Genomic DNA, 139027 nt, shown 5'->3' with positions numbered 1-139027 from the left:
AACATTTGATAGGCTGTGATCTTCTCAGATGAAGACAGAAAATTCTAGCACTCCAAAATGTTCTGTCATGCCCCTTTGCAGATGGTACCACTTTCTCAAATACCACTATTCTCATTTAATCATCTTTTTGCCTCTTCATGAACTTCTTAAAAATAGATCTTAACATCGGAAATCTTGTATGTGCTTTCTTGCTTTTGAAATTACAGGTAGGCTAGTGTTGTATGATTAGAATTTTTGGGTTGTTTTCAGATTTTTTTTTCAGAGTTTGAACATTAAGAATAATGCAGTTATAAGAGCTGGGCATGGTGGTGCACACCTGTAATCCCAGCACTTGGGAGGCTGAGGCAGGAGAATTGCCACAAGTTCCAGGCCAGTCTGGTCTACACAGTGAGTTCAAGGCAGCCTGAACTTCATAGTGAGACCCTGTCTCAAAAAAAAAAAAAGAATAAAGCAGTTATGGACATTCTTGTAGGTATCTTTTAATGGCCATATGCACTCATTTCTCTTTAATATATACGTAGGATGTGAACTGGTGCATTGTAGGGTGGTTATGTACTTAGCCTTGTAGATTCTACAAAAAAACTTTTCTAGAGTGTATTGTTAATAAACATGAGACTTTTAATTTGTCTCAACTTGATATTGTGAATATTTTACATTTGAACCATTTTTTGAGAGTCACGGTAACCTGTACTTTCAATTTATATTTTTCTGTTTTTTAAATTTATTTTATTGGTACGTTTTAGGTGTACAATATAATTACATTCATCATTGGAAATTTGCACCTTTACATAATCTCTCTTGGTTCTTATTTTTCCCCCTTCCTCTGCCCTCCCTTCAACCCTTCCATCCCTCCCTATTTACAAAGACTTTGTTTCCATTTTTTTCATTTTCTCATATTAATTCCATTCCCTTCTTTCCTTTCCCCTCCCCCTCCCACTTCCTTTCCCCCCTTTGCCCCTTTTCTTCCTATTTCACATTATCTATTATACGTTTTAGTCCTTATTTACACTTTCAGTTTCTCACACTAGAGAAACTATTTGGTATTCACACATGTGTGTCCTATTTATTTCACTTAAGAGTATCGCCTCAGTGTGCATCCATTTAGCTGTAAATGTCTTTAATTTCTCATTTTTTATGGCTGAGTAGTACTCCATTTTATTAAAACCCCACATTTTCTTGATCCAATCTCCAGTTGATGGGCATTTGGGCTGCTTCCAAGTTTTACCTATTACAAATTGTGCCGCTATGAACATGGGTGCACATATATCACTGTGGTATGATTCTTTTAGTTCTTTTGGGAAGATACCCAGCAGGGGAATAGCTAGGTCAAATGGGACTTCCACTCCTAATTCTTTGAGGTATCTCAATACTGATTTCCACAGTGGTTGCACCAGTCTACACTCGGACCAGCAGTGGAGCATTGTTCTTTCCCCACAGCCCCGCCAGCATTTGTTATTGGTTGATTTCATGATAGCAGTCATTCTTTCTGGGCTGAGGTACAATCTCAGTGTTGTTTTCTTTTTGGTACCAGGGATCGAACTCGGGTCCTTGCACTTGCACAGCAGGCATTGAAACCACTAAGCTAAATCCCCCTCGCAGTGTTGTTTTCATTTGCATCTCTTGAATGACCAGTGATGTTGAACTTTTTTTCATATGTTTATGTGCTATTTCTGCTTCTTTTTCTGAGAAATGTCGTTCATTTCAGATGCCCATTTTTGGATTGGGTCTTTAAATTTGGGAGGTCTGATTTTTTCAAGTGCTTTATAGATTCTCAATAGTAGACCTTTGAGGGACAGCTGGTGAAAATATTTCCCGACATTGTGGGTTGTTTCTTCACACTGCTGGTGGTTTCTCTTGCTGTGCAGAAGCTTTTTAATAAGAAGAGATCCCACATGCTGATTGTGCAAGTTCACAGGCAACTGAGGTTGTGTTCATAAAATCTTTTCCTATACCATTGTCTTCAAGAGTTCTACTTAACCTCTGTTCCAGCTGACTCAGCGTTTCTAATTTACTATTTAGATCTTTAATCCATTTCCATTTTAGTTTAGTGCATGGTGAGAGATATAGGTCTAGTTTTAATCTTTGATAAGTTGAAACCCAATTTTTCCAGCACCATTTATTAAAGAGGCTACCTTTCCTCCAGTGAGGGTATTTGGTTCTTTTATCGAAGATGAGGTGGCTGAGTGTGTCTGGAGTTGTTTCTGCATCTTCTAATCTGTTTCACTGGTCCTCAGGTCTGTTTCTTTGCCAGTACCATGCTGTTTTTATCACAATAGCTTTGTAGTATAGTTTCAAGTTGGGGGTTGTAATAGCCCCTGCCATGTCTCTGTTACCTAGAATTGCTTTTGCTATTCTAGGTCTCTTCTTGTTCCAAATGAATTTTTGGATTGTTTTCTTAAGGTCTGTGATGTATGGTGCTGGGATTTCATTGGGATTGCATTGAATCTATATAGCAGTTTTGGAAGTATGGCCATTTTCACTATGTTGATCCTTCCTATCCAAAAGCAAGGGATGTCTTTCCATTTTCTGATATCATCTTCAATCTCCCTTTTCAGAGTGTTATAGTTTTCAGAGAAGAGGTCTTTGATTTCTTTTGTTAGGTTGATTCCTAGGTATTGCAGTTCTTGTAGGCTATTGTGAAAGGAATTGTTTGCCCTATTTCTGTCTCAGTGAGTATGTTGTTCATGTAGAGGAAAGCTATTGATTTTTGTGTGTTGACTCTGTATCCAGCTACTCTAGTGAATTAGGTTATTAAGTCTAGAAGACTTTTGGTGGATTTCTTGGGGTGTTCTATATAGAGTATCATGTCATGTGCAAATAATGACAATTTGACTTCTTCGTTTCCTATCTTTATTCCTTTTATTTCTTTCTCTTGTCTAATTGCTGTGGCTAATGTTTCCAAAACTATATTGAACAGAAGTGGTGATAGTAGACATCCTTGTCTTGTTCCTGATTTTAGTGTGAAGGATTTCTGGTTTTGACCGTTTAGTATGATATTGGCTGTTGGTTTTTCATAGATGGCTTTTATCAGATTGAGGTAGAGACCATCTATTCCAATTTTTTTGTAGGGTTTTTGTCATAAATGCATGTTGAATTTTTTCAAATGCTTTTTCTGCATCTATTGAGATGATCATATGGTTTTTGTCCTTAGCTCTTTTGATATAGTGTATTACATTGATTGATTTGCATATGTTGAACCATCCCTGCATCCCTGGGATGAATCCCACTTGGGCAGGGTGTATGATCTTCTTGATGATCTTCTGCATTCTATTTGCCAGTATCTTATTAAAGATTTTTGCATCTATGTTAATTAGGGAGATTGGCCTGTAGTTCTCTTTTTGGGTTGGGTCTTTCCCTGGTTTGGGAATCAAAGTAACACTTGCTTCCAGGAATGAATTTGGAAGTATTGCTTCCCTTTCAATTTCCTTGATGAGTTTAAAGAGTAGTGGCGATAGTTCTTCTTTAAATATCTTGTAAAATTCAGCAGTGAAGCCATCCGGACCTGGGCTTTTCATTGTTGGTAAATATTTTATTACATTTTCAATTTCACTCATTGTAATTGGGGTGTTTAGAATTTCTATATCTTCTTCATTTAACTTTGGCAATTTGTATGTATCTAGGAATCTCCATTTTTTCTGTGTTTTCCATTTTATTAGAGTACAGGTTCTCATAATAGATATTGATGATCCTCTGGATTTCTGCTGGGTCTGTTGTGACTTTACCTTTTTCATTCTTAATTGCATGGATTTGAGCATTTTCTTTCCTTTTTTTGATAAGATTAGCTAAAGGTTTATCGATTTTATTTATTCTTTCAAAAAACCAACTCTTTGATTCATTAATTTTTTGTATTGTTCTCTTAGTCTCCATTGCATTGATTTCTGCTCTGATCTTTATAAATTCCTTTCTTGTAGGAGCTTTGGGTTTGTTATCCTCTTCTTTTTCTAGGACCTTGAAGTTCTGCTTTAGCTTATTTATCTGAGTTCTCTCTGTTTTCCTAATATGGGGATTCACTGTATGAATTTCCCACATAGAACTGCTTTCATTGTGTCCCATAGATTCCTATATGTTGTACTGGCATTATCATTTACTTGTAGAAACTATCTGATTTCTTCTTTAATTTCCTCTGTGACCCATTGGTTGTTCAGGAGGGTGTTATTCAATTTCCATGTGTTGTGGGAATTTTGTGGTTTCTTATGTTACTGCCCTCTAATTTTATTTCACTATGGTCTGATAATATACAGGGGGTAACTTCAATTCTTTTACATTTACTTAAGACATGTCTTATGAGCTAGCATGTGGTCTGTTTTGGAGACTGACCCGTTTGCAGGTGCAAGGAATGTGTATTCTAATTTTGTGGGGTGGAACACTCTATAAACATCTATTAAATCCGTTTGTTCAATAGCTTGGTTCACTTTTAGAATTTTGTTGTTAATTTCTTCTCTAGATGATCTGTCTATTTGTGATAGTGGGGTATTGAAGTCCCTCACTATAATTGTATTAGTGCTTACTTGATTTTTCATATCCATTAATATTTGTTTTGTATAGTTGGGGGCATCCGTATTTGGTGCATATATATTTAGCATTGTCATCTCTTCCTCTTGGATTGTTCCCTTCACAAGGCTGTATTGACCATCTTTGTCTCTCTTAATTAGTTTTGGTTTGAAATCTACTTTGTCTGCAAGTAAGATTGCTACCCCTGCTTTTTTCTGTGTTCCTGTCACATGGAGAACTGTTTTCTATCCTTTCACTTTCAGTCTATGAATTTCTTTTTGAGTTAGGTGTGTTTATTGTATACAGCATATTGTTGGATTTTGCTTCTTAATCCATTCTGCCAGTATATTTCTTTTGATTAGTGAATTGAGGCCATTAACATTGATGGTTATAATTGATAGATATTGACTCATCCTTGTCATGATGTTTTGCTATTGTTGGCTCTTTTATTTCTTATTTTTCCCCCTTTCCCTTTAGTTTCTTACCTTGCCTGGTGGCTTCCCTCTGTTGGGCCTCATGGAGTTGTGACCTTCATTGTCTTTTTCTAAGATATTGTTTAGAATTGTTTCAAGGGCTGGTTTGATGTTCATGAAATTTCTCAGGTGTTCTTTTCCATGGACATATCTAATTTCCCCATCGATTTTGAAAGATAATTTTTCAGGATACAACAGTCTAGGTTGGAAATTATTTTCTTTTAGGGCTTGAAATACTTCACTCCAGGCTCTCCTTAACTTGAGGGTTTGTGTTGAGAAGTCTGCTGTGATTCTGATGGGTTTTCCTTTGTAGGTGATTTGTTTCTTTTCTCTAACTGCTTGTAGGATTTTGTTCTTCTGTTGGGTTTCTGGGATCTTGACTATTATTATATGTCTAGGTGTTGGGAGCAATGCTACATAATTCTAGAGAAAAATCATTTGAGTAGGCCTAGTTCTCCTGCCTACAGGCCAGCTACAACATTCCAGACATAATTGCATTTTGGCCTTGAGTCACAACTGAGACCTCAGTGATCCCTGGATGCTGTAATGCTCCAGGACAAGACCACACCTGCCAGAGAAGCCAGGGAGGAACCAAATCTTCATCTGCATAGTTCCTCATTGTTCTTAGATTTCCACTGCCCCCCAGTCGTTTGTTACACCTTTTTTATCCCAATGTAAAGTATTGAAAACTGCATTTTCACTTGTTACATCTGTTTCCCCATGTACTGAATAAAAGGTGCTGCAAGCTAGGGGGGCTTTTGTCTTTGCTGCCCAGAGCAGCACTGATCAGACTCAAAGCTCAGCTTCTTCTCATTTGTCTACCTTTCCTGTAATTCGCCCTGTGCTGCCATGGCTCGCAGGAGACTAGGACTTACTGCAGAGGTTCTGGTAACATCCCCTTCTCCTGTTCCCTACATGTAGGTATAGATTTTTTTTTTTTGATTGTGGCTAGTTGGAGTTCTATATGCCTCTTTTATCTATATGTCCAATTCTCCACCTTTGTCTGGGAAGTTTTCTACTATTACTTCTGTGAACGTTTTTTTTTTTTTTGGTACCAGAGATGGAACTAGGGTCCTTGCGCTTGTGCTTCTGCAGCAGGCAGCAAAACCACTGAGCTAAATTCCCGGCCCTGTGAACAGTTATTTTATGTAAATTGTACTTTCTCCTGTTTTTTCGTGGACTCCTATCAGTCTTATGTTATTCTTCCTTGCATCATCTAGCAGCTGTTGGATTGATTTCTCATGGTCCCTTGTAATTGTGAATCGATTTTTCTTTTTCTCTTCACTAAGTGTAATCTTTTCTTCTATATCTGAAATTCTGTCCTCACATTGGCTCATTCTGCTGTGTAGACTTTCAGTGGAGCTTTTAATCTCCTGGAAATCTGTTTGCATCTGTTTTATGGATTCCATTTGTTTCCTATGTTGGAATTCCATCATGTTCCTCAGCTCCTCTCTAGATTTATCAATCATGTCTTGCACTATGAGCACAATCTCTGGTGTTATCTGAGAAACTATTTCTGATTTCATTTTTTACAGATCCTCTTTTGTTACCAGTTCAGGGAGTCCAGGTGGTTGAGTATTAGAGTATTCTATCTCATTTTCCTTTGGGGTTGCTGTATGTGTCTTCTCATTTCGACCAGCATGGGGGGTGCTGTTGGCACCCGTGCGGCTCACCTCCTCTGTGCTGGGATTGGTGGAATGGCGGCTGGGAGGCCCCTTCCTCTGCACTGGGAGCCTCAATTTATTTTCTCAATTTTTTTTCTGATCACTCAGATTACTGATCTTTTCACATTTTCTTTTTTTTTTTTTTTTCAGTTTTGAACCCAGGGCCTTTACAATAAGCTACGTCTCCAGCCATTTTTTCATTTTTTTGTTTTGAGACAGTCTTTCTAAGTAGCTCAGGCTGGGTTCAAACTTTCAATCCTCTTGCCTCAGACTGCCAGAGTGTTGGAATTACAGGCGTGCTTTAAAACACCCACCTGCTTTTTCTTAGAGACCAAATTTTAAATAGAAAAGAACACTGTGAGAAACAAAGTGTACCCAGGCATTACAACCTCACTGAAATCATTTTATAAACTGCTTCTGCAATTTAGCTCAGAATAGTTATCTTGGGATTTCAGTTCATAGTCTCAGTCTTCATATCACTGGAAATGCATGCTCCTTGAATCTCTTAATTTTTTTTCTTAGCTAATGAATTTTAGATATGCTGTTATCTACATTTGTAAAGTCCTCCTCACTTATTTGTATTTTCCTCACATTATTTAATAATTTTTACAGTTGGAGATTTCAGATTCCATGTTCTTGAAAAGTTACAGAATTTTTGTAAATATTTGTTTTTAAATATTTTCAAATTTTAGTTGCATCCTGTCTCAGATACTGAGGCCACAGAAATATTTACTAATATAAAGTTTTATTACATTAGTAATCTATGAAATTGTCACTTTGTCTGTTGTGTATTATTTTACTTTTATATTCAAACCTTTTAGATATTTTTTGTTTGTTTGTTTTATGGTACCAGGGATCGAACTTGGGTCCTTGTACTTGTGAGGCAGGCGGTGAAACCTCTGAGCTAAATCCCCTGCCCTAGAAATTTTTAAATAGGGCTATTTATTAAAAGCATCATAGATCTCATCATGTCTTAATAAACCTCTGGTAAAAAGTAGGGAAAGGGCTGGGGATTTAGCTCAGTGGTTCCGTCGCTTGCCTTATAAGCGCAAGGACCCAAGTTCAATCCCTTTGCTTTCAGCAGGGAGAGATGAATGAGGCACATTTGAATTACCAAGATCTTTGGTACCATTTCTACTGGGTTTCATTTCTGCACAGAGTGGACTGTCCATTGTATCCAAACAATGAGCATTCAAAATTATGAGTTCTGTTGGAACTGATAGTCTGCCAGAATTGGAATAAAATCTATCCTGCCTTTGTAGAGGAAGAATTGAATCAGGATATGGTTGGCTTGGTGAAGAAACTGTCTTACAGTGCTGTTCTGTTGGAGGTGATAGGAGCCGAGTGTCAGAAGGTGCTCTCTGAGTTAACTCATCACACAGCTTGAGTCTCCTTTTTCATTGCTAATGTTACAGTCCAGGGGGTTCACTGCACCTCTGGAGTCTCTTCTTCCTCCCTCTGAAGGCAAAGGTGAGTCTGAGTGGCTCTTTGCACAAGGTTGAAAGACAGCCAAAAGGTTTCCTTGCAGATGATGGCGATCTAGGAAATACCCTCTTCCAAATGTGGTATTTGAAGCACCAAGTGAATAAGGATAAGGATCTTTCAAATTCATATTTAAAGTCTTGTTTCAGTTAGTTTTTGTCTGTTGTGAGCATTTTCTGTCTTAAATCATGAAGGTTCCTTTCAGCAGTCCAAGGTGCCACCCAGTTAGCATGTGCTTCTCTGATGGGAGATCATTCTGCCTTTGATAGAAATGAATGGGTCCTTTTCTTTTTCAGTATCTTTGGCTTGATTTCTATAGGTTTCTAGCTCTTTCGCTGTGTGGCTGATATTTTCTTCTAGTTTGGAAAGTTTCCCCTTTTAACCAGTAACTTCCCTCTACTGTCAATTTCCTTTAGAGTTTGATTACATTTTCTTGATACAGTTCAATCATTACTTTCAGTTTCTGCTGAAGCTTCTGTTTCTCATTTTCAAACTGTATTTTCTGGCTGCAAACATGCTCATGTGGAGTGGAGATTTTTAATATATTCTGTAAGATCTTCGTTTTATCTGCTTCAGATAACTGAATATGATTTTGGTTTCTTTCTCTTTCTAAAGTTGTAAAGAAGCGTTTAACTTAGCAACATAAACCAGTTTCTCCAAAGCCCCTTTTGGCTGATGGTCTAAATGAGGACCATTTCCTGATTCATGCTTCATTTCCAGTTCCAAGTTACCATCCTCTGTGAAATCTTCTCCCATGCAGCAGTCCAGTCTTTCATCTTGAGCAAATATTTACAGACTTAATGTGGTTTTTTTTTTCTCATGTAGAACTTGTACCACATGTACTTTATAGTCTTCCAATGTTATTTTCTGTTAACATTCATTCACTTGCTCTTTCCATGCTGCAGCTTCTTGTAAAAGCTGTTTCTGGCTTTCCTAAAGTTTGGAATTTTCATCCAAAACATCTGTTTCTGCTCCCTTAAGTCATTCTTCACTGATTTCAAATATCCTCAAGATGGGTTTGCCTTTAGCTACTTGTAATGTGAGGGATTTTGCTTCATCTATTAGGGACTGTATTCATTTGGAAATATCTGCCATCAATTCATGTTGTCCCGAATGTCTAGTTAAGTTTCTTTTAGCTTTTACCAGAACGAGTGTTTCCCCTTGAAGTTTAGATCTGACCCTCCCTGCTTTCTCAGGCTGCCTCCAAACTGTTTCTGTTGACTCCTCAAAGTGAGCATCTTTAAAGACACTAAATGACACATCCATTAAATGACACTAAACCTTTGAATAAGGCTTTCTCAAGTAGTTTACATGTTTGCTCAGTTCAAAAAGCTGTAGAACAAGTTTTTTTCTCTTCTCACATCAAGCTGTCTTCTGACTGAAATCTTCTCCATAAAATTTGAGACCAGCAAAAAAACCAACAGCTGTACATATCTCCAATTCCCATGATAAACCACAGGGATCAGGCCCTGGTAGACACTTCAGGCAGTACTAACAACCCTGGGTAGTCCTTCTGGGACTGGCCCCCAGGGCTGCCCCATGGCTCATGCCTGGTTTGGCAATTGCCATGGCCACCAAGCCCTGGCCTGAAACTCTAGTTTGGTTTAGAACCTGTTGCACCTGGCAACCAGAGAAGACTACTGCTGAGCCAACTTGTGGAGAAAGCAACCCCAGGGGACTAGACACTGGCAGGCATCATGTGCTCTTGCTACCCACTGTGGAAGCCTCAGACTCCCTTGTGTTTTACATCCTGGTTCAGCACAGATTTTGAGCCAAGTCCATGAGCCAAAGTATGTGCAGTCCCCATGCCACCAACCTCCCTAGTTTTGTCTAGGCTGCTACAGGAAGGCCAAAATGCTTTTTGTGACACTGTAGATTCAAACTATAATAAATCTGTTAAAAAAAAAAAAAGGGCTACTTTTAGACCAAATACTTTATTATAAATAATCCTGCAAAGAAGAAAAATTGTTTCCTTACAAAATGACATGGTTACTGATACCACAAGGAGACACGGATTTTAATCTGAAAGTTGAGAATATCTGTGTATCCATCTGTCTCCCTGTCTGATGTTCCCGATACGTTTCAGAAGTATTGGTCAAGAAAATGCTAAAGAAAATTGATAAACTCTAAAATACAAAAGCTGAGGAATGTGTTCAATTATGCTTAGAAATGTATTAAAGTAGAAAAATTTCTATAGAGATCTGAAAATGAGTAGACGAGTGAAAGTAAACAACTTAAAGGTACCCAAAATTCTGCTCATCACTAATCTTAGAAGGAAATGCTTAAGATTGGCTTCGATGAGCAAGGCTATTTCTCTATCGCCCTCTGGTGGAATCTGGCAGACTTCAGGGCTTTTCCAATAAGCAAACCTGGACGCGTGCGCCCTCTGGTGGATGCGTTTGGGGTTTGTCTAACAGTGCTGTTGAGCCACCTACTTGCTGAAGACTAGGCGGGAGTTTGACGAGCCAGAGGGTGAACTGAATCATTTATCTCCACCAAATGTCTGTAGGGGACCTGACAGGGTTTGAAGGCCTGGGACGACCAATCCTGGCTCTGCGCACTGGGCTAGGTCTGCCGGAGATGGGGCTAGGGAAGGGGTTGGTGGCTCAGACAGGAGCTGTCACACAGGGCACTGACCTTGGGCAACTTTACAAGTCATTTCAATTCCAAAATCGTCTGTTGTGTCATTTTCCTAGGGAGACATGAGTAATGGACAGGAAACAATCAGAGATAACATAAAATGTAATAAGGTATCAAATTTTGGGTTGCAGATGTCAGAGTGCTCCAGGAATGGGTGGTGATATAATGTGAAGTTGGCGTGGAAGACTAATATAACCTGAGTGTGCTTTCTGCACAGTGTGTGGGGGGGGGGGGGGGGCGTGTCTTGAGACTGGCTGCTGTAGCGAAGGTTCCTTCTCCTGCCTTTTCCAGTTTCTCTCAGTTGGATAATTCTCCCCTTTCTATCCTCCATCTCTGGGTAATCTGTTTTTAAAATTTTATTTTATTGGTACATTTTAGGTATACAATAAAATGACATTCATCATTGGAAATCTGCACCTTTACATAATCTCACTTGGTTCTTATTTTTTCCCCATTCCCCTGCCCTCCCTTCGACCCCTCCATCCCTGCCTATGTAAAGACTTTGTTTCCATTTTTTCATTTTCCCATATTAATTACATTCCCTTCTTTCCTTTACCCTAGCCCTTCCACTTCCCCTCCCCTTTGCCCCTTTTCTTCCTATTTCACATTATCTATTATACGTTTTAGTCCTTATTTACACTTTCAGTTTCTCACACTAGAGAAACTATTTGGTACTTACTCATGTCTGTCCTATTTATTTCACCTAAGAGTATCACCTCAATATGCATCCATTTAGCTGTAAATGTCTCTAATTTCTCATTTTTTATGGCTGAGTAGTACTCCATTTTATTAAAAAACCACATTTTCTTTTTTTTAATTATTTTTTTTGGTACCAGGGATCAAATTCAGGTCCTTGCACTTTCGAGGCAGGCAGTGGAACCACTGAGCTAAATCCCCAGCCCTAAAACCACATTTTCTTTATCCAGTCTCCTGTTGATGAGCATTTGGGCTGCTTCCAAGTTGTAGCTATTACAAACTGTGCTGCTATGAACATGGGCACACATATATCACTGTGGTATGATTCTTTTGATTCTTTTGGGAAGATACCCAGCAGGGGAATAGCTGGATCAAATGGGACTTCCATTCCTAATTCTTTGAGGTAGCTCCATACTGATTTCCTCAGTGGTTGCACCAGTCTACACTCTGACCAGCAGTGGAGTAGTGTTCCTCTTTCCCCACAGCCCCACCAGCATTTGTTATTGGTTGATTTCATGATAGCAGTCATTCTTTCTGGAGTGAGATGGAATCTCAGCGTTGTTTTCATTTGTATCTCTCTAATGACCAGTGATGTTGAACATTTTTTCATATGTTTATTTGCTATTTCTACTTCTTTGTCTGAGAAAAGCCTGTTCACTTCAGATGCCCTTTTTTGGACTGGGTCTTTAAATTTGGGAGGTCTGATTTTTTTAAGTGCTTTATAGATTCGAGATAGTAGACCTTTGTCTGAAGGACTCCTGATGCAAAAATTTTTTCCCACATTGTGGGTTGTCTCTTCACACTGCTAGTAGTTTCTCTTGCTGTGCAGAAGCTTTTTAGTAAGAAGAAATCCCACTTGTTGATAGTTTGTGCTAGTTCACCAGCAACTGAGGTTTTGTTCATAAAATCTTTTCCTACACCAGTGTCTTCAAGAGTCCTACCTAACCTCTGTTCCAACCAGTTCAGCATTTCTATTTTAATATTTAGATCTTTAATCCATTTCCATTTTAGTTTAGTGCATGGTGAGAGATATAAGTCTAGTTTAATCTTTGGCAAATTGAATCCCAATTTTTCCAGTACCATTTATTAAAGAGGCTATCTTTCCTCCAGTGAGGGCATTTGGCTACTTTGTCAAATATGAGGTGGCTGAGTGTGTCTGGAGTTGTTTCTGTATCTTCTAATCTGTTTCACTGGTCCTCAGGTCTGTTTCTTTACCAGTACCATGCCGTTTTTATCACAGTAGCATTGTAGTGTAGTTTCAAGTTGGGGGTTGTGATATGCCATGCCATGTCTCTGTTACCTAGAATTGCTTTTGCTATTCTGGCTCTCTTCTTCTTCCAAATGAATTTTTGGATTGTTTTCTTAAGGTCCGTGATGTATGGTGCTGGGATTTCAATTGGGATTGCATTGAATCTATATAACAGTTTTGGAAGTAAGGCCATTTTCACTATGTTGATCCTTCCTATCCAGAAGCAAGGGATGTCTTTCCATTTTCTGATATCATCTTCAATGTCTCTATTCAGAGTGCTATAGTTTTCAGAGAAGAGGTCTTTGATTTCTTTTGTTAGGTTGATTCCTAGGTATTTCAGGTTTTTTGGATGCTATTGTGAAAGGAATTGTTTGCCCTATTTCTGTCTCAGTGAGTATGTTGTTCATGTAGAGGAAAGCTATTGATTTTTGTGTGTTAACCTGGTATTCAGCTACTCTACTGAATTTGGTTATTAAGTCTAGATGACTTTTGGTGGCATTCTTGGGGTCTTCTATATAGAGTATTATGTCATCTGCAAATAATGACAATTTGACCTCTTCAATTCCTATCTTTATTCCTTTTCTTTCTCTTGTCTAATTGCTGTGGCTAATGTTTCCAAAACTATATTGAACAGAAGTGGTGATAGTGGACATCCTTGTCTTGTTCCTGATTTTAGTGTAAAGGATTTCAGTTATTGACCATTTAGTATGATATTGGCTGTTGGTTTTTCTTAGATGGCTTTTATCAGATTGAGGTAGAGACCGTCTATTCCAGCTTTTTGTAGGGTTTTTATCATAAATGCATGCTGGATTTTGTCAAATGCTTTTTCTGCATCTATTGAGATGATCATATGGTTTCTGTCCTTAGCTATATTGATATAGTGTATTATATTGATTGATTTGAGTATGTTGAACCATCCCTACATCCCTGGGATGAATCCCACTTGGGCAGGGTGTATGATCTTCTTGATGATCTTCTGCATTCTATTTGCCAGTATCTTATTAAGGATTTTTGCATCTATGTTCATTAGGGAGATTGACCTATAGTTCTCTTTTTCAGTTGGGTCTTTCTCTGCTTTGGGGATCAAGGTGATGCTTGCTTCCAGGAATGAATTTGGGAGTATTGCTTCCCTTTCAACTTCATTGAAGAGTTTAAACAGTAGTGGCAGCAGTTCCTCTCTAAATGTTTTGTGTAATTCAGTGGTGAAGCCATCAGGACCCGGGCTTTTCTTAGTTGGTAAGTTTTTAATGACATTTTCAATTTCATTGATTGATATTGGGTTGTTTAGAATTTTAGGTCTTCTTCATTCAACTTTGGTAATTCATATGTGTCTAGGAATCTGTCCATTTCTTCTGTGTTGTCCATCTTATTGGTGTATAGGTTCTGGAAGTAGGTATTGATGATCCTCTGGATTTCTGCTGGGTCTCTTGTCATTTCACCCTTTTCATTCCTAATTGCATGGATTTGGGCCTTTTCTTTCCTTTTTCTGATGAGGTTGGCTAAGGGTTTGTCAATTTTGTTGATTCTTTCGAAGAACCAATTCTTGGCTTCATTGATTTTTTGTATCGTTCTCTTAGTCTCCACTGCATTGATTTCTGCTCTGATCTTTATAATTTCCTCCCTTGTATGAGCTTTGGGTTTGTCCTGCTGTTCTCTTACTGGAAACTTGAGGTTCAGCATCAGATTGTTTAATTGGGCTTGTTCTGTTTTCCTAATATGCATATTCACTGCTATGAATTTCCCTCGTAAGACTGCTTTCATTGTGTCCCATAGATTCCAATATGTTCTATTGTCATTGTCATTTAATTGGAGTAGCTGTCTGACTTCTTCTTTAATTTCCTCTGTGACCCATTGGTTATTCAGAAGTGTGTTGTTCGATTTCCACGTGTTTATGAAATTTTTGTGGTTTCTTTTGCTATTGATCAATTACATCACACTATGGTCTGATAATATACAGAGGATAACTTCATTTCCTTTGCACTTATTTAAATATGTCTATGAGTGAGTATGTGGTCTATTTTGGAGAAAAACCTGTGTACAGCTGAAAAGAATGTGTATTCTGATTTTGCGGGGTGGAAGACTCTGTAAACATCTGTTAAGTTCATTTGTTCAAGAGTTTGATTGAGTTCTAGTATTTCATTACTAATTTTTTGTCTAGTTGATCTATCTATTTGTAACAATGGGGTATTGAGGTCCCCCACTACAATTGTATTAGTGCATATATACCTTTTCATGTCTGTTGGTATTTGTTTTATATAGTTGGGTGCACTAGTGTTTGGTGCATAGATATTTATGATTGTCATCTCTTCCTCTTGGATTGTTCCCTTTACAAGGATGTAGTGTCCTTCTTCGTCTCTCTTAATCAGTGTTGGTTTGAAATCTACTTGATCTGCAAAGAGGATAGCTACTCCTGCTTTTTTTCGGGTTCCCGTCGCATGGAATATTGTTTCCCACCCTTTAACTTTTAGTCTATGAGTTTCTTTTTGAATTAAATGTGTTCCTTGTATGCAGCATATTATTGGATCTTGATTCTTGACCCTTTCTGCCAGTCTATTTCTTTTGATTGGTGAGTTGAGACCATCAACATTGATGGTTATAACTGATATGCATTGACTTATCATTGTCATGACTTTTTCTTTTTATTGGATTCTCCCCCTTTGCATTTAATTTCTTGTCATGCCTGATGGATTCATTCTGGTGGGCTTCCTGGTGTGGTGATCCTCATTGTCTGTTCCTAGGATATTGTCTAAAATTTCTTGGAGTGCTGATTTGGTATTCATGAAGTTCCTAAGGTGCTCTTTGTCATGAAAGTATCTTATTTCTCCATCAATTTTGAAAGATAGTTTTGCAGGGTACATCAATCTGGGTTGGAGGATGCTTTCTTTCAGGGCTTGTAATACATCACTCCAAGCTCTTCTTGCCTTGAAGGTTTGCTTTGACAAGTCTGCTGTGATTCTGATGGGCTTTCTTTGTATGTGATTTGTTTCTTTTCTCTAACTGCTTGTAGAACTTTGTTCTTCTTTGTTTCTGGAATCTTAACAATTATATGCCTATGTGTAGATTTTTTTTTGATCAAGGCTAGTTGGAGTCCTGTATGCCTCACTTATCTGTATATCAAGTTCTTTTCCCCTGCTTGGGAAGGTTTCTGCCATTACTTCTGTGAACAGTTTTTTAAATGTTGTTGGCACTCTCTCCTGTTTCTTCATAGACTACGATCAGTCTTGTTATTCTTCTTTGCATCATCTAACAGCTGCTGGATTGATTTCTTGTGGTCTCTTACAATTTTGAAGCAATTTTTCTTTTCCTGGTCACTAATTGCAATCTTATCTTCTATATCTGAAATTCTGTCCTCACAGTGGCTCATTCTGCTGTGTAGACTTTCCATGGCGTTTTTAATCTCCTGGAAATTTGTTTGCATCTGTTTTATGGATTTGATTTTCTTATGTTGGGATTCCATCATGTTCCTCAGTTGCTCTCTAGATTTATTAATCATGTCTTGCACTGTGAGCACAATCTCTGCTGTTATCTGAGAAATTATTTCTGATTTCATTTTTTCTCTTTTTTTTTTTTTTTTTTTTTTTTTTTTTTTGGTACTGGGGATCAAACTCAGGTCCTTGCCGCTTACACAGCAGATGGCAAAACCACTGAGCTAAATCCCCGGCCCTCATTTTTTCTAGATCCCCTTTTGTTATCAGTTGAGGGAGTCCAGGTGCTTGAGTATCAAATTGTTCCATCTCGTTTCCCTTTGAGGTTGCTGTAGGTGGTCTGGAAGTCTTGTTTTGACACTTGTTTACATGTCTTCTCATTTCACGGGGGGGGGGGGTGCTGCTGAAGCCCACATGGCTCACCTCCTCTGCTCTGGGAGTGGTGCCATGGCAGCCTGGGGGCTGCACTGGGGGCTCCCAGAAGCCTCCTCCTCTGCGTTAGGAGCAGTGGCATATTCTGGGTAATTTTTTTAAAAGAAATTGTTTCTTACGATTAAACCCTTTCTATTCTCCAGCACAGGGCAGCCCATTTCGTTGGGGTGTTGACAGATAAAGGAAGGAAATCTTAGCATCACTTAATAATCTAGCCTCTATTCCCACTACTGAAACCCTGACATTTGAATACTGGTGCACTGAAGTTTAGGAAATTTTTGCATGGTCTGTGCTTGTTCCTGCTACCTGTAATGCTTCTCCTTCCTTCTATTCCTCCTCTTGTCCATTTTTCAAACTTTAAGACAAATGCAGGCTTCATTTCCTCCAAAAAATTATCTGTCAATGACCTCCTGCATTTTCCCAAATATCCTACATTTCTCCTGTATCCCTTAATTATTTAATTTTTAAAGGCCCCAAACCCTTGCCTCTTTATGCTTGTTTCACCTACAGTGCATACCTGTCTTTTAAAGTATTAGAGTTTTAAAGGCTGAGATGAATTCTTGGGAGAAAGAGAGCAGACAGTTAGGGGTGTGACTTGACTAGGGATGGTGTGGAAATGGAGAAAAACTCAATAGGCCAGGAGATACCATGACATGGAGCCCATTAGAAGTCCATTCCTTAATTATTTCTCCACCTTCTCTTTGAAAGCCTCTGGTTGGGGCATACAAAAGATGCTTCTTACTGGAGGCCTGATATTCAAGGCTTTCATTTAAGTAAATAATATGCAGCAGTTCAGCATAAGCTTCTGGAACCAGATTGCTCAGGTAGACAAACCTTGCCTCTCTCTTCATAAGATGGCTGACTTCAAGCAAGTTGCTAACCTCCATATAACTGTTCCTCAGCTCTAAGTGGAAATATAGCTGCTCATAGGGATGCATGCCTGTAATCCCAGGACTGTGAGAAACTGAGTCAGGAAATTGAATGTTCAAGGCCACCTTGGGCAACTTTGCAATTTAGGGAGACTTTGTGTTAAAATAAAAACCACAGGGCCAGCTCAGTGCAAAGGCCCTGAGTTAAGCACCAGTACCAACACACACACACACACACACACACACACACACACACACACACACACACAGCATAAAGGAAATGCAAATGCTGTTCTCACTAATTATAATGTAGATTAAATAGTATACAATTTTTCCATATCAAATTTTAAAGCATTTTTAAAAGAGTATGTTTTAAAACTTCATATAAAAATTATCTTAATTTGAGATAAGAATATTCATCAATGCAGCTTTTTCTAGAAAGTGGTTTGACAGCACATGATAGCTTTAAAGGTAACATCCTGCCATCCAGTAACCTCCTTTCCTGGGATTTTCTCCTAAAGATAATTCAGTGATTTTTCTATACCAAAGATATCAGTAGGGCTTTGTATAATGGCAGGAAAATAACTTTTAACCCATTTTAATAGAATAACTTACAGATGCCTTAAGTAGCATACTTGAACAACAAACACATTTGGAACATGTTTGCACATATATAAAATATAAAATACATAATGTAAGATATTATGTAACATACCGTATGTTTCCATTCACAAACAAAATGTAAAATTATATATAAGCATTGCAGTGTCCAACGTGTCAGAAGCTAGTCACATGTAGCTTTTGAACATTTGAAATATGTCTAGTCAGAATTTTTATACTTTATATTTTATAATTAGGGTTATAGATATATACATACCCACATACATGCCCATACTGCTTTTAGTTTCATATTTAATTTTTTGTCTCGGCTTTTACACACCTGTTAAAACCCGGGCCCAGAAATCCCCTCCGCCCCCACCCCTTCCTGAGGGCGGGAACTCTGCGCCCAGGGTGCGGCCATGCCCACATGGGCCGGGCTGAGGCCGGGTCCAACCACTGCCTGCTCTCGGGGTTGGGGGTCCAGTGGCCCAGCAGCACCCTGGTCTCAGCGCGGGCCCTGCTTCCCTTTCTGCGGGTCTTGCCTCCAGCCTGACCCTCCCTCGTCCTGCCGCCTTTCCCAGACTAGCGCCGGCGCTTTTTTCCTCCCTGTCTCCTCCTCCCCACCACCACCCCACCCCGCGTCTCGCAGGCTGGGGTCTGGTTGCTGGGTCCTTAGGTGGCCGGGTGGGCCTCTGCCCCGCCCAGGCCAAGCCTCTGCGGGGGTCTGTGGGAGCCGTCCTGGCTGCTGGAAGGATGCTGGGCCAAAGTCCCCTCACCTTCGCCCTTGGGGCGTGGCTGTCGCCTGAGGAGAGGCGCTGAGGGGCGCGTGCGGGCCTGGGCGCGGGTGGGGAGCGCGGGCGCTAGGAGCCTGGTCTCCGGGCATCCTCCCTCGGGTCTGGAGCACCTAGCGAGGGTGTGGGTTCAAACCCAGACCGCTGGTGAGCCCCACAATGCCGCTGTGAACGTTTGCGTACAAGTTTGCGTGGATATGTTTTCCTGTCTCTGAGGGATATACAGTGGACCCTCAAGTTACCCCGGGCCTGACATACGACCAACTTGGGTCGATTAGGTTAATGGAAGATTCATCTGCCTCTTGTTATCTATAGCATGTACCCAGGTAAACATCCAGATCTCAGCTGTATTGACTTACAACCAGTCCTTGCTCAGGGACCATAAGTCAAGGGTCCACTGCGTTAGTTCTAATAAGTTTTTTTTTAATTAGATTCCCTAGGGTTTTCTGCATATAATGGTGTGTACTTCTTGTCCAGTTTAGATGCTTTTTATTTCATTTTCTTGCTTATTTGTCTTGGTTAGGACCTCCATATATCATTATCCCTCTACTGTATTTTCTTACTCTCTTCAGTTCTAGGCACTTTTACTCTTGCTTAGTGTTGATAACATATCTGTAACTCAGTTTTCTGTGCTTTGTGTATGTTTATCCTATGAAAATAGTAAATGGTATTTTGGTTATTGTTTAGTGGTCTGTGGTTATGTTTATTTTCCTGTAATTCTAAAGCCCAAACTCAATGGCTCTTAAAAATATTTATCCAGAGTTATGTAATGTTTTAGTTTCCTTCATATTTATATCATGTCTTGTACAGATATGTCCCTTGAAGTTCCTAACTGCTTTTTCTTATTAGAAGGAAAAGCCAAACCTATGCTGTCATCACTGTGTCCTACATATTTTCTGGCTACTGATATATTCTTCAAACATTTATCCATTCTTCCGGAAACCTACTGAATTCCTGTTAGGGTTGGCACCATTTTGTTATTTGCACCGTACATTTCCCGGTACCATTTTAAGTGTCATATGTACCAGTGTACCGTGACATTTTATCTTTAAAAAATTACCAATGCAAAAGAAAAAAAAAGCAAGGGGTACTTCAGATGTTGTGCTTTTTAGACAAAGTGGTGTGTGGATTATTTTGAAATTGAATTAGATGCCAAATCATTGTCTTTATTATAGAATGGTACTGGAGTTGTGTTAAAAGAATACATGTGGAGGGCCGGGGATTTAGCTCAGTGGTTCCGGAGCCTGCCTTGCAAGTGCAAGGTCCCTGGTACCAAAAAAAAAAAAAAAATGTGTGGACATCACTAGATTAAGCACTCATCACAGTATTTCTGAATCAGGAAAGCAATGGTCAGAAAAACAATAAAATGTAAAACACAGTGTCCCATGACAGTAGAATATATTTACACATTTTAAAAAGTAAAATGAGGCCAGGTGTGGTAGCCCATGCCTATAATTCTAGCTTCTTGGGATGCAGGAGGATCACAAGTTCAAGTCCAGCAGGAGCAAGTTAGCAATACCCTATCTCAAAAATAAGAAAAGGCTGGGGCTGTAGCTGTGGCATGTAGCTCATACATGAGACCTGCATCCAATCCCTAATACCACTGCCAAAAAAAAAAAGTAAAATGATGCTACAACCAAAGTAAGTCTCCAAGTGCCTTATATTTTAGCAATTGAGGAAAGTCATTTACCAATGGAGATTTAACTAAATGGTTGATTGTAGCAGCACAAGAAATAAGTCCAGAGAAAATTGTTTGACATGTCTTTAAGTGGAACAGCTGTCCAGAACTTTGGAAGCAACATAACAAGGCAAATGGTTTTAAGTGGTTTTCCTTGCTCCCAATTAAAGAACAAGGCAAATGATGTTGAATGGTTTTACTTGGCTTTTGTAGTTATTGATACTAGTCATTTGTTGTTTATTAGCAATCAATGCCAAATGTGAAATGACTGAAGAATTAGCATCTATAAAGTCTGTGTGTTCAAAGAAGTTGAGAAAATAATTCAGTGTAAAGTTATAATTTGGTAAGATATATAACAATTGACAGTGGTAAAAAATATCTGTGAACAAAAAAAAACTAAGTTGAGCAAATTTACTAAACTTGAGAAAATGCAAGATATTTAAAGCATATTAGTTGTTTATTGCCAGAAACGTTGTAGAAAATACAATCTGATGTGTTGTTGAGATAGGAATGTAAACCATGAACTTCTTTTGCATGTGGGCTGAAACATTATCAATTCTGTGAGTTTTTGTTAGAAATAGATGCTGAATTCCTGACTTTCCCATATGATATAACCATTAGTAGGCTTGGTATCAGTAAACTTTTGCCTAATTTTTGAGCTCAAATTTGAGATTGAATTTTTTAACAAGACGTTCCTCAGCCACTATTACTGAATGTGAATGGCTTTAGAAATCAGCTTTTGCTATATACTTGATACTGTTTAATTCAGCTCCACATCACAAGGCAAACCTTTCCTTAAATGAGACACTTACATTATGCTATGATCATTTTAAAAGCAGTTAATATTTGAATCACAGGTGATGTCAAATTACTGTATATACTCCCTGTGCTATTGAAAGTTAAAACAAGATCTGAGGTTTCCATTCCTACACAGATATACAGCAGATATATTTTGGAGCTTAAGCTATAATTCCGATACTTTTCCTTCTTCCTACTCTCCCTTCTCTTGTAGATTTATATGTATATACATGTGCTATTTTCCAGTACGGGGATTGAACACAGAGCTTTCACATTGAGCTACATCCCCAGCTCTTTCTGCTTTTTTTTTGTTTTTTTTTTTTTTTGGTACCAGAGATCGAACTCGGGTCCTTTCGCTTTCGAGGCAGGCGGCAGAACCACTGAGCTAAATCCCCAGCCCCTTTTTCCCAGCTGTTTCTACTTTTTTATTTTTCAAACAGGGTCTCAAGTCACTAAGTTGCCCAGGCTGGCCTGGGACTTACAACCCTTCACCACCAGACCCCCAGAGTGCTGAGATTACAGGCATGCATCACCACACCTACCTTGATTTATCTTTTTTAAATGACAATTATTTTGCTCAATATGGTAATCCCAGCTACTATGGGACACTGAGGCAGAAAGACTGAAAGTTCTAGGCCAGCCCAAACAACGTAGAGAGATCCTGTGTCAAAATAATAAAACCTGCTGGGATGTAGCTCAGTATTCCTTTGATTCATTCCCTAGTACTACAAAAAAAAATTTTTGTTGTTGTTGTTTTACTTCTGCAGTACTGGGTCTCTAGAGGAAAGGAAGAAAACATACTTGCCAGCTTGAACCAACAGTGAAACAGTCACAATCTGTGTCAACTTTTTTGGATAATTTTATCGTAGGAGAAAATTCAATTTTGCCCTTAAGCCTGAACAACTCTCCCTGTATCATCGTCATTCATTCATTGTCTACAGTAGTAACCTGTGTTGGGGCTGCGCTCACATCCTCCCGGAGAGTGTGTCAGTAAAGAGAGACACAATGATAATGGTAATGGAGATTTGTACAAAGGTTGTAGGAGTATAGAGGGGATGACTTTTTTTTTTTTTGGTACCGGGGATCGAACTCAGGACCTTGCACTTGCAAGGCAGGTGCCGGAACCACTGAGCTAAAGCCCCAGCCTGGGATGACTATTTTCGTATGGGAAGTAGAAGAAGACTGCAAAAATGACAATATTTGAAGTGGATATTAGAAGTTAAAACTAGAAATTCCCCAGGTTAGGGAAAGGGCATCCCAGGAAGAGGGCATAGCATGACCTGGGCATGGAAGGGTGAGAGGTCACTGGAGGTGTCTGCATTAGGAGAAGTGTCAGAGATGAGGCCGGGATGATAAACTATGGGCAGATTATGAAGGACCCGGTGCACTATGCCCTGAAAATCCAGTTTGGGATGCAAATGCCAGGACAAGTACAAGACTTGGCTTAGAAATTTAGGTGATATCACATCCTATCAAGTCATTTTCTTGGGTGATAAGTTAGCTTTTCTAATAGAAACACTTTCCATCTACATTCTTGTTTACTCAATATATTTGTAATATAAAAGCTAAAATATAACAAGTGACACTTCTACAAATTAAATTGAGACCTTAATACTTGAAGATTTTAGAAGTTATCTTGAGAGGACACAGATTTTTTTTAACTCCCTTTATGTGTACTTTATATGTATCTGAATTGATTACCCTGAAAACTATAAACCTTCCCTGAATAGGAACTTAATTGATTCTGCATTGCTCTGTGTGTGTACATGCATATGTACATGCATGCATGCACACACATATACACACATACTGTACACACCTAAATTCACTCACCTTTAAGCATGTACAAACTGTACATGTATGTTTCTTTCCTTGGGATTTCTGCCGGATTTCTTCCTGACTGGCTTGGTTTCCTACACCAGAATCCTCAGCTCTGCTCTAATCCTTTTCTTCTCTGAACTATAAATGGATCTGGAGATCTGGGAGAGAAAAATGGCATGTGTGTGCATTTGAATGACAGTCCTGTTCCTGTAGGTCATCCTTTTCAGTCAAGTGCATAGATTTTTGTGGCATGCATGGGCATCTGTGAGGGAGGAAGGAGATTCCTGTTCGCCCAGCCTGGCCAGTCACTTCGGTGCAGGTATCCAGGAACCATGGTCTCATCACCCTTGTGTCCCGCTGAATCCACTGAGCATTTCTTTTCTGCTGCTCCCTGGGTGCTCAGTCTCTGGTCTTCTGCTTGCACATGTGTGGGTTCTGTCACCTGAACTAGATTCCATGCCACCTGGTGAGCCATGCAGGTTTGAGCATATGATTGATATTATGATGACCTGGACACAGAAAATTATAAGTCTCAAAATGATTAAGTGATATTGTTTGCAATAAGTAGGAAAACATATTATGGTAATTACTATTGATTGAGCGCTGGTGCTACTAAGTATTTTTTTCTTGTAGTTCATGTAGTCCTCACTACCTTCATAAGGTAGATACTTTTCTGTAGAAAATGGAGGTGCAGGTGTTAAATACTGAGAAATTTTTTAAAAATATTTAATGAGAGGCAAAATGGGGGATCATGTGAAACTAGTTGTTTAAAAAATTTTGTTGATCAGATTAACCAGTTCTCCCAAAACATTAGCGGGGGTTTTATTATAAACGTTTTTGAAGTCTCACTAGTCCCACAAAATTGTAATCCCCTACTGTAGTGAGCTCATTTTCTCTCCATTTTCTTTCTGAAATCCTTGACCCTATTCAAGACTACAGATCAAAAAATAGGAATTTGCAGCATATGTAAGGGCATGATTTGGGTTTTGTTGGATGTTATGAAGGAAGAATCAACTAATTGATGTTATACATAGAACACCTCTTATGACAGTGCAACCAACATGTGCAGTCCAGTGGGCCACTGATTTGTCATGCCATTAGACACGGACATACATATGTCTGCCCATAGTAAAAGTAACAGGTTACTGTGCTGTGGGACAGAATTTTGTATTTGAAATTATGATCAGTCAGAAATGAAATTTGTTGTGATGGAAAGTTGTTTTCTAGGATTTAACTATTAGAATATTTCACATAGATATCAGCTCCTAAGGAATTGGGGAACTTGAAAATGCCTTGAGAAGAACAAAATTCAATCATTTGGTTTTGTTAAGTTGTGTCTCCAAAACTGAGTGCACTTCTCTTTTCTAAATCACAACATGAAGGGCTGGTGCTTAACAGTTTCATAAAACCTTATACATACACCAGGGCCCAAGCTGAACAGCATTATTTAGAGAATCAAATACTCATGACAATAAATGTATACTTAGAAGCATAGTAAATGACTTTTAGGAAATAACATAAGTCTAGGTAACACTTTCAGAGCCTGGTAGCATGGAAGCATGCACCAGAGTGCACCCTACCCTTCTCTGGAACACATCAGTAGTGGATCCAGTGATGGCTATTTTTAAGCATAGCTTTAAGCTGATGAGTCACTGAATGGAACACCTCTAACACCTGTTCCAGCTTGGAAAAAAGTGCCAGAAAATGGTGTTCCTATTGTGACAGAGGTGGTTGTAGAATCCCATCAGAAATGTGGCCTAGCTCCATTGATGAGGGAGTGGACATTGCTATATTCTCATAGTAGAAATTGCTGTATGCAAGTTAAAGAGTAGGAATTGGGGGTTGGAGGTGATAGAGGAATGCTTGGGTGTGGACTTGGTACAGAAAAATCAGAAGAGAGGAAATATAACATAGGGAAGATTACTTTGACTGGGAGAATCTTGAAACTTCTTTAAGCCTGTCATACAAAGCTAATATGTGCTGCCACTCTGAGACTTAAGAGGTGACTCCACTGAAGCAAGAAAACAAGGAAGACAATAATGTGGTCATAGACTAAGAATTCTTGAGAGTGGAGACTAGAAAACCAATTGGAGAAGTGCATAGACCTAGACTAAATCTTTGCAGGTGTTTAGGAAGGAAAAACAGGTATTTTCCATTGGTGCTATTAGATTGTAGCTCTTGAGCCACAGTTGATTCTTTCCCATATTATCATGTCACATTAAACTTTCAGGATGTATAATCCTATCCCAAGATTTCTTTTTCTTTTGTACCAGGGATCGAACTCTGATCCTTGCACTTTCAAAGCAGGAGGCAGAACCACTGAGCTAAATCCCTGGCCCATATGCCAAGATGTCTAAGATTACTTAACTTGTCTGAGCAACAAGCCACAGAAACACTGAGTGGAAACTGAACTTTATCTGCAAATTTTGGTTTGTGTAACCAACTTCCATACTAAGAATGTGTGTCTAATATAACCATATAGATTTACATATCTAATCACCCAGAAAACCACTTTTCAAGATGATCCATCTTTTGTTACAGCTATAGAAGACCAGCTCCTTGCCATGCCATAAATCTTGATTTAGCATTCTCCAAAAGATAGCATGAATGGCTGACAAGAGACCAATGATATGATGGTATGATTCTTCAATGTTATGATTCTTCAATCTTGTTGACTTTACTGAATATAATTGTATTTTTTGTATTAAATTCTTTTATTGGTACATTGTAGGTATACAACACAATTACATTTCTCATTGGGAATTGTACCTTTACATAATGCATCTTGGTTCTTATTTTTTCCCCATTCCTAGACCTTCCTTCACCCCCTCCACCCTTCCCTATTTACAAAGACTTTATTTCCATTTTTTCCATTTCTCAGCATTTTTCCTTTCCCTTCTTTCCTTTCCCCTGCCCCTCCCACTACCCCTACCCCTTTGGACCTTTTCTTCCTATTTTACATTATCGATTATTCATTCTAATCATTGGCACATTTTAGGTATACAACATAATGACATTCATCATTGGAAATTTGCACCTTTACATAGTCTCTCTTGGTTCTTATTTTTCACCTTTGCCCAGCCCTCCCTTCAACCCCTCCAGTCCTCCCTATTTACAAAGATTTTGTTCCTATTTTTCCATTTTCTCATATTAATCCCATTCCCTTCTATCCTTTCCCCTAGCCCTCCCACTTCCTTCCCCTTTGCCCGTTTTCTTCCTATTTCACATTACCTATTATACATTTAGTCCTTATTTACACTTTCAGTTTCTCACACCAGAGAAACTATTCTGTATTTACACATGTGTGTCCTATTTATTTCACTTAAGAGTATCGCCTCAATGTGCATCCACTTAGCTATAAATGTCTCTAATTTCTCATTTTTTAGGGCTGAGTAGTACTCCATTTTATAAAAAACCCACATTTTCTTGATCCAGTCTCCAGTTGATGGGCATTTGGGCTGTTTCCAAGTTTTAGCTATTACAAACTGGACTGCTATGAACATGGACGCACATATATCACTGTGGTATGATTCTTTTAATTCTTTGGGGAAGATCCCCTGCAGTGGAATAGCGGGGTCAAATGGGACTTCCAGTCCTAGTTCTTTGAGGTATGTCCATACTGATTTCCACAGTGCTTGCACCAGTCTACACTCCCACCAGCAGTGGAGAAGGGTTCCTCTTTCCCCACAGCCCCGCCAGCATTTGTTATTGGTTGATTTCATGATGGCAGCCATTCTTTCTGGAGTGAAGTAGAATCTCAGCATTGTCTTCATTTGCATCTCTCGAGTGACCAGTGATGTTGAACATTTTTTCATGTATTTATTTGCTATTTCTACTTCTTTGTGTGAGAAATGTCTGTTCATTTCAGATGGCCATTTTTGGATTGGGTCTTTAAATTTGGGAGGTCTGATCTTTTTAAGTTCTTTATAGATTCGAGATAGTAGACCTATGTCTGAGGAAGAGCAGGTGAAGATTTTATCCCACATGGTGGGTTGTCTCTTCACACTGCTGGTGGTTTCTCTTGCTGTGCAGAAGCCTTTTAATAAGAAGACATCCCATTTGTTGATTGTTTGTGGCTAGTTCACGGGCAACTGAGGTTTTGTTCATAAAATCTTTTCCTACACCGATGTCTTCAAGGGTTCTACCTAACCTCTGTTCCAACTGGTTCAGAGTTTCTATTTTAATATTTAGATCTTTAATCCATTTTGATTTTAGTTTAGTGCATGGTGAGAGATACAGGTCTAGTTTTAATCTTTGGCAAGTTGAAGTCCAATTTTTCCAGCACCATTTATTAAAGAGGCTATCTTTCCTCCAGTGAGGATGTTGGGCTCCTTTGTCAAAGATAAGATGGCTGAGTGTGCATCTTCTAATCTGTCCCACTGGTCCTCAAGTCTGTTTCTTTGCCAGTACCATGCTGTTTTTATCACAGTATCTTTGTATAGTGTAGTTGCAGGTTGGGGATTGTGATACCCCCTGCCAGGTCTCTGTTACCTAGAATTGCTTTTGGTATTCTGGGTCTCTTCTTGTTCCAAATGAATTTTTGATTGTTTTCTCGTGGTCTATGAAGTATGCTGCTGGAATCTCAATTGGAAATGCATTAAATCTATATAGCAGTTTTGGAAGTATGGCCATTTTCACTATATTAATCCTTCCTTCCCAGGAGCAGGAGATATCTGTCCATTTTCTGATATCATCTTCAATCTCTCTTTTCAGAGTGCCATAGTTTTCAGAGAAGAGGTCTTTGATTTCTTTCATTAGGATGATTCCTAGGTATTTCAGTTTTTTGGATGCTATTGTGAAAGGAATTGTTTGCCCTATTTCTCTCTCAGTGAGTCTGTCATTGGTGTAGAGGAAAGCTATTGATTTTTGTGTGTTGACCTTGTAACCAGCTACTTGACTGAATTTGGTTATTAAGTCTAGAAGACTTTTTTGGTGGAGTTCTTGGGGTCTTCTATATAACGTATCATGTCATCTGCAAATAATGACAAATTGACTTCTTCATTTCCTATCTTTATTCCTTTTATTTCTTTCTCTTGTCTAATTGCCATGGCTAATGTTTCCAGAACTATATTGAACAGGAGTGGTGATAGTGGACATCCTTGTCTTGTTCCTGATTTTAGTGTGAAGGATTTCAGTTTTTGACCATTTAGTGTGATATTGGCTGTTGGTTTTTCATAGATGGCTTCTATCAGTTTGAGGTAGAGACCACCTATTCCAATTTTTTGTAGGGGTTTTATCATAAATGCATGTTGGATTTTGTCAAATGCTTTTTCTGCGTTTATGGAGATGATCATATGGTTTTTGTCCTTGGCTCTATTGATATAGTGTATTACATTGATTGATTTATGTATACTGAACCATGCCTGCATCCCTGGGATGAATCTCACTTGATCAGGGTGTATGATCTTCTTGATGATCTTCTGCATTCTGTTTGCCAGTATCTTATTAAGGATTTTTGCATCTATGTTCATTAGTGAGATTGGCCTATAGTTCTCTTTTTCAGTTGGGTCTTTCTCTGCTTTGGGGATCAAGGTGATGCTTGCTTCCAGGAATGAATTTGGGAGTATTGCTTCCCTTTCTATTTCATTGAAGAGTTTAAACAGTAGCGGCAGCAGTTCCTCTCTAAATGTCTTGTAGAATTCAGCAGTGACGCCATCAGGGCCCGGGCTTTTGTTAGTTGATAAGTTTTTAATTACATTTTCAATTTCATTGGTTGATATTGGGTTGTTCAGAATTTTTAGTTCTTCGTTCAACTTTGGTAATTCATATGTATCTAGGAATCTGTCCATTTCTTCTGTGTTGTCCATCTTATTGGCGTATAGGTTCTGGAAGTAGGTATTGATGATCCTCTGGATTTCTGCTGGGTCTGTTGTCATTTCACCCTTTTCATTCCTAATTGCGTGGATTTGGGCCTTTTCTTTCCTTTTTCTGACAAGGTTGGCTAAAGGTTTGTCAATTTTGTTGATTCTTTCGAAGAACCAACTCTTGGCTTCATTGATTTTTTGTATCGTTCTCTTAGTCTCCATTGCATTGATTTCTCCTCTGATCTTTATAATTTCCTCCCTTGTATGAGCTTTGGGTTTGTCCTGCTCTTCTTTTTCTAGAAGCTTGAGGTTCAGCATCAGGTAGTTTAATTGGGCTCGTTCTGTTTTCCTCATATGCATATTCACTGGTGTGAATTTCCCTCATAAGACAGCTTTCATTGTGTCCCATAGATTCCGATATGTTGTATTGTCATTGTCATTTAATTGAAGGAACTGTCCGATTTCTTCTTTAATTTCCTCTGTGACCCATTGGTTATTCAGAAGTGTGTTGTTCAATTTCCATGTATTTATGAAATTTTTTGAGTTTCTTTTGCTTTGGATCTCCAATTTCATCACACTCTGGTCTGATAAATTACAGGGGATAACTTCAATTCCTTTGCACTTACTTAAACATGTTCTATGTGTGAGTATGTGGTTTATTTTGGAGAATGACCCATGTGCAGCTGAGGAGAATGTGTATTGTGATTTTGTGGGGTGGAAGACTCTGTAAACATCTGTTAAGTTCGTTTGTTCAAGAGTTCGATTGAGTTCTAGTATTTTATTACTTATTTTTAGTCTAGTTGATCTATTTGTGACAGTGGGGTGTTGAGGTCCCCCACTACAATTGTATTAGTGCATATATGACTTTTCATGTCCATTAGTATTTGTTTTATATAGTTGGGCGCACTAGTGTTTGGTGCATAGATATTTATGATTATCATCTCTTCCTCTTGGATTCTTCCCTTTACAAGGATGTAGTGTCCTTCTTCATCTCTCTTAATCAGTGTTGGTTTGAAATCTACTTGATCTGCCAAGAGGATAGCTACTCCTGCTTTTTTTCGGGTTCCTGTCGCATAGAGTATTGTTTTCCACCCTTTAACTTTCAGTCTATGAGTTTCCTTTTGAATTAAGTGTTTCTTGTATGCAGCATATTGTTGGATTTTGCTTCTTGACCCATTCTGCCAGTCTATTTCTTTTGATTGGTGAATTGAGACCATTAACATTGATGGCTATAACTGAAATGTATTGACTTGTCATTGCCATGACTTTTTCTTTTTGTTGGGTTCTCCTCCTTTACATTTAATTTCTTGTCATGCCAGATGGGTTCATTCTGCTTTGCTTCCTGGGGTTGTGATCCCCAATGTCTGTTCCTAGGCTATTGTGTAAAATTCTTTGGAGTGCTGGTTTGGTATTCACGAAGTTCCTAAGGTGCTCTTTGTCATGAAAGTATCTTATTTATTTCTCCATCCATTTTGAAAGATAGTTTTGTAGGGTACATCAATCTGTGTTGGAGGCTGTTTTCTTTTAGGGCTTGGAATATGTCACTCCAAGCTCTTCTTGCCTTGATGGTTTGTGTTGAGAAGTCTGCTGTCATTCTGATGGGCTTTCCTTTGTATGTGATTGGTTTCTTTTCTCTGACTGCTTGGAGAACTTTGTTCTTCTGTTGTGTTTCTGGAATCTTAACAATCACATGCCTATGTGTAGATTTTTTTTTTATCAAGGCTATTTGGAGTCCTATATGCCTCAGTTATCTGTATGTCAAGCTCTTTTCCCCTGCTTGGGAAATTTTCTGCCATTATTTCTGTGAAGAGATTTTTTTTATGTCATCTCCACTCTCTCCTGTTTCTTCATTGAGCCCAATCAGTCTTATGTTATTCCTCTTTGAATCATCTAGCAGCTGCTGGATTGATTTCTCATGTTCCCTTATAATTTTGAAGCAATTTTTCTTTTCCTGGTCACTAATTGCAATCTTATCTTCTATGTCTGAAATACTGTCCTCACATTGGGTCATTCTGCTGTGTAGACTTTCAATGGGGTTTTTCATGTCCTGGAAATCTATTTGCATCTGTTTTATGGATTCCATTTGTTTCTTCTGTTGGGATTCCATCATGTTCCTCAGCTCCTCACTAGATTTATTAATCATGTCTTGCATTAGGGGCACAATTTCTCCTGTTATCTGAGAAATTATTTCTGATTTCATTTTTTCCAGATCCCTTTTTGTTGCCAATTCAGTGGGTCCAGGTGGTTGAGTATCAGAGTGTTCCATCTCATTTCCCTTTGGGGTTGCTGTAGGTGATCTGGAAGTCTGGTTTTGAGACCTATTTACGTGTTTTTTCATTTCGACTGGGGTGGGGGGCTGTTAGCGCCTGCACGGATTACCTCCTCTCAGCTGGGAGAGGTGGGACAGGGGCCAGGAGCAGCGGTAGGGATGGTGACCCAAAAGCCCTTTCCTGTTGGCTGGGAGCCGCGGGAGGGATGGTGGCCGGGAAGCCCCTTCCTCTGGACCAGGAGCAGTGGGATGGCAGCTGGGAAGACCCTCCCTCTGGGCCGGGAGTAGTGGGAGGGATGGTGGCCCAGAAGCCCCTTCCTCTGGGCCAGGAGCAGCGGGACAGAAGGTGGCCCCAAAGCCCTTTCCTCTGGGCTGGGAGCAGCGGGAGGGATGGTGACCGGGAAGCCCCTTCCTCTGGACCAGGAGCAGTGGGACGATGGCTCAAAAGCCCCTACCTCTGGGCCGGGAGCAGCGGGACTCAGTACCTTGGTCTGGTGGTCTGGTGTCCTCTGCGTCTTTGTAGTGTGGAACCAGGTGGCTGCCTGTCTGCAGCGGGGTGATTCGGCGTCTTCCGCATGACTTGGGACCTCAGTAGGGCGTGCACAGACCTGCCTGTCTGCAGCGGGGTGATTTGGTGTCTTCTGCGCAATTCAGGACCTCGGTAGGGCGCGCACAGACCTGCCTGTGTGCAGTGGGCTGATTCGGTGTATTCCCTGTGACTGGGGACCTCGGTAGGGCGTGGGCAGACCTGCCTGTCTTCAGCAGGCTGATTCGGCGTGTTCTGTGCGACTTAGGACCTCGGTGGGGCACGGGCAGACCTGCCTGTCTGCAGCGGGGTCTATAATTGTATTTTTAAAAGAACACTTCATGAAACTACCCACCAAATACTTTAAAAATGTGCTTTTTTTTGTTGAGGGCCGGGGATTTAGCTCAGTGGTTTCGCCGCCTGCTGCGCAAGCGCAAGGAGCAGAGTTCGATCCCCGGTACCAAAAAAAAAAAAAAAAAATGTGTTTTTGACATTTTTTTCTAACAGGTACAGCAAATCTTTTAAGTGTTTTTGTTATGCTTTACATCTAGAATGTCCCCCCCAAAACTCTTATGTGCTCAAGAGGTGGGGCTATTAGGTGATGGGATCATGGCACCGTACTCATAAGTGGATTCATCCCCTGAGTGTGCTTAGGAAGTGGGGCCGGGTTAGAGTCACTACAGGTGTGACCTAGAAGTGTATGTCCCATCCCCTCCTCTCCCCTCCCCTCTCTCCTCCCTTCCCTCTCTGCTTCTGACTGCCACATCATAAGCAACTTTCCTCTGCTCTGCCCCTCTGCTGTGAAGTTTTGGCCTTGGAGCCAGTGGACCATGAACTGTAACTGACCCAAAATGAACCTCTCCTCCTTTAAGTTTCAGTATGAGTTATTTTGTCCCAGTGACAAGAAAGTGTCTAAAACAGTTTTATTATTTTTTTCATCAAAAAATGATATTAAATTCCGTGAAGAATGTAGTAAATGCATTTTTTTGCCAAGTGGAAAAGTTTTACAGATGTTGGATTAAAAGTTGGTAAGAAAAATTTCCTATGATGAACTTTAAAGCACACCTATATGTAAATATACACCGAGTTCAAAAATGCTTGGGATTTATTTAAATGTATAATTAATACAGTTTGAAAGTATGAGCTATTTTACAGAGCAGTGGATATACACATTTCATCTGGAAATATGGAATTCTTTGCCCTTATATTTAGGTTTGTAAGTTCACTGTTGAAAACTTTGTTGATAGAGGTGTAGTTCAGTGGTAGACCACCTTGCTTAGCATGTGTGACGCCCTAGGTTTGAGCCCCCAACACACACACACACACACACACACACAAACATACACAGTGAAGAAAATTTGGGTTTTTTTTAAGCACTTTGCCCAAACATCTCAAGACACCCAGAGAGTATGACCAAATGATATACTCAGTCTTGTGTTCTATGGAGTACCTCAGTAGCTGTGACGCTTGAAACTCAATTGGATTGAATATACCTTGTGGATGTACAATCACTAACCCACATCATTTCTCCTCTGCTCATGCAAGAAGAGTACCTTTTAAATTTACATTAAAAGACCTGTTGAACACCTGGCCGGTAGAACCTCTGAAGAAATCCTCATCACCTTCTCTCACGCTTTACTGCAGGGTGCAAGAGATCTGCAGTGAGAGTCCAAAGTTCTGGAGAATGACATCTGGGGTTGAGTAACTGTTGTGAGGATGGTCCTGTGTACTGTAGGGTGTTTAAGCACCATCCCTGGCTTCTACCCACTGGTGCTGGTGATACTCCCAGGGCTGTGGCAATCAGAAGTGTCATAAGACACTGCCAGATCTCTCCAGGGGTGCAGAACTGCCCTGGATGGGAATCTGAGGCTGGATGTTGGGGTCCCTCCTCCCTGTGACACCTGGAACTGCCAACCACCAAACCTTTTATCTCATTCATGTTGTCCTTTTTATTCATACCAGACTTCCCCAAAAACAGAATTTACAGGAGGAAAAGAGGACTAGGTCCCTTTATCACATATGGCCTAACTTCCCTTCTCTAAATGTCAGTAGTGAGGGCACCACTGAGAAGTGTTTTGGTGTCATGTTTTTGGGTTTTAGGTGCCATCAGGCACAGACCTATGAAACTGCTTTTCATCAGGGAGAACACTCCTACTAATACATATTATTGGTTTTCAGTATATGTGCTGCCAAAGCAGGCCATATTATTGGTTTTCAGGATTAGATGACACTATAAAGCACTGTGCTTGTAATAAATATTTAATAAATGTTCATTAATCACATTTGTTAAATTGGCTGAAACATTTCACTTATCCAGTACTTCGAATCCATACGGAAAATGAATATGCAACCCTTAGTTAAATAAACCCTTAGTTAAATGAACCCTTAGTTAGGTTCTGTTATCCAGTGGGTGAAAAAAAAAAAACCTTGTGAACTTTAAGCGCATTATTTCATCATGAGGCTGTGAATTTAAAATTGCAATCTGAAGATTAGCAATTACATAATAAAAGGTCTTGTGAATAAACTGGAATGCAGGTTTGTTGCTGTGAGTGTGGTGTATGCCAGTGGCTAAGGGGTGACTTGAACAGAGATAGGAGTACTTGTTATGACATTCTTTGGGTTGTAGGTCCTGTAGATTTTGCGGGTGAAATTATTCCAGGTCCTGCTCTGTGGAAAATGGGGGTGGGGAGATCAGGCTGCAGAAAACAATCTAAGAATTCTACTTCTACGTATAGGTACCCAATACTTAGTATTACATAGACTCTTCTAGAAATATATAATTGTATTTCTAAATATACTTTTAAAAATACAAAAATGTTTTAAAAATGACTACCTACTGTGATAGCAATATCTGGAAAAAATTATGTCAAAGCACCAAATCTCAAAGCATGATTTCAGGTTAAATGATTGTTATTGTATCTCTTTTCAGTCTGATGATCTACTTGGCAAATGTCTTGATCCTTATGAAGAGAAAATGAAAGGACTTGGGGATGTTATTGAGACACCATTAGGTAAAGTTAACTTTGCAATGTTTAAAACATTTAATACAGATTAACACATCTATTAAGGTTGATAAACATGAAGTACACAGATCTTAAGTCCATAGCTCAGTGAAGTTCTAAAATTACATCCATACATGAATCAAATGAGTGGCCCTAAAAGTTCATAAATAGGAGATAAATTCTGAATTATATATTGGAGGTTTGGTAAAGTAGTATCTAAATCACATAAAAGAACCTAACGCATAGTTCTGTTTAAATGTCACCATACTTTGATTGCCATTCGAACACTAGCTCATCATACAGATTGTCTTGTTTTCATTTTAAGAATGTTTTTGGCAATAGTTTTAGGGAAAAATTATGTTCTTAGAATTGAAAAATACTTAATATTTAGTCTATGTTTATAGAAGGCAAATATTCACATGGACTATAAAAATACTACTGAATATAGAAAATAATTTATTAGTTGCTTGTCTTCCTGGCACTGTGCCAAGGGTACACTATTTAATTTTCAAAATGAACAAATGAAGCAGGTAAAATGATTATCTTTTATTTATAGATGAGATTACTAAGGTAAGAGATAGTGTTTCAAATTGAGATTTTTGGGCATTCAGAAACATTTCCATATTGCCCTGGCCATCAGAGCTTAATATTCCCAGAAGTCAGTGTAAGATGCAACAGTCCCAACTTTTTATAAATCAAGTAGCTTTCTTAGAAACCAGGTATATCCTAGAACAAGAGGCAGGCAGTCCAGAGCCCTTCTAAAAGAACATTAATTCATTTGATCTACTAATTATATTAAGCACCTACTAAAAATAAGGCATTGTGGAAATACTATACAAAGATAACTTGAACAGCATTTAGGTGTTTATTTACCTTCCAGTACACACAGACACACACACACAATCATTTTGAGTAATTCTTTTTTTCTTTAAACTTGGATTCTCCCTGTTTTATTCCATACCATGGAGCTTAGTTTGTCCTTTGAAATTAGACAACCTCCTTATAAACCAGTCATTACAGTGTGATCTCAATTACTTGCATCTAACAAATTGACAATTAGATCAAATATAGGTTATGTATGTCATTTAGGATGAAAAGAGTCTGCATCTGAATATGTCTGTCTGCATTTGAATGTCTGGGTTCTGTTACTGCAGTAGAAATTAAATGATTTAAAATTTTTTATGCCTATAATTCTTTGTAATAATTTGCTACAGGAATGCATGCCAAAGTACACATTCTGATTTTGTACAATAATATTTAATAGAAGACTTGATGGAAATGAAAACTGTAAAGCAAAGTTTAGGAGTTATTAGGCTATCTAGGATAGAGGTTTGGCTAGCCTTTCAAAATAGAAGAAAGGTCTAAATCATTAAGATACATACTAAAGATATCCATTTCAAAGTCAAAAGAAATCCTTACAAATAAACTGAGACTAAGTAATGTATATTGGATGAAAGGTTATTTGAGAAAAACTGACCATAATTTGTATATGGTTAAATTGAAGGACAACTCCAAGACATTGTTATGATAGGAAAGTAAACTAATCATGTGCTCTTAAAAAAATAAAAATTTATTCCAGGTTTATCCCCTTTCCTTTACCTTCCTTTAGTCTGTAAAAATTCAGCTATTGGTGTGCTTAATGATGATCAAAATTCTTACCTATTTAATATCATATTTACCTTAGTATGACTAATAAATCACTTTAGCTCTAAATATTACCATTTGGGAAGTAATATGCTAATGTCAGATATACACACTTGTTTATTTCTATAAATAGCAAAACACTTCCTGATTGAAGTTTAAAAGGAAAATGTAGTGTTAGAAATTTTAGTTTTGTTTAGATTGGCCATGCTTTATCAAGACTGAAAGCACAGTACAGTTTTCATAAGTTTTAATAATGTAACCTTTTATGTAGATTCAGTGTTAACTCCTAGTAGCATGATAAATGAACATATACTTAAATTACAATGTCTTGTAAAAAGGCAGAGGGGACTAAAATGTTTACGGCTCTGATGTGGAAGATGTTACATTAAAATATTAAAACGTAAAATATCCAATATACTCTTTAACTTTCCCAATAAATGCATAGTCCTGTTTGGCATGGACAGTGTCATTTAAAACAAAAAGGACTGCTTTTGTAGAATTACACTGCCAACTAGAAAAAATTAAAACCACATCTCCAGTATTAGGCAAAACAACTTCTAAAAATGGATAGTTATAAGAATGACATGAAGTAAGTTATGTATAAAAGCCATTGCCACTATATCCTAAGTATTTATTAGCATAGTGTTCCCTATTCTGTATACTATACTACAGAAAAGGAATAAACATTTGCTGCACTTAATTTAGGAACTCAGCAGAAAATGCTCAAATTTTATATTAAAAGAAGAATTGCACTTGCTTTATTTTTTTACATTAACAGTACTTTTATATTACAAATTTTTAATATATTAAAATTGTTCTATTTTTAAGTCTGATGAACACAATTGCAGTTATACTATTTCACTCATATATATTACTATGCTCTAAATAGTTCATACTAGAGATTTCAACGCTGTCACTTTCTTGCCGTTTTTCTTTACCTTGTTCCCATTTCAGCAAAACTTAATATTCCCTTATACAGATCAACACATTTAATAAAATACCATATAAACTGTAAAAATTAATTTTAAATGAATCCTTTTAATTCTAGATTGTACTAATATTGTTAATCCATACACTGTGAATATTATTTCTCTTTGTTCAAACATGGCAACTTTTCTCCACTATTTCTTCAAAAGTAAAGGTTTGCTTTTTGGCATAACATAGGAGAATGATTCTGTTTCAAATGTGCATTTTAATAAAATGAAAACTTCACAGCTAATGTTCATCATTAAGCAGTGGATATCTTATGTTACTAATGTTAATTAACCACATTAACCAATTACATAATTTCTAAAATGACAGATGCTGTAACTAGTTCCCCCTACTTATAGGGGGCATGATGATGCAATTCTCTAATTCTTAACTGATATTTTTCCCTTGCTGATAATTTACCATACTAACTTTACAATGTTATACTTTGTGATTAGGCTGGTAGCTGTAGTCTCTGAAATAGTAATAAAAGGTTGTTATCAAGAATGCTAATGTGATCTGAATTCATATGTAAGACCCAGAGATTTCATGTTGCTTCTATTTTATTAGGTATTAGACCCATGTTAGAGAAAAAGCGAGTTATAAATTTCAGCATTTTTTAAATGATGAGGGAAACAGAAGAGATTTCAGAGAAAGTGGACAAAATTATAACACTTCAAAATATATTACCTAAAAAAAAGTTAAAGTAATTATTCTACATGAAAAAAAGCTTAAACAATGTCAAATCTCCCTAGGAGTACATCTATTAAAAAGAGTGCATCTCAACAATGTGCCCTACTTTTAGAAATATTGGTAACAGGGTCAGAAGGGAAAAGTGATGTCAAATGTTTTAGAAAATACAAACTATGCCTTGGAGGTGAAATGAGAGGAAAAGTTCAAGACGATAACAGGTATGAGGGAAAGGGGTCAGAGGCCTTTTTGAGTAGATACATGCTATGACAATGAAGATTTATATTAACCTCAGAAGTAATTGGTCAGGAGGAATACAATTTTCAGTCTAGAGTGAGTTTCAAAATGGTACATAATTTTCCTTATATTTGATAAAAGAATTGGCTACTTCCAGTTCTTCAGAATCTAAAGAAACTAAGAGAGGGATATCTTTTTCCATTTCCATAGCTATATTTTATAATTCTGGATGACACGTTCCATTTCTTGAGTTATTTTGAATTGCACTGTTCCCTTATTTTTGGAAGTGTTTTCATGGGCCCTTCACCGTGGGGCTCCAGAGGGAAACTTCAGGCAGTAAGAAACACAGCTTCATCAGAATCCCTGTCCTTGCCACTGTCTTCACTTGGTGCATGCTCACCCCCACTTGGAGACCGACAGCTCAAATCCTCCACCCCAGACTCTTGATCACTGTTTGCTGACAGATCTGGATCTGAGCTTTTCAAATTGTCTTGGGTTAGAATCAGAGCAGAATCTTCATCACCCTGCGAAGGGCTCCTAGAAGGAAAGGACTTCAGGTTCCCGCTGTAATCCTGGGGTGTGTTGGCTGTGCTGTTGTCCGAGGTAGAAAACCCTGAGGGTCTGCTGGATTCGCTCTGTTTACTCTTCACTTTAGTGCAATTTAACTGCACTTTCTGAATCTTTTCTAATCTCTGAAAATGAAATAATTTTACAGAAGAAATCATAATTATTTATACACACACCACACACGCATATATGTGCTTAGGTACTTATTACCTGGCAGATGATATAATGAATGTTAAGAACATGGAACTTAAATGTGGGTTCAAACCTAGAATTTATGGCCTTGGTCAAAATAAATTCTGAGAGGTGGCTTTCCTCATCTCTAATGTAAGGCTGGTAATACTTGCCTCCACAGGTTTTCTATAAATGTAAACAATGTAACATACTATTATAGTGTCCCTTTTTTTATGCTGGTATGGTTTTACATAATGATTTGTGTCCTTTGAACTCAAAAATGTTTTTTAAAAGTGAGAAATGATGTGTTTAATTTTATTGATATAATTAATTTACCATAAAATCCACTTTTTTAAAGTATACAATTTGATAGTTCTTAGTATATTTGCAAGGTTGTACAACCATCACTACTAATTTAAACCTTTTTTTTTTTGTGGTACTGGGGATCAAACTCAGGACCTGGCCCTTGCGAGGCAGGCACAGTGCCACTGAGCTAAATCCTTGGCCCTTAAATCATTTTCATCACCCCCTCTCAAGAAAAAAAATACTCCTCGTAGCCCCTGGCAACCATTAAATGATTTTATATCTCAGTGGATTTGCACATTTTGGATTTTGTTTCAATGGGATTGTAAGGATCATCCATATTGTGGCACATACCAGTATTTCATTGCTTTCTATGGCTGAATTATATTGCATTACATGGATAATATCACATTTTGTTTCTCCAAGCATCAAATCATGGACATTTGGGCTTTTCAAAATACATTTTACCAGACTATCCATTAAGTCAGCAGGAGAGGTATTATAAGATCAAGTATTATATACAGATTCAAAAAGCATTTATATAAATTATTAGTGCAGAAGCACTATGCTGGTCAATATAACAGAGATGAATCCAGATATAGCCATAGAGAATTTGGAGTGTTATAATCAAGAGAGACAGTGTTATTTAGGAATTTGGAAGAGGCAAATTTAAGAGGGTTGGGCTGTGACAGTTTGAGGGGATACAGTGGAGTGAGCTTTAGGAAAGGTTATTTTAACAGAACTGTAAAGGACTTAAACTTCAACTTAAAATTCTGGTGATGGTTAGAAAGCACTGTCGGCAGGAAGGACAGTGGGGGAAAAATACAAAGATACAAAGGTGTCAAGTATTGATGAAAAGCAGAAGACATGTTCAATTTTAGCAAGGAGGAAATAGTAGAAAATAGAAAAAAGTGTCTTAAACTAGATTACAGGAAAATCTCAAATGCTGGGCTAATAATTTTTTTTCCTTGTGGTACTGGGGATTGAACCCAGGGCCTCTGCACTAAGCTCCACTCCCACTCCTTTTTTATATTTTGAGACAGAGTCTCAATAAATTGCCCCAGACTCACTTTGAACTTCGATTCCACTGCCTCAGCCTTTTAGAAATTTTATCTTTGTTATAAAGAAATAGCAGCCAATATTTTAAAATTAAGGTACTTTTAAATATTTTAAATAATTTTTTAAAATTATTGTAACAAAAGAATGCTAGAATAGACAACAGAATCCTAATATTTTCATAAAGCTTGAATGTATTTAGGAAGAATAAATATAACTGGCCAATGATGATATAAAGGGACTGTAAGACAAAAGGTCTACAACAGTCCCAGCATTCCAAAAATGTGTCTCATTTTATCTTTACCTTCATTCATTCATTCATTCATTCATTTTTCCGGTACTGGGGATTTAACTCAGGACCTTGCACTTGGCAGGCAGATGCAGCGCCACTGAGATAAATCCCTGGCCCTTATTTATTTATTTATTTATTTATTTATTTATTTATTTATTTATTTTTGGTACCAGGGATCGAACTTGGGTCCTTGCACTTGAGGAGCAGGTGGCAAAACCACTGAGCATTCACGGTCTCTCATCCCTGGGTGAATTCACAATCATCTGTCTCTAAAGATTTGGAATTTCTAGGCTTGGTGCCCAAGTATCAGAATTCCTTGTAAGATGGTGATCTTACTGCACAGACACTGTTAGAAACTACTTCTCCAGTAAAGTGAAACATAATGATGTAAGTCAGAGCTTCTCATATGGGTCCAAGGATGTTTTATTTGACCGTGGAAGATTTATGTTATAGTACCAGTCATGTTTGGTCTCAAAAGTTCTCAAAATTAACAGTTTAACTTTTTGAGTCCATTTTACCAGTCTGGATCTGTCTTGCACTTAGTTTGCAACCAACCCTAGATCTAAGATCTTTCACAATATTTATAACTTGAAAGGTGGTGTTTTCAAGAGTATTATGAGGGAAACAGGAGTCAGCCTACTCAGCTACCTCTAAATGGCCACCTTTATTATTAATAATAATCTTAACATTTTCATTCCCCCAGCCCATCATTCTCAGTGGTGATCTGAAAGTAAGTACTCACTGGGCAAAGGAGAAGATTTCAAATTCAATTTGTGATATTTTGCTAACTTTGATTTAGACATTCATCAATTGGGAGGGAACTAGGAATTCTCTTCCAGTCACATTATTGCTTTATGAGGTATAATGAAGGATCTTGACAGTTTCCCAGCCTTAATCCTAATACTTTTTTCCACACTATGTGATCTTAAAATTTTCTTTTTCTTTGTATTTATAACATTCAGCCTCAATTCAGAATTCAGGTCCTAAACATTAGGAATTTATCACCAGTTCTTGAGCAAGTAAATGACATGATGTAGGAATTTAAGAAGGCGAGAGAAGCAACTGAAGCAAAGACTCCAAGGGGTTTGGGTGACCAACTTAACTAGTGATATCACTAGAAACAAACTATCCAAGTAAAAAAAGCATTTACATACATTACAGCCTCCCTGGCCTACTATAGGTCCAAAATAGACTGTAGCCAATCACAACTATTATCATTTAGAAATTAATATATCATGGAACTCTTAAAAATGGAGAAGTGGATTTTTATTAAGATACATGACCTAGGGCTGGGGATTTAGCTCAGTGGTTTCACCGCCTGCTGCGCAAGCGCAAAGACCCAAGTTCGATCCCTGGTACCAAAAAAAAAAAAAAGAAAAGAAAAGATACATGACCTGATTTTACTCTAATACTCCACCCCCATTTTTTTTCTTTTCTCTAGAAAAAAAATCATTTTAGTGTTCATGAATAATAACAAAAAATACTGGCTAGTTGCCAAGTCATTCAGCAAATTGAAGTAACCCACAAGCCAGCTGTCTAAAATGCACTAAATGCCTAGGTTTGGGCTTTGGTTATCTGGCTGCTTACTTGGCTAAGAATGCTCTAGGTTATTCACTGGCTAAAGAGAAGAAATGGCTGTTGTCTCATTTTCTGTACTGAGTCTTGAGAGGCTTCCATACAGTGATCTTCAGGAAGTAAGCACAGAAAAGAAATTAACAATATCAAGCGGGTCTTACTTCTTCTAGGGCCTCGAGTTCTTCCTCCAGCTGCTGGGATTCTTCTTTCACTGCCATAAGGTAATCTGTAACTGACTGTCGGGGCTGCATCCCCTTTTCAAAGCGGTTATACATCCCACTCCAAAACCTGAGAAGGAAAGCAGAGCTTTATGATACTACCATATCCCAATCTGAAAGTTCACACTCTCAAGTTGTGCATATTTAATAACATATTCTCTAGTCTTCATAATAACCACATGCAAGCTACAAGCTGGAAAAAGCCACTACTAAACATGTTGATGTTTTTTCTTGGTTCAGTAAAGTTCTTTTGGGGAGAATAAGTTCATAAAGAGTCTACTTGTATATGTAATATTGAATTAGAAGGCATATATTTTTCTGTAATAGACTGAAGCAGCAAATGTTACCATTTCTCTCTCTCTCTGTCTCTCAAATGGCTCTTAATTTTGAATTTCAAAAACTAGTGATTATATGTTTATAATCTTCGGTCTGCAAAGGGAGGCTTTTATATTTGAAGTTTTCAGATTTTTTTAATCGCAGCCACCAAAATCCGACATATGTATTTGCAGTAAGTCATCACCTTTTATACTAAACAATTTTACTGTACTAGAATGCTATTAAGAATAAATGGTTTGCCAGAGTGTTATCACAGGGCCTTTGATTTTTATTAGAACAGAAAAGTTCATTTTCTTATTGAGAACAGAAAAGTACTTTGAGAACAGGGACTTAGTGTCTTGTTTTATCCACAGTGCCTAGAACAGTGCTTGATCCTCAGTAAAATACTTGACTATTAATAACATTTAGCTATTAATAATAAATCAGTTGTAATACAAACAATTGCAGAGTGTCTCAACAGCTTTTAAAAATGCTGTTTTAGCAAGGTGTGGTAGGACAATGCCTATAATCCCAGCACTTGGGAGGCTGAGGAAGGAAGATTGCTACAAGTTCAAGGCCAGCCTGGACTACATAGGAAGACACTGTCTCAAAAAAAAGACCAAAAAAAATGCTGTTTTACACAAGCTGTAGAGGTATTTTGCTCTTAGTAACAGAAAATTAATATTCTGTAAAAACATCTGGGGAAATACTGATACTGGAATAAGTAAGAACAAAGCCATCAAAAGGAATAAAACCTATAAAGAAAAAAACCCACTAGGTGTTGGAAAAGAGTAAGGAGGAATGTGGTTTCCCAGTTTATTCTGTGTGTGCTTGTCTATTAACCTGAGTCATTTTTTAATATCATACAAGACTACAGAAGACACCAAAGAATAACACATATTACACAAATCTAGAAATACCTAATAGAACCTGTAGGAGATCACTCTGCTCTACCTGTCCCAATCATACAATTTTAAGACAATTTATTTCCACCAAGTAAGCTACATCATGACTGCTATTAAAATTTGTGATTCCTATTTGACTTAAAAGGCATTTGGTTTTCTTTGTTGTTCACTTTCACTTTTTAAAAAATTCAAAGATACATTTTTAAGCTATCATTATTATAAAACATCAACTTCTAAAGAAAATTCCACATGTAGGAGGATGGTCAGGGAGATACTGCCAAAAACGCTAGTCAAGATAGTCAAGCATCTTCCTCCAGTGGGTTTTGTGTCTAGAAAAGTCTTAAAATGCACTGTTTTATACTTTTCATACTTTGGCTCTGAATGTTAACAGTGCTAGAATCTACGTTCACACCATAGCTAGAAAGTTCCTCAACATTTACATACTTGTACATGAAGTTGCACGGAGTTGTAGGGAGATGAAGGCTTCCCTGGGTCTGACTGTGATCAGCTCGAAACAGAGGATTCAGGTAGTCAGCCCGATTCTTCCACAAGTGAGCCCATAAAGAGTATGTTCTTTCCTGAATTCTGTTATAAAGAAAACATAAGTCTGAAGATGACCAATCTTGCTTCTTATGAAGAGTAGATATATAATAATAAAGCTGGAAAGGAACCAGTAGTTATATGAATATCAAGTGTCCTTGCTTTGTAGCAGGCAGATTTATCTCTGCTAGTGGTTTCTTGGTATAGTAGAAACACACTGTAATACTTTCAACTTTTCTACCTTCTGTACTAGCCTTGACAAGATGTTTAATTCTTCTGAGGATTAAAAAAACTGCTCTATAATTTCTTTTTTCTCAAATATCCCCTGAATATTCATTATTTGCCAGGCACTATTCTAAATCCTTTACTTGTTTCCTCTCATGTAATCCTCACTGAATTCCTATGAGGTATGTGCATTTTCTGCATGAGGAAACTAAGCAATGGAGAGATAAAGTAGTGCCCTAAAGCCTCATAGCTAATGAGTGGAAAAGCCAGGACTTGAAAAACCCAAGAAGGTGCTGCTAGAATTGGATAGTCCAGGGCAATAAATCACAAACTATCTAAGAAAATAGGTGAATGAATCTATTTACTCTGCTACTTTTAAATCATCTCCATTTATAGCCACTAGAAAAGTCTTTCTGTTCAACTTAGATGGTATAAAACTACTGGAGTTTGTTTTATTTGAACTAACCACTTCTAAAATTAAATCTGATACTGCATTTACCACAGTTAAAATCATCCTCTAAAAAATCTCAATGTTTTCTCATTTGCCCTTTCTAAATCACCTGAAGTTTTTTACTTTATAATTATTTGAAAGTCCATATTTTATCTATCTTTACCCTTGGATAATATAATACAGTTTTAATCTAAATTAACAGGGGCCTGAGTTTCAAGGTTTGCTTTCTTAGTTATATATGCATTTTTATTATGACATTATCTCCACCTAAAATACCTAACTTTTGCCTTTCAAATGCAAGAATTACTTGGACTCCAGAAAGCTCCCTTTAAATATTAATGTGTAAAGTCTTCTAACTTGTCTCTGTGCATCAGATAGAAACCGGAGGAAAAATAACCTGCACATATCTCTAACAGCTGATGACATTTAAATCATTTATGAAATGTTCAGGAGCAAGATCTTTAATCTGTCCGTATATATATATAACTAATGAAATCTTCAAAATCATGAAAGGCCACCTGAAATTCTCAATTGCCAAAATATTTAGATAAAAATTAAACATGAAAGCACATACTTGAGTTCTCCTCTCTCCTTCTGGCTGTTACACAGGAAGTTTCCAAACTGGCAGGAATAAATGTGATGTTGAATGTGAATCAAAAACCTCTCGTTGAACTCAAAGGCACAGGGAAATTGTTCCATTAGCTGCCAGACGCACTCAATGAATTGGTCAATTACTGGTGAGATTTCTTTGGGGTCACCATCTAGATTGCCATATCTATAAAACAAAGTATTAAAGCCTTTCTAAGGTAAGGGTTTTTTTAAATTAGAAAGCTATAAATGCAAAATCTATCATAAAAGCAACCTTAGTTCCTAATTAAATCTATAAGCTCAAAATAAGGAAGTGGAAAAATAACTTCTAAAATTCCAATTTTGATAGAGACATTATAATGACAGTCTAGATAGTGAAGAGAACATGTTCTTGTTGCAGTTACAAAAATACAGTGTTAGTATTAGCAATAAAACTCAAGAACTTTCCATGGAAAAAGCATTTTTAAAATTCAAACTTTAAAAACATATTAGTATGTTTGAAATAGATCTTCCACATTATTAGTGACTAATGGGACAGTGAGAAGAAATTTCTAAGCAACCTCAAGTTTTTTCATTCTTGCTGTGTTTGCTGAGAAGGGATGAGAAAGAAAGATAAGTTGAAAAAATAGCTTTTTTCAGGTTTCTAGGAATATTCCCATTCCTATAGCAGAGTTAAAATTTGTGACATCTTTTATTTTCATGTGGCCATAGATTCTACAGAAACTTCTTTATACCTCTTATTTTTGTTTTTCCAGAATACACCAGTCTTCCTCACTACAGTTATATTAATTTTCAATGAAGACTTCTAGGCCTTTTTCTGTGATTTTTAGAAAGCATCCAAAAGGATGCTTTGGATGCCATTAGAACAATGCAGAACCTCATCTTCTCAGTAATTGGTGACAGATTCAGGGAACAGAATTGAGCAATGTTACTTTAAGAGTTTTCTCAAAAGTAGAAACATTAGAAATTGTTTGAAACTTTTCAAAAGTTTCAGTTCCATTCACCTATGGTAGATTTAAAAAAGGTTGCTTAATATATTCTTTCCTCGTCAGTCAGATAATTATCCAGTTGGTCTTCAGGTATTTCCATATTCTGTCATCTACTTTAAAGAGCTTATCTGCCTAGCAGATAGTCAACAAAACCTCAAAACTGAAAATAACAGTGCAATCTTAAGAAATTTACTTAACTGTTGAGGGATTTCTCACTTGTAAAATGCAATTATTACTTTCTGGAAAAATAATTATAAAAACAGAATTCCAGAAAACCACAGAATTAATGGTCAATGAATGCTAAATACAATAACCATAAAAATCCAGACATATGGTCCGGGGATTTAGCTCAGTGGTTCTGGCGCCTGCCTTGCAAGTGCAAGGACCCGAGTTCGATCCCCAGTACCAAAAAAAAAAAAATCCAGGCATAGTAACAACACTATAATCCCAGCTACACGGGAGGCTAAAGCAAGAGGATGGCAAGTCCAAAGTCAGCCTGGGCAACTCAACAAGACCCTGTCTCAAAATAAAATTTAAAAAGGGTTGGGTATGTAACTCAGCACTCCTAGAGTTCAATCCCTACTGCCACCAAAAAGTGAAAACAAAAGCCAAAAATTTTTATTCGTAGTTGTATGAACTTAGAATTTATTTCAGGAAAACACACTGAGAGAAAAATGTGTATCAAAATATCTAATGAAATTCTAAATACTTCCATGTCAGAGATTAGAGACCATGAGAATACCAGACAGGCTTTATCATCAACATTGACAAAAGTCGGCTAAAGTCTCCATAAATGATAATTCCTGTTTACTGAGCCTATTATCTGGACAAGGTATGAAAGATCCTAGTTACACAGACTTTTAAAAAATTCTTGCCACAATGCTATGGAGTAAGGAGGACATCTCCATTCCACAGATGGGAGACCAAAGGTGAGAAAATAAAGTGGCCCAGGCAAGACAGTAAATACAGTAGCCTGGATTTGGAGTTGGTTCTGCCTGGCTCCAAAGCCTTGGCCACTGTCCTATATTACATCTCCAGAGACATCTGGGACAAGCTTCATTGTGACATGAATGTTTTTTGAATAGCTCAATCTGATTGCCACTGTGAAAGATCAGAGAAACTGTTCCACAGACATCTCACAAACTGCAGCCTAAAGTGAACATGGACCCTTCTAAAATGGAATAATTCAGTAAATCAAATGTATATAGAAGGAAGAAAGGAAAGTCGATCCTTTCTAAATCAATGAATGTGCAAACACTGTCTTTTCTGGGACAATTTAACATTAGTTCTGCCCAACTAATACTGAGGGTAATCAGAGTTTGAGAACTTCATTTATCTTTGATATAACGTATACAACAAAATATGAACTTTCCAAATAAAATATACAAAGTAAGATATCTTTCACAAAACAAGACTGTTTTCCCCTAGACACACCAGTGGAAACTTCAGAAAGTATTTTTTTAATAAACATCCAAAACAACAAATTTAGAAATATCTTTTACCTGTGATTAAACTTATGGCCAAAGGAAATCCAGTCCTTTTCGATTAATACCTACACACAAGAAAAAATATGTATGAGGAGAATCAAACAAGCGAAATAAGAGACCACAACCAGTAAGGTTACAGGATTCAGAAGTACTTGGAACAGACATCACTACCCTCAGGTAACCTACAAATGAATTAGAACACATTAGTTACCGATGCATACAGGAAGGGTAAAGTTCAAGGGCATCCATAAGAAAAATAAATGAGAACTGGCATGTGAAATTATAACACCACCCACTGTTCCAGGCATTTCACCTTGCTTTATATGTGATCTCATTTAACTGTGGGACAGGTATTATTCTTCCTGTCATTTTAGAGAAGACAATACTGAAGGAAAGAGAAATTAAATATTCACCCAAGATAGTGCTACTAGGAAGGAGTAGGTAACACTTTGTAACTTAGACTTCTCTCTTCCAAACCATATTTCTTAACTAGTATATGATGCTGCCTGTCTGTATAATATAAAATACCTACCTTTCAACAAGAAACCATTAGCAATGTTTTCCAGTGATTTTTACCTCACAGTAGAATAATTCTAAAATCACTGGGTTTTGGGGTATATTACAAGTTTTGGCCCTGCTTGGAGTTACAGTTACCATGACTTTACAGTCTGAAACAGGATTTTTTAAAAAATGTTATATAATATAGAATGGTCCTATTAATATCACCAGTGCTTTCTTTAATACGGCCATTAGTTTCCCCTAGAAAGACAGATGGACTGTTGAAGCCTTTACTTGACAACTGTAAATGCATTTTAGTCTAAACATTTACTTTGTGCTGCAAGTTTAAATAAATTTTAATTTTATCCTATTCCCCCCCTCAAGTCTCTCCCCTCCCTATGTACAAAATGCTTTGTTTCCATTTTTTCCTTCTATTTTCACTTTTTTTTCTTGTCCCTTCCTTCCTTTCTCCCTCCCTCTTCCCTTGCTCCTCTTTCTCTTTCCATTTGAACATTTTCTTCCCAATGTGTTGCAAGTTTAATGGTTTAATGTGGCCCAATTAGGCTGAGTCAATGGCAGAAAAGGACGCTGTGCAGGAGAAAGATCCATGGAAGGTGGAGTGCAGACCATAGGTCTGGATGCCCTTCTACTCTCCAGCTGTAAACAAAGCAATCCAGCCCTTCTACCCTCAGTCCAGGAGAGAGATCTGAAGTGGGTGTGTCCCTCTCAAGTCTCAAAGCAGCACAGGTAATTAGAAGTTCTTAGACACTTCCTCCAAAAAGGAAAGGTCCAAAAGGGAAGCCTGTCTCTTTCTTGTCTCTTGTCCCCAGGGTGTCAGCTGATACTACTTGCTAAAGGAGATCTAGCAGTAACAGTGTCCAATAGGGCTCCTCTGTCAGGATCTGTCCCTAGCATGTTCTGGATTCACTGAAGTGCTTTCTGACAAATTGCAGTTCAAGACATAGGTGCCAGGTAATCGCATAGTCACCAGTCATTTTGAGGGTACTGTACCAGTTTAGCCAAAAGTTACCCCAGGAAACTGTTAAGTGGAAGCAACAAGTTACACACTGTGATGCACATCTAAGAGGTTAAGCTCCAGGAGAAGATGGGCTCATTTCAGCAAAGAACACAAACAAACTGAAACCTAAGGACTACTTAAAAAACAGAAACCTAAGGAGTATTTGCATGCACAATATAGAAAATTTTTTCCAAATATTGTTTTTTGAAATGTGTTCTGTTATAATTCACACATTATCCCAAATGTGAAAATACTTAGGAGCAAATTATGTATAAAACTTTTTTTTTGTTTGTTTTTTTGGTACCGGGGATCGAACTCAGGTCCTTCCGCTTGCAAGGCAGGCGGCGGAACCACTGAGCTAAATCCCCGGCCCTGTATAAAACTTTTTCAAACCAAATTTGTCTCAAATTAATATTCAGGAGCACCAATTTGAATTGGTTTCAATTATCTCAGAAATTCACCTCTTGATTCCAAGGCTTTTTCATCTTTTATTAACCTTGCTGATCTACTAGGAGAAAAATAATGTGGTGGAGAAAAATAAGTTGCCAAAAGTTTCTAAAAAGAGACCCATTGCTGGTCCAGGCAGTGCCTCTCTCTGGGAAAGGCTCAGCAGCCACACTCACCATGAAGCCCTTCAGCGTCCGGTAGTGGGGATCCAGGAGGAGGCTTGCCACTGAGCACACTTGAGCAGTCCGGTCCCAGCCGTCCGAGCAGTGAACAAGCACACTTGCCCCTTCCTCTGAAACTGCCTAAAAAACACCCGATGAGCAATCAGAACTAGGACTGGCTATAGACTTAAAGAAATAGGCAAAACAAAACAAGCATGTTCATTGTTTAGTGTTTAAGCCCAGCCCCACTGAGGCAAAGCCAAGGAGTGGTTTAGTGCTGGCAGATAGGTTTTTCCTTCCCTTCTGATTATATCGAGAGGACACTGGCTTCAAGTATAGCATATCTATGAGATCTAATATCTCTAGATTTAGCAAATCTGCTAAATATAACATGCTCCCTATGCAAGCATAGGTTCATGACCTATCCTCTCAACCACTCTCAACCTCTTTCCTCGCCTCTGGTTTCCATGTTAAGCTTTACTAAAATCTAGGGTTGTGACTACCTATAACCAGTTCCAGAAAGTAAAAAGTGCAAAAATTCTAAATTATTAAAATATAAAGTAACAGATAAAAGGACACAAGCCAAGTGATGAATGGAGTGGTCCTGCTAAGAAAGAGTTTCTATTTGTTATTGCAAATGTAAGCACAACTTTTAGTTGCATGCATTGGCAGGAAATAAAAATTGGGAAACATGGTGGAGATTTCATCATAGCATGTATCACTACCTAAAATTTCGTTTTTCTTTTTTTTTGTCTAGCATACCAGAGTGTCAGTTCTGTGAGGAAAGAGACTTGATCTAGTTTTGCATCCTAGAACAGTACACCTAGAACAGTACATGGCCCTAAATAAATATTTGTTGCGTAAATGGTTATCTAATAAAGGGCAGCCTACCATGTCATCAAAAAAGACACGGTTCTCTTTAAATCTAAAAGGAACGTATTTTAAAGAAACACTGAACAACAAAATAGAATACATTAAAAAAGCATTGTGAAAAGTTGCAGCAAGATTTTTCCTATGGTAAAGTGGAATCTACCTGCCAGTAAGTGGAATATAACTTTGGTTTACATCAAGACTAAAAAGAATGGTCTACTGGAGGTAATCTGTAAGACCCTATTACTGAAGTGACTCACATTTGTTATACTCCCATACCAGATTAAGCCTAACGGAAAAGAGAATATTCTAGAAATATTTTCCCATTTTACCACTGTGTAACATACTATCAACTGAGCATGTGTCCTTTTGCAAAATTACAACTTCCAAGGACAAAACACATGGAGGCATGGGGGTGTCTGCAAAGCCAGCTACCTATATTGTGTTACCACGGCTTAGCACAGGGGAGCTGATAGGGAGGAAGGAGGTCACCTTTTTGAAGTCACAGTGGCTTGCTGATCTACCCCTGGTTTTCCTTGGTAATCTCATACCTTTGCAATGAAGATTCCTGCATCCATGATGGCCTTAATGTGCCGTAACCAGCCGGAGTTTTCCAGCCCCCACAGGAAATCACTCATGGAAGGAGACTTAAGTTCACACACTGCAAAATAAATCATTCATATTTTACAGGTAGTTTGTTAAAGATTTCTTTTATAGATGTTATTTGGAAGATTTAAATCAAAAATCAAGTTTAATGAACTTGATTCTATTTACCATTTCAAGTGAGGCTTTTCCATTTTCTTTAGTCATGAAGGATGTTGTCTGTTTATAACAATGATATCTGTAAAATTTATATCCTAATATTAATGAACACTACTGAATGTTACCATAGTAAAGGTTCAGCAGAAAACATTTATTTAAGTTTCCAGCAAAGATAGTAAAAATGGGCACCTAAAGAGTACCTGAGTTAGGAGTTCACTAGAGGGAAAAATCATAAAACTAACTTTAGCACTTACACAATTAGAGCTCTCCAACACCCAACCACTTCAGAGTAGGACTGGGATAAAATCAAATGGAACTATCCTACAAACCTTAAATGCAAATTATTAAACTCCTGTGGCCAACAGTCTCCACCCAGGAGGGAATAAAGCCTATGAGCTTAAAAATGAAATCAAAATCTCTGACCCAACTCTAGTGTATCAGGTTTGGGGGTTTCCCTCTGGTTGAAAGAAAACGTAGTATCCTGATGATATCTATATTTACACAAGTAAGGCAGATGTGTTAAAACTTCTGTAACATCATACAGAAACACTTTTCATCTCAAGAATTTACCTTTTATTCAATGTAAGATATGGAAAAGCTTTAGTGCTGTTATGACTCTATATCACAGATGCTACATTACAGATCTTATGGAATATATACCTATGAAGCTCTTTCAATGAGTCTTATCTATCAACCCATAAAAATTAACTAATGATCTATAGTTTTATTTTAGTTTAGGTATATTTTATTGTATTCTGTGATGCAGAAAACATGCAGGAAGAGTGGAGCCCCTATTTCTTGCTTCTTACTCTGTCAGTAATTGGCTTTGTTATTTTGTACACATTCAGCTCTTTGAGCCTCAATTTCCTCATTTTTTAAAAACAGAAGGCATACTAAATTATATCTTTTCAACTCCAAAATCCTCAATTCAACTTTGGCAACTCTTCAAAAAGAGTTGGTATATATGGCAACTGTTAACAATAATTATTTTAGCAGATGCCCTGCCCCTAATATGCCAGATAATAGCAGTCCACTCTTTCTGCAATGTAAGAGACACACCAGAAAGCACAAGTAATTAGAATGAGTCATAGAGAAAGCCGTGATGAGGGAAATAACACTGAGATTCCTTGTGAGGAATATATTTAGGAAAGATTCCAGTATCTTTCCGAAAGCCTATCCTGTGGTGGAAATACAACCTCACGACAAAACGAGGAGTCAGTTCTAAGGTGCCTGACTTGGAGCACTGTCCTGCCTGAAGGACACTGCTGCCCCCTCCTGACTCCAGGCCCACATTACAGGCATGAAGACGCTGGTAAAGTAATGCCAAACAGTAAGTGAAAGAGTGCTTTGCCGAACCAAACCCAGTGAAAAATACACATGCCAATTCACAGAATCTATGGTTCTGTTAGTCCTGAAGCCCAGCACTGGGCTGTTTCCAAGATTATAGTTTTAGTCATTAGACGCTATAAAGCATTAAAACATAAACATTAAAAAACAAGGTTACACATCTAGACAATGAAATAATACTCAGTCATAAAAAGAAATGGAGGAAATAAATGCATATTACTAAAGTGAAAGAAGCTAATTTGAAAAGGCTACACCCTGTATCCTTCCAACTATGACCTGGAAAAAGCAAAACTACAGAGATGGTAGGCGGGAATGGGAGCTCCTATGTTCTCATGCCATTCTTCCTTTCTGTCCTTTAATTACCTACATGCTAGCTGTGTGAATATGGACATGTTACTCTCAGCCTTTCATGTCTCCGTATTTGCAGCAGTGGAATGGGGATAACAACAGCCAGTCATCAAAAGTATATGTTAGCCCTTATTACTACTATCCTCAAATAATGGTTTTTATGTATTAAAATTTATATAAATATAGCCTTTTACAACTCTTATTTTTGCATTCTTCAATATTTTATTGGTACACCTTCAAGCTACAACCAGCCTCACATATGAGGGTTATGACCAGAATTTTAGTTTTAATTTATGAAGTAAGTCTTACGTTATGACCTGAATGCCAGTCTTTCCTGTATGGGGTTATCTGAGAAATCCTGGGCTAATGTCTCTCTAAGGACCCTGAGATCTGCCAGGAAGAAAGTGTGGCCTAAAATTATACAGGAGAGAGACTTTGAAGGCTGTGTAGAGGAGCCTGAGCCTTCAGTTGACCCTGCGGTTGATCACTGTCACTACAGTAGAGTCCATAGGCTTGCAGGCAGACAGTGGTGATGCTGAGGAACTGAAGGAGGAACACTCTGAGGAACTGTTTACAGAGGAACTTCAGCAACTTCTGGCTGAGCATCAGAGAATGGCAGCTGAGGAGCTTTCTGAAGAGGAAGGGATGTATCAACAATCAGCGCAGCAAAATTCTTCTGAAATAAAGGAAATCCTAAAAATAATGGACAGAGCTACAAGCATTTGTACAGAAGACACACCCAGACAGAGAAAAAGCCAGTCGTTACATTTACTTGCTTAATGACACTGTCACATCATATTACAGAACAATGTTAAAGAAAAGACAGAAACAGACCACCTTAGACCAGTTTCTTAGTTCTGAAAAGGTTGAAGCCTAGTGAGCCAGAAGCAGGTTCTTGTGGGCTACAGACTCTCCCAAGGAGAGAAGGCATACCAGAGAGCCAGATTCCTGATGTTATGAAAGAGGGCTCTCCTTCCCAACAATAACCTCCTTCCATTTCATCCTCCCCACAAGCCAAAGATATCAACTTGAATGGTGAGTACAGTAAGAAATTGTTTCTGATAAACTAGGCATATTTTATAACTTTTTGGTGAATATACTAGGAAAATTATTGGTATCTGGTAAATTCTGCTTTGGGAGGTTCAGAATGCTTTATGGGTATTTCCATTATGTCTTATGGGGAAAACAGTCTTGACTTACAACCAATTTGAGTTACAACCATCTGTCAGGAATGAATCAAGTTCGTAAGTCAAGGGTTCACTGTATCCATATTATGTAAGTAAATAACTTGTTCATTTTAACCACTTACCAGCCCAATTATTTAAATACAGGATGACCAAAAATTGCATGTTTTTATTAATTTTTATAACAAAATATAAAAACAATTTTATCAAATTTATTCAATACAAGAATCAACTGGTTGAAATGACACCTGTCTGAGCAATGCTTGGGATAGTCAATAATAAACAAATGCACTCCCCAAGAGATACTCGGGGTAAACTGTTAAGTGGTTAATAGCTATACAGTATTCTACTCTGAATATATCTGATTGTCTACTTCCTTATCGTTCACAATTATTTCCTCTTTTTTAATATTTACAAACAGCCCAATAAAAACATCTTTCAATCTCTCTGTACCTTTCTAAAGTGAAAGGGGCTGGGTCACAGGTTTACGCATCATCTCTACCACATACTGCCAAATTATTCTGGCTCTATTGGTTTATCGTCTCACCAGCATGGATGGAGATTTCCCTTCCCCGTATCCTAGCTAATGTTTTGGTGTTAGTTTGTGGGATGAGTTTGAATAAAAAATGCCTAGCTAATTAGTGGAGCACAGTTCTGGGTATGTCTAGATGGTTGACTTGTAAGCCATGAACTAAACAGTGAGACCCACCTGGGTGTGGGAGGCACCAGCCAATAAGCTTGTAGCCTGGATGAAATCAAAAAGAAATGAAGGAAGTCTGCCTTCTTTTGCTTCTTTGGAGGAGCTCCAGTCTTTGCCACTGGCTTTGGATGTTTGTCTCTAGCAGTCTTCCAGCACAGACTCTTCAGCCTTCAAATGCAGACCTTCAGCTAGCTTTCCAGTATGGACTCGCCCTGAACTCTGCAGTGAGCTCCAGGCTTTTAACTTTCAACTGGCTCCTCTGGCTCTCTAGCTCAGACAGCCATTTTGCATTCTCCAGCCCTGATTCTGCAGGTAGCCAAGGGAAGTCCACTTTGTAAATTCTTTGTATAATATATATGATATATATGATACACGATATATATGACATATATATATTGTGTATCATATCTGTTCCTCCAATGAACTCTGACTGATAAACCTGGTTTTACTCACACTTTTCAGTTTTGCCAATCTTATTTTTCTAGGGCTATTAATACGTTTGTTTTCTATTATTCTACTCTCTGGATTCAATCTGTTCTTTATTTCCACCCCACCCATATACATTCATTTTGTTTTCCTGCTTAGCTGATTGCTTGGGGGTGGGGGAGGGGGTGTCTCTTGTCTCTTTTGTTGTGCTTTCTTCACTTTTCTGGTAATCTCTGTCCATTGCCATGTACTTACAAGAGTGAAACAGAAAAAGATTGGCTGGATGTGCCGAGAGCATGGGCAGGCTATCTTAGCTTCTGGGCTTTGCTGTGGGAGACTTGGCTAGTCTTACTCCCAGATGTCAGGATCTGCAAGTCTTCTTTCTTGGCAAGGCTGCAGGCCCCAGAGAACTCTTCCACATACCTGAGTTGAGTCCATAAGATTGAGTAACAATGTCCTAGAGTAGGGTCGGGCAGGAAGTCACAGGGCTCATTCTTCTATATGCAGGTTTTCATTTAAGCTGTCCCCTTTTTGGCCTACTATTCCCTCTTCTTCTCCAGCTTAGTCTGGTGTTCCTGATCCCAGGGGCCCTTTGATCAATCTTTCCAGAAAGTTCATCACCATCTTCTCTCTTGCAAGTGTGGAAGAAGCTTCACTAGTAATTAGGGGAGGGAGAGGAGCTGCTTCTTACACAAATATTTGGTAGTCCTCTCATTTCAGAGACACCTGATCCCTTGAATTCTAGTTCCTAAGGATCTGAAGTTGCACTTGGCTTTCTCATGCTTGCACCATCCATTTCAGCTTTTTTTCTAGACTGTAAAGTTACTTATCACTCATCCATCAATTTCACATTGTTACTGCTGTTACCTGCTCTTCCATTCTCTTATCCTTTTGGCATTTTTGCTCTTTTTTAAACCACTTCATTATTATTTTACTGCAGAGGCAGGAAGAAATGGGTAAGTATATGCTGCATTTAACTGCAATAGAAACAAGACACCAACTTTAGGTCAGTGCAGAGCAGGAGCTAGAACTTAAGATTCCCAACACCTAACTGAACCATGACCAGTCTCTTCCTGCACTAAACATGAGAAAAAAACATTCCCTGAAATGGTGAAATTCTGGGCTTAGATTCACCCCTTTTTAGGATCCAAACTTACACTTTATGTACAAAAGCCCACAAGCTGTGAAATTATCATATTTGGGCAGAACGTCCCACAGATACCTGGGAGACACCAAAACTGCTCAGGAGAGTACTTGCAGAATTTGGTAAGCTCCCACTGAAGAAACTTCACTAAACACCTAGGAACAATGTTCCTAGTAAAAGCAAGCAGAGGGGAAAAAAGATACAGGATTAACCTCAAGAATGTGATCTAATGGAACACTAATCTGGAAGAGTTTAATATATTTGATTGACAGTAGGGGAATGGAATAAATCACAGAAAAGCAGGTGGTGTGAAGTGACAGCGTTCATGCTCTGCAGGCCCAGCCCCAGATGAATTGGTCTCTGTCCACTCCAATCTGTCCAGTCTCTCCTGCCTACCATCACCTTTCTTCCCCACTTTTAGCCCTGCATCCTCTGCCCAACACAGGAGAAACAGCCTTCAATCAACACCTTCACCAGCTCCCCTGTGCAGTACTTTCTTCTGCTCCTCTAAACACCCCCACCCCACTCAGTGAATCCCCCAGTATCTCCCTAAATTTAGCAAAGGGAGAGATAGGAAAGGAGAATTGACTTAAATCCTGGACTCAAAGAATTTTTGAGAGCAGATTATATCATTAAGAAAGAGGGCAGGGCTGGGGATTTAGGTCAGTGGTTTCTCCGCCTGCTGCGCAAGCGCAAGAACCAGAGTTCAATCCCCAGTACCAAAAAAAGAAAAAGAAAGAGGGCATACCGGGTGTGGTGGCACACACCTGTGATCCCAGCACTTGGGAGACTGAGACAGGAGGACTTCTGAGACTTTGAGGCCAGCCTGGGGTACACACCAAGATCCTGTCTCAAAAAAACACAATAACGCCTCCCCCCCAAAAAAAACCTGAAAAAAAGAAAGAGGGCATACAGAAGATGATAGTCTGGCAGCCAATTCCCATAAAGCAGTATAGCCATGGTGCACCTTGAGAAGATTTCTTGTGAGCTCAGGGAAGCATGGACACAGTTTGAGGACAAAGAACTACATAGGATGCAAAGGCCACATGCCAGCTCCTAGTTAGCACTGGGCAAGCTCTGCAAGCCCAGCAGAGATCTGTTCTCTGGTGATACTGGGTTGCAATACTGGGCAGGTCCTCCAGGCGGCAGGCTGGCCTCTGCCTGTGCACAATGCCCAGAGACACAGCTGAGGGGCAAGTGTGGCAAATTCCAGCACCCTCTATAAGTGCTTGCTACTCCTGGGTGCCTGCTGTTAGGTCTTTCCAGCCTGAGGCCATGACCCAAAGTGCTCAATTTAATCCTAAAATATACACATTTCTCTGTGTGAAGTCAAAGGACTCAACTATTTCCTTTAAATCCTCCACAGCCAACATTCTCTTGCAGGTTTTTTGTTTTTTCCTGCTCTTTACTAAACTGGTCAAACTTTCAGGTTGTTATTATAGGATTTTGGGCTGGTCAGCATTCTTACTTATTTCAAAGAAAGTCCAGGGAAGCTGAGGAATATCTTGGCATCCAAACTCTGAAGCTTGGCCCAGGAACAAATGATCCTTTTCACCTTCTCTTTCCACAAGGCACAGAAGTGACAGCAAGTTTAAAAATAAAGACATCAGGCTTTCCAGCTAAACTGTTGGTGACCTGTGCCAAATGCAAGGGAGGAAGGGATGATGCAGAGCAAACCCCTGAAATGTGCTGTGAGAAAGAACGCCGCAGAGCTCCTTTCGTCATTCAGCTCACACAGCAGGGCCAGGCTGTGGACGCTTGCCACATTGGCTCCTTTCTTCAGGAACCTAAAATTGCACATGCCTGGTAAAATAACCCCACCAGATTTTCAGGCAAGGTGACAACTGAGAGAGTGTTCTCCCCTAAGGGCCAGAGGCAGTGATCAAGGCAAACAGCTCTAGAGATGATTAATGCACACAGCAGATGGGGGTACACTTGAGACTAAAGTAACGAGTACCTGAGTTTTTAAATATAAAAGTGTTGGGTTTGTTTGGATAAACTCAGTGCAAGGCAGAAATACTGATCTGTTCACGCTTGTTGCCAAACCCAAACCAATATTTACAAACCATTTTGCTGAACAAAGTTCATTTCAAGCTGACATCAGAAGCATATGCCATAAATTACAGAGAACTGCACTGACTAGCCAGGTCTAGTGATATTTGTTTTATATAACAGGGCAACTATCTCCCATATACATATATAAACCACCATTAAAAAGAAAAAATATATACACATATAATTTTAAAACGTTAGAAATGTGAAATTTACTTAGAAGAAAAGAAGCTATGTCTATGTTCCTTGGATATTTCCTATACTATTCTCATTTTTTCCTATGTAGTTTCTGGGTGGAGTCAGTGAGGGCACAAAGAAAGGCTCCATTTAAACTCCATGGACTGACCTTTCTTGTACCCAGAGGCCTAAAGTTGAAATGTACATAGCCTTTCCTCCCTAACCATCCTGACCATGGCTGAGTTCTGCTGATGTCTGATTTGTCCCTTTCCCATTTTGAAGCAAAAAGCCAAGACCAATGAGACAGTCTTAAAAGAACTGGCAAAATAATAATCTCCCTCTGTTGAACATTGTAGCAAGTGAAAACATTCAAAGAGGACTCAGTTATGGCCTGTAAACGGAAATGTTTAGTGAAGCCTGCTTTGTAGTCTCATTTTACTTATAGCACTGCAAGGTGACAAAGAATAAACTTCTAAGCTCTATTGTGTTCAATTTAATGTCCGTGGTGCTCTCCTCCCTATCCAAGCCAACCAACACAGGCTCTCTAAATAGAGAACTTTGCATCAACTGGAGAAATTGTATACAAGCCACCAACAAGATTAAAGGTTATTGTTCAAAACATTTCTAATCCTGTTCATGATGATATTTTCTGGAATTCTCCACATAATTAATAATGCTATGAATGTCACTTTCATATTGCCTTATCTTCTTTAAAAGAATGCGATAATACAAGATGGCAAGGTTAAATAATGACCAAATTCTGTATACAGAACCTGTGTTCTCATTGCTTGAGTTTGTAACATAGAAAATGGTAAATATATACCCATAATGTGTATCCAATAAACATACACCCAATGTGTGTAAATGTATACAAGGTATGATGAAAAATACAGTGAACGCTTAGTTTGAAAAAAAATTATTATACTAAAAGATATATTGCCATTAATCCCCCTCAAAATACTCCTGTTTACTTCACACACATTTTTCCCATCATTTTTGCCACTTTGTGAAGTAGTCCTGAAGTCCTCTTTCATGAGTGTCTTTAGTTAAACACTGTGGCTTCCTCTATGTCCTGACTTGATTCTAAATGTTTACCTTTCTTGGTCATTTTGACTGTGTGGAAGAGCCAGACATTACATGGTGTCAGACCTGGTGAACACAGTGGATGATGACACACCATGTTTTTATGAACCTGCCTTTCCATTAGATGGTACTTGGAAGCAGCATTCACTGTATATTTTTGATCATACCTCGAAATGACACTCACGAAAGAGGACTTCCTGAATTGCTTCAGAAAGTGGCAAGAACAATGGTATAAGGGTTTTCAAAGCAAGGGAGGCTATTTTGAGAGGGATTAATGGGAACGTGTCTTTTTCTGTAATAATTTTTTTTAAATGTAAACATTTACCCTATATTATGATCATCCTTTGTATGCATCCAGCTACATGTATGTGTATATGCAAATATACATATACACACACAATTATGTTCCAGAGTACTAGCTGCCATTGACCTAAAGAAAATGAAGCAGCAGGTTCACATGAAGAATGCCCTAACAATACTAATTAGCTTCATATATGAATTTTGTACCTAAAGACAAATTCATCATATATGATGGTAACCTGTAGTACCTTAGGATTTACACATGTAAAGAACAATATCAAGTGATTATTAACTGCTGGGGTGTGTAAAACTTTGAAATAATAAAAAATATGTGTGACTATTTATATTACATCTTTGCTGAATGATAAGACTGAGCACTTTCCTTGAACTGAACCCTCACAATTTTCCCCCCAGTCATAGATATAACTATCTCAATTTGGAGAGGAGGAATGGACTCAGATGTCAGAGGCATTGCAAGTACGTTGTGATAGGCTAGGTCTCTTCTGTTTTCTGTACTATCATTACTCCCCATAAAGAATGGCCTAAACGTCAATATAGAAACTGAGCCAAGATGAATAGGAACTGACTTAAAGGAAAGGTTGTTGGTTTTTTTTCCCCCAGTCCTGGGAATTGAACTCAGGACCTTGTGCTTGCCGGACAGGCTGGGCACCACTGAGCTAAATCCTCCCCCCGCCCCCCCAGGAAAGGTTTAAAGGATGACAGCATCTAAGTAGTAAAACAAGGGAAATAGAGAAGTTTAGACTAGGAAGTCTAGGGTAGGCACTGGAAAGGTGGGCAGGAATTACATCAGGTGAGGATCCTGGCAGCGCATGACTGAAGTGCTGGAAAAAACAGCAGTGGATACAGGAGGTGGGGCCTCATTCCACATCTTCATGCCGGGGTGAACAAGAGTCATCAACCTTAGGATCATATTGCCAACTGGCAAGCAACTGAACCACTAACCCCCAATTACAGCACTATGAAAAAACAGCTCATCTTATCACTAAAATTAGCCTCGTCTAACTTTAATTCATGGGAAATACTTTCTTCTATAAGTACTCCTTTGTTTTTTTTTTTGGTACCGGGGATCGAACTCTGGTCCTTGCACTTGCACAGCAGGCGGCAAAACCACGAAGCTAAATCCCCAGCCCCAAGTACTCCTTTTATAAATGTTCTAGTCATCCAAACTTTGCCATCATGATTAACAGAATCTAAAACAGTAATTTCAACGCTAGAATTTTTACATTAATCTTTGAATTTTCTAAGTGAACTGCAAAAGACAGCATAATCTGGATAAGAATAGCCACTGTCCTCTTATTAAGTGTTTTTGCTTTCTCTGGTCCTCTGATAATGTCACCTGGATAGTCTTTGGCTTTAATATCCAGTTAAAACATTCAACTGTGATTTACTTAAGGATAATCTTCAGTGAGTTCACACATAAACCAACATGATCCTCTCTTCCTACTATGATTGTTACCCTCTATCAGAACCAATCACTTCTAATGTATTAATTGACAAAGCATTTTTCTATCCAATGCCCAATAACTGATGAATGGATGAATGTCTGAGATAACTGTGGAAGTTCCAATTTATTAAGTATTTACTATAAGCAGGAATTGTGCCTCATGCTCTAGATATTTTAATTACCACAAATGCTTTTATTTACTCTCAATTTTCAAATTGGACTGAGTGGTTTAGGAGGTTTACTAAGTTGGTCTATTGTTACACAGCCAGGAAGCAACTAAGCTGGACTCTGTTCTATAGCACATACACCCAAAGGGGGCAGGCACTTCCCTTGTGCCTCAGTGCTTAGCACATTATTGTCTGTATTGTCTGATAACATCCAGGATTCCTGCAGCTGCATTCTAAATCCTCATACAATACCACACAGAGGCAAAGTACACACTCTTGATTCATTTCTTTCCCGTAAATGGCCATGCAATAACTAGTAAAGTCTAACAGGACAGACCTGCTGACCCAGCAAAATACTCATTAAAAAGCCTTACAACTGCTATTTCTGTGGGAAGCTATCTAATTCCACTTTAAAAGTATAATAGAGTTTCCACGTGGAAACTATGCCACTGTGCTAAATTTTAAGAAGAAATGCTCAGATTTCCAGGTCACTATTGGTTGCTCCATCCAATAGGTTTGTAATTAAGAACATTACATAATGATGGTAAAAAGAAGATAAAGAACAGAAAAAGAAGTAATCTTTATAGCCTTTTGTTAGCTTATATCTAGTAGAACTTCCTAGCATAAATGTGTAGGTAATGTGACAGGAAATACCGACTTTAAAGTGAAAAACTTAATTGGAAATATCTGTAAAGGGTTGAAATCCTCTGTTTATTCAAGGGTGAATTATTCATCACACGTATGATGTAAGAAAGAAAGAATGACGTAAAAAGGAAATCTGAATCGATGAAGCAGTTCTTTGGACAGAGACAAAACTATTTCATGGAAACCTTGGAGCTGGGTGTTTTAGAGACTGTTCTTCAGACTTCGGTGCCCCCAAGGCAACCTGGCAAGGAGATCATAGCAGGGAATCAATCATATGACCACAACACCAAATGGGATGGTGTCTTACACAACACACTCCCAAGTGTTCTGCTTTCACCCATCCTTTCTATAACTAATGAAGATTCTGATTAATCAGATCTCAGAACCTCCACACAGAGTAACAGATCAGGTATGATCTTTAGAGCCACGTGACTCTGCCAACGCCAATCTCTACACTCAATGCCCACAATTTATCTTGTTTGGTCAGAAGATATGACCAAAAAATGGGGCAGGAGTAGGAGGCCTGCTAAAAAGACTACAATCTTTTAAACTGAATCAGCTTGACTCTCTTTCAAATAGTACTGCATTGCAATTTGTCCAAACTGCTGAATTGACACTGGACTTTTTATTGTTCCACATGCTGTAGATGCTCTTCCATCTGATCTGCTGTCAGGCTGAGGTTTCTATACCTGTTATTACAACTTGCTAAGAAAATGGCCACAAGGCTTGACATGTTGCTTATTAAATCATTTTTGATGTACTTACACTGAGTTTTCACAGACCATATTGAGAGACAGGCACTTAACATGTCTCTGAAAACTGAACTGTCTTTTGAATAAAGAAATTAAGAAAAAAAATTACCCATAGCAAGGCTTAGGGCCAATCAAATTCTCACCTGGCTAACTGAATTAATCTAGACTCTATCAACTTATCCATTTTATCCAATGCTTTTATTTTAAAATATATCAATTCTTCCCAAGAGAAAGTGTATTCATATTACACTGAAAAGCACTTCATAGTGTATAAGGAATATTTCTAATGTCATGAATTAAATAGGGAAAATATATTATTTATATTGCTTCACATATACAGAAAATGAAATTTGTTCAGTTTTACTCAGGGATTAAAGCAAGAACCCAAACCTAGATCCTCATATATTTAGGCCAGGATACTTTCTACCCCAACCTGCTCCCTAGACAGGCAGTGAAGCATAACAGTTAAGAGTGTCATCTGAATTCACAGTAATGAGGTGAAAACTTTGGTTCTACCATTTATTGTTGTGGGCCTATACAAGTTGCTTAGCCCCTGTGCCTCAGTTTCCTCGTATGTAAAATAAAGATAGTAAGAGCAACTGCAACATGATTGCAATAAGGATTGCATACACACAAGTTTAAAAATGTGGTGGTAAGTACATAGTAATCTTTCCAAAAATGTTATGTCATTATTACTAGGTGGGATGGTTTTCTGTGAGCCTGTCTGATAGCAGAACCACATATCAACAAGGATCACTGTAAGATGATGGTAAGTACCAGGTTCAAATTCTTTGCTATGTGATACTGGGAAAAATATTTTCAAATATCTTAATTGAAACTATTACATACACCAGACTCTGGAACTGAAGGGAGGTACTCCTACTGGCCTTGAAGAAACAAACTGACAGCTTATGTAGAAGCCCATGTAGCAGAAATGTGAAACCTCAAGATTTGACAGTGGCTTCCAGTCAAAATGTGGGGCCCTCGGTTTAATTTTGCCAACAGCTTGAATGAACTTGAGCGCAGATTTTCCCCCTCCAGCCTCCTGATGAGAACACAGCCCAGCTGACACTTCTAGCCTCCTAAGACCCTCAGAAGCAAGACCTCTGGGGTCACATTTATATGTAAGACATATTCAGTCAGTTTCCTGACACACAAGCTATGAGATAATAAACATACATTGTTTAAAAAAATATGCCAAGCATAGCAAATATTTTGTAAATAAAGAAGGAAAAGGAAACATATCACCCATCATCCTTCTGTGCTAATCCAATGTTATTCTGGACATTACTTCCTAGTCTTTCCTCATATATATGATTTACTGCACAGTGAATGAGACTATGCACACAACTTCACAACTTGCATTTTTCTTACATTATTCTCCCATATTAGTAATATATTCTTCACATTTATTATCTTCAATGAATGCAAAATTTTCTATCAAGAAGGTAAGGGGATGTAGCTCAGCAGTAGATAGAGCACTTACCTAGCATGTACAAAGACCCTGGATTCAATCCCCAGCACCCCCACAAACACAGAAGGTGGAGCAAAATTATTTAATCAGGCTATTATGGTGTTGTTGGACATCTGTATGGCTTTCAGTATCCTATTATTATAAATAAAACACTATGTTCAAGAAAGTGTAAATAAGGACTAAAAGGTATAATAATGTGAAATAGGAAGAAAAGTTACAAAGGGGAAGAGGAAGTGGGAGGGGTAGGGGAAAAGAAAGAAGTTGATGGAATTAATATGAGAAAAAGAAAAAATGATCACCACATATTATGCAAAGCTGGATGAAGAAGTGTCTATCACCTGTTGCAAAGAACCCATGACTTAAGTAGGAGTCTCGGTATTTTCTTTTAAATACAGTGTTTTGTTGGCAACCGTGGAGTCTTCTGCTGTCTTATTACTGGGTCTTTCTCACTTCACAAAGTAGCTCTCCAGTGACATTTGCTTTTTTACTCATTTTGGCTAGGGTTAACTTGTGAGTTTACCAAAAATGTGACTAAAAAAAGTGTGTAGTATGAAAAGCGAAGTAAATGGAAGTGGTAAATAATGTATGGGCCATATACAAACTAAAATACATGTCAGATTCTCACTTAAAGCTTGACACCAGATGCAACTGTAAAAGAGAAGTACATCAATTCACTTGTCAATATAAAGACTCCCAAGACATGCAGCATAATTATCCTTTGCCACTCACAGATAGGTTTTGATATGAGTCTGCAAGCAATGGATGTATTATAGTTTCTGTTCTGTCAAACCTCTTTGCTAATGTTAATCTGTATTTGTAGCCACTCTCCAGAGCTAGCATTGCCACCTGTTATGGCTTATATCTAGATATCCCCCAAAGCTCATGCACTCATAGGTGGGGCTTTTGAGAGGTGATCATGAGTGTGTGATGATAGATTAGGGGTGTAATAACTGGATTAATCCACTGATTGGTTTAGCATAGTTCTGGATGTGGATAATGGGAAGGCCCACCCTGGGTGTGAGTGGCATCAACCAATAGGCTTGGAATAAAAAGAGAAAGGGAGGTTTCACCGCCTGCAAGGACAAGGACCCGAGTTCGATCCCTGGTACCAAAAAAAAAGAGAGAGAAATGGAGGCTCACTGCTTCCTGTTTAAGATGGCTTCTTCTCTGCTACCCTTCTCTGATATGCTGCCCCTGCCTTGGAGTCAGCTGACTATGGACTGAAACATTTACAAACTGTAAGCCAAATAAATCTTTCCTCCTTTAACTTATAAGTGTCAGGTATTTTGACCCAGCAACAAAAAAGTAGTTTAGACACTGCCTCAGCTCCACCTCAGATCAGATTCTCATAAAAAGCATGCAATCTGGATCCCCTGTGTGTTGTTACTTTTCTCAATGCTGAGACAAAATACCCAACACCCAAAGTTAAAGGGGAAAGGGTTTATTTTCATTTATCTCACAGTTCTTAGAGGTTTCAGTCCATAATTGGCTAGCTCCCAGGCAGGGTAGATGGCAGACAGGCATCATAAAAGAGAAACAACATGGTGCACGCAGGCAACAAAAGCAACAAGGTAACCTTAACAATGTCTTTCTACCCCTGTTATCTTACCCAGACTACATGGATTAGGGCAGTGCCAAACCAATCAGTTTAGTGGTTTAGTAATCACGCCCTTAATCCCAGCATCACACACTCTAGATTCAGCCACCACTGAAAAAACTACCTATGACCACATGAAGCACAAAGGGGTGGTGGTGCATCTAGACCCAAACCACACCACCTTGAATGCACAGTTCACAGTAGGGTTTGTGCTCCTATGAGAATCTTTTGATGGCATCAATCTCACAGGAGCAGAACTCAGGCAGTAATGTGAGCAACTGGGAGCAATTGCAAACACAAAGAAAATCTCACTTACTTACCTGCCACTATGTGGCCAAATTCCTAACAGTTTGTGGCCTGAGGGTTGGGGACTCCTAACCTATAGGATTAAAAAGGGAACTACTGTATGGAGCAATTCTACATGATTTGGGGGAAAAATCATTTCACAATTAAAATTATGATTAGGCCTATTCTCCTGCCCACAGGCCAGCTATGGCATGTTGAGACAACATTTTGGCCTAGGTCACAGCTAAAACCTCAATGGTGTGGTGATGCTGTGATGCTCCAGAGCAAGATTATACCAGCTGAAGACATCCTGGGGAGGAACAAAATCTTCATCTGAATAGTTTCTCATTGTGCTAGGATTTTTAGGTAGCCCCTGCCCTCGGAGTCACGGTTTACATTTGTTACTCTCCAGATGTACTGAACTCTCTGCCCTGAGTCATCTGTTACATTTGTTTCTCCTGCTGTAGTGAATAAAGGTGTGGTATGCTGGGGGTGGGGAAGCTTTCGTCTTTGCCACCCAGGGCAGCACTGATCAGGCCCAAAAGCTCAGCTTCTTCTCTAAGTCTTATTTCTTCTATCTTTCCTGTCTAATAAGTTAATTTGCCTTGTGCTGTCATGGCTCTTAGAATACTAGGACTTACTGCAGAGGTTCTGGTAACGTCCCCTTTCCCTGTTCCGTACAAACTACTATGAAAAACACTTAAGAAGCTACAAAAATCACTATTTAACTGAAAGTTATCTCCTTAATAGCTACAAACACAAAAATAGTTTGACCTAGAACTTATAAATCACCATAAAAATTAAATCAGCTCTATATAAAAGAACCTATACACAATGTGAACATGGTCCTAGATTCCTGTTTCTGATGAAATATCACATAGCTCTTGCTCACGAACAGAGCTATTTCGAGCCAGAATGCAAATAATTTTTACTTTTTTGTTATTTAGAATCTATTTTGATAATATTCAAAAGAACAGTTTTACAAAATTGAAGAAAGCAAGAGTCGTGAGAGTGAAAAGCACTATTCCTGCCTGTCAGGTGACCAACAGTACAAGCCTTCCCATCCTTGATGCCAAGAACTGCTATTTGAATATGAAACCGCCTCAGGAAATGGGCCTGATTGTACTACTTTATCATTGAGCCTCCACAAGTGATTTATAATTTACTTGGCAAAAGCAGTTATACAAAAACCAACAACAATAACAACAACAAAAAACAGTTAAACATTGGTCAAGTCCCTGAGCAGCATCCAGAAAGTTGTCTTTGCTTATTGCACTACACATAGAGGGAAAAGTTATGTGCCAGTACCCACAATCCTTTATGAAATGAAAAGCTGCTCTCAGGAACATGGTCAGTCAGTTTGTTTATTCTTTAGAAAAAAAGCAGTGAGTCAGATCATAGGGATAAAGGTTGAGAAGTTAAACAAATGCTGAATTAGAAACTATAGTCAAATTTATACCTTATGGGAACACCTGGGAGCAACTTTCAAGCAGGGAAAAAAATTTTATGTTCACAAGTCATTTTATGAAATTGCTACATGAAAAATACCAAGCTTATCAACACAAAAGTTTTTTTATGATAAACAACTAGACCTGTCAATAATGGTTCTAAGGTTGGGACGACAGAGCCATGCCCCATGACACAGATGACAGCACTGCATATGTTTGGTTCTGACCAACTCCACAACTAAATTCTGTGCCCTGGCTGCAGCCACCCACCAAACACCAACCAGGGCAGCAGAGGCACTGACCAACTGACCGACCTGATAGTGTACAAAGCCAATGCCCAGGAAAAAAAGGTAAGTCTGAAGGACTGGCAGATCCAAGGATAAATTAGGAACCAAAGCAGAGCTAACCCCAAGAAAAGCCCAAAGCTATTGTAAACTACAAAAATAGCATGGGGTTTTACTCTGAAAGTGACTCCCTCATGGCAGGCTAGAATTGGAGAAGAAATCCACTGCAGCACCTGCCATGTTGGAGAGGGTTTATACAGGAGCCATTCTTCGAAGGGGTTGTTGGCTGAGCCACAGAACAGCTAGGGAACTATATTTCAGAGTTTCCTGTGTTACCCCATCAGTGTCTGGGTGAGAGATAGCTACAAGAGAAATCTGCGGAGAGGATGCAGACTAGACACAGACCTCTGAGAAGTTTAAGCTAATGCCACGAAGGACATGGGCCCAGCCCTCTGTGGTTAAGAAAGCAGGCTCAGTGAATGTGGCTTTCAGAGGTGCTGGGTCTGAAAGCATAAGCATTAAGTCCAATGATCTGCTTGAACCCTCACCCACTGCCTACATCCAGCAAACACGAGTGGTCTGACTGCTTTCCCTATCTACCAATGTGACCAAGACTTGGATGGTTGCCACAGTCTGTGGTAAAGGGATGGAGTGGGGAGGTCACCTCATGAACATTCTACACCTAAAGCGAGGAGAGAAAATCATGACTTACTGGATTCCAAGACTGCAGATCCTAGAAAGAAACCACTCATTTGAAAGTACAAAGGATTTTTTTTTTTTTTATTCATTTCTTTTTCAACTTTCTCCTTTTCCTTTCATTAGGTTTTTGGATGTTTGAGTTATTTTTTTTTCCTTTTTCTCTTTTTAACTTTTTCCTCCTTATTTTGCTCTGTTTTTTTCTTTTTCTTGTTTATTCTTTTGTTACTTTTGTTTAATTCTACTAATTTCCTTTTACTGCTTAATAGGATCCTTTAGCTCATTTTCTCATCTTCCATTGATTTTTCAAATTCTGCTTTTTTCATTCTCCTTTTTCCCACTCTATCTGTCCTAGTGTAACCATTAAGCTTTATTAATATTTAGATACTAAATTAACTCTATGCTATTATTGTTGAATACTTTTCTATTGTTACTAGAGGTATAGTTGTTGCATGTAGCAGATATTTACTGTATGTCAATTATTTGGTTTGCCTCAGTGTTTATACTATAATTATATATTTTCTCTGGTTAAAGGTGGTATATAATGGTTCTTAGGGTACATCAATATCCAGTTTGTCTTTGACACTATTATTGTTACTGACTTTACTGTTATTACCAGAGTGGCATAGTTGTTGCTATTAAGCAGTTTTCTCTGTATGCCAATATCTGAATTGTCTCTGTGTCATTAACAGTACTGTGGCCCATTCCCAGAGAACTGGGTACTGGGTCAATTACTGCACCCTCCCCAACTAATTTAATGGAAGTGGCTGGATCTTGGGAGAGTGGCAAAGGCCTAGCCATGCCCAGAGTGCCTTACTGAACAGCAGACACTAAATAAAGAGGTTTCCACTCTAGAAACTGAGATAAACATGGGAGTCCAGGACAGAGAATGAAAAGGAGACCAGTCTGTGACACTCAAGCTTCCCCAGTTCCACCATTAGGTTCTCACTACCTCCTCTTTTGATTAAATGGAAAACTATGTAAGAACAAATGTGTATTCACAGAAAAAATAATTCAATACCTTCTTTGCCCCTTATCAGCCCAGAGCCCACATTTCCTGCTAAGACAGCCCAGTGCTCTAGTACTCAGCTCCATTTCTCCACATTTTCCCCAGAAGCGCACAGAGTGTTTCCAGCAAGGCAGCGATGGCCTGGCTTCTGCGTGCTCCTCTTTCTTGTCTCAGTTGCAGCTGGAGCCACATGTGCTAGACTGTCACAACAGATCTCTCTGTGGCCATTATGATCACAGGAAGCATAAGCAGTAGATGAACCTGGTTTTGCTTAAAATGCAGAATTGCTGCTAATCAGCTTATAGCTATATAAATAAATCTTCTATATTATATAATCCACTCTTTACATTTTCTATTTGAGTATGTGGTCTGTGTGTACATGTCTTGCAGTGCTTGCTGCTCTGTGCATAAGTGTTGGGGGTTGTTAAGTGCATGTGTTATCGCAGCAGTTGCTGCCAGTGAAAACTGAGGTTAAGGGCCTCCAGTATCCTTCCTTCTAAAGGCCACTCAGCTTAAGAGTACAGTTCATCAACATGATCTCCACGCAAGAACAGTGGGTTCCTGCTTTAAGTATAGGATTGCTTTCTCTTCAAATGGCCTTGAATGTGGGCCAGACTAACATGAGGGAGAAAAAGAAGATATCCTTGTGCACTTTTATCTTGGATGTTAAGTGTCATTGGAGAGTCCCTGACTACTGACCACCAAGTGACAAAACTGCTGCATAATAATACTTAAAAGAAATAAGAGAAAGGCCAATTAAATCACTATAACATATTATTTTCCCCAACTTATCACATCTATATTTAAGCAGCATCACTGGAAAAATAAAACAATTTTAAAATCAAAACACTATCTTACTTTGCTTTGGGATCAAAGTATTTAACTGTCTTTTGTTAAACCTGTGTGCAAGGAAATGGTTTACCTTCCAGCATTTTCTGCAGACTGTTCCTCATGACATGGATGTTCTCTATCCCGATAAACTGAAACTTGATATTGGAATAATTGTCTTCATTCTCATAGCCTTTCCCTGCAGCACGATTTGCCATTGCATTAAGCTGCAGTGGTCAGCAAAACAGAATAGTCATCAATTACATTCAGGGCACCAAATAACCAAAACAATTTATAGATATTCATAGAAACATTCAAAATGAAGTACACAAGCAGAATACAATTCAAATCACTGGAACACTATGCTAAACTATGTAGCTTCTGGCACTCATGTTAAGCTTATATTCAACAGCACGAATTTGTTTCTAAGGTGGGAAGCATTCCACAGATAAGTCCTCCTGGAGATGTTCCTTGCAATTCCCTGTCAGAGATGCCAGCCAATGTGGAATTCTGTGACAGAGCCAAATTGCTCCAATTTAATGCCACACATAATAATCTTCAGGTTGGAAGAAGACTCAGCAGACACAGCTATCAGTATAAGGCTAAGTTAGGATACTGTACAGTATGATACTACTAACAAGCATGCTATCAATTATGAATAGTTACATCATTCTAATGTTTCCACAAGGGTCCCTCAGATATCCAATTAAACCTGGGGCAGGAATCACTGAATAAAATGAAGAGAGGGAATCCAGATACTCAATCTTGAGGCATTTTCTCCAGCTGCCTTATTTAAATCCAGACACCTAGTATGCTTTTTATAAAATAATTTTCAATATCGTTTTCATTAACTGAGAAGTTAGAGATCTAAGTAAAAAATGAGTTAAATGATAATTGACTTTGAAAAAATATATTAAACCCAAACTCTGGCCTAGTCTTGTGTAGTAATATCAAGAAGTAGGCAAGTCCTGCCTTTGCCGGGAAATATTACAGTATTATACTCTTCTGTCTAAGCAGGTCACCACGTCCTAGGGAACAGTTTTCCCTGACTACTCTACTCCCTGGCCACAAAGGGCAGGAGAACTATGCCCAGGCAGAGAAACTATCCCAGGACCTCCCAACCAGAACAAATATCCACTGTTAAGAGTACAATGCAAACCAGTACCTTTCCAAAAGCTAAGGTGAGTTAAAAGAGCTAAATTATGTTAAAAACACAGATTTTCTTTGACCCAGATCTCCTACTTCTGAGATTTTGGCAAAATTAAAAGTACCAGCACATAGATGTCCAAGAATGTTTAATGCAATATTTTTTATAATAAAAAACCCCTGAAAACTCATGACTATCTCAATAGGACAATAACTGGATAAATTATGGTTTATTTGTGCTCTGGATTAGGGCACAAATCATACATATATACATTTGTACATATATATGTGTATATAACCTGCACATTTATACACACATATATATCCTATATACACATTATACATATATAAAAGCTATAGAATATTCTATATATAAAACAAACCAACTTATAGATTATATATAATTGTTATTCATGTTCATTAAGCAAAAAATTAAATGTATGGAAGAATATACCAATTCGGCAACAGTTACAGCAGAAAAGACAGCAGATGCCAAGTGGCAGGGGAATACTATCAACATTACTGTAGATGTGCCTATATTTTCACTGTTATAAAGAACATATGTTGAGGCTTAGGATTTAGCTCAGTGGAACCTCAACTGCCTTTTAGGTGCAAGGTCCTGAGTTTGATCCCCAGTACCGGAAAAAAAAAAAAGAACTTATGCTATGTTTGTAATTTATATAATAGAAATAAAACAGGAGAGGAAAAGCCACTGTCACAAGGGCTCGTATTTTAATAGGGGGACAAAAGCACCTCAGGACACTGTCCCAGTCTGTAACAGGCCTGCCTTTCTTCTGCGTAAGTCATAAAAATAAAGCGTGTAGTTTTAATCAAGAAAAAATTAAATTCTATATCTTAAAGACTATTAAGGTTTATATTTGGTAAAGCTTAAATATTTTAAGGGAAAATTTTTCAAAAATTACTTTATAGACATTGTTCAGAAATTATGTATTATAAAATACTACTTTTTTCATGTAATTATTTTTCAAACCTGTTGACTTATCCTTTACAAGTGTCATAAAACAGAAATTAATAGGATACTTGCAAGTATCATTATGTTACATGAACTTTATGTTTATCTTGAATTCAAGTTAATACAAATTACCACATACCACAGAAATACTCTGAAAAATATGTAATAAATAAAAAGCAAAATACTATTATTATTTTAATAATTAAAACAATTATGATTAAGACTCTGTGTTCACACTTTAAAGTACATGATTACCTATTATGAAAGAACTGTAGTTTTATTAAAAGCAAAAAAAGCAAACACAAGAAAACCTCTTGAAAGCTATACTTGTACTTCACACAATCAACAAAAGATGGCACTATTTAATCTACTATGCAAAATACTTTTCAGGACTTCCACCTATTTTACAGGGTCTATTACAATAAAGTGGCAAAAGTTGAACCCTCAAAGCAGGAAACATGGTTTTACAATTAATAAACATCCAAAAAAGTTACCCTATATTACATATATTTTATACATGAAATTTATATATAATATTATATATTTAGTGGTGAATGAGAAGAGAGTAGATAACATGAGGAAACTTATCAGTCTCAATGATGGCCACATCCTTACCCCTGATTTATGACCCTATCTATAATGGCACAGGAAGGATGTCCTGACTGGCTGACCAACAGATAAATGACCAAGTAAGACAACGAAGTGAGAAGTGGGTAGGCCAACACTGTAAAGAAAGAGAATCAAATTCTGCTCCTAATCCTCAGTCAAACCTATGAAGACTCAGGCAGTGCGTATCTTCTTATCAAGATAAAGGCAGGGCTGGTCCCCATCTTAGTCTTGGCCTCTGGGATTTCAGCAGTTACATTTTATACTTGAATAATGATAGAGCCTGACCTGACATTGTTGGGAATGACAATAAAAGTTGATCTTGGCAGGAGGAGGATTAGGATACATCCTAACATGGATTGTCAAATGACAGCCCTTTCTCCTCCTCTGTGTGTAACTGGTTAAAAGAAGCACTGTAACTTGTAATACACACATATGAAAATGAGATGATTTTATTCCTGGAAACTACTGTCTACAACTGAGCTGGTCAAAATATTCCTTTCCTATTTCCTAGGGATAGCTTGGGTCGATTTCATATTCAGGATAGGAAATTTTCATCCATCCTAACTTAAAATTTCAACCCATATATGATGCAAAACAATCTCTTTCCCCCACTGTGTCTATTTGGACTTGTGTCTACTTTGCTGTGGAACTTTCTCTCTCCTTTCTTCCTTGTAGCCTCTGTGTAATAGAGAGGGTGGGGTGAGGGAATCAGGAGAAGAATAAGGGAAAGTAAACAGCTCTTTGCAAAGCTAAGTAAAGTGGCAATCCCCTCTTCACTGGTTGTCACCTCCTTTCTGGTTAACATTAATTGATCATCTCTCCCTCCCTTCGTGGAATAAATATCTAAATCCAGAATCTCCAAGGCATGAATGTGGGTTCCTAGAGGCAGGAAGCACACATTTCACTGGCATGGAAAATGCACCTCGGCATGAGCTTATTATTCACACCCCCTCACCATCCCTTGTCATTAGACACCCACCAGGACACCCAGAGTTTAAGTCTTCTTAGGAAGGTTCTGGCAAGATGATCCACATCAAATTAACCCACAGGAAATATCCTCATCTTTGCCCTGACAAAAAGCAGAAGTGCAGACTGCTCCACTCGAACTACATGGTGCCATCTCTTGCATTCTCTTCCTTCTTCTGGTTGCCAGGATGGCTGTCAGTAACTCTGATGAGAAAATGAGATCCAAGGTTCCCTCTCAGGCACCCTAGCCTTCACCACAGTATTTGCTAAAAGCCACCCTCAAAGGATTTAGTAAGTAGATACCATCTAATCACCAGTTCCAGCGAAATAGAAAGGCACCCATGTAACATCCTATTATACAATAAAAACTCACGTGACATGTGAAACTAGTACTGGCCATTACCACAAAACAATCTTTGGAGACAGAAAAACGACTGAGCATCTGCAGGTACTGTCACCCTTTCCCCTTCCCTTCAACATCTCAACACTTCCTCTACAGCAACTGGTGCCCAGAGCCCAGCTCGGAGTATTCTTGTTCCTATGGCCCTGGTCTGACTTTGAACGCACTCACGGTTGGTTCTTTAACTCTCAGTCTCTGGCCTCACTGGGTGTGTACTAAGCTCAGAGGTGGCAAGCTTCCTGAGCCTTATGGTTGGGGGCAAGGTTCCACTGGAGATTTTTTGTAAAGAAAAGCCATCATCGTCAAACACAGCACTGGCCTTGGAATCAGATAAGCCCAGATTTAAGCCTGAGCTCTGCCTTGAACTGTGTGATCTTGGGTAATACTTAATCTCTCTCTTTTTTTTTTTTTTTTTTGGTAGCGGGAATTTGAACTCAGGACGACCATGTGCTTATGAGGCAGGCAATGACATCACTGAGCTAAATCCCCAGCCCGATACTTAAATCTCTTTAAACCTAAGCCTTTATCCATGAAAAAACAAAACAAAAACCTCCTACTTTGCAGGATTCTTATAAAAACTAAATGAGAAAGTATTTGACATTTTAAAAAGCTCGGCAAAATCCTAGAACATTTGATAAAGTCACAAACAAGGTGGAAATAAAATGAGTTAAACTTCATTTTACAATTCAACAAATTTTCATATCAATATTTTCGTATTCTTATTCTTTCCTTCTGTTTTTGGGGAAAGGGGCACCAGGACTGAAAGCCAGGGGTGCTGTACCAACTGAGCAATATCCCTATCCCTTTTCTGAGACAGTTTTGCTAAGTTGTCAGGGCTGGCCTCAAACTTGCAGTCCTCCTGCCTCAGCCTCCCAAGTAGTTGGGATTATAGATGTGCACAGCTTCGCACCAAACTCTAGCAATAATACATGACCTCAAAGACATAATTGTTTTGAAGAGAAATTTAATGCATGCTCAAGGACCTCACTTCTTTGCATCCCGTTACTGTAACATCAATAAACAATTTAGAAGGCTTCATCTCAACAGGCAGCTCTGGGAGCTCTCCTATGGGGCTAGCCTTGCTTAAAGGACAAGAATCATCAGGATGCCTCATTGTTCTTTTTAATTAAACCTGTGAGCAAACCTGGGAAGTGCCCGTCTGCTACTGTCTACACTTTCTATGGCAAACATCCACTTAGTCTCCTGGTTACTAAGGAAGCTTAACACACTCTGGAACAAAAATCAACAGACATGCTCTTTACAAGAATGAGAGCTTGAAGCAAACAGTTTAAAAATCATGTGAAATGCATGTGCGTGGATAAATATGAGAAGAGGCCCACAAATTTTCTTTAATGGATCAGTGTCAAACTTCTTATCACTGAGAGTAAACACACTAAGTGCTAAATAGCTAAATATATCCTTCAAATCAAATCTTTGGATTAATTTGTTTTAAATCTGGAATATACCTGGCCCTACAGCTGCCACATTCTAGGGAAGGCTTACATAACACAGTACCAACTTGGATCACTGGCTCTTAAATTAGCAAGTGAATCTGTTTGCTTTTATATAAAGCTGGAAAAATCAGATAGGAAGAGGACTTTCCAGTCTAAGTAAAGCCTCTGTTTTTTCTTCCTTTCCTTTTTTATCTTATCTTCAGTATATCTGTCTAAGAAGTAGGCATACATTCAATCATGTATAATATTAGTAAATTCAAAATAGCTTGCCTTACAGAAAAGATATAAGGAAGAGGAGAGAAAGCAATCAGGGTTTGAAGGAAGGAGTTAAAAAGGCATAAGCTCAGGGCTGGGGATTTAGCTCAGTTGTTCTGCTGCCTCCCTTGCAAACGCAAGGTCCTGAGTTTGATTCCCGGTACCAAAAAAAAAAGGCATAAGCCACAGAAAAAAGCACAAATTGAAACACAATAGTAAAAGTCAGAGATTTTCTGACATTTTTCAAGTGAAAATCTTCAAGCAGAAAAACTATTTTTTGTTCCTTGGTTGAAGTTTTATCTGTGTGTTTTGAGAATTTCTTTAAAAGGAAGGGATAATTTACACATAATATATTAAATATGAATGTGAGCTAGCCCTAATGTCTGTTTCATTATTGATCTTCATGACTGATTCACTGATCTGGAAGCTGGGAGTAACCCCATTCTCACTACTGCACACACATCTATCCTACAGTGTACTCTGACCAGAAGTGGACAGGACTGTTCTGAGGTCAAGTGCATTAGTAGGACACTAGTCTTATTCTAGGAAAATATCACATAAAGTGATTCTGGACAGGAACCACAGTATTTGGTGAAGTTAGATCAAGAGCCGTGAAAATTACCAAGGTCTGAGTCTCTACACAAAGATGGCATCCTGTTCTCACAATGCCCACAAGTACAGACTATAAGTGAACCCCAGAGTCTCAACTGGCCTGACCTATGAACAACTTGGGTTATGACCGGAATTTTAATTTTAACTTATGAACAAAGTCTTGAATTACGACCCACATGCTGGCTGCTTGTGCTTCCAGATATCACAGATACAGATTTAAGCCTTAAAAAGTTCTGGAAGGAACATTGCAACATCCTTTCCTGTGTGGGTTTAACTGAGAAATCCTGGGCCACTGTCTAAGGACACTGAGACCTGCCTGTATACAGGAGAGAGACTTTGAAGATTGTGTAGAGGAGCCTGAGCCTTCAACTGACCAATGTGAGTTGCAATCAGCCCTTGGAAACGAACTGAGTTTGTAAGTTAAGGGTCCACTGCATCTATTCTTAACAGTGTATACTTTTAAGTGACTTTAGCTGTTGGGTGTATTCTTTTTCCTTCTTGTTGTAGTGTTTTTATTACCTCTATTTTATTTTATTTTTCTTTTTGGTACCAGGGATCGAACTTGGGGTCCTTGTGCTTGTGCAGCAGGCAGCAAAACCACTGAGCTAAATCCCCGGCCCCATTTACCTTATATTTTTAAAAAAAGTTTCATTGGCATATATATAACTCACATGTCATACAATTCACTCATTTAAAGTGCAAAATTCAATGGTGTTTGGTATATTCACATAGTTGTGAAACCATTACCATAATTTAATTTTAGGATATTTCTATTGCCCCAAAGAAAAGTCTTCTATGTTAGCAATCACATCTCATTTCTTCCCATTCCCTAGGCAATAATCAGTTTATTTTCTATTCCTATGAATTTAACTATTCTAGACATTTCATGCAAGTGGGAATCTTAAAATATAGAGTCCTTTGTGGCAGACTTCTTTCACTTAATGTAAAAATTTCAAGGTTTACTTATGTTGTAATAAGTATCAAAATTTGATAGCTGAATAATATTTCATTGAATGGATATAGCACATTTCATAAATCCATTCTTAGTTGATGAACACTGGTCTCATAAATAAGTTTCTTCATAGACATATGTTTCCGTTTCTCTTGGTATATACCCAGAAATGGAATTTCTGGTCATATAGTAATTCTATATTTAACATCTAAGGTCCTTCTTCTCTTTCAATCTTTTTATGATTAAAAAAATTCCAACTGTAATTTAAAAAGTAAACAAGTTCATTAAAAAATCTCTCAACCAATAGGAAAAATCACTGTTACCAGTTTGGTATACACTCCATCCAGTTTTTTTCTGACAAGATTATACTATGCACAGTTTCTGAATCTCACTCTTGTTGTTTAATAGTGCATATGGGGCTCCTTTCTATACCCATATGCAGAGACAGAGCTACAGGCACAACTTTTTTCTAGTCAGTCCCAGGACCAGCTACACTTTCATTATTGGCTAGAAATTACAATGTCAAATATGTTGACTAAACGGTATTTCATTCTGCCATCTCATTTTGTGCTAAATATTAACCACACTTATAGATTATTTGTTTCCGTGCCTTCATTGGCATATGCCTCTGGGAACTCCATTTGTTGACTGGTTTTGAAAGAACCGGGTGTCAGGAACAAAACTGAAAATTGTACTCAACACCCATTCTCCTTAAAAAAATAAAGTTAGGCTAAGTGGGAAGTAAATATAAGATCAATTTGGCTTACCCCTCAATGACTAGCTGTTACTGGATGTTTTATTACATTAAAAAATTAATACATGAGTATAAATGTAATTATAAAATATTTTTCTAAGAAGAGGCAAGTAGAAAGTCTTCTACCTTCCCAAATCCTACTCCCTTCTCCATGGAATTTTAATTGCTTTAATATTCATCTGTTCATATTTTTTTCTACATATTTTTACATTTCTATAGGTTTTCTAATAAACTACAATAGTACATATATTATTATATGACTTTTTGTACTTAACCTTATGTTTTATAGATCTTTCCAAACCATTGGCATAGGTCACCACAAGTAGAATTTGAAAAAGTACAACGAAACACCTCATATAAACAGAACTGCTGGGGCTCCACAGTAAACTTCCTATTGTCAGAGCAGAGACAGATGTTTTAGAAACAAATCAAATAATAACTGGGTATACTGAGGAAAGCAATTGCTAAACTTAAACCTTCCTCATTTACTATGCCCAGCACAATATTATGAAGAGGGAAAATAAAAAATATACTTGACATAGTCTGCCCCTTCAGGAGCAGGGTGCCCAAGTCCTAACTGTACAGAAGATCAGCCCCTCTGCAGAGGAAGCAATAGGAGCCAAGTGGTGGCAGGTCCATTAGGCTGGACTCCAGCTTTACGACTGAGAGACTTGTATTGGAATGGTGATACTTACTTTAGGTCGTGTGTCCACAACATAAATGAAGTCACTTCTGGGATTGGCTTTCCTGATGGCCTGGAGCATCTGCTCGTCCTCCAGGCACCGGGCACTAAAACCAGACAAGGGCTGGCTGCTCCTGCAGATGGAGGCCTGGAGGGACAGAACAGCAACATGGCATTGTCAGGCAACTGTGCGCAGTGGAGACCCCTGGGGTGTCTTTGGAGTGAAGAGCCCCTGGTCACCTCTGCCCAACACCAGCTTATGAAAATATGATAACACTTTTTGGCAACTGACATTTGTTTATTTTTAATTCAGGTCAAAGAAACCAGTACATAGGCAAGCAGTACAGAAACTCCCTCTGTTAAGATACTAGGAATGTGCAAAGATGTTTAGATAGGATTCAAATTGTGAAATTCAAAGCTATTTAAATAACCTACTTTCCTTTTCACTGATACTGTTTCATTTTTCTGCTGAAAGTAGAAAAACAAAATAAATATTCTCCTAAAACTTACAGGATACTATTAATGCAAAGAGTAGGAAAAAATATTTTTAATTATTTTCATAATATTTTTAACTAGCCTAGTTTTGAGAGAAACTTGTTCATTTTTTATTACTTTGCAAACAAATTATGTTAACTAGATATTCAAAAATATTACTCCACTTTTCAATCTATGTTTGACTTCCTAGGTGCATATATATATATATATTTTTTTTTTTTTTAATTTTTTTGAATTTTTTTCAATTTGTATTTTTTATTAATACATGTTTGCAGTACACAATGATTACATTCTTCATGGGAATTGGTACATGTACATAACACATCTTAATTCTTTTGTCATTCAACTAGCCTATATAAAACATTAAGAATATCAATTCTAGGGGCCGGGGATTTAGCTCAGTGGTTCTGTCGCCTGCCTCACAAGCACAAGGTCCCAAGTTCAATCCCTGGTACCAAAAAAAAGAATATCAATTCTAATTCTAAATGGAAAATTTTCACTATAATGAAAGATCAGGTCACTGCTAGGTTTGCATACCTGGGCTGATTCAAGTGTGCTTAAACAAGCTATTTCTTTGGATTCAGTCTGCATTCTATCTTGCAGTTCCTATAGCCTGCAATTCTAACATAATACAGTCAGCTTTCTATATTCACACATATATTCTGCATCTGTGGATTAAACTCATGTGGATCCAAAATATTTGAGAAAAATTTATGTTTGTACTGAATATATACAGACCTTTTTTTTGACATTATTTCCTAAATAATATGGCATAGCAAATATTTACACTGGATTTGGTATAAGTAGTCTAGAGATGATTTAAAGTATACAGGAGGATGTATGGATGTTCTATATAAATACGAAACCATTCTATACAAGAGATGTGTACATGCTCAGACTCTGGTAGCTGAGAGGGATCCTAGGACCAATCCCCTACATACACCAAGGGACAACTACTTACTGCACTATTAGATGACATGCAAAATGGCATAATGGCATTAACACTTCCCCAAGTCATGAATACGTGAGTAAAGATAAACTTGCAGCTATAAAACCTAAGCTTTTATGGCAAAATATTTCCTATAGATCTATAGGTTTTTTGTTTTGTTTTGGTTTTTTTTGTTATCAGGGAATGGAACTTGGGACCTTGGGCTTGGCAAGGCAGGCGGTGGAACCATTGAGCTAAATCCCCAGCCCAGATTTAGGTTTTATTATTATTATTATTATTATTTTGGTACCGGGGATCAAACTCGGGTCCTTCTGCTTGCCAGGAAGGTGTCGGAACCAATGAGCTAAATCCCTGGCCCCAGATTTAGGTTTTAATATTTAAGTTAAAAATAAATCTCCCAATTAAATACACAATGACACAAAGAATCCACATTGAGACTTTAAGTCCACCATGTAAGAGGATCAGGGCAAGGAGGGGACACCCATACTGAAAAGCACATGATGTCATCACCTACTCAGGGGGCTAGCATGCAGGGCCCTAACCACGTGTCCAATCCTAGGTTTCTTGTCCTTAAAGCCCAATCCAGGACAATTTAGCAAGGGGTTGAATTTCTCCAGATAAATGTGAGCTTCAGTACTCATCTTTAGAGTATGTGGGGGTATTTCTCACTAGCTATAACAACCAAGAATTGTAGAATGGTGAGACATATGATTGCGTGATGAGACCTAATACTATTCTGCTCAAGAAGGAGCAATTTCTGATGTGGCTGAAGGAAATCTGGGCCAGAAGGCAGGTTAAGAACTCAAGGGTAAATGTGTGGGAAAGGGAAAGCAAAACAAAGGGGCAGCTAAGTCACCCCAGAGTTATCTATTTCTTAAGCAGTAGAGAAGACAAAGGAACCAGAGGGTCTGAGAATAACAGAGAGGACAGCAAGCTAGGGCAAGATCCAGAAGCAAAATAAAGTGACAATAGGGATGAAAGGGGTCTAGGGAGCAAACACAAGGTGCATCCAGTGGATAGAGAGCAAAGTGCCACAGATTGCTTTGTGGGGGTCCTGCTTCCTTTGATCTTTAAGAGGTCCAGGTCTGCTACCGTGCTCTGAGGGAGTTCTGATGAGAGAGAGAATGATTCCAACCTGGCTTTATAGTATACTTTATCTGGGTTAAGGTAATATTAGTTAAGGACATCTCCCACTAAGCAATCTTCTAGATTCTACTAGAAGAGTAGACAAAGGTGGGAACATATTTAAGCACTGAGATTTTGCCCAAGAATCCACACAGCTATGTTTCCTAAGCTAATAAGATTCCAAATATGAAATGAAGCAAATCAATGACAACTATTATTAATTATCTTCTGTGGGAGAGCAGCTAGTTTTAAAAGAGGTTATGTCAAAGTAGTTATACTATGAAATAAACTATATGACTGCTGCATACAATTTTCAATTTTGTATAGCATAGTAAATGGTCTCTGAGCATTTCTGTGTACTCTATACATCCCTAGATAGTGTCACTACTGAGAGAGGACTACCATCACAAGGCAGCATTTCTTATGGATGTCACTGAGAGCAGAGATTAAACCTCCCCAGTAGTACACTGTCAGGATACCTCTTACAATGCTACTAATTAAAATTCCAACACGCTTGGAATGTTTATATGGCAGGCACTGTTACAAGAAATTCATACATTTTTATTTAATCTTCCTGATTACCATATATGGTAAGAGTCGTTATTATCTTTGGATGACCCACCCAAAGCACAGAGAAGTTAAAAAATTTGTTCAAAGTCATGTAGCTAGTAACTATGGAAACCAGGATTCAAATCCTGAATTTTTTTTTTTTTGGTATTGGGGATCAAACTCAGGACCTTGTGCTTGTGAGGCAGGCGCAGTGCCACTGAGCTAAATCCCCGGCCCTCGAATCCTGAATTCTTAATCAAAATAATATAGCACCCCTGGGAAGAAATGTCAGGCATTATGATATACAGCATTAAGAACAGCATTGAAGAAGATCTACCTTTTGATCCTAGTTTTGTTCTAACTTACTGTATGGTCTTCTCTGAATCTCAATTTTCTCATCTACAAAATGCATAATGATATTACAGCCAAAGAGTGTGATAAAGTATTTAACACTATAATACTCCTAGAACTGTTCCTAACAGAGAGAAAATTTCAGTAACTATCTTATTAACTATAATAAAAATTTCTTATTAACTATAATAAGAGTGAGAATATCTCTCAAGGAAAAATGCTTCATGAAAAATATTCCAGAGTTTCCTGTTTCAGAAATTTACACTGTGAATTCAGAACACATTTGTGCACAACTTAAAGCAATATAGCTTTTTAAAAAACTCTAACATAATAATAAAGAACAAAGGATACAGCAATTCTAAGCTCTCTCAATTACAGACATACACAGTATTCTGAGCACAAGGGACGACACTTAGGTATCTTTGTGATTTTTTCTTTTTGTATTAAATTCTTTTATTGGTACATTGTAGGTATACAACACAATTACATTTCTCATTGGGAATTGTACCTTTACATAATGCATCTTGGTTCTTATTTTTTCCCCATTCCTAGACCTCCCTTCACCCCCTCCACCCTTCCCTATTTACAAAGACTTTATTTCCATTTTTTCCATTTCTCAGCATTTTTCCTTTCCCTTCTTTCCTTTCCCCTGCCCCTCCCACTACCCCTACCCCTTTGGACCTTTTCTTCCTATTTTACATTATCAATCATTCATTCTAATCATTGGTACATTTTAGGTACACAATATAATGACATTCATCATTGGAAATTTGCACCTTTACATAGTCTCTCTTGCTTCTTATTTTTCACCCTTGCCCAGCCCTCCCTTCAACCCCTCCAGTCCTCCCTATTTACAAAGATTTTGTTCCTATTTTTCCATTTTCTCATATTAATCCCATTCCCTTCTATCCTTTCCCCTAGCCCTCCCACTTCCTTCCCTTTGCCCCTTTTCTTCCTATTTCACATTACCTGTTATACATTTAGTCCTTATTTACACTTTCAGTTTCTCACACCAGAGAAACTATTCAGTATTTACACATCTGTGTCCTATTTATTTCACTTAAGAGTATCGCCTCAATGTGCATCCACTTAGCTATAAATGTCTCTAATTTCTCATTTTTTAGGGCTGAGTAGTACTCCATTTTATAAAAAACCCACATTTTCTTGATCCAGTCTCCAGCTGATGGGCATTTGGGCTGTTTCCAAGTTTTAGCTATTAAAAACTGGACTGCTATGAACATGGGTGCACATATATCACTGTGGTATGATTCTTTTAATTCTTTGGGGAAGATACCCAGCAGTGGAATAGTGGGGTCAAATGGGACTTCCAGTCCTAGTTCTTTGAGGTATCTCCATACTGATTTCCACAGTGGTTGCACCAGTCTACACTCCCACCAGCAGTGGAGCAGGTTCCTCTTTCCCCACAGCCCTGCCAGCATTTGTTATTGGTTGATTTCATGATAGCAGCCATTCTTTCTGGAGTGAAGTGGAATCTCAGCATTGTTTTCATTTGCATCTCTCGAATGACCAGTGATGTTGAACATTTTTTCATGTATTTATTAGCTATTTCTACTTCTTTGTCTAAGAAATGTCTGTTCATTTCAGCTGCTCATTTTTCGATTGGGTCTTTAAATTTGGGAGGTCTGATCTTTTTTAAGTTCTTTATAGATTTGAGATAGTAGACCTTTGTCTGAGGAAGAGCAGGTGAAGATTTTTTCCCACATTGTGGGTTGTCTCTTCACACTGCTGGTGGTTTCTCTTGCTGTGCAGAAGCCTTTTAATAAGAAGAGACCCCATTTGTTGCTGGTTTATGCTAGTTCACGGGCAACTGAGGTTTTGTTCATAAAATCTTTTCCTACACCGATGTCTTCAAGGGTTCTCCCTAACCTCTGTTCCAACTGGTTCAGAGTTTCTATTTTAATATTTAGATCTTTAATCCATTTTGATTTTAGTTTAGAGCATGGTGAGAGATATAGGTCTAGTTTTAATCTTTGCCAAGTTGAAGCCCAATTTTTCCAGCACCATTTATTAAAGAGGCTATCTTTCCTCCAGTGAGGGTGTTGGGCTCCTTTGTCAAAGATGAGATGGCTGAGTGTGTCTGGCATTGTTTCTGCATCTTCTAATATGTTCCACTGGTCCTCAAGTCTGTTTCTTTGCCAGCACCATACTGTTTTTATCACAGTAGCTTTGTAGTAGAGTTGCAGGTTGGGGATTGTGATACCTCCTGTCATGTCTCTGTTACCTAGAATTGCTTTTGCTATTCTGCCTCTCTTCTTGTTCCAAATGAATTTTTGGATTGTTTTCTCAAGGTCCATGAAGTATGCTGCCGGGATCTCAATTGGAATTGCATTAAATCTATATAGGAGTTTTGGAAGTATGGCCATTTTCACTATATTAATCCTTCCTACCCAGGAGCAGGGGATGTCTGTCCATTTTCTGATATCATCTTCAATCTCTCTTTTCAGAGTGCCATAGTTTTCAGAGAAGAGGTCTTTGATTTCTTTCATTAGGTTGATTCCTAGGTATTTCAGTTTTTTGGATGCTACTGTGAAAGGAATGGTTTGCCCTATTTCTCTCTCAGTGAGTCTGTCATTTGTGTAGAGGAAAGCTATTGATTTTTGTGTGTTGACCTTGTAACCAGCTACTTGACTGAATTTGGTTATTAAGTCTAGAAGACTTTTGGTGGAGTTCTTGGGGTCTTCTATATACAGTATCATGTCATCTGCAAATAATGATAATTTGCCTTCTTCATTTCTTATCTTTATTCCTTTTCTTTCTCTTGTCTAATTGCAGTGGCTAATGTTTCCAGAACTATATTGAACAAGAGTGGTGATAGTGGACATCCTTGTCTTGTTCCTGATTTGAGTGTGAAGGATTTCAGTTTTTGACCATTGAGTATGATATTGGCTGTTGGTTTTTCATAGATGGCTTCTATCAGTTTGAGGTAGAGACCATCTATTCCAATTTTTTGTAGGGTTTTTATCATAAATGCATGCTGGATTTTGTCAAATGCTTTTTCTGCATCTATGGAGATAATCATATGGTTTTTGTCCTTGGCTCTGTTGATAGAGTGTATTACATTGATTGATTTGTGTATACTGAACCATCCCTGCATCCCTGGGATGAATACCACTTGATCAGGGTATATGATCTTCTTGATGATCTTGTGCATTCTGTTTGCCATTATCTTATTAAGGATTTTTGCATCTATGTTCATTAGTGAGATTGGCCTAGAGTTCTCTTTTTCAGTTGGGTCTTTCTCTGCTTTGGGGATCAAGGTGATGCTTGCTTCCAGGAATGAATTTGGGAGTACTGCTTCCCTTTCGATTTCACTGAAGAGTTTAAACAGTAGTGGCAGCAGTTCCTCTCTAAATGTCTTGTAGAATTCAGCAGTGAAGCCATCAGGGCCCGGGCTTTTCTTAGTTGATAAGTTTTTAATTACATTTTCAATTTCACTGGTTGATATTGGGTTGTTCAGAATTTTTAGGTCTTCTTCGTTCAACTTTGGTAATTCATATGTATCTAGGAATCTGTCCATTTCTTCTGTGTTGTCCATCTTATTGGCGTATAGGTTCTGGAAGTTGGTATTGATGATCCTCTGGATTTCTGCTGGGTCTGTTGTCATTTCACCCTTTTCATTCCTAATTGCATGGATTTGGGCCTTTTCTTTCCTTTTTCTGACAAGGTTGGCTAAAGGTTTGTCAATTTTGTTGATTCTTTCGAAGAACCAACTCCTGGCTTCATTGATTTTTTTGTATTGTTCTCTTAGTCTCCATTGCATTGATTTCTCCTCTGATCTTTATCATTTCCTCCCTTGTATGAGCTTTGGGTTTGTCCTGTTCTTGTTTTGCTAGAAGCTTGAGGTTCAGCATCAGGTTGTTTAATTGGGCTCGTTCTGTTTTCCTAATATGCATATTCACTGCTATGAATTTCCCTCGTAAGACTGCTTTCATTGTGTCCCAGAGATTCCGATATGTTGTATTGTCATTGTCATTTAATTGAAGGAACTGTCTGATTTCTTCTTTAATTTCCTCTGTGACTCATTGGTTATTCAGAAGTGTGTTGGTCAATTTCCACGTGTTTATGAAATTTTTTGAGTTTCTTTTGCTATGGATCTCCAATTTCATCACACTATGGTCTGATAATATACAGGGGATAACTTCAATTCTTTTGCACTTACTTAAACATGTTCTATGTGTGAGTATGTGGTCTATTTTTGAGAATGACCCATGTGCAGCTGAGGAGAATGTGTATTGTGATTTTGTGGGGTGGAAGACTCTGTAAACATCTGTTAAGTTCATTTGTTCAAGAGTTCGATTGAGTTCTAGTATTTCATTACATATTTTTAGTCTAGTTGATCTATCTCTTTGTGACAGTGGGGTGTTGAGGTCCCCCACTACAATTGTATTTGTGCATATATGACTTTTCATGTCCGTTAGTATTTGTTTTATATAGTTGAGTGCACTAGTGTTTGGTGCATAGATATTTATGATTATCATCTCTACCTCTTGGATTCTTCCCTTTACAAGGATGTAGTGTCCTTCTTTGTCTCTCTTAATCAGTGTTGGTTTGAAATCTACTTCATCTGCAAAGAGGATAGCTACTCCTGGTTTTTTTCAGGTTCCTGTCACATGCAGTATTGTTTTCTCATCCTTAAACTTTCAGTTTATGTCTCTTTTTGAATTAAGTGTGTTTCTTGTATGCAGCATATTGTTGGATTTTGCTTCTTGACCCATTCTGCCAGTCTATTTCTTTTGATTGGTGAATTGAGACCATTAACATTGATGGTTATAACTGAAACGTACTGACTTGTCATTGCCATGACTTTTTCTTTTTGTTGGGTTCTCCCCCTTTACATTTAATTTCTTGTCATGCCAGATGGGTTCATTCTGCTTTGCTTCCTGGGGTTGTGATCCTCAATGTCTGTTCCTAGGCTATTGTGTAAAATTCTTTGGAGTGCTGGTTTGTTATTCACGAAGTTCCTAAGGTGTTCTTTGTCATGAAAGTATCTTATTTATCTTTGTGATTTGTAAAGCTGTTTGATTCCAAAGGGAGACAAAATGTTTGTATACAACCCATGTATGGTATAAGGCCCAAAATTAATCTTCTGGGTTGCCTTCACATGCAACAAAACTCAGAGGGCTTCATCACAAGTTCCCTTCTCTATCTTTCTTCTGCAGACAAGGCTCACTGTTAAACAATTCTCTTGATCCAGTGGGCCAGGTACAGCTCCTGTTCACTGCTGAGGATGGTATTCAAACAAGCCTATCACATCCCTCCAGAGACCAGGAGTGACTTTATCCTCTTGATTCTACAAGGCCTGTGCCCCTGACAGCCTCTAGTTGTCACTGTGCCCCAGGGTAATTTCTATGTGGCCTTTCATGGTATGTAGTGTCCTCCCTCCCTGCTGAGTGAGTCTATGTGATTACTAAACTGCTGTGGATCTCCTCTGTCCATGGCCATGCCTGCCTGTTCTATGTATGGGTTTTGATAAGAAATGACCACATGTAAATCTATTTTGACATTTCCTATGTCTTCTATTAAATCACAGAAATCTACCTTCATGAATAATACTAACTTCAGGAAAAGCCCTCATCCAATCAGAAACATTCATATAATCAAATTTAATATTAAAACCAAAACACTGTTACAAACACAAATCTGGTCATTATTTTTCCCGGAAATACAGATTTTAGTGTGTGGGGGTGGGAAAGCAGGAGGCCTATGCATGACATTAGTATTTCCCTGGGGCAACCATACCATGCAGTGATACTTAGAGACAGACACATCTCATTTGTACCTTCCAAAAAGAGCTAAAGCTTTCAACATAGGCACTCACTTATTTTAAACTGTAACTAGTTGCTGTGTGACTATATTTTCAGGCCTGAAGGTCAAGGAAAGAAGAACCCTTGAGGGCAGGAGTGGGTGATTAGGTCTGAGGTCAGCAGGGAAAAAGCTGGCCCCTGAGGTAGAACTGCTAAAAATCTGACCATTTTTAGGGTATTATACCCTTTTCCTGTTACAATACATTGAACAAAATAGGTTTCCTTTTCTTAAGAATTTTAAAAAGCAGTAAGATATGTACTGTTCCCATTGGTTAAATATCCTGCTCATCCCACCTCTGAAACAACAACAAAAGAAAAGACCAAGAGTGGTGAGTGCAACTAAAACAGACTCATACCAGTAAATGAGTATTTTCCTTATGCTTACTCCAGTAAAGTTGGCATTGCTCAAATAATTTTTGGAAGCCTCCCTTAGCATCTGACAGCCACTCCTTGCCCATCCCCACCCCTGGCTATAAGTGCATTTGCAGTCATACTTTTACACACACACACACACACACACACACACACACTCTCACACACACTCCTCTCAACTGTTTACATCACTTGGATTTAAATCTAAAATAATGGAAACCTAACTTTCTCATCTGGCTGGAGGTTAGGTGACAAAGACTATTCTTATTTCTCCAAATTTGTTTTCTTGTCCTCCACAGAAATGCTAACTTTTAAGTGCTTAGATGGCTACCCAGTAAGACTATACTTTCTCACCTGCCCTGTGCACTTCTGATGAAGAGGATGTGAGCAAAAGTCTCTTGGAGCCTTCTTCAAAAAGCTGGGAGTCTACCCTCAGCCCCTCTTCACCTGCTACGAGGAGTATGGAGGTGACTGACAGCCGGTACTCAAGCTACCTCTTGCTCCACTGCAGATATGGGCCAAGCCCTAGGGATGGCAAAAACGTTGGAGTGGCATGGGTCCCTGAAGGCTGGATGTTATACAGCCAGGATACCAGGCCTGGACTGCCCACCTTCAGTGTTATGTGAGAGAAAATTAAGTTCTAGCTTATTAAAGCTGATATCATTTAGGGTCTCTGTTAGTTACAGACAAGCCTAATTCTACTTTTTATAAATGATATTTGTAATATTTATTAGAAATAAAAATTATTTTTACAAATAATTTTTAAAAATAAAACTCCACAAAAATTTCTTGTACGGAGGATACCCAAAACAACATGATTATTTAAGAAAAGAAATAAAAGAAAAAGAAATATGTCACAGGCTTCAGAGGCTTTCTAAAATAAGCATGCACAAGGATGTCTAGCACTGTTGGAACAGGCAGAGGGCCTCCCCAGGAGCCCCTTAGAAGAGAACAGTGTTTATGTGGATGATTACCTTTAGGTATTGTTGGAATCTATCCCTTTACTTTATTACCAAATAAATATGGAAAGACAGTTTCTATAAGACAGAAATATTTAAGCATATTTGGACTGTATCATACCCTACATAGGAACACCCACATACCTTTAAGAATTCAAACCCACAAACATACACAGAGCAGAAGCAGCTAGACAGTGTCTATTTGTGACAAAACAGAAAAGTAAAGTGTAAAACAAAAGCATGCCTTGAGACTTACGTGATTATCTTTATGGTAGTATGAAAGGGCAGGAAATCGCCGTCTACTCCGGAATTTGGAACTTCCCACTATGATGTGTGCTGTAGCTGATTTGGGAACATACAGTTCGGTAGGGTAAGAGTCACAAACCTATCATCAGAAAATACAAAGGGATTTTCAGGCAATCTAATGTTTTCCAAATTCCATTTCACCATACTTACAGGTTGTATATTTAAGTTTTCTCAACTAAGTTACAAAAGAGGCTATTTCAAGGAAACCCGAAGCCACTTCAGGAAATGAAGCGTTGTTGATTCTACCTATCTGCAAAACACCCCTGAGTGTCCTGTCGTTGTTCACTGTCCCCCTCTCTGAGGGCGATTAACAATTGAGTGTTCATTTCATCAAAAAGAAACAAACTGTAATTTTGCATCCTGGCTGCCGAGAAAACTTTAGCTGCCGGTATTTGACTGAAAGATAGTCTGACATGGAGGACGATTTTCGTAAAATATAAGCACAGCCGTAAAGTCGTCAGGTTACCTCTGTGTTCCTGGCACACAGTGGACATTCCTCTTCCCTGCCTGGACACCCCCTGCCCTCTGTCTTCTCAAATCTCATCCATTCTTCCAGAGCCAACCCAAGTTCCCTCCCTCAGGAAGCCTCCTCCCTGGTCCTCCAAGTGCATGTTTCTAATCTCTAAAACCAATACTAGAGCAATAATATTTCAAAAGTTGACAGAAGGATCAAATCAGATAATACTCCTGACAAAGTACATTCATTAGAGCCAAAAGAAATGCCAGTGGCAGCGACAGTTATAGTTGATACTGCTGTGCTATTTTGCTTTCACATCAATCAATCTTTGTGCAACGTGAGGATGGCCGTTTCCTGGGTTTTAAGTGACTATTTCCTGGACGTCAGGTATCTTCCTAGGAACATCAAAACAGTCCTTAAGTAAGTGTAGCAATGGGGGAAATACTTGATGTACACATCTTTCCATATCCTCCCACCCTTACCACTCTGGAAGATGGGGGTGAAAGGAATGAAAGCCCACGAGAAGAGAGATCTCAGTCCCCTAGGCTTTCAGCAATGACACCCTCCCTTGCCTGCCTCCCCTGTCCTTGTTACCAGGCTGGTAACAAACAAGATGGAGCAGAAGAAAAAGGACTACAGAAGGGGTTCACAGGCCCAAAGTACTGGACAATTTCAAGATTTTATCAAAGACACGTTTGGAAAGAATATTACCACCAAGTTTCTTACAGGAGTTGGCACTGACACTCTAGAGGAAAATCCTTCCCAAGAACCGATGGCCCGCCCTGGGACCCAGAGCGCAGGAATGACTTTGCAAGACACTGCTCTACATTCCCTACACCAACCTGGTGTCTGACTCCACCTACCATTAGCCAGCTGGAACATTCCACACAGACCACACCTGCTTGTCTGGGCTTCCAGAGACATGGAGTCATGGCACTAGACAGACATTTTCTCAAAATAGCAGTTTTTAAAAGAAAATAAGATTTTGAGTAAGGAAGAATTACAAAGTTTTATGACTAAATGAAGTAAGAGTAATAGGCAAGATTTCACAACAAACTTATTACACACAGCTTCTGAATATGAAGAGGAGAATAAGAGACTCTAGAATTCCTGCCAGACCTTCTGATGGTCTCCTATGGCCAGAAAATGTCCGGCCTGGCTCAGGTCATGGCACTATGGGCAGTGTAGCTGGAATGGGACAGAGGGAGAAGATAAAAATCCAGGGCCCATTTTCTCCTCAGCGTGACTCAGGTATGTGCTGTTATTTGTGTTCCCAAAACCCTCTTTCTTCACATGTTGGCAGACAGCACAGCCTTCTACCCTCTGAAACTGCCAGAGCTCTCACCCTCCAGAGTAGGAGAAAAGTAGACTTTCATGGCTGCACATGTGCCGAGGCCAAGAGCTCAAAACTGAAGTCATCACCAGTGGTCAGACTGGGACTGGTTGTCATGGTCTCCCCCCTAGGAACACAACACCATTTACAAGGATTCCTGAATTCCCAGGTTTAGGGAAAAACTCCGTGGGTCAGGGGACTGTTTTGAGCGCACACATGGGGAACACTAAGTAGCAAAAACACGTTTGTAAAACTTCACCCACAGTGGGGCCAGAGATTTAGCTCATTGGTTCCGATGCCTGCCTCAAAAGCACAAGGTCCCGAGTTCAATCCCCAGTACAAACAAACAAAAAAAAATTCACCCACAGTGCCAATTAACTTAGTTTCAAAACTTTTACGGAGCTATAAAAATGAAATTCATCCTGCTTTCAATAAAGCAGACAATACTCTAAAGTAGACATTAATATATCACAATCCTATACTGAAAACTATAAGAAAAACAAGATACAAACAAACAAAAAGATAACCTATGTTAATAAATTAGAAGACTTAATATTGTTAAGATATCCATACTACCTCCCAGATAGTATGATCCTACAGATCATGGCAATGTTATGAAAATCCCAATGGGACTTTTTGCAGAAATAGAAAAGTCCATCCTAAAATTTATATGAATTATCAAGGGACTCCACATAGCCAAAACAATTTTTTAAAAAGAACAGTCAGAGGCCCGGGATTTAGCTCAGTGGTTCCACCGCCTGCCTGGCAAGCTAAGGACCCAAGTTCAATCCCTGGTACCAAAAAAAATAAAATAACAGTCAGAGGACTCATTCTTCATAATTCCAAAGCATATTACAAAGCCATACATATTTTACAGCATTCAAACAGTATGAAACTGGCATACAGACAAACAGATAATGAGGTAGAGAATCCAGCAATAAACACTGTACTGTCAATCCTCACCAAGGTTGCCAAGACCACTCTGGCAAAAGGACAGTCTCTTCAATAAATGGTACCAGGAAAAATGGATATCCACGTACAAAAAAGTAAAGGTAAACCCTTATACAATATGCAAAATTAACTCAAAATGGAGGATTAAAGACTTAAATATAAGACCCAAAATGACAGAGCTCCTATAAGGGACAAAGCTTTATGACATCAGACTTGGCACTGATTTCCTATGTATATGAGATCAAAAGCATAGGGAATAAAGAAAAAATAAGATAAATGAGGTTATGTAAAACTTTAAAACTTCTGTGCATAGAAGGACATAATCAAAAGAATGTAAAGATATTTCCCATGGAAGTTATTATCTAGAATATATGACTAATGCCTACAACTCAGAAATAACAAAAAAAAGTTAAATGACCTCACTAAAAATGGGCAAAGGACTTGAATACAAATTTCTCCAAAGAAGATATCCAAATAATCAACACGCACAAGAAAACATGTTCAACATCACTAGTCATCAGGGAAATGAAACCCCAAACTATCATGAGGTATTGTTGAATTAATAAGCCAGTCACCACTAAATTAAACACAAAATAATAAGTAACAGCTGGGTTGCAGAGAAACTGGAACCCTTTTGCACTCTTGGTGGTACTGTAAAATAATGTAACCACTATGGAAAATAATATGAGGTTTCCTTAAAAATTTTAAAACATTTACTATATAATCCATCAACCTCATTTCTAGGTAAATAACCAAAAGACTTAAAGCACAGTCTCAGAGAGATATTTGCAAAACCATGTTGACAACAGTATTATTCATAATAGCCAAGAGCTGAAAGCAATACAAATGTTCCCTGATAAAGGAATGCATAAACAAAATGTGGCATACTAACACATTGGACTTTATTCATCCTTCAAAGGAAAGAGAATTCTGTCACATGCTACAACACAGAGGAACCTTGAGGACATTATGTTAAGTGATATAAGCCTGACACCGACAAAAAATACTGTGTGATGCCACTTAAATGAGGTATCTAAAATAGTTAAATTCATAGATACAGGAAGTAGAATGGTGGTTGCCGGGGTTGGGGGTAGGGAGGATGAGGATTTGTGGATTTGTAGATAAAGAGACTTCTAGAGATCAGTTGCAAAACAATGTGGACATACTGAACATTAATAAAGTATACATTTAAAAATGGTTAAGATGGAAAATTTCAAATTATGTACTTTTATCCCAATAAAAACAATCAGCATAGACTGCTGTTGTTTTTTCAACAAGCTCACAGAACTGCAGTTAAAATTCTGATAATGAATAATGCATCAAACAATGCAATTTATAACATTAAATGTTAAAACTCTTCAATATGCTTCCCAAGATTTTGTCTGGTTTTGAAAATCAAAACAGAATATTCAGAGAATAGGAAAAGTTTACAAAAGTAAAAAATTATTTCTTTCTAAATTTTGTGCTTTTCTTCAAATTTTCCTGTTTCTTCTGACTCTGCATTTAGTTAATGAAAATAGGTTTGTATGTTAATGATTTTCAGTCTTTTGTGAATACGGAAATTGATTTTCTTTGTCCTTCACTAAATAACAGCCTGCTAGAAGTGCCTGCATGTTTCAGTATAGTCCTGCCCAAAGGAATCTTTTTGGTAATTCTTTCACTCATTTAATAAGCTTTTACTGACTCTTTACTATATCTCAGGCATTATTACTGTTATGTATGCACTGGGGCAGAAATGAATAACACATATTTTTGGCTTTAAAAGTTTACATTCCCAGAACGACTGATCTTTGTTAACCTAGTAATAACCCTCCAGTAAACACATTTACTATGGCCGGTCACCATCCATCAAAGATGCCTTCCCAGGACTTAGTCAGACTTCTGTATTTAGTGAAGACCAATCACTCATTTGAGCACACTGCAGTAAGTTTGTTGTTAGAAACTGAAATACATTTACTCAAATATATGTATATAAATAATTTATATATAAATAAATTAATTTATAGAATATAGCTATAGGAAAATAAAATAAACAAGTTTTAATAAAAATCACTGGTTTGGGTTAAATTTTAAATTGATTTCAAGAGAGTTTAATTAATAATTTAACTTAGTAATGAATTTCAATTCTTTTATTTAAATAAAAGATAATTTCAAGGTTAGATATTGTATTGGTCTGGTTTCTTGTTGCTGGGGCAAAATGACACCCAAAATGTAAAGAAGAAGTTGATTTTGGCTCGTGGTTTCAGAGGTTTCAATCTGTGGTCAGGGCAGAAAGGGCTTGGCAGAAGGGAATGTTGGAGGAAAGCTGCTCACCCCCTAGCAGTCAGGAAGCAGAGAGTACAAGCAGGAACCAGAGAGTGACAAAGGGGCCAGGGACAAGAATAGTACAGCCTTCCAGGTCACATGCCCAGTGGCCTGCCTCCTTCAACCAGGCCCCAACTCTTAACAGAGCACGAAGCCAGGAACTATCAAAGGATAATACACTGATGAATACAGTGCCCCCAGGATCTAATCACCTTCCGAAAGCCCCACCTCTGAACACATGAGCCTTTTGGTGGACATTCTTGATCTAAACCATAACAGATTTAAAATGAATTCCTAGTTTAGAAAGTTAGAATACATAGGTAAGTGCCATAAATAATGTCATAATGACAGAAATTTAATAATATTCTTGTGGACTAAGACCACACAATAGAAAAATAGCATAACTCTGGAATGTAAGTTTTTATATTCAGTGTCAAGTGTCATTTTGCACCACTGGCAATAGTTTTCTTCTCCATCACATGACACCACTTGCCCCAATTACTTCAAACAATTTGTGAGACTTATTAAATAACTTGTAACGGAAGGGAAGACAAAGTACACATTTTCTCAACCATGAGACTAAAATCACAAAGACTGGATTATGATGAAACCTTACCAATGGACTCTAGTCAGAAATTTTTTTCAAGAACACAATTTTTATTCTATTTCTAAATTGGTTAAAAAATAAGAATACATCATCCTTTATTTTAGCGATACTTACAAAATCAGAAAATCCCTTAGTTTTTATGTTTTATGTCTCAACAGTCTGTTAATGGTTAGCTTTGTTTTGCTATGTGTTACTACAGAAAAGAAACGCTGCATAACATATGTTTTGCAATCTGTATGAGGACTTAAGTGACTATATCTGAGTCATGACTGTGGTACTAATGCTAGAAGGAAATCTCATAAAAAATAAAAAGAACCTGTATTTCCAAGAAAATATTGTTCCACTAATCTGGCTCAGCTTCATTTTCATCTTTGCCCAAGGATATGTCATTTTAAAAAAACATTCAATTTGCTTTACTAAACTTGAATTTCTCTTCCTTTCAAGACCAAAAATTCAGTCTAAAGGTTGGTATTAGCATGAGAACAAACAATTATGATTATATTAGCCAGATACTTTACAATAAGGCGATGGTTGTTAAATTTAAGTATAATTACAAAAAAGAATCAGTAGCATGAGACTCTATTCTACTCCAAAAAAAAATCTATAAATTTAAGATATTTGGAAGAATGAGGCAGAAGAACTTCATTTGTCAGATATTAAGATTTATTTTAAAGCTACACTAATCATAATTAGTAAAAACATAATTATGGAACTGGGACAGTGTCAAATTTGGACAAAAGTCAGGTATGGTGGTATATGCCTATAGTCCCAGGTACTCAGGAGGCTGAGGCCAGAAGGATCACAAATTCAAGGTCACATTGATCAACTTAACAAGATCCTGTTTCAAATTTTAAAAGAGACCTGGAGATGTAGCTCAACTGTAGAACGCTCTGGGTTCAATCCCCAATATGAAAGAAAGAAAAAAGAAAGATAAGACAAACGTTAGCAAACAGATTAGTAGTTTTCTCCTTCAACAATATGCTGAAACACAAAACATGATTTAAAAAAAAAACTGACTCAAAACTTCTGAGGATCAAGACACTTTAGGTACAGAATATCAATTCCTTACAACAGTTATGTACATGATAACAGAGAATTATCTAGAATATATTAAGAGCTTCTACAATAAGAAAATGGCAAACAATCTTAGAAAAAAAGAGCAAGCATGTGAATAGGCAAGTCAAAGAATAGTCAAAGTGAATGGTCAATACACACAAGCATTACTTAGATAAGAAAAACTATTAAAAGTATGCAGATGGAGAAACATGATGGAAAATTCTAAGACAGAAGAGTCAGCTAGAAATGTAGGTTAGTGGCAGAGCACCTGCCAATATACACAAGGGCCTGGGTTCGATCCCTGGCACTGCATAAAAAAATAAAACCCAGGGCAGGGGATTTAGCTTAGTGATTCCAGCATCTGCCTTGCAACCGCAAGGTACTGGGTTGGATCCCCGGTACCAAAAAATAAATACATACATACATACATACATACATACATAAATAAATAAATAAATTTTAAAAACCCAGAAGAGTGTTAAGCCAATGGGATAGTGGGTATTTTTTCTCTCTCCCTCTTTTACAAATTCTCCAGAAGGCTCTTACATTACTTTTATTATTTAAATATCTTAAGAACGATGAACCCAACACTGATGTGTAAGCCATCACTGGGGACAGCATAGGGTTCATTGGTCACTCCTCTCTATATTCCTTCTTGCAAGTGCAGACACATTTCTCCCAGTCTCTCTTGGGAGCCTCTTGGTGACCCTGTGTACCAATCAAGAGTTCAGTGAGCTGGAATCAAGGAGCTGGCGCCAAACTTCTATTAGAGTCTCTCTGACTTCCCCACTAACCGCTCTCTGTGCTATAAAAAGACGTGATGGGAGAGTGAGGTCCCAGCCAGCTCTTCCATCAACTGCCTGGCCATCAGGGCTCCACTGGGATCCCCGAGTCTCCAATTCCTCGACTTCAGAGGAGTATAGTGAAGATGACCTCCAAAGTTCCCTTGTTCAAACTTTCTGATTGTAGGTACAGCTAGAAAATAAAGCCAGCAATAACTATGGGAGGCTTAAAAACTCTCACACTTACATCTACAAAGATCGACAAAATTTACAGTAGATAAAAGTCATGCTAAGTTATCTGAAATCTTGATTTCATGTGGATTAAGTATCTGGGTTTCACTAAATGCCTCCACTCACTCTGTAGTCTCTATTCACATCGCTGAGCTGCCAAAAATTATTAGGGAGGCCCATTCGCTTGTATTCGTCACTGAGATCGATCAGCATCCAACCTTGTTCTCTTTCTTCTTTATCCAGCTTTGGATTGAATGAAAAGCAGTATAACTCCTCATATTTCACTGCAAGAAAGGGAAACATAAAGCCAAATCAAGCTAAGTCAAACCAGAACCAAATCTCCCCAAACACATTCTGTAGCAACTGAAGTTTCTCCTCATCCCTCCCATTCCTGGTGTTCCCAGGAGCACCTTGCCTCTGTGACAGGGTCACTCCACTGTCTCCTAGCAATGATGGACTCTATGCTGTAAGAGCTTTCTTCCTTTTAGAAACAGGGCCTTCTCCTTGTGATTTTTTTTTCAAGTCACTTTGAAAGTGAATGTATTTTCCAAACCATGTTAGACACCAAGAATTCAATTGTTTACTATATATATCAAGTTTAGATTTCTACCTCTCAGAGGTAGAAAAGGCCCAGGTCAGTTTTACATTTTGATGTTCACAACATTAAAAAAATAACAAAATAGTTGGGAAAGCTAAGGGTTGTATGTTTACATTTAAAAAATGAGCTTTTAACAACTATATAAATACCATAATTGTGTTGCTCATAAAATATTAACAGGATTCATTAAAACATATCCATTTGGGGCCAAGGATTTAGCTCAATGTTCCTACCGCCTGCCTCACAAGTGCAAGGTCCCGAGTTTGAGCCCCAGTACTAAAAATAAAATAAAATAAAAACTATCCATTTAAGTCACATATGGCAGTTAAAATATCCCTGTAACCACATTAAAAAAGTAGAATAGTGAAATAAATTTAATTATGTTTTTATTTAACCCAACATATCCAAATTTATGTCATTTTAACATGTATACAATATATTTGTTAACATTTTATACATTTCAGTACTGTCTTTGAAATTACATGTGGACTTTACATGACAGTAATGCCACACCTGAGTTCAGATGTAGGCAAATTTCAAGCGCTGAGAAGCCATCTGTGTCCAGTGGCTACCACACTGGACAGTGCAGACCTAAGCATTACTGAAGATGATAAAGTCCTTATTTCATTCTAGATTCAGTTCTAGTAAATGTATTAATCTAGTTAGTGGACACTGTGGTAGTCCTCATTTTACAAATAATAAATTTGAGGCAAGAGAAAGTTGCAGATCATTCTTCCTTCACACAAGTGGCACAGTTAATAAACGAGGAGGAATCTAGACTGAAATGAGGTGATCTGGCTGTAGACCACTACCTCCTCACCACTACACTTGCTGCTCTCCCAAAGCAAAACCTTTCCTCTTCTTCCTTTACTTTCCTTGTTCCATCCCCCAATCCTCCTGCCTCTCTCCAATAGATTTTATCTCCACATGGATTGCCTAGGTCCTCCCATTTACTCTGTAGCTTGCTGATAGCACTCAGTATAGAGAATTTAATATTCCTAGATATGTCTATCTGGAGACCCTATAAAGGGTCTCACCACCAGCAAAAGACTGAGTAACACACAGGGAGCCTGAGATCAAAATGCAGTTTCAAACTTGTTCTGATTGCTATTGAGATGACTTATACACAAAGAAGAATAAAGATATGGGTCATATTATAAGTACCAGATTTTCTTCATTAGATATGTACTCTTTCTTGTGAATAAGAAGGGACATGGCTTGATAAATTACGTTCTATTTCAATCTCTCCTGATGTCATCTTTCTAAGCTTCAAAACTTAGAATACTGGGCCAGGGATTTAACTCAATGGTTCCAGCCCCTGCCTCACAGGCGCAAGGTCCTAAATTCAATCCCTGGTACCAAAAAAACAAAACAAAACAAAAAAGGCTTAGAATACTATCTGAGCCAGTAAGATAATACACACAATAAATGCATGGACACACAAACACAGAGCAAATATTTCCAGTAAAAAGAGCTTCTTTGTCATCTTAGTTCAAGATGACATCAAGAGACAGCATAGAAAATTGAGATCCTGTTGTGGGAACAGCTGGCTCAACACTCAATCTCTAAGGACCATTTTTATGACTCAGGCTTCTGCTACCATAATGTTAACCGCAACTGCAATTTATTTATGATGTTAAAAGAATCTCAAAATAGTTTTAAAGGTAGAAGAAGAAAAATATTCTGTGACTACCAGAATTTCTCTATGTGTGGGCTGACGCCTGTCCCTACTGGGAAGAAGCAATGAAACTGCACGTAACCAAAGGAAGAATAACGTGTAACAGACATTAAGAGGACCACTGTTGAACTGGAAGACTTTAGAGTAGATTGAAACTGGTAATAAAATTTCCTCTATTGGAGATTTTTTAGGAAAAGAGTGATCAACCCTCAGGCTTAATTTAAGTAAAATTCTACATGAGGGCAAAAATTTCTTCATTTTTGTTAACCAAAGCTCAATCTTGTTAATGTGGGCAGGCCAGTGGCCAAACCAGAAGAAGCCTGGGAGTTACCTACTCTGAGAAATTAACAAGTACCCATAGCATAGATGCAAATTTCACTGAATTTTTCCCATCTCATAATTTTCTGTTCCTTTCACTCCCAATTCTTACAAAATTCATACTAGAATTTTTAGCAATCATCTGGGAGGTAAGATTAAAAACATTTATGGCTAGGGAAATTTCTTCTGTCATTGTAGATTTTTAAAGAATTATTGACAATAATAGTTGTATATATTTTCAGAGGTATCATGGTAGGATTTATAATGTGAAATAATTAAAGCTAATTAACATATACATATTTTCAGAGGTATCATGTTATGGTAAGATTTACAATGTGAAATAATTAAAACTAATTAACATAAATCTTAAATATTTAACCTTTTAAATATTAACTTTTTATTTTTACATGTGAAATTTACTTTCTTAGGGATACTGAAATGAACAATACTCAATTACTATATTCATCATTCTGTGCAATCGATCTAAACAAAAAACAAATCAGACTTATTCCTTCTATTTAACTGAGGCTTTGTACTCTTTTGACTAACAACTGTCTATTCCCCTATCCCCAAATCTGCTAACCTACCATCCTCTGCTTCTATAAGTTCAACTGTTTTAGATTCCATACATATCTGTTTGCTTTATTTCACTTAGAAAATGTTCTCTAATTCAAGCCATGCTGACAAAAATGACAGAATTTCTGCCTTTTAAAAAGCTGAATAGTAACCTAGGAATATAGCTCAGCAGTACAGCACTTACCTAGCATATGCAAGGCTCTGGGTTCAATACTCAGACTGTCCAAAAATTTTTTTAAAAAATGACTGATTTTCACTTTGTTATCCATTACGTACTGATAGACACTTAGGTTGATAACTGGGCTACTGTGAAGAATACTACAATGAATACTGAAGTACAGACATCTCTTCAACAGACTGATTTCAAATCTTTTAGGTAAATACTTAGAAGCAGGACAGCTAGATCATATGGCAGTTTGTTTCCTTGTTTGCTTTCCCTCCCTCCCTCCCTTCCTCTCTTTGGTCTTTCCTTCCCATGTTTGAACCCAGGACTTTCTCACTGAGCTACATCCCCAGCTCATTTATACTCTTTTTTTAAATTTATTTTATTTTTTTGGTACCGGGGATCAAACTTGGGAACTTGTGCTTGCAAGGCAGGCGCCAAAACCACTGAGCTAAATCCCCAGCCCCTATACTTATTTATTTTTATACTAAGAAAGCGTCTCACTAAATCACTAAGTTGCTCAGGCTGGGCTTGGACTTGCAATTCTCCTGCCTCAGCCTCCTACAGTGCTGAAATTATAAGCATGTGCAACCACAAAAAATTAGCTTTTTGAAGAACCACTGTACTGTTTCCCATCATGGCTACACTAATTTACATTCCTACCAACAGTGTACAAGGTTTCTGTTCTTTCTGCTTTTAATGTATCAATTTCTTTGAATGAATATAGAGATGATCCTAAGAGTCACCAAGGACTTGAGCAAGCACACATTTTTATTTTTTAAGTTAGGGGCACATGAGATTGTGTAGCACGCATCAGAAGTTCTGGGGGAGGCTCTGACTGTTGCAAAAGGATCAAGGACAGAGAAGGCAGAGAAAGTGGTAGAGTCAGTGGGAGCGGAGATGCTTCATGGAGAAGCAGGACCTTGACTGAGACTTGAATGGGGGAGTTGGAAAGGGTTGAAGAATCAGGACAACACTGAACAGTGTATAAGATTTCTTTTCCTCCACATCCTTGCAATCCAAAAAAAAGGTCTTTTTTCTATATTAGCCATTCCAACAAGTGATAGATATTTCAATGTGGTTTTAATTTGCATCTCCCTAATTATTAGTGATGTTTAGCATTTTGTCATGTATCTCTTAGCTTATTTTTTTTGGTACTGGGGACTGAATTTAGGACCTTGCACTTTCGAGGTGGGCGTGGTGCCACTAAATCCTCAGCCCTCTGTTAGCATTTGATAGGTCTTCTTTTGAGAAATGTCTATACATATAGTCCTTTGTTCATTTCTTAAATAGGTTATGTTTTCTCTATAGAGTTAACATATTTTGTATAATCCAAGATATGTATGGCTTGCAAATATTATCTCCTGATCTGTACGGTTTTTTCTTAACTCTTTAACTGTTTCTTTGTTGTAAAGACTTTTTTTAAGAGGAATTTTTAACCTTCACAAAATCTGAACTGAGAGAAAGATATTTGCCTCCTCTAGAAAGGCCACATCCCTCAGCTGATTCACCCACTAGTAAGACAGACATGCGAAATGCTCCACAGGCTTTTCACATTACAAAGTCTGAGCCATCACACTAACATAAAACAGCTTTGGTGTGAGTGACCATAGGTTTCAACAGGACATGCACATAGGGTCTCATACTCAAGGGCCTTGTTACTTTGAGGGCAAAGGAGCTCTTCCTACAAGAAGTAAATACTCAACATTCCTTTGGACTACGGGAGCAAACTGAATGGACATTTTAATTTAAAATTTTTTCAAAAATATTTCAGAAACATGTGAAAATCATCTTAACACTTAATTTACGATATACTGTCTATTTAAATTACATAGCTATCTTAACAAAGGCCGAATGGAATATTTTTTTTACCTATTGAGGAAGAAAAATGACAATTTCTAAAATATTACATGTAATTACGAATGAACATCATTTTGGCTAAATTTCTAAAAAAGCCTAATTGATGTTTTAGTCAAAAGCATAAGCTCAACCAAAGCATAGAAATGCATGTTTTAATTTATTTTATTTTAGCACTACTGTTCACGGTCTCCTTAACTTAGGAAATCACACGTCACTACAATCCAGCTTAATTTCTGTTCTCACAAATTCCTTCATGATCAGATAATCCCACTTCCTGCTTCCCAGAGAAAATGCAATCCATCCAGTGGAAATGAGATCATCTAATCAACCTGGAACCACCACACCCACAACTGGACCTGTATCTATACCAAAACTTGGCTCCTTCTCACATATAAAGGAAAGAATATTCATTCTGTCAAAGGAGAGAGATGGACAAGCATGAGTAAAACCAAAGATTAGGGAAGGAAGGAAAATATCAAATTAAAATTTGATATCAAACTAAAGGTTATTAAATAACATATGGTGTGTTTAGGAAACAACATGGAAGAATTGCCTCTCATTATAGACTAAGTGGGGAAAATGAAAGGTAACTTAATATTAAAATGAAAAGTACTTTAAAAATTTAGATAAAAAACAAAAAGTAAGACAGAAATGTGGAAATTTTAGGACTAAGGTAACTAATGAAAGCCAAATTGCTCAAGACATTCTGCTAAATTCAAGCAACTTAAAAATAAGTGTTGTTAAAAACTCTTTTAGACAGAGGTAAGAAGACAACACAGCTATTAATGGATTTTACATATTTAAAATAAAAACAATGAGGGTGTCTCATCTTCGTTTAGACTTAGACTAGTTTAAACATACGTTTAAATTAAACATTAGGACTGTTGAAGCTAACACAGTAGAAAAGGGCCACTGGACTTATATTAGTACCATCAATAAAAAAAACCTTACCATTAAATTGCTTAAACATGACTGAGTTAGATAAGAAATATAAGAAGTTAAATTTAAGCAAATGAAACTACTTCAATGATGAGATTTTAAAAAATCATAATAAATATGAAAGACTGTGGATGTGGCTCAAGGTAGAGCACTTACCTAGCTTGGTTCGAGCCCCAGCATCTCACTCACTCACACACACACTCACACACACACACAGACACACACACACACACACACACACACAATCAGAGAAATTGGGAAGCAAGACAAGCTTTAAAAAAATCTGTAATTTAGTAAAAATGGGAAAATAAACAGAAGAAATTATTTAAATGTTGAAGGGTCCACACACACTAAAGAAGGAAAGATAATTGATACAAAAATAAACAGCAGGGGGGAAATTAGAGGGAAGAGTAAAGAAAGGAGAGCATGGGAAAAGTAGAAGCCCTCTGAGAAATAGGGATCTTTTAATCAGAAAATTTTATATCCTTATTAGTACATTGGATCTATGGGTTAACTCATTTTCTCCTTTGAGCCACAACGTTTATTTTAACTTAAGCTATTTCTTTTCTGGGAATTAAAGAGCTTGGTGAATTTAGCCACATTATTTTGTTCAGGTATCTTTTACAGTCCATTACGCATGTTTACCAATCTTTATTCACACAAAAAACAAACCAGAAAATCTCTCCTAATCTTTCAGTGATTTGATTTACCCAATCATAAAAATGCTAAGGATCTCAAGAGCTTCAAAAATACCTCCTTCTATATGTAAACAGGGAAGGGTGGAGGGGGTGAAGGGCGCACAGGTAATGGGGAAAAAAAATAAAAACCAAGATATATCACATACAGGTACAAGCACCCAATGATAAATGTAAACATACTGTATACCTAAAATGTACCAATAAAAGAATTTAAGGGAAAAAAAAAAGTCCTTCTGGGCTGGGGATTTAGCTCAGTGGTTCCGGTGCCTGCCTTGAAAGCGCAAGGTCTCGAGTTCGATCCCCGCTACCAAAAAAAAACAAAACAAAACCAAAAACCTCCTTCATGCCTTGGCTTAAATGAACTCAGACATTTCTTCTTTAGCAAGGAAAATAAAGTTGGTCCTCCCTAGGACCTTGCAGTTAGCTGTGTCCATGAGGGGGTCTGAAATTTGTGATGCACACTGGTGGCTAACCAGAATAAGTACAGAGAGCTATACTGTACTAACCTAGAATTCAAAGTATAATTCCTTCACACACACCCTCTCACATACATGCACAAATGCATGCACATCCCTTTAGCTGATATACTTCGAGGGTAAAGGTATATTTTGTCAACTATTCTTGGATGGTTCCAATAAATGTTCCCTGACCCTAGCTGAAAGCCACTGTTTCAAATCTGACCCCTCCACCTTTCCCCATCTCCTCCCAGATTCAGAACACTGTTCTGAAGATAAGTGCCTGTAATAGGTCCTAACTTTAGTGCTACCTTTAACATTAAATTGTGGATCTGCCTAGATCATCTTCTCACAGTTATTAAAGCAGTGTTGTCACATAAACTGGCATTTCTAACGTTCATATTCCAAAATGTTAATAACACTTTAAATCCTTTCAGGTGATGGCTTTAATTCAATTAATTATTATGGTTTCCTTTTTTGGAAAAGGTAGCCAGGCAGGTTTCTGGGTACATCTGATACCTAACTCCCAAAGTGTCAGCTTTTAAGAAGAGTGTGCATTCCTAAAAAGCCATGGGACACAGTGGTTTTCTTCCCAGAGGATCCTTACAGTGAGTCTTGGCACTTGCTGTCTCTGGACCATAGCCCTCACCACTGAGTGATCTATTCTTCCAGCTGCTCAGCCCTTTCCCAGTTCTCTGGGTCATTCCTAAATCCCATTATTCCGGTCAGAGCACATTTATTATCCAGTACACCCATTAATCAGTGACACAGAAATTACTGGCACACCATTCTCACATTCTCTGCTGCATGCAACCTATCATACATCTTCCCAGAACTTCTGTTCCAATTATACTGCCCTCTCCAAAAAGTTCAACTACTTTTCTGACTTACTCTGCAGTTCTCTTCAACACAGAAAAAAAAAAAGCCTCAACAAACTCCCTTTAAAGGGAGAAAAACTCAAAATTATCAGATTTTTGACAGCTTCCAGCCATGACTTCTCTTAAATACTTTAGCTCTTAGTTACCTATAAATGATATGGTTACATCATTAGGAACTTAAGACCTAGGCAAATGCCTTAAGAGGTTAACAATCAAACTTTCTTGTCCTGAATCAAAATGCATCTGGCAGGCCGGGGATTTAGCTCAGTGGTTCTGCTGCCTGCCTCCCAAGTGCAAGGACCAAATTTCGATCCCCAGTACCAAAAACACCCAAAACAAACAAACAAAAATAAACCCAAAATGCATCAGGCAAAATAACTATAAGCACATATCCCCCTATCCTTATTGATGATTGCTGTGTAACACTTAATTTTTATATAAATGACCTCTTTTCACTACATTCTCCCAAATAATCTAGAAGGATGCTTTTAAGCAAAAGAATACTACAGCTCATACAAGCTACACAGAGACAAGAAATACTTCTGCACAAGTGAATAGTAAACTATAAATCTGAACACTTCAATACTGGAACAAGATAGTAACAGTACATATTTTTTCAAATCAAAACATTCTTACCACCACACTTAAGGAAGTTTCATTTGAAAATTAACATATCTATATCCTGAATATTCACGATGCTAATGAAAGTCTATTTAGATGCATCAATTTTGGAAAACATATATTACGATCAAAAACAAATGGAGACCAAACCTTAAAAGTCCTCTGAAGGAGAGGAAAGTACCAAGAGTGCTGAATAACAATTTTTTCCACACAAAACAATGTATCAGTTATCCTGGGCATGGTGGCACATGCCTGTAATCCCAGCATTTGGGAGGCTGAGGAAGGAGGATTACCTGGAGTTCAAGGCCAGCCTGGGCTACATAGTGAGTGTGAGTTCAGACTGAACTGCAGAGTAAGACCCTGCCCCCCCCCCAAATCATCAGTTCTGTCATGGCCTCATTCCAAGTAGCTCAATTACCACAGTATCAGAAGGGAATTATTTTAAGGTGATTACATCCTGAAAGGAAAACTCATTACAACTCCCAAGAAAATGTGAATATTAAGATTAATGAAAGAAGTCCATCTCAAAGAAAAGGACTTATGTATCAGGTGATTGTTCAAACTTCTTGGCCTCCTCTGAGGATGAAGATGACATAGCATTCCTAAAATACTGTCATTCTTAAGCCCTACACAAATTCTAAATAGGATCTGTCACTTTCTAAGAATGATTCATATCAAACGCCAAGTTCCCTTGCTTACCTGGCTTCGCAAGGCGTATCAGAGAGACATACACATCATGGCAATCTCTTTCCTGCGGTATGATGAGCTGTATAATCTGAAAGTTCTTACAGCGAATAAGCAGAGGACAGCCAGTAGCAGTTGTTGCCTGTTTTTCAATGGTGGAAATCTGACTGTGGAGAATCTAGAACCCAAAGTTAATTGGGAAACATTAAGCACAAATAACAAATATGACAAGGACTACCACAGCTCTCTGAGATGCACAAGTACACAAGAAACACTTCCCGTCCTTCAGCTAGTTCAACACCTGCTCTCAGATCATAATGGTTGAGATGTTCCAAGTGACTAAATTAATAATTTTATTCTTTAATACCAAGCCTTTTCCTATCCAGGATAATTATTTTGAAGCAAACTATTCAGCATGTGAATTTGCACAATTTCAGGTAAGGGAACATTTCATTAGTCAAAATGTTGAATGCAATTACAGCTAAAATTAAATAAGGTCATGGGAAGTTAGCAAAATAAATTTTGCATTTAGTAGAAGTTAGAGATGGCTCTGCTGGGAGATGCCACCATGCTCTTTAATTCCACATGGAACACTCAGTTTCAATAGTTACTTGGGATTGTTGTTTTCTAAGCTATTGGTGGTCAGGCCAACTTCAGAAGAAAATATTTATTTTATTTTTAATTTATTAATATGATTTTCAATTAGCAAATCATCATTGTATACATTTATAGGGTACAATGTTCCAATGTATGGATACAATGTATACATCAATCTAACATATCCATCACCTTGCTTATCTATTTATGGTAAAACATTTGAAATTTATTCTGTTTTTTTAGATATACAATTATTATTATTATTTTTTGGTACTGGGGATTGAACTCAGGACCTTGCGCTTGCGAGGCAGGCAGCAGAACCACTGAGCTAAATCCCCAGCCCAGATATACAATTATTGTTTTGGCTATAATACCTTGTTATGCAATAGAACTCAAGGTCTAGTTTTCCTTTTATCTGAAGCTTTATATGATAGGATCGACAAGCACTCATTCCCTCCCATTCCCATTCCCTTCCCTCTCTAGCCTTCGATCCCATCCTTCTACTCTCTAATGAAGAGATTTGAAAAGAAATCAGGAGGAAACCCATCTCTCTGGCATTTCCAGAAGGTCTACACTCAGCCTCAAAGGCAGCACTTCATTCTCTAAATTCCTTTCCGCTAAGTAGTGCCTACCATTTTCTGCTAAAAGCATTAACACTGTCCACAGAATATGGAAAGAAGAAAAACTCTACATTTCAGGGATTCTGGTTCTGGTCATAACACCATGATAGGGCTACTATATAAAGTTAGAAATATCTAATGGTTTTATTACTAAGTAGCAGAAATACCTATTGATGATACTCTTCTCTAGCTTTTCTTTTTTAAATTATCCCAAAAGTAGAGACAACAAAACAACTGAATTGCTGCATTATGGGATCTTGCAAGTAATGTGTACGCCAAGAGTTGTGGAAATGCTGTATCTGGCATACTACCATTACTGAATGTCTGCTCTACAGTTATACCAGGAAGCTCATGTATCTTAAGGCTATTTCTTGGTCTATCTTTGATGATGCCCAAAGCAGTGTTTAAATGAACCAGTAGATCAAATCAATACAACTGCATATAAGAAGGCGAGGTACCATCCCACAAACAGTCCCCTGAACACCCGAACACCAACAGCCCACTTGCCTCACTCTGAGGACAAACAAAAGAAGGGAGGATAAAATTTTTACTTCAATATGGAAAATATGTAAAGTCAGAAATAAGGAAAGCATACCCATGTTTCTTTTCTTGTATCAGGTGCATTTTCCATGAATATGACATGAGTAGCCGTCAAATACAAAGTACCCAGGGCTGATTTTTTGGAAGACACTCGGTCTACCAAGCGAACATTTTCAACCTAGAGAAATTAGTTTGATGGAAACAGTTTTGGTAAAGCAACAACAACAACAAAAAGCTACTCACAAAGCAGTTCGTATTTACTCTAAAATACAACTTTGAAAATTCCCCTAATAATAAAAATCAAAATGCACCCCCTTAAATTAATTAGATCTCAGAATATGATAATGTATATTAAAAGATAAACTTTCACAAATTAATAAAATATGATTTAAAATGTAGCATAAAAGATATATAGATCCTATGCTTTCCTTGAGTTTTGAATAGGTCAGTGTTTTTATTTATTGTAATTATATAAAATTTCTAATGTTCAGCAGAAAAAGTACTGAAGTTCTGAATTTGCACAATGACTCTGTATGAGTTACATTCTCTGCAAAATAAAATGATATGCTTTACCACATGTTTCTAAAGTTGCAGAAATGGCCTAATGGTTGTTTGCTTTCATAGAAACTAATAGGAAATACAAATATGCATAAGGGAGGAAAAGTATCAGAGAAATGTATAAAAAGAACCTACCAATTTAAGATCCTTACATTCATTTATGATAAAATCTTTGCAATGAATGCAATTCTCATCAGTAAGCTAAAATTCAAACTGCCAGAAGAGATGCCTGGAGATAATGTTTATTAAGCACTCATCTGTTTTGTGCAGAACAATCTGAAGGGAATGCGCACTGGACATGAAATGCAATCAAAATGACAAGACACCTCTACAAGGCACAGCTAACTGAAACATAATGACTAAAACACCAGCAATCAAATTAATCATGGTTGTGAATATATCAATTAATCAGGAAGCTTTCAAAGTACAAATTACTTATTATTTGAAACAAAGGTAAGTCTTACAGAAATATTTCCTTACTAACGCATCCAGATCTACTTGTTCAATATCTCCAATTTTTTTCTCTCATTTTGATGTCTATTTATAAATTATTTTCAAATTCTCACAATTTTATAATCATTGTCTTTAGGTAACCCTCTCCCTCTTCATATCTTCTCTCAATCTTAATACTGTGAATTATGTTTCGGTCATTTTGTGATTAAAGTAAAAGTTTTTCTTCAAAGTAACAGGTCTTGGATTTATGGAGTTTATAAAAAAATTTTTTTTTGAGAAAGGGTCTCATTATGTATTTCAAGCCAGCCTTGAACTATGTAGCCCAGGCTGGCCTTGAACTCACAGCAATCCTCCTGCCTCAGTCTCCTGAGTGCTGGGATCATAGGCATGAGCCACCATGCTGGGCAATTTTTCTCTTTTCTAATGGTTAATTTCTGTTCATTAATAAATGTAAAAATGCAAGCCCCCATGGGAGGTGGCAGAAATTCTCAGGAGAGCTTTGGATTTCTGAAGGGAAAAAGACTTGAACTACTCAAAGTAACTCTGTCTAAGTCTCATAGATCAAGCCAATACCAGTTGTTCTTTGGTTTATGTCAAAATTATAGAAATAACCAATAATAAAAATAATAATAAATATTTTTGGGTAAATGCTCAATCTATGCCATGCACTGCACTACCACTCCTCCTACTTGAACTCAGTTAATCTCCACAACAACCCTGTGTCTTGGATTCCTACATTAATCTCCACTCAAAATTTTGTTCAGATACCACAATTTCCTTGGGTCAAGCACAGAACAGGTTGCAAGACAGCCTGGAACTAAATGAATATGTTTAGGGTAATCAGTTAACAGTTATTTTAAGTAATTTAAGGATGAAATTCAATTTTGAAAATAGAATGCTTTGAGATAAAATTATACTGTAAAGCTATATGCAAGCCACTATAAGGGGAAGGGGAAGTGGGAGGAGTAGGGGAAAGGAAAGAAGGGAAAGGAAAAATAAGAGAAAAGGAAAAAATGGAAACAAAGTCTTTGTAAATAGGAAGGGGTGGAAGGGTTGAGGGGAGGGCACAGAAATGGGGAAAAAAATAAAAACCAAGATATATCACATAAAGGTACAAATTTCCAACGATGAATGTCATCATATCAGATACCTAAAATCTACGAATAAACTGAATAATAAAAAAAGAATATTATCCTTTTAGATAAACCCAAAGACAGAAGCTTGGAAAAAGGATACAAAAGACCAAACATTGGTGCAAACAGACTTTTAGAATACTCAAAACTGAAAAAAGAGAGAACACTAAATGCCTAATTCCATACAACAAAATGCCTATGTATAGCACTCTGTTAGGTTCTAAAAAAGAAAACAAAGGGATGAATAAGTTAAGAGCCTGAAGCCTCAAGATTCTTACAGATTCAATGGAAAAGACTGTGTCCCAGTTTAACGTTCCTTTTTATTCCCATCCTCTGTTGGGGTCAGATGGAGAGGAAAAAAGGCTTCATCAATTTTTCTAGGCCAAGGTTGAAAAGCTTCAGTTAAAACACAAGGCTCACCACAGCTCTGCCAGGGCTGAAATGAGACACCCTGGCTGCAGAACACAAGTCCTTCTTCGTCCTTCCCTTGCTGCCTGAGAGTCAGGAGGATCTTATAAATCACAGAGAGGCAGAGCCACTCTTCAGCAATTCTCATCATGCTACCTTCTAACTCCAATTTCAACAGCAGATAGACCTTTGCTTTCCACCCTTTAGGTCAAAGATTAGACTGCTAAATATTTTGAGTCCCAGAAACATCTGACTCTCTATGTAGGTGAGGTTGCTCTACAGGACAAGGAATTCACAGAGCAGGGTAGAGTTACCATTCATTGAAACGGAAAGAAGAAAAACCAATGGCACTGGACATAAGCTTTTCTTGGGCCAAAGGCCAAGTCCTCAGCACCATATAAATTAGGCTAAAGGTCACTGTCAATCATTTGGGGGAAGAGATCCAGAGATTGTGGAACAGGGAGAAATCAAAATGTCTGCAGCAGCCAAAACCTAAGACAAGTTTATGTTCTAATCTAAGAAAAGCAGCTAGATAAATAGTTGGTCATGCTAAATTTGGTATCATGACATTTTCTAACTCTACCAACATGAAAAGAAAAGTCTTTGCAAGTCAGGAGGCCTGGGCTCTGGTTCTGGTCCTGGTTTTGAAACTGAACTGCTGGGCATAGGTAGTTGAGTCACTCTCTGGGTTTTAACTTCCATAAAGAACCTGAGGGTCTCTAATGTCTCCCTCCATTTTAGTAGGCTGCAGCTCTGACTCAGACTCTTAAGAGACAACCTAAGATACAACTGTGAAAATACATCCAGCAATTCAGGCACTCAAAAATGTGACCAGCCAACACTCTTGTGATTTACAAGGAAAGATAGTCCCAACAAGGATACTACAACCGTCTTTGAATTTAGAGGCTGCACTGCTATCCAGAGCTCTAGACCCAAAGGGGAGAAACAAGTATCTCAATCCCAAGCCTGAGTCAGAATCTGAGCACATCAGCTCACCAACCTAGGGGAAAGTTGAAGAAACTAAAGTTGAGATCACTGCAGTAATAAACATCTGGAAGTGCAGGCAAAGTCCATTTTTCCTAAAATATTCTCAAGTTGTGAACAGAACATGCCATGTGAGCCATAAAATGTGAAAGTAGCCTGGCTGGCCACTGTAACTCCCTATCTGTTCTCTCAGTCTTATCTGGAGGGACAAATCAGCCTTAAAAGCACTGTTCTCCTGATGGTCCCAAGATCAGGTGGGCAGTGCCTTGAGGTAGGCACTGGCATTGTTTCACATCATCAGGTGGGAATGACCTCTTGCAGCTTCTAACTAGCCATGCATTAGTTACAGAAATGCCCCCCTGTTTGGAAATTCCAAAGTAGTTTTGTTTACGGCAGGTGCACCTGTCTGTGGAATGGCTGCTAAGTAAGGTGTTTCCAGTTAGACTCCAGAGCTCCTAGACAACGAATGACATCACTATGAGTAATGGCACAGGTGTAGGGGGAAAAATACACATCTCAGTAGTTCTTAGCAATGAGTAACTATTACTAAATAAACCTATATCAGAAACTTCAGTTTTACTTCTGGCTCCCAGTAAATGCTCACCTCAGATCTATGGCTTCATCTCCCTCTCTTTTTCGGGGGGGGGGGGTACCGGGGATCGAACTCAGGTCCTTGCGCTTGCGCAGCAGGCAGCAAAACCACTGAGCTAAATTCCCGGCCCTCCCTCTCTTCAAGTAGTACCAAGAACACAGTATGCCAGAAAGACGGACAACCCATTTAAAGTTGGTAACAAACTCTGACAGGCAAGAAGAAAAACTAAAGCAATACTAAATTCTTCAGACCATTCAGAATTGCTATAATTTCTTATAATTACAGGAAAAAAAGCATTTAATTTTCCAATTTAAATGAAAACACTTTCCCCCTACTAACATGAAGTTACTTAAACAAATAAAAGAGTAGATATGAAACTTAAGGAGTTTTCTAATCCAGTCTTTTGGTAGAGAAATTAGGAACATGAATCCTTTCCCCAAAAGGCATATTTAATCTGTTTAAAACTATAAAACCAATGAAAGTCTTTTCCCAGGACCATTTTATTCAAAGGTCAGAGACTGGAGAAGAACTAAGGAAAGGGCAAAAATCACAGAGCACAATCCAAGAAAATATAAGACATGTAACCAGAAGAAACAGATTTTTTTCTTCATAAAATCCATAAAAGACCTTCAGTATAGTACAGAAAATGTTAGTAGGATACACACACTAGGATATATGAAAAGAAGCCTATTTTCAAATTGAGCTACCTAAAACTTTAACTTTTAAAAATTAATCCTGTTGTGAAGCTGTTGTTCTAAAAACATAGTTCATGTAGTCAGGTATGAAATAACCCTATTAAAATCAGCTGCCTCCCATTGATTTAAGTCCTTTTAACTTACTATGTTAATTTGTTAAGTGCCAACTCTCTGCCAGATACCCAGACTATTTATCAAAAGGCTTTTAACTAGTAATACTATGCACAGATTATCTGAAGCATCTTTATCTGTCAGGGCTCTTCTAGGAGTAAGAGGCAGAAATCTCACACAGCTTAAGACAAAAGAAATTTTATTGGATCATATGACTACAAAGGCCAACAGTTAGGCTAGTTTGAGACTGGCCAAGGGCTCAACACACCCAGCTCCTTGCCCTCCATCTTCTGACCACGTCCTATTTGCTGGCTCTCAGCTCTCTGCTCTGGAAGCTTCATCTCTTGCCACATCCATGCCAGCGGAGAAAAGGATCAGCAGCTCCTTGAGCACCCAAGCAAAGTTTCACTGCATATCACTGGATCATGTCCCTAGCCTGAAACCAGTCAGCATGCTCACATAATGGCATGACTTGAGTAGACAGACTGGCAGTACATAACACACCCAAAACACGCAGGCTTAGCAAGCATCCTCAGAAGGGGAGAATGGGAATGGGAAACCAAAGCCCACTACAAGTCTATCACAAAACCTACTCTACAAGGTTTCCCAAATAGGTATCCTACAACATGCCTTGATCAATTACTCTCTATTCAGAGCCACGGTGGCTCCCCCTGCTGCTGATTAGGTCCTTGTATATCCTGGTCCTACCTTACCTGCTCAGAAGTTTCCTCCTTTCATTGCCAAAACAATTACCAGTATCATATGGTAGATGTCACTGAGTACTTTTCCAAAGACATACTGATTGCCAGAATCTACGCATGTGAAGATACATAGTGCTTTTTTTTTCTTCTTTTACCAATAGTAATTTTGCCTGAAGAGCCCACATCTTCTGCCTTTTTGACACCAAGCACAACTCAGGTTAACTGAAGTAAGAGTTTCAGAATTGGAAAGACCAAGATGTAGTTTGAAACAGACTCATAATCCGTTAGATTTAGAGAGATCTGAGGTTGATATTGGTAGAAAAATTTATCCCAATAATCTTGATTAGTTTTCACACTGAAGGGGAAAACGATTGATGGGTATATCCAACTATTTTGTTATGCTGGTTGATCAAAACTGAAAAAGAAAAGTAAATTAAAATTATGGAATTGTATGCACATTAGAAGAATTTTTAGCGTACCAGTTTCCAAAATGAAGTATCTATATGTTTCCCAATTTGCTGGAAAAGTTAACTCCCTCCTCCAGATGGGAAAATAGGGCAATATACATATATATATACACAAATAAAATAGATTTCCGAGAAACAAATCTCCATAAAAATCCTATATATAAAATGATACTCTAAAAAATATAGGCTTTGAGAAATTTGCTTTATTAGGAGTTAAAAATGAAGCTTCTCAATAGATAAGCACTCTTTTCCACAACTTAAAGTCAAGGCAAAGAAAATACAGTATCTTGATTTTTAAATAGCCTTGAGTGTCTATAAATGGTCAGGTTGTTTCATCTACCTATGCAATTGCTTAAACAGATTTGACTGACATTAATCTAAATTTTTAACATTTCTGAAGGGGTAATGAAGCTAAAATAGTGACATGGAGCCAAAGCTGCTTAAGAAATAAAAGAGTGCTGGGAATTCTTGGAAAAGGCAGAGAGAAGAAAAGGGAGCCCATTTTGGCTCTGGGGAAACTACAAACATTATGCCAGAAACTGATGCTCATAAATAAAAAGTCAGGCACTCGAGAGTTTTGCATAAGGCCCACATAATTTATTTTGACAGGATGACCCTGGATGTGTAGACTTAAAAGAACATGTGCTGCAGAACAAAAGAACAGTCTCAGGATTTATTTCAACTCCCCCTTAAAATAACTTCAACCAAAAATACGATTTTCTTTTTTTTTTCCTCTTCTACATTCTTTATTCTATTTGCTTCTCAAGAGAATTCCAGAAGGTGGACAGATCAATACACATTTTATTCTGCTGTATTTAGAATTAAAAGTCAAATATGTTATATTTTCCTTTCTCTTCTCTTAGAAGTTAAAAACAGATGTTTTAACATCCAGAGGAAGCCCTAATAAAGATAAATCCTTAAAATAAGAACATTATAATATCACAAGGAATGGATAAATATAAAATTTTCTACTACCAAAAATCCAAATCTATGGAGATAGAAGTAACAAGAGGAAACAGAAATAGCATTACTATCATCCACAGTCATTTCCCAGAATGTTTTCAAAGACTGGCAAGATTTCTAATGACTGATAAAAAATAATTACTAAACACCACTGTCCACTAAAAAGTTCGGCGTTTTGTAAAAGCAATTACCTTCCATCATGTCTTACCTACAAGTAAGCAAAGGAAAATAAGTCCTGATTTGCTTAAAAATACCATTTTCAACAAGCACAAATAAGAGGAAAAGAGAACAAAAGATGTTAAAAGAAAAATTGATAACAGATGTTGAGCTAATTGTAACTCAAAGAATAAATGTATAGAGTAACCTATTAAAGATAGGTTAAAAACAATAAAGTCATTTTAAAAAATAATATTGAGAGAAAAAGACCTTGCATTAAGCATTATATAAAGGCAAAGGCTTATTTTGTAATGATGAGTTTCCTCTAAAATTCAAAAATGTTTCTAACTTTGATATATTTTTGACAAAGGCACTAATAACAAAGGACTAAACTGTCTACTTATATAGCTTTTTGGGAACTACTGGAAAACATTTTTCCAGGGGCAAGTTGTGCTAAATGGAATGCACTACTAGTCCAAAGAGAAGACATCCAGGCATAGAGAGAAGCAAGTCTTCAACAGCCTCCCACCAACTGCTAGCAAATTTCAGGGGTAGAAGACAAAGAGGTACAGTGCATCCACCCCTGGAAAGGCAGTTTCCAGCTCATCCACCCATTCCCATGCCTCACTCCTGGCTCCAATGCCAAGGATAGATTGCATTGTCATCACATTTTTATTTCTCCTCTTACACTGCAGTACACTGTCTGGCACACACAGATGTATGGTCTCTTCTGAGATCCAACAAGCAGCAGCTGCATGACCGGCCTATCACAATGAGCTCCAAGGTGACCAAAACCAGCAAGGATACCAAGGCCAGCGCAGCACATCTCCCTCCAGCCTAATACCTGAGATCCACTTCCTTGCTAACACTTTACCTCAACCACCCTATCCCCTACCATCACTCTGTCCTTTGAACTGCTGTTAATGACTTTGGGTCATTACTACTTACTTCCCACTTATCTTACACTGTCCTACTACCAGCTATTCTTATGTACTACTCCAATTGTTACCAGGAACATATACTTCAGAGGAAAGTACTAGCTATTTTATGTCTAATATTCCCTGCAGCCCCATGATCAATTATGCTAAAACTGTGGGAAGAAATAAAAAGGAGAGGCAGACCTTGGCCCTGTGGCCTGCAGGAGCAATAAACACAACTGCACACAACTGCAGAGCATCACAGCTACGCTCAACTGTAGGATCCTTTGGGAAGGCATCACTGTTTTTTCACCACTGTATCCTAATGACTACCATTTGTGCTAAAATATTTGTCCAGTGAATGAAAAATAACAATGCTTTGGTAAAAAACAAAATACATGAGTGTTTGTAAGGAGAAGTAGGGATGATTAACCAGGAAGGCTTTACTATTGAATTTGAATTTTCAAACAAGGTAAATATTTGATTATGGAATATGTTAGAGTGGAAACAAAGAAAAGAGACAAAAAGAATAAAGCAGAAAAAAAAAAAAAAGCAAACAGAACTTCATCTGAAAAAAGCCATAATTAGCTGGGTGTGGTAGCGCATGCCTATAATCCCACCACTCTGGGAGGCTGAGGCAGGAAGATCACAAGTTCAAGCCCAGCTTGGGCAACTTAGTAACTGAGTGAGTCCCTGTCTCAAAAAACTAAAATGGGCTGGGGATGTAGCTCAATGGCGAAGGCCCTGGGTTCTACCACCAGTACCACAAAAACAAAACAAGTGTCATTTAACTTCCCAAAGAAGATGATGAAAAATGGTCACAGAAAAGACATCAAAACCTGTACATAAAGGCTCCTTTATACGTTCATTCAACAAATATTCACTGGGCTCTTCTATTCTGCAGCAGTGTTCTGTATGCTGAACACACTTTAGTGGACAAAATTAAAGTCATTGTTCACAAGGAGTGTGCATTTGGTTTGGGGACAGGTGGGCAGGAAATAGGCAATACACAGCTAAGTAAAAAATAAAATGGGTGTATATGTGTGTATGCAGACACATGTGCATGCCAGAAGGCACAAGGGAAGAAATTTAAAAAGATAAGCAGTTGGATGGGGGTGAGGCCACAGGGTGTTCAGGTAAATCTTCTCTAATAAAATGATTAGGTATTTCAGGAGAGAAGCAAAGTAGGTAAGAGAGCCAGCCATACAGAAATCTGGGGAGAGAGCATTCCAGGCAAAAGGAACAAAAAAAATCCCAGGCCCTTGGCATAAGCAGCTTGGTATGTTCAAGGGTATTCAAGGGTAAGGACATCCAACCAGAGACTAAGAGGCAAGGGGGAGGAGGGAAAGTGGCACAAGTAGCAAGGATGAATCATGGAAAGCTTTCTAGGACATATGACACTGGCTTTCTTCCTGTGCCAGATGTGTGTGTGTGTGTGTGTGTGTGTGTGTGTGTGTGTGTGTGTGTGTGTGTGTGTGTAGCAAGTGGAAGGTTTATATGGGGAGGGGTAGCAGGAACTGGGAAATAAAGTTCATAAAAATGGAAGATTTTCTAAGGTCTGGTGTACAGTGCTGATACCCACACTGCTTTAAGGAATTACAATATATTATTTCTAATTCTTTACATTAATGTAAGTTTCATGAAGCTAAGGCCCCTCCCTTTCTTATTTACCATTGGATCTCCAGGCCCTTAATCAGAGCCTGGCATAAAGGAAGCACTCAAGAAATATTTGTTAAATGTACAAGTGAATGAACAAATGCACGAACAGAGTCTTTCTTTTAATCAATCGGCTTAGCTCCAAAGGCAAAATCACTTTCTTAAGCTACCATTACACAAACTGGCTGAACTGCAGCTTGAACATTCTAAGTAACTTTGGCTTTGCTACATGCCTGAAGGAATAAAGCTTTCTTTCATAGCTTGGCAATAAATTTATTTATCCAGGAATCTGTGATAAGCAGTGTTTTAGTAAGTAAAAAAGAGGAGAAAAGCAAATATACAATTTTTATAAAGTTGTCACAGCCTGCCACAAAACTTTAAGTAGAAGTTATTTTTAAACTATTTTAAATGGCTGTGGGAGGAAGGGTTGGGTCTATGTCCTGGGAAGTGCTTTTACTCCCAAAGGCTTCAACTAGCTGTCCACCAGGGGAAAGGGCACTAGAAAAAATAGTTTCAACTGCTGCTGGCCTAAGAAATATGGTACAAAGTGAGCTTTCTGGACTCTCTCTGAGTGCAATACAAGAATACAAAACTGAGCCATCGCACGGAGAAAGTCACGAAATCTCAGGTGTCTGGTCAAGAAGTTTAACTTCATACCTACTTCACAGCTTGTCCTGTTTGGAATGGAAAAAACAATAAAAATAAGCTTTTGAAAAGGATGAGAAAATATCTGTACATCTGTTCTGTGAAAACAAGCATTCCAGACAGTTTTGCCTACACAGACATGACAGAAGTGAAACCAAACCTCATCAGTTAATAACAAGTTCACTGGAGAAATGTTGAAATTTACTAATAACTAAATAACAGCTCATGTGGACAAACTTAGGGTTTCATGTCTTCATCACTCCTCCCAAGCATTCAAATATTTCAAGGTGATGGTTTAGCTACAACACTTTTAAATGTTTTAATGGCAGTATAAAGGTTGCAATGTTACTTTCTTCCAGTAAAGAGTCAAGTGTGTTTCCCAGTTCTTTTTTCCACACATGATTCCAAAGAGACCCTCCCCCAGTAATGTGGGGCGATGTCCCTGAGGCGTGGCCTCATAGGCACTGCACTGCATAGGCTTCCTCAACAAACCTGATACGTTTCCTGAAACCCATGTACTTGCAAAGATTTGTTTTTATTGAAGAAAACTATGCTCTGAAGTATGGGTGTGAAATGGAGTTGGGTTACACAGAGCCACTCCTTGTGGACTGTCTCCAGAGGGGGTAAAATATTTAAACCCATTGTGCAGTAGGGAAGTGAAATGAATGTAGGTCAAGTGAATGAAGTAGGTCAAATGAAATGAATTTCATGGAAATTTGAAATTAAAACCTGGGGCCACCTCCTTTTTCAGTGATAATAATAAAAATAATCAAAACAGGTAAGTCACTACACGGCACATTATTAAGTACTTTGGTTGTATTCTCTATTCAGTCTCTAACAAGTTACAGATTAGAAAACTAAGGCTCTCAAAGAGACCTCAAGTGAACTCATTCAAGATCATATGTCTAGCTGTGGTAATCAAGACTGTACTACTTGCTAAGGATAGATACAGAGATAAAAAAAATTGAGAGTTTAGAAAGAAATCCATGCACTTATAGTGAACTGACTTCCTACATAGGTGCTAAGACAATTAAAGGGGTTAAAGAAAGTCTTTTTGCCAGGCATGGTGGTATAATCCCAGTATTCTGGAGGCTGAGAGGCAAAAGGATCCTAGTGAGTAGCCCAGCCTGGACTACACAGTGAGTTTGAGCCCAACCTAGGCTATATACCAAGACCCTATATCAAACAAATAAAAAACAAAAAGAAACTCACAGAAGGCAAGTGTTTTCAATAAAGTCAGATATGATACAGCAGAAGCAACCTAAGGAAAAACAGATGAATAGAAATAAAAACTTCCGTGCTTCAAAGAACAACAATGAAAGTGAAAAGATATTCCACAGAATGAAAGAAAATAATGCATAAGTCATACATCTGATAGGGATCTAGCAGCCAAAATCTATCAAGAACTTACAACTCAACAATGAAAAGATAATCCAATTTTTAAAAACTGTTTTATTAAATACTTTAGTTGCATTCTCTATTTAGTCTCTAACAAATTACAGATTAGGAAACTAGAGTTCTCAGAGACCTCAAGTAACTCATTCAAGATCTTCTGTCTAACTGGACTACATACCAAGACCCTTCTTCAGAGAAGACATAAAAATAATATCCACATAAAAAGATGTTCAAGATAATTAGCCATCAGAGAAATGCAAATCAAACTATAATGAGTACCACTTCACACACATAAGGATAGTTATAATAAAAAAGACAGATTAAAAGAAATGTTGGTGAGTACATGATGAAATCAGAACCTTTCTACATCTCTGGTGGGAATATAAAATGTGAAGCACCCTTGGAAAAATGTTAGTTTCTCAACAGATTAAGCGTAAGGTTTCCATACAACCCAACACTTCCATTCTTGGGTATAAACCCAAGAGAAATGAAAACATATTCACAAAATAAAAGTATATAAATGTTTATAGCAGCACTATCCATAATAAAAGTGGAAACAATCCAAATATCCATTAACTGATGAGTGAATAAACAAATGTGAGTGTATCATATGAGAGGATTATCACTGAGTAATTAAAAGGAATGAAGTACTCATATATGGTACAATATATGAAAAAATGGTACCATGGTGGTACCATGAAAAAATTATGCAATCTGAAAGAAGCCAGTCACAATAGGCCACATGTTACATGACTCCATTTATGTAAAACATCCAGAGGAGGCAAATCTGCAGAGACAGAAAGTAGATTAGTGGTTGGCCAGAGCATGGGGAGAGATAAAGGGGAAATGACTACTAAAGGATACAGGATTTCTTTTTAGGTTGGTAAAAATGGTAAAATTTTATTTCTGTTCAAATATTTTATTCTGAACACTGTATTACCATCACACATGAAAGAACAATCCTAATTCCATCCCAGTTAAATCCTCTTCCCCATATGTCTCTATTTTTCTTCACAACATTTTCTCAATAACACACACACACACACACACACACACACGCACACACACAGTATAATTAGTACTCACCTAATTAATAAGGTACCTGGTAGCTAACTATATTTATATATTAACATGGATTCTTCTTTTTTTTTTTTGGTCCTGGGGATCGAACTCAGGGCCTTGGGCTTGCAAGGCAGGTGGCAGAACCACTGAGCTAAATCCCTGGCCCCGGATTCTTAAATTCTACAACAGACTACGTAGGTAGTCTATAAACACCTAGTGTAACTAAAGATTTCAAGAAGTGTGGGTGATTTCTGAAGAATGCTTAACCACAACTTCTATAATTGGCTCAGACAATGCTTTCTTACCCGGAAAAATACAAAACATTTAATTGACACAGCTGTACTTTTTAGTGGATTAGTTCATTACAACAAACATACCAACCTTGTCTTTTTGTTTGTTTTGGTTTTTTGAGAAAGGGTTCTGCTATGTAGACCAGGTCAGGGCTGAATTTGCAAACCTCCTGCCTCTGGTGTGCTGGGATTATAGGTATGTACCTCCATGCCCAACTTCACAGACGTTCCTCCCTCCACAGTTGTTAACTATTGAGTAAAAAGGGAGTCTAAAAACTGGGCAATAATCAGCCTTTAGACAGATCTAAATCAAAACACAATGCTGAGGGCCGGGGATTTAGCTTAGTGGTTCCAGTGCCTGCCTCACAAGCGCAAGGACCCGAGTTCGATCCCCGGTACCAAAAACAAAAAAACAAAAAAACAATGCTGAGCTTGATTCCTTTGGTAAAATCAAACTGCATATCAAAAAGCGTGAGAGGAACATTTGATGATACAGAGGCAGCCCATCAACCTAGAGACTAGGATGTAAGGAGGCTGTAGAAGGCCTGGAACTAGGACTGTAAACACTCTGAGAACCCAAACCCCATTGTCTCTTGCATTCTCAAAATCAAAACACAAAGTAGTATAGTTATTAAAGAACAGAAGTTTTGGGACCACCCTGCTTGATTGTGAATCTTCATTCTGGTCCTTACATCTGATTAACTTACTTAACCTCAGTTTTATCTGTGAAATGGATTTAACACTAGTACTCACCTCATAGGATGACAATAAAGACTAGGTGGGTTAATAAATGTAAAGCTATAGAACAGTGCCCAGTACAACAGCTATAGAGTTCTTTAAGAATTTTTTTCCATCAAGACTGTTGTATTGGCATTGATAAATAACCACATAAAATAAGCTCAATATTACCAGTAAGCAGAGAAATATAATGAAAAACTATATTTCACATACTATTCTCAAGAGCTTAAAAAAAAGTTTCTCTACTAGAAGACACAATTCCAGAAGGAAAATATAGCAAAAAAGGATCAAAAATCTTTTAAATATACACAAAAACAAAACAAGAATACTCAGAAATTTAATATGAGACAACATAGAGATCTACACAATGACTTAAATACTTTGATATTTAAGTTATTTATTACAGTGACAAAATGGAGATAAATATCATATACTAGAGGATAAACTGTCAAGAACTATGAGATAGCTGAGATTTTATCCTAATTACTACCTAACAAAGAGCCCCTCATAGTTTCATGGATGCTGCAGAAGACACAAGATTTCTACGATAGAAACAAAGGACGTTATTTTTACCAAACACCAGTTCACATTAGCTCCCCTGGCTGTCTCTCCATCAAGTCTAAGAAGAATATGTAACAGCCCACGTGGATTCTGTGTAGACTGGATCTGTGTGACAGATTGGAACCTCTGAGTCTAGAATTTAAGAAACATGAATCATGTAAGTAGGCTGCTAGCAAACCTGATCAACCTTTGCCCCTGAGAAAAACATTATGCTGGACAGCAATCAAATCAGCCGTCTGCTACTAAGGGAGAAACCATTTCTTTCTTCCCAAGTTGTTCACTATAAAATCACCCTTAAAAGACTGTTCGGAATAAAAGTGTAAAAATGCAAATGACCCATGGAGAATTGCCTCCTGACACTAAAAGCTTACAGTGTAGCCACAGAATGTGAGTCTATATGATGGCGGAAAAAAATCACTTTTCAGAAGAATATTTAATAAAATGAGAAAAAAATGTGATATACTATGATAATGTATAAAATGGGTTTTCAATCTCCCAAATTATACACACACACAGAAAGAGAGAAAATGGAAACAATTTTGTTTTAAATTTTATTTCCAGTTATAGGTGAAGAAAAAGGCCTATAATATGTACACAGCAGTAGGTTTTCTGGGTATTACTATGATTTTGTTTTATTTCTGTGTTTTGAAATAAATTTTCTGTAATGTATTACTTTTAGAAAAAGAATTTGCTAAAAAGTATACTAGATATCACACAAAAAGACCAAGTGCCAAAAGAAAAAAAATTAATAAGCTAGGATTCCTCAAAATTAACAACTTTCATGCATTAAAGGACATCAAAGCAGTGAAAGAAGAACCTACAGAGTGAGGGAAAACATTTGCAAACAATATATGATTAGAGATTTATATCCAGAATATATAAAGAATTCTTGCAACTCAGTATTTCAAAGATGAATAACTCTATTGAATAAAGGATTTGAATCAGGATTTCTCCAAAGAAGATATACATCATCAGTCATTAGGGATATACAAATGAAAGCCACTGCTGAGATACCACTTCACACCCACTAAGTTGGTGAAGAGAGACTATAACAAGTGTTGGTGAGGACACTGAAAACTTGAAACATTTATGTACTCTTGGTGAGGTTTTAAACGGATGCAGCCACTACAGAAAACAATCTGGCAGTTCCTTAAAATGTTAAACATAGTTTTTCTATGATTCGCCAATTCCATTCTTAGAGAAATGAAATTCTACCAAGAGAATAAAAACATAGGTCCACACAAAAACTTATGAGTCTAAACAAAATTCATAGCAGGAATAGTCAAAAAATTGTCTTTCAATTGATAAACTTATAAACAAAATGTGGTATATCCTTAGAATAGACAAAATGGAATGAAGTACTTACACATTTACAATTGGGAAAAACTTGGAAAACACTATGGTAAATTTTTTAAAAAGCCACATATTATGTCATTCTGCCTCTATGAAATGTCCACAAAAGCAAACATGGTAGAGACAGAAGGCACATTGGTGGTTGCCAGGGGTGAGGAGGGGAGAAATGGGGAGTGACTGCTAATGAGTATGGGGTCTCTTTTATGAGGTGAGAAAATGCTCTGGAATTAGATAATTACAGGATATACAATCCTATGAACATATAAAAGTACACAAAATTATATATTTTAAGAGGCTGACTTGTATAACATGTGAATTATATCTCAATAAAGCTGTTATTAAAGATATATACATATACACTATACAAATATGAACTAAAATTGCCAATTAATGGGAAAATAATTTAGAAAAGTAACAATATAGTCAATAAATATGCTTCAATTAGCTTCAACCTCACTCGTAATAACAAAATACAATGAAAGAATGAACTGTTGTTCTCTTCTTTAAATTAACATGGTTTTTCAACAACAAAACAAAGGCATAAGAAAGATACTTGATACCCTGATTCTGAAAATTTCAAATGATATACAATTTTTGGAGTACTACTCAGCCATAAAAAATGAGAAATTAGAGACATTTATAGCTAAATGGATGCACACTGAGGCAGTACTCTTATGTGAAATAAATAGGGCACACATGTGTAAATACTGAATAGTTTCTCTAGTGTGAGAAACTGAAAGTGTAAATAAGGACTAAAAGGTATAATAGATAACGTGAAATAGGAAGAAAAGGGGAAAAGGGGAAGGGGAAGTGGGAAGGGTAGGGGAAAGAAAAGAAGGGAATGGAATTAATATGAGAAAATGAAAAAATGGAAACAAAGTCTTTGTAAATAGGGAGGGATGGAGGGGTTGAAGGGAGGGCAGGGGAATGGGGAAAAATAAGAACCAAGAGAGATTATGTAAAGGTGAAAATTTCCAATGATGAATGTCATTATATTGTATACCTAAAATGTACCAATAAAATAAAATTTTTTAAAAAACTTTTGGAAAAACATTTGGCAATGTACCACAATCGTAAAAATAGTCACCTTCTTTGACATGGTAACTCCGTGTATGGCTTTATCCTAAAGAAGAAATCACACATGTAGATAACAAATAAGTCATTATCACATGATTTTTTTTTTTTTTTGGTACCAGGGATCGAACTCAGGTCCTCACGCTTGCCCAGCAGGCAGCGAAACCACTGGGCTAAATCCCTGGCCCTATCACATGATTACAATAGCCTTAATATGAGGAAATGGTTAATGTGATAATGATATTACCATACAACTTTTAAAATACACAGTCTTCTATGAGTATGTTTTCAAAGACATTAAAGGAAGAAAACGGCAAAACTGAACTGAGTAATTCTACATTTGAAGCACACAAAGAAAAAAATGCCAGGAGAAAAGGTACTCACATAACAGTTAACTTCCATATGTACTCTCTATTAGTGTTCTAACTTGAAGATTATTATTTGCTAAATGAAGATGAAAAAAGAAATAACCCTTAGTGCTGATGGTATACTTACGGAGTGAATGACAGGGAAAGCAAATCTCCTGGCTACACTGATGTTTCTCCCTCATAGATAGAACTTGCAAATGAGACCACTGTTTTCAAATGGGGAATACAGATTAAGATGGTGAGTCTGTCATTAACTCTAGGTAAGATTCTAAAATGAGTTCTTTAGTGGAACTCTGTAAAAACCTAAAAAGGAAACCAGCAATGTGCAAGAACATCCTGGATACACCCAGTCATCATTTCAGAACACTACTTCCTTTATTTCTCTAATGAGCTGTTTGGATGGGTGATAGAGGATGGGTTTATCCACTGGTAAATGACACCAAATTCAGGGAACTAGAAACCTGCTATCAGGATCAAGATCCTGAGAGATGAGGGCAAGTGGCTTAAGTCACTAAGAATTCACATTCCCCTATTTCAGCAATGGCGAACCTATTAGGGACTGAGGGCCCAAAATGCAACCCAAACCCCACTTATTTATTGCAAAGTGCCAACAATGCAATTAGACCTGAATATTGAGGTTTTGGTTTAGTAAAAACAATTCATACACTAACATCTTTTGTCTTCAAATAAAAATACAGTAACAGAGCTTTCAACAATACAAACGGCTTTTTATTGAAAGGTAAAAATTTGCATTTGGTGTGCTTTTGTACAATTAATGTGATCTTTGCTGTTGTATGCATGTTGATAATTTGTCAAATCTTGGCTCAGGCAATTTGGCTCTCACCAACAGAGAGAACTTTGTGCACCCGCTTCGGCATACATGCCATAAGTTTGCCACCACTGGCCTATTTATTTTCTTTCTCAGGTAAGATAGGGGATAAAGTAATAGAAGCCAAGCTCAGTAAATAGTAGAAGGTATCAAACTTAGAGAAATAACAGATGTGTATGTATCAGGATCCAAAACTGAGTAAAGGATAAACCAATAGTTTAAATTCAATGAAATAATATTCAAAACATATTATTAAGATATTATAATTTAAATTTCTAATGGATAATGGATTTCTTTTGGGGTTATGGAAGTGTTCTGGAACTAGACAATGATGATTTGTGTACAACATTGTAAATGTGCTAAAACCACTAAGCCACCCATTTTAAAATAATAAAATTGGTAAATTTTATGTTATTTGAATTTTATCTCAGTATAATCACAAAATATGCATTTTAATATGTATAAATCAGGTTGTGTAAGACATTTTGATATCCTCAAATATTTAATACTAATACTATTAGGGGTTTCACAGTACTGTCAAGTTCTGGGTACAATGCAAGTAAGGAGTGGACTAACATATTCTGAAAAGTGAAGTTCTAGGGCTGGGAATTTAGCTCAGTGGTTCCACCACCTGTCCCGCAAGCGCAAGGACTGAGTTCAATCCCCTAGTACCAAAAAAAAACACAAAACAGTGAAGTTCTGCAATTAAGAATTATTCATTTTTTCAATCATAATTTACTACATACATACTTATTTGGTACCAGCACTAGGTTAGATGCTATGGATACAAAGGTGAATACAAAATAACCCTAGCAGGGCTTCCAGTTAAGAAGGGGAGTTGGACATTTAAAAAGTATCACTCAAATCAATACAATAATTATAATCAGAGAAATAAAAGAAAAATGCAAGGTTACAGGATAAACCATAACAACCAGGTCTGGTTTAGATAAGTGAGTTTGATATAGCCTCTCCAAGGAAATCTCGATGAGATATTTAGTGAGAAAAGAAGGAAAATTGGTGTTGCCAGACACTATAGACGGAACAGCAGTGCAAAAGTCCTGCTGTAGGAGAAACTCACTAAAGACAGCTGTGATTAGAGGGTACTGAGTAACAAGAAAATGGTCACAAAATGGGGCTAGAAAAGTAGGACAGGGTCAGGACACAGGCCCCGATGGGCCTCTGCGGGGATTCTCACTTTAGATAAGCCACTCAAGAATTTTAGTAGAGAAGAGGATCGATTTGTGTCATAAAACATCACTTGGGCTTCTCAATGGAAAAGGGATTAAAGAGCAAAACAACAAATTAGGAGACCAGTTAGGAGGCTCTTAGAGCAATGGCTCAGACTAGGGAGCGGAGGTAGCAGTGAAGAAAAGACCTTTTCAAGGTATGTTTTGGAAATTACCACAAGTTCTGCTTTAAAACTCCAATTCACACGTGTGGGGGAAAACGCTTTCCATGAAAAATACAGATTGCTTGCCCAGGATCTCAGATATGTTAACATCAACTCAGTACCAAACCAAATCCTACAACTTCAAGCTACTTTTAGGAGTTCTGAAGTCTTTCTGTATAATAGTTCTTCAACTCAAATTATTCCTAAGCCCCCTGCAGAACAATTTCTCACTAGCAAGGTTTTGGAGTGGTAAAGAAATCCACACAGTGAAAAATAAACCTAAAAGTTCACTGTGATGAGTACAGGCAGTGTCTGGTATCCTCATTCCAGCCTACCACAAACTAGCCTGCCCCCAAAATAGGTTTCCTGCTAGAAACCATTCTGGGAGAGAAGCACCCTGCTCAGCATATGCTCTATTAAGGCATCTAATAAGGTACACTTTTACACACACACACACACGAAAAAAGATATGTGCAAAAAGCATTCCAAATTATTCATGTGCATGTGTCTCCTTACACTGTACCCCAGAGAGTGAAGCAGGCACAGAGGCTGTTATGGTTATTCCATATCTTTCTAAGCGTAAATGAGTAACCCGAATTGTGACAGGAAAGCAAAGACACATTATACATGTACATATTTCTTTTTTTCCCTAAAATTAAACCATGCCACCCCCATATTTACCGTGGGTCAGATAAACAAACCGTGTACATTCCTTACAAACCCAAGACATGAAACTAAAGTTTAAGAAAATCTGTCTACTCTTTTCCCCAATATAAAGCAAATAAGAAAAATGAATATCCCCACTTAAAACTACATTTTACAACATATGCTCTGAAAGTAGTCTGATTCTTTGTATTTAGATGATGAAAATTAATGTTTGACTTAAGAATTTAAAATAAAAGCAGGGTATTTTTAACTTCAAAGAATCATTGATTTTTATCACTGTTATCATTTTCAGCTTCTCTGTGGTTGTAATTATTTGTTACAATATATATTTACACGCTGCCTCAAATTTGCCTGGGCCGCTGATTCATGTTGATTCTCAGCTCTTGTAGAAGGCCCCTCCTCTACCTCCTTATGCTCTAGCCATTCTTTATCTCCACCCGCTGTACCTTGTACCTATCTCTTATCATGCAATGACTTACTTAAAACCTTTCCTGCTATTTGGTGTTTTCAGCACTTAACACAGAGCCTAGCACATGAAAGACTGTCAAACACGGGTGGAATGGAATGAACAAATGATTTTCATCCATCTAACCTGCACAGTTGTTTTCCCTACCGTATCCTAAATGTTAAATGCCCCTCAGTTCAATAACACTTCCATACCCACCCTCCCCTACCATTTTTTTTCCATTTCTGGATAGAAAGAATTTGTGATTTCAAACACCACACTGCTAATAAAGTGTTTATGGAAACCAATTTTAAGAATAAATGAGATTGTTTGTTGCTAAGATTTACACATCCCAGGGTGAGATGGAACGTGGGCTGGAAACCATCTACTCCCTAAATTCATGCTCCATAAGACAATGACATTGAGAGCTATTTCACCCATCATTCTAGTTATTAACATTCATATCAGATACAATCTGTATAAAGGGCCTTCTTTATCATAAAAGAGGAAAAGATGCTTCTGGCAAGAGCAGAGGGTGTCCATGAGTTAAATTCATCATTCTGGGGTAAATTATTTAGTACATTAAACCCTGAAAGCTTTGAGCCACCTACCTTGTGGTTTATGGCTCTGTCTTCTAAGTTTACAATTTCCTGATTGTGAAGCAACTATTTTAATTCCACAGTGAAAAATCAATACAATTTAAATTTACTGTGTAAAACGACATTCTCCAGCAAACTAAACGATTTATTCTTCTACCTAACATGATATAATTTGAGGGGCTTTTATAAAGTGGTACTCAGGAACTATTCCAGAATTTAGGAATAAATTCTTCTTGCTGGGTGGAAAGCAGAACAATTGGCTTTTTCTTCCCATGAAATGAGTGGTATCCCTGAGGCCACCTGAGCTCCGTCCCTTCAGATACAGCTCTGACCTAACCTGGTTAGGAGCCTAGATTTTGAATACATGATCATCCTGGAAATAAGAACAGCTATGGTGGTAGTAATAAGAGAGCGAACAGGATTTTAAAATGCATTCTTTTGCTAGTTTAGGATCTTAATCAGACAGGAATGATGATCACTCTTTTTATTCTAAATTATATTCCCGGTACAACTAGGAGTAGGAAGTTTGGTTATAACAGCAAATGTTTCCGGTGCTATTTTATTGGATGATCAGAAACAAGTCCCTTCCGTTGAGTAGTAAAAGCTGATGTTTAAAACACACCAGCTGATGAATGTATAAACTGCATCCTTCTCTCCAAAGAACTAAACACACTGGAAAAGATCAGAAAGACACAACATCATCAGACCTACAGCAAATATTGATCATGGGCTCTGTGGAAGGTCCCTTGTGGCTGCAAGCCTGAGAATGGAGAAAGGTAAGGATGAGTTGGTCAGTCTGAGCCTGGATTCAGTAAGCTTCCAAGTGCATTCAATCCTGTGTATAACTCACACCGAAAGGCCCGTCTCCCTTCGAACTGCTCAGAAATGACAACGTCTTAAAAAAAAAAAAAATCAAAAAGCATAATGACAGACCAGAAAGAAACGTTTATCAGCAGCTTGGTACTCAGTAGATACCTGGAATTCCCTCTCGTCCACCCTGGGTCCACTGTGCACCTCCAAGGACAAGAGGTTAGACCCAGGAGCAGCTAAAGCTGGGCCTAGGAGACGCAAGAGGAAGACCAACCTCCCAGCGAGCTGCGAGATGCTCAGGCGCAGCCCGCTCCACCCTCGCTCGCAGTCCAGCCTCAGCCGGCTCCCAGCGGGGCAGTCACGCCTCGCCTCGCCTTCCGTGAGTTCAGCATCCTCCCCCTCCTCCTCCTCTCCCTCCTCCGCCCGCGCCAGTGCCACCAACCTTGGGCGTGCGGATGTGCTCCATGGCGGGCCCGCATCTGCACTGTTCCAGGCGGGCGCAGCCTCACGCCCTGCACCTGCGCGCGCGTGCAGCAGGGCCGGACGGGCGCGGGGAGGGGGCTGCGCGGGGAGGGGGCTGCGCGGGGACCCGGCGAGCCGCGAGCTTGGCTCCGCCCCCAGGTGCGCCGTGCGCGCGCCGGCCGGGCTGGGGACACGGGGCGCCTGCGCAGTCCAGAGCGCGGCCCGCGCTTCCTTCCACCTGCAGCGCCAGCTGCGGCCCCACCTGGCCTCTGGCTGGGGGTCTCCCAGGCAAGCGTCGCTAGCTTTTCTTTCAAGAAAAGGACCGGAAAGCCCCACGCCAGTATTCCCAGCTACTCAGGAGGCTGAGGCAGGAGGATCGCTTGAGTCTTGAGCCCGGGAGCTCAATACCTGCTTGGGCAACAAAGCGGGACCCCGTCAAAAACCAAAAAAAAGTATGAAACAGGGGTAGGGGCAGCCAGAGTAATACTGTGAAGCTACGGTTCCCCAAGACACAATGAGACCCTTGTGTTGGGTGTGGCCCTTTGGAAGAGAAATAAGGACTTCGCCGCTCCACACCCTCACTGACGTCCTCCGGTGCCTTCCGGGGGCCGGTGGGGACCTGGTAGGGCAGAGAACACAGCCGCTCGAACTCTGGGTACAGCATGGCTTCCTCGGCCCTGTCTGTATTTTGGCACGGGCTCAGCTGCCATGGCATTTGGGATAAGAGTGGAAATAATAGCAACAGTGTTCGCAGCCTACCAGTGAGTTATTAAATCAGGCATTTCACATCAACCTGTGATTCACTGGTGGAAGTGTTGCATTGCAAGAGCTGCTTTTCCCTTGGCACTGCTGGGTGCTCGTTTGCCATCTTTCCCTCACCCTGACTGAACTGGAAGCTAAGGATAGTGCACATCCCTTATGAGGTACCATTAAGCCGGTGGGAAAAGCCAAAGGGAAGAAATGTCCACCTTTTTTTTTTCTTGCAGCCCTGAGTCTACAGTGCTCTACCATGCCTATAATTTCATTGATGTGGGCCTAATTCTTGGGATACTGTTTAGTTTGTTCTTGGCTCTTATTCCTCTTTCTGATGGGACTGTACATTCTTTCACCTTAGGGAAAGATTTTTAACCCTTTTTGTTCAATGCCTGCTAGGCACATTTCATCCTCAAAAAATTACTGAATTTATTTATTTTACTTATTTATTTATTTTTGTACCAGGGATCGAACTTGGGTCCTTGCACTTGCGGGGCAGGCGGCAGAACCACTGAGCTAAATCCCTGGCCCTGAATTTATTTATTGAATTTATTTTTAAAATTTCCAGTTCCTCATTACACATACCATTTCATTCTCTCACTCTGGGAGGCAGTTAGAACAAGTACAGTAAAAGGCCATTTGCAGATAACAAGATTGACCCAATGTATAATTTATTCTTTACTAAAGAACACCAATTTTATACTTTTTTTAAAATGAGGTCACACTATGTTGCCCAAGCTGGTCCCAACTCACATATCCTCAGTCTCTTCATTTATAAAATGAGAAAGTCACCTGCCGAGATGATCTTAAAGATAGCTTCCATCTCCAAATTCCATCTTACATGATGTGAGAATCTTATATGTTTTGGGAGAGGGCATTCTGAGTGGGATGAGTTTGGAATTATGTGCTTTCAGGGCTCTTCGATACCTCTCCTAGAAAACTAATCAAGAGTCTACTTGAGCAATTATTGCATACAAATATTAGCATAGGTTAAAAGGAAAAACAGGAAGAGAAGAGAAGAGATGTGAGTGGGCGATTTAAGTAGCTTAACACCAAGAAAAAATATTCATAGATTAATTTAAAATATGTTAATCATAGCTATAAAATCAACATTAGACTAAAATGAATCAAGAATTATAATCCAATAAATTAACAAATTATGAAAATAAAAGGAAAGAAATTTCTATAAAAATTTTTGTTTGATCTAAGTTTTCTGAGGACTTGTTCTCAACTCATCCCACAGCCATTACCACAATGGAGGTTCTGGATATCAAATTATTTGACCCTTAGTGGCCACTTTGACCTGTTGGTACTTACACTGCCATATGTCCCCCAAGGTTCCCTACTTCTCCTAGCCACCACCTAACAGGGCAGAAGAGATTGAAAAATAAGCAGCAAGAATCAAAGGGATGTAAGTTTAGGGAATATAGATATAACATTTATATTATCTTTCTATATAATGTATATTATGTATAACTAGACATAATTACATATTATGATATGCATTACAATTACCTTAAAATATATTCATCCTAAATTGGGGAAAAGCAAAATAACCATTTATTCACTCAAGAAATATTGTCATTATTTAACTATTGGTCATACTTGGGTGTTATGGCAAATACTAAGAGATAAAAGGGAGACTCAGATGAGAAGTATACTAAATTCTGTAAATGTGATATGGGTAGCAACAAGGAAACGATGTGGAAATGCCGAAGGAACCCTCAGGAAGAATCTACTTCCTACATATTCCCTGTTACTTAGAAAAAAAAATCCATGGGTAGGCTTGGGATAAGATACTTAGTTCTTAAAGTTTTGTGTTTTTTTGTTTTTTTGTTTTTTGTACCAGGGATCAAACTCAGGACCCTGAGCCTGCAAGGCAGGTGGCGGAACCACTGAGCCAAACCTCCAGGCCATTTCTTAAAGTTTTATATCTGGTGTGTCTACAATGAACCATAGGCCATTTGGATGAATATTGCCTTTCTAAATCTTCACCAAACAGAAATCTCTCCATCTGGCTCCAGTCTAGAAGTGAGAAGAGGAGACAAAAGCTTATTCTTCCAACTCCATATAATTTTCAGATGAATCCACACTCAGATTTACACTAAATCTACTCTATCCTCAATGGGTTAGAAAGTGGCTGTACTTTTCTAGTATTTGTGAGTCCTACATGGAAAGTTAAGTATATGTCAACAAAACTGTTCAGCATCAAGCAAAATGGCATTAAGACCCGTTCACTTGTGTATTCACTGAAGTATAGCCCTTGCCAAGGCACATCCTGATTGTCCTCATTTTTTTTTTTTTTTTTTGGTACCGGGATTGAACTTGGGTCCTTGCGCCTGCAAGACAGGCAGCGGAATCGCTGAGCTAAATGCCCGGCCCTGTGATTGTCATTTTATCTTTACTGCCTAATGTCTTTGCCCTTGAGATGCTAGATATTACTGTGTACCTTAATATTTAATTCTCCTGTTCTTCATGGGCACACAGGAGACTGCACTTGTAAATCCCCTGATGGGTAGAGCCATATGATTATAGCCAATGGACTATGAGAAGTGGCTTGTGTCATTTCTAGGCCAGACTCGTGCATAGACTCTTTGTGGCTCTTCAGCTTTCAATTCCTCCAGCTTGATGATCTGTAATTCACATGTTGAGATTAAAAAGAAAATAATGATAGTGAGTCTACTCTGAAGATAGAAAGTCTCTGTGACCCAACTACACAGCATTAGGCCAAAATGAGATGAAAAATAGACTGTATCCTTGAGTCATTATTAAAACAGCCACTGCAGACTCTTTGAGTGGGAAGAGCAAGTGTTGCTGTTGTTGCTTGAATCCACTGAGATTTCAAGTTTACTTCATTATTCCTGCCTTATCTAGCCTATACTGACTTTATAAGAAGAGGAATTTGAGAATCAAAATAATATATTTTCTGTACCTTTTGTGTTTCTGCTTTTTTACAGGGGTTAATGTCTCTAAAGAGCTCTAAGGACACTTGCCATATGCAAGTTCTAAACTGCTTTATGTACATTATTATACATTTTCTAGAGAACATCTGAAGAAAATTTCATCAAATAGATATCCCACTTGCAAATAATATTGCTAGAGGAATTTTTAAATAAAAACTTGATACTAACTGGGAACTTTCCCAAAATACAGTCATCTTAGTGGCCTGAAGAGTTTTGGAAACTTATCAAACACTTGCAAAACTTTTTCCAGAATACTTACATTTCTCTAGAGGAAACTCAAACTTCTGATCTAGCGGTAAAGCCAAGAAGTGTTTCCTCAGGGGCTAGTATTGCTAATGATTACAAACTCAGTAAAATCCTAGTCAGCACTATTGAACCCTATATTATGTGAGGAGGAGGGCGCAAGTCTCCAACCAAGCCCAGTCTCAGCCCAAAATGTCTTTGATACCAGTATGACAGAGTCAGAGATGCATTTGAGGTTCTGACTAGTTTTTTTTTTTTTTAAAAAAAAAGCAGACCCTCACCTTCAGGATTTTTGTTAACTCAATGATGCAAAAATACTGAAGTCTTCTTTGGCTTTCCCTGTACCAAAGATTTAGAGAAAAAAAACACTCAGTGGATTATACACAGCTCTGCCATTTTTCCAGAAAACAAAACTTAAACAAAAAAGAAACTATAGGACAGCCAAAAAGACCACTTACTCTGAACAGGCAGGGTTTTTAAATAGTCTCCTTTATTTTGTTCTCCATCCAGGAAGACTCACTGCTCCAGCCCAAGTCTGAGTCCTCAGGCCACTTAATGTTGTTTATTCTGTTTCTACTCCCCTCCCTTCCAGCATCACTTTGATGCAGGTGTTTCCTACAGTGATATTTCCAGTCTTGAATTCTTTCCCATCTACCTGCTAAATACTTCCACTTGGATGTCCCATAAATCATATACATCACAAACCACATGACCTCTGGAGGCAGACAAGCTTATATTCAAATCACAAGTCCTGGGATGGATTAGCTGTGATGTTAACAAGGTTCTCTACTCTCAGCCTTTTCACCTGTAAAATGGGATCGTGATAATGCTTAATGTCTGTATTTCCTAAAATTTGCATATTGAAATCCTACCCACCCACGATGGCAATGGTATTAGGAGATGAGACCTTTGTGAGGACAGACCTTTAAGATTCTTAATCTCCCCTCATGAGTAGGATTAGGGGCCATGAGAGACCCCCTTAGTCCTCCCACCATGGGCTTATAGTGACAAGACAGCAGTTTTGAACCAGGAAGCAGGACTTCACAGACAATGAATTAGCCAGTGCCTTCACCTTGCACTTCCTAGCCTCCAGAGCTGAGAGAAATCAATTTATGTTTTTTGTAAGCCACTCAATAACCGAATACATGATTATTGAAGCTTGAACACAAGAAGACAGATAATATTGTAATATTTTGTTTCTCTAGCTGAACGGTTCGTATGTGTGTGTTCATTATAATATTCTCTATTTTGTGTATTTGAAGCAGTTTAAATTTTTTAAAAAATAGAATCAATAGCAAAATAAATAATTATACCTCCTTAAGGTAGATGTGACAACTCAGTGAGATCAAGTATATAAGGTATTTTGTGACAAATATTTGCTGAATGTTTATCTTATGCCAAGTACTGTGGATAAAAGTGTAAGCAAAAACAATCCTAGTCCCCGCTGTCAAGGTGTTTCAGTCTAATAATATCAGCTCTTATTATTATTTTCTACTTCATACCAAATCTGCCTCTTGGCTTCAATGTTTCTTTTGCTGATTTTGATAACTCAAGCTCATAGGCTTGGAGATATTTTGAGCTCCCATATCAGGACAAATGTAGATTCCTCCTCCACAACATTTTTTCATCACATCCTTTTCCTTTTTCACCATCATTACTCCATTTTAGATCCTCATTGGCTGAGATATTAGCATCTGCTGCCAGATTAATCTTGATTTTAAAAAACTCTAGCCATATTAATACTCACCAGCTTACAAACCTTTAAGTGGTATACAATTGCTTTCTAAATTATTTCCTTATTCTGTCATTTAAGGTCCAGCCACATCCTGCTGCTGTCTTATAAACTCAGCCCCAGTCCAGTCACTGGCATTTGTTGGATAATCAATAAACATTTTTGAATGTGTCTATTAGTCAACCAGTCACTTTCTATTGCCCACATTTGCTTATCTCTGTCTTTGCTTCTATTGTTCTCTTCCACCAAATTCTGTGAGGTTCATTTCAAAATTCACTTTAGTATTCCCACCAGAATGCAATTCTTCCAAAATAACTCATCTATATTCATTCCAATAAGCAGAGATCATCCCAGGCAGTTTATTCTCATCTGGAAGTGTAATTTTATGACTGTCACAACTTATCTACGGGGACCTTGATCTGTACACTATGTCAAGGATACCAAACTGGTCTACAACATTGATAGCAACGATGGCCAATTATGGCTGGTTATATCTGGTGAACAGAAAGCAACAGATGTTCAAGTAAGGCACACATATCTCAGAAAGTAGGAGATACATTCCAGGAAAATCTTGGGTCCTGACATCTCTGTGAATAATCTAGGGATATGCAGTAATCTGGGACATGTTGAAAGAGCATCTCTGACATGAAAGGCAAGGCCCTAACTCCCTGTTATAGCCTGTAACTGGCTATCCACAGGTGCTACCAGCTCTGTAGCAGGCCCAAAGCAAGAAAAGCCTGTCCACCTGGTTTGTATCAGAATGAATACCATTCTGCCAGTGTGGCCCTTTGACCCCAGCAGATTCCAGTAAACTCAGGGTTTACTATCAGAAGATAGGGGTTGCAGTACGGGGCCTCTGGCAAGCCTTAGTCAGAACACAGCTGGTTACTGGCATGGCCCACCATCTGCCCTAAGTGCCTTTTCACTAATTTCTAATTTTCACTTTTAATTGTAGTAAAATACATACAACATAAAATTTATCATCAACTATTTTAAGGGTTCAACTCAGTGATGTTAAGTACATTCTCATTGTTGTATAGTCATTATCACTATCCATCTCCAGAAATTTTCTTGTA

The 139027-nt window shown here is 38.0% G+C and overlaps 1 protein-coding gene and 1 pseudogene across 4 annotated transcripts; both read right to left on the bottom strand.

The window, feature by feature from the left end:
- Positions 1–7573: 7573 nt before the first annotated feature.
- Positions 7574–9533, bottom strand: LOC101719150 (melanoma inhibitory activity protein 2 pseudogene; annotated as a pseudogene).
- A 25610-nt stretch (positions 9534–35143) lies between these two features.
- Mtmr7 (myotubularin related protein 7) lies at positions 35144–132441 on the bottom strand. Of its 4 annotated transcripts, XM_087217193.1 has the most exons (15): positions 132241–132336; positions 115427–115829; positions 109835–109957; positions 108038–108200; positions 98681–98838; positions 90784–90912; positions 79916–80050; positions 71194–71326; positions 51478–51587; positions 50072–50197; positions 47948–47997; positions 45443–45643; positions 44097–44237; positions 42376–42502; positions 35144–38942 (listed from the first exon to the last, which is right to left on the bottom strand). In XM_087217193.1, exons 3-15 carry the CDS (start codon positions 109868–109870, stop codon positions 38580–38582), a joined length of 1872 nt encoding a protein of 623 aa, XP_087073319.1. In that variant the 5' UTR covers positions 109871–109957; positions 115427–115829; positions 132241–132336; the 3' UTR covers positions 35144–38579. The 4 variants fall into 4 exon arrangements, with proteins under 4 accessions (XP_087073319.1, XP_004853139.2, XP_087073320.1 ...); XM_004853082.4 differs by lacking the exon at positions 115427–115829 and having other exon boundaries at positions 132241–132441; XM_087217194.1 differs by lacking the exons at positions 115427–115829; positions 132241–132336 and adding an exon at positions 131964–132159.
- Between the last annotated feature and the right edge of the window lie 6586 nt (positions 132442–139027).

Source organism: Heterocephalus glaber, unplaced genomic scaffold (assembly GCF_053883595.1).
Source record: "Heterocephalus glaber isolate CG9 unplaced genomic scaffold, H.glaber_assembly_v1.0 deba00001461, whole genome shotgun sequence".
NCBI lineage: Eukaryota > Metazoa > Chordata > Mammalia > Rodentia > Bathyergidae > Heterocephalus > Heterocephalus glaber.
Note: the sequence above shows the minus strand (reverse complement) of the source record. Positions and strands in the feature narration are given on the sequence as shown.

Bases quoted from the DNA above. Each gene is read 5' to 3' on its own strand.
- Mtmr7 (XM_004853082.4), bottom strand. From the start codon at position 132,264: ATGGAGCACATCCGCACGCCCAAG. The intron at 51,588-71,193 runs GTAAACCATTTC...TTTATTTTGCAG, and splicing joins TCTGCAGAAAATGCTGGAAG to TGTGTGAACTTAAGTCTCCT. The intron at 47,998-50,071 runs GTGAGTGTGGCT...TCTTGTGTGTAG, and splicing joins GGACGCTGAAGGGCTTCATG to GTATTAATCGAAAAGGACTG.